The 139,419-nt window shown below is 50.7% G+C and overlaps 2 protein-coding genes across 2 annotated transcripts; one reads left to right on the top strand and one right to left on the bottom strand.

Annotated features, from left to right (window-relative positions):
• Nucleotides 1–20,707: 20,707 nt before the first annotated feature.
• On the top strand, nucleotides 20,708–116,685 carry LOC141915817 (ATPase family AAA domain-containing protein 2-like). The gene is made up of 10 exons (XM_074807692.1): nucleotides 20,708–20,778; nucleotides 21,069–21,160; nucleotides 21,547–21,619; nucleotides 22,062–22,170; nucleotides 22,395–22,510; nucleotides 23,765–23,939; nucleotides 24,627–24,715; nucleotides 25,181–25,340; nucleotides 27,179–27,319; nucleotides 116,632–116,685. The coding sequence occupies exons 1-10, from the start codon at nucleotides 20,708–20,710 to the stop codon at nucleotides 116,683–116,685; spliced, it is 1,080 nt and encodes a 359-aa protein (XP_074663793.1).
• Nucleotides 116,686–116,789: 104 nt separating this feature from the next.
• On the bottom strand, nucleotides 116,790–125,580 carry LOC141915816 (ATPase family AAA domain-containing protein 2-like). Its single transcript, XM_074807691.1, has 10 exons — nucleotides 125,510–125,580; nucleotides 125,128–125,219; nucleotides 124,669–124,741; nucleotides 124,118–124,226; nucleotides 123,778–123,893; nucleotides 122,349–122,523; nucleotides 121,574–121,662; nucleotides 120,950–121,109; nucleotides 117,050–117,295; nucleotides 116,790–116,810 (listed from the first exon to the last, which is right to left on the bottom strand). The coding sequence occupies exons 1-10, from the start codon at nucleotides 125,578–125,580 to the stop codon at nucleotides 116,790–116,792; spliced, it is 1,152 nt and encodes a 383-aa protein (XP_074663792.1).
• Between the last annotated feature and the right edge of the window lie 13,839 nt (nucleotides 125,581–139,419).

Below are 139,419 nucleotides of genomic sequence, written 5' to 3'. Positions count from 1 at the left end.
AGATTAGACAGGTTTATCTGTTGCCATCTCAAGTCTTACTTCCATCGGGTCTCAGGTTATTATCAAATCAATGAATTCCAAGCCAAAAGAATTTTCTATTTCTCTGCCATTTTGTGGTGGTTTGACCTTGGCTAAATGCCAGCTACCCACCAAGTCGCTCTATCACTTCCCCCCCCTTCCCTTTTTTTTCTGAACAGGGCAAAGAGGGGAAAGAAAATAAGATAGGGAAAAAAACCCCCAACCCTTGTGGGTAAAACAAAAGCAGTTTTAATATAAGCAGAGCAAAGCAAAAGTCCGCGCGCGGAAGCAAAAAAAGAAAACAGATTTATTCTCTACTTCCCATGAACAGGCGATGTCGGGTCTTCTCAGGAAGCAGGGCTCCAATACGCATAGGGGTTGCCTCGGAGGACCAAGGGTGACCCCACCCCCTTCCTCCTTTCTCCCCGCTTTATACTGAGCAGACGTGATATGGTCTGGAGTATCCCTTTGGTCAGTTCGGGTCAGCTGTCCTGCGGGCGACCCCTCCCAAGATCTTGCCCACCCCGTCCCACTGCGGGGGGAAATGTCGGAAAGGGCCTTGGTGCTGTGTGAGCACCACTCAGCAGTAGCCACCCCACCAGTGTGCTATCAACACCCTGCCAGCTCCCAGCATAAAACACAGCACCATGAGGGCTGCTACAGGGGAAAACCAATTCCGGCTCAGCCAGACCCAGTACAGGCTCAAAACCAGAGATTTAGGGAGCTCTTGGCCTGAGAAACACCCACTTAGGCAGCTTTTGGGCCTCCAAAACACCCTTTTAGGGAGCTTTTGTGCTCAGAAACACCTGTTTGGGGATATTTTGGGCTCAGAAACAGTGACTTAGGGGGGTTTTTAGCTGAGAAACAGTAGTTTAAGGAGCTTTTGGGCTCAAAACCAGCAATTTAAAGAGATTTAAATTAATTTAAATTTAAAGAGATTTAAAACCTGGTCTAGAATGACCCTGCCTTGGTGGACCTTGGTCTTCCTCCTTGTTTGTCTCATTTCCTTCCTCCTTCTCTTCTTCACTCAAAAGTTCCAGGGCCCCGAATCTATTGTGAAGGGACACCATGGAGGGTGAGGGAGGTCGGGAGAGGATTTTCCTGCCTCCCTGAGTGGGGACCTGTTTCCAGCCTCCCCCATCTCTTAGGTCCCCTCCTTTTGCCTGGTAGCAAGAGGTTGAGGGATTACCTTCCTCCCTTGGAGCCTCCATTTGCTGCTGTTGCTTTAGGGGCGCTAGGGTGTTACTCCACCAATCAAGTTCCCTTTCACACTCCCTAATACTTCTTAATCTCTCGACCTCTTCTTTGAGTTCCGCCACCAGGCTGAGCAGCTCATCCAGTTGATCGCAGCGCACACAGGTGTTATCACTGGTGCCTTCCGACAGGACTGACAGTCTCAGACACTCCCTGCAGCCCGGGACCTGGACCGCTGCTTGTTTGCGTGGCAGTTCCGTCTGGGTCACCACGTTCTTTCTGGTCATGGTTTTGACCCAAGTGGAGCCCATGGTTCAGTCTACTCGTGGATGATGATAAGATGAAACTAGCTCAGATAAGTTCTAGACCCCGGAGATAGACTGCGCCCTGTCCGCTCGCCCTGCCTGCACGAACTGCTGCGCAAACTGACGCGCCTCACCCTTCTGACGCGCCACGCCCTGTTTGCCCGCCCTGTTCGCCGCGCTCCTGGTCGCTTGCACTCCCTGGGGGCTGCTCTTGTACATGAGGGGCGTGGGGTGTCGTCACTCCAGTCTCCGCCCACTCTGACTCACCGCCACCCTCGTTAGCGGCAGCTCACTCTTCCCGCTCAGGGGGGAGGCAACTTGAGGCTCTTCCTCTTCCCTGGGCTTCTGCCTTCATGGCTTGCGGTTTGCCGTGGGTTTTTGATGCTTTCAGGAGGGTCCCCCGCTGCTGTCCTCCTCCTCGGAGCCCTTCTCCTCAGCAACTGGTCTCTTCCCCCTCTGTCTCACCCTCTCTCTGTCCCTGGTCAGATACTTCCTTCACCCCCGCACTATTGCATTCTCCAAACACCAGAGCAAAAAGCGGGAAGAATTTCTTCACCGCGAAGGTTGTCGGGCACCGGGACAGGCTGCCCAGGGAGGTGGTGGCGTCCCCAGCCCTGGGGGTATTTAAAAGACGCGTAGACGCGGCGCTCAGGGAGGCGGTTTAGTGGTGGGCTCACCAGTGTTGGGTTCACGGCCGGACTCGGTGACCTTAAAGGTTTTTTCCCACTGGAATTATTCTGATTCTCCGATTCTATTAATTCTCTATTGCTGTCTTGCACCCAGTAAGGGAACGCTACTGCTGGTACCCGAAGTGATTTTTTTTTTTTCAAGAAGGCAAAATTGCCACTTGCTGTTCTGGTTTAACCCCAGTCGGCAACTAAGCACCTTCCCCCCCAGCAGGATGGGGGGAAGAGAATTGGAAGGGTAAAAGTGACAAAAGTGGTGGGTTGAGGTAAGAACCGTTTAATAACTGAACTAAAATAACAACAATAATAAATAGTCATGAAAAGGAAAAAGTAGCAAGGAGACAGAAATGAAATCTAAGAAGGACAAGTGATGGCAATGAAACCAACTGCTGACCACCAACCGACCAGTGCCCAGTCACAACTAGCCCAGCTCCCCAGTACAGGAGAGGATTTTGGTGCTGGAACAAATGGTGACGTGCCAGCTTGGCGCACGGGTGCCTTTTTGTGCCCTGAGACGCCTCGGGAGGGGCAGGATGGCCTAAAGCTTCCCTCCTTCTCTTTCTCCTCCTCCTCCTCCTCCTCCTCCTCCTCCTCCTCTCTGGGCTTTGTGGTCTCGTGGGACACCCTGGGCGCAGGTGTGCAGCCCTGGGGGCAGCGGCAGAGGGACACTACTCGGGGGGGGTCCCCGTGGGAAGGACACCGTGGGACTGGGCTTGTTGCTCCAGCTTGATTTAAAGAAAAAGATTTATTGAAGTACGGCTGTTTCCCCGAGAATTGCACCTCTCCGAGGCTCATCAGGCGCAGCAGCACAGTGACCGCAGGCTCCATCCTGACCTTGGCTTCTGCTTTAGAGCTCTCAGGATGAAGATGGTCTGAGCTGCCAGGGTCCTGATCGAGAAATCAGTATCTTTCACCAAGGACCGGAGGGCTGCGAGAGAAGGAAACAGAGCAGAGGTGAACCCCCCCTGCCTGCAGAGACCCCAGGAGCCCAGGCTCTGTCCCCTGCCCCACCAGCCCCCGCCAGCACAGCACTGCCCCTACTCACCACTGTGGCAGATCTCCCACAGCTTCTCCAGCCTGAGGATCCTCTGGTGCCGTGCAGCAAGACCTGGGGCACAGAGCTCCCATCAGAGCTCTGCTCCCCCTCGGCAGGGCTGTCCCCCAGCAAGGACAACTCCCGAGGGCTCTGGGACCCAGCAAGACCCCCAGCGAGCCCCACCACTGGGGACTGGGGCCGGACGGCCAGAAATGAGTCCCCGGGGACTCACCGATGAACCTGACAGCTGCCTCTCGCACGGTGGCCTGAGGGTCCTTCAGGTAGGGCAGGCTCTGGAGCAGATACTCATCCACCCTGCTCCTGTTGTGCGTTATCTGAGGGAGCACAAGGGCACAGGGCTGGTACAGACCCATTGCAGCCGTCCAGACCAGTCCATCCTGCCAGCACCCCCACTCCCTCCCAGTGATTCCCGTCTCCCAGCCAAGAGCCCCGTGGGGCTGACGGCCAGAGAGCGCCGCAGGCAGAGGGGGCTGGGGGTGCTGAGACCCCTGCGTCCCGCTGCCAGGGCCCAGATGGGCCAGGGTCTCCTGGAGAAGAGCCCTTGGGGGCTGCATGCTGGGGGGCAGGGAAGGAGGATGCAGCTGGAGCAGCGGGGCTGGAGCAGGGTGGCGATGCAGAGCGGCACAGCCCCCCCACGGCATGGCTGCAGCCCCCGTCCAGCCCGGCCCGGGGCTTTGGGAGTTGTCCTCACCAAGCACTCTCTGATCTGGTGGGTCTGCTCTGTCTCGGCCAGGAAGCTGAGCCTCCTCCAGCCCAGGAACTCTGCACAGGCGCGGAGGGTGTCCCAGGAAGCCTGTGGAGAAGCAGAGGCTGGGAAATGGCACCAGAGCCCAGGGAAGGAGACCTGGCATCCTCCTCCTCCTCTGGGCCTGGCACAGCCCTGGGGGACAGGGATGGGGGCTCAAAGCACACAAAGCCTGGGGGGCCTCGTGTGCTCGGTGGCCACGGGCCGCTGCTGAGCAGGGAAATGTCTGTGCCCAGTTCAGGGACCCTTCCTCTGGGCTGGGGGGCCCCCATCTCCCCCTCCAGCTCTGCAGCAGGGGGGAAGGAGGCCGGCTGAGGTGGGACCAGTGCAGCGGGACCCTGTGGTGACACACAATCCCATTGTCCCTCAGGGCCAGGCCACCCCCGTGGTGTCAGCACGCCCTTCCCCACGACACCAGTCACTGATCACTGCACCTTGGCCACGCTCTCGATCTTCTCGTTGGTGTGGAACAACAGTGGGAGCAGCACACCCTGCACTTTCTTCACCATTTTTTTGGTGTTTCTCCCCACCGCAGTCTTCATCACGTCTTTGAAGAGGCGGATGGAGAGCTCCCGCACCCGGCTGGACTCCTGGCAGGGAGGAGGACAGAGGGAGCTCAGCACCAGCTGCTCCTCGCCCACAGGGAGCAGGGGTGTTAGCATGGCTGGGGGGAGAGGAGCTGCTCCAGGGTCGGATCCTGAACGCAGGAGCCGTTGGCCAGACCTGCAGCTGAGGCTCAACGGCCCCGGAGCTCTGAAAGGCCACAGAAGAGGAACGGGGAGGGGAAGAGCCTGGAAAGGCCATGGAAGGAGAATGGGAAGAGCCCCGAAAGGCCACGCAAGAGGAGCCAGGGGGACACCCCTGCCCAAATGCTGCCCGCAGGGCCGGGCTGAAGGTCCTTCAGCCATCTCCTCAGCTCTGGCTCCCGCCTTACATCATCGAAGAGGAGCAGGAGCTTCTCCGCCAGCCTCAGAGCGATGAGGTTGGCCTCTTCCCTCTTCATGTGATGAATCACATTGATGAAGAGCATCAGGGCCTTCATCCTGACATCGGCGTTGGCTGCCGGCAGGTTCTCCATGATGTCGGGCAGCAGCACCAGCATTTTCCTGGCCTGCATGGAACACACCGGTCACCCTCTTGTGAAGCGGTGAAAGACCTCTCCAGGCACCCCCCAGCCCCCTCCAGAGCAGGGATGGTGCTTGGAGCCATCACCCCGCATCCTCGCAGCCAGGGCCAAGCCACCGTATCCCCCAGGCCCTGGCTACCAACTTGGCTCCCCTTGCTGACCCCCCGCTCACCGTTTCGAGTGTTTTTGAGAGTGTCACGAGGCCCGCAAGCACCAGTGAGAGCATCACCGGGCTGGGATGCCTCAGGTACCTCTGGGTTTTGTAGAGGGCAGCAAACTCCTTGTCGTCAATGTCAGCGCTGGCCAGCAGCTAAAATGGAGACAGTGGTGAGAGACCAACAGAGCTGCAGGGCTCCCTCCCCCACGCTGGCACAGCCCGTGGCAAGTGTCTCCTCTCCCCTTGAAGCCACCTCCGAGTTCCCACGTCTCTGTCCTGGGGCCAGAGCTGGGCAGGGGGATGCAGGCAGGGGGGAAGGCAGAGCACTGCCTGTGCTGGGACAGGCTTGGTGGGGCCAAACCAGCATCAGGTGGGCCAGAGCATGTGGCACGGGGGTCTGGGAGGAGGAGGAGGAGGAGGAGGACGAGGAGGAGGAGGATGAGGATGAGGAAGGCAGAGTGCTGGGACTGGGCGTGGGTTACTCACAGCCAAGGGGTAGATGCAGGCATCCTCCGTGGCAGAGCTGAACACCCTGCGCAGCTGCCAGTCCTGCAGCACGTCGAGCAGCTCTGACACGACTCTCCCCAAAGCCCAGGGCACGGAGATCATCGCCTCCCACATGGCCACGGCAGCACTGTGGAGCCAGAGCCAACTCGGTCAGCAGAGCTGCCTCGGCTCCTCCGGACCCCAGCCCTGCCCACCCCCCTCATTTTGGGGTGCCCAGGGAGGCAGAGGGGGGTGAGGTTCTGTTCCCATGGGGCAGGGGCTCCGCTTGGGCTATCTATGGCTGATGGGGGAAGCGTGGTGGGATGGAGAGCCCTGCTCCTTGGGGATATCCCACAGTTTTCCGTGGGTCTGGCACCCAGAGAGTCTCTGGGCCACTCTCCCCATGGGAACAAGCGCTCAAGGCTGTCGGGGCCAGTACCTGTCACACGTTGGAGAGATGCCCAACAGGCTCCTGACCACCTCCCTGGGATGCCACTTGGTCAGCAGCAGCAGCAGCGAGTCCAGGCTGCACCGGGCCGGCTCCGCGCGGATCTGCTCCATGTTTTTGTGGATGCATCTCATCATTTCTGGCACCTGGAGGGGACACGGGTGAGGATGGTGCTGCCCTTCCCATCCTTCCCTGCTGCCTTGACATGGCTTTGGGTGCCCGAGAGAGCCGGGTTAGGGCAGGAGGGAAGAACAAGACTTGACACATCTTGACATGGAAGGACAATCCAGCCACGGGGCACTTACATCCATCAGCCAGGATGCGGGGTCCCTCACGGCCATGTCCACGACATGGCTGCCCATCTGCCTGTCGTGGACATCGTCTGCCGTCAAGGCCTCGATGGCCACGAGGAGAACGTCTGTCTTCTGAGAAGGCCGGAGGTATTTGCCATACACCTACAGGAGGAAGGACAGGGGGAAGCTGTGCCATGCTGAGCTTGGCTGATCAGCTCGACCACCTCTGGGTCCCCTTTGCTCGCACAAGCCGATGCCACGGACAAGGGTCCCGGCACGGGGGGAGCTCATTACTGTTGTCATGTCGCTGCTGTCGAGTGAAGAAAGCAACCAGGTGCTCTCAGAATCCCATCCCAGTTCCTCTGGAATCTCCTCTGGCAGGGTCTCGTCTACACGGAAACACAGAAGAGTGGGTAAGACAATGGCCATCTTGGCCAACCAGCCTCCCAAAGGGTGAAAAGGGCTTGAAACGGGGGAAATGGGGTCCTGGCGTCGGCCCCTTCACTCACCGATCCACAGCGGCTGGACCGTGGACACCTCGCAGGGCTCCGGCGGAGAGCTGCTCTCCTGGGGAGCCCCCACCTCCTCCCAAACCACCCTGGGGCAGCTGGGGGGTCTCTCTGCCATCCTCAAAAATGGGTGAGGGACAGTGGGGGGGTTCAGCTTTAGGGAGCGATGGGAAAAGATGTGGGCTGTGCTCAGGAGTCTCCTCGCTGTGCTCCTGCCCTGTCCCTTCCCCGTCTTGTCAGACACTGCAGGGTCGCGTTGCTTAGATACGGTGCCGTGGGGTGACACGGAGGGGTGTCACAAAGGGGGTGTCACAAAGGGGGGTCACATTGTGACCCGTCACCCAGGCTGGGTGGGGCAGGGGTTCCGCTGCAGGGGGTAGGGACCCAGCTTGCCACTGGGCCACGGCTCCTCTCGGGGTTCCCCCAGGCCCCCATCATGTCCCCTCAGCACCTTCCTGTACCCCCCGGCTCGTCCCAGAGGGTTCACACACCCCGGCACGGCCCCCGGACCTTCTGCTTTGATCCCGACAGAAACACTCCAGACTGCCCCATCTCTACTTTGCGGTCACCTGAAGCATTTGCTCGCCTGTGTCCAGTTCTCTCCCACACTCCCAGAGTAGCTTTAATCTGCTACAACAGTGTCCTGGTTTCAGCTGGGATAGTTCATTTTCTCGAGCTGGGAGGGAGCACAGCCGCAGTGCTGTGTTTTGTGACGGTGGGATCTTCGTTCTGTCGGGATCGCTGGCCGGGAGTGGGCTGTTGGTCGGTGGGTGGTGAGCAGTCACCTTGTGCATTACCCATTTGTACTTTCCATTGTTGTTATTTTGTTTTACTACAATCACTAAACTGCTTTTTTTAATCTCAACCTACGAGTTTTCCTTGTGTCTTTCCACTCTCTTCCCCCATTCCCCCGACAGGGGCAGGGGGAGCGACCGGCTGCGTGTGTTTGGCTCCGACCGAGTTCAAACCACAAGAGTCCTTTTTGGTGCCCAGCGTGGGGCTCGAAGGGTTGAGATAACGGCAGATCGGGTCAGTGTGACATAACCATTTGTTAGAAGCATTCATTATATTGGCTTATCAATTGCTGGTCATAATGTTGATCACTTGGCTCCTTAGAATTTCCTCTCATCATTTGCTGTATATAGTCCCCGTGCTGCTGCTCACCACCCGTGGGAGCTGGATTAACATTTTTGTTTTGCTGTACCGTGTAACACTGATTGATGGCACGATGAAGTTGTTGGTCCTGAGGCTACTTACAACCGTGTTTGGGAATTTGGGGAATTTTGAATATCCTTGGAATGCTGAGACTAACGTGGTCGTCTTACCGCTGGGAGCCAGCGTGTTCCTGCATGGGTTCAGGCTTTGTTCAGGGTTAAGCAACTATTTAAGAGTATCCCCCAGAGATCTACCCCAAGGATGGAGAATTATGAGTGGCTGGGGGTGTGGGACAGCATGGGCAAGTGCCTAGGACAGTGGGCACCTCCGGTGTATTGGAAGTTCACTCCCGAACAGGTGCAGTATCCCAAAAAACTAGTAAAATATTGGGAAAACGTATGGTGTCACCCGGGTAATTCCAGAGAGACACAGCTCACTGCAACGTGCTGGCGCCTGGCCCGTGCCTGCCGAGTCAGTGTGCAGAGGTGAAAGCCGTCCAGCTGGCCTTGGCTATCGCCGAGCGAGAAAGGTGGCCAGTGCTCTGTCTCTGCACTGACTCATGGGTGGTGGCAAATGCGCTGTGGGGTGGTTACAGCAGTGGAAACGGAGCCACTGGCAGCGCAGAGGCAAACCCGTCTGGGCTGCTGCATGATGGCGAGATACTGCTGCTGGGGTAGGGAACCTGGCTGTGAAAGTACCTCGTGTAGATGCTCACGTACCCAAGAGCCGGTCCACTGAAGAACATCAGAACAACCAACAGGTGGATTAAGATTAAGGTGGCTCGAGTGGATCTGGACTGGCAGCATAAGGGTGAACAATTTATGGCTCGCTGGGCCCTTGACTCCTCAGGCCCTCAGGGAAGAGATGGAACATAGAGATGGGCTCGTGACCGAGGGGTGGACTTAACCGTGGATGCTATTGCACAGGTGATCCATGAATGTGAGACATGTGCTGCGATCAAGCAACCAAACGGTTAAAGCCCCTTTGGCACAGGGGACACTGGGATGTGCATTTAGCAAAAGCCACCTGGTTAGTCAGTCCCAGAGGATCTGCCAAGCAGGCTGGCCCTGCTCAGTCAAACCTCCTACGTACTGTAGATGGGGAAAGTCCCTGCAGTGCGCATTAAAAATATGCTGGGGCAGACAGTCTGAGTTATTCCTGCCTCGCGTAAAGGTAAAACCATGCGTGGGATTACTTTTGCCCAAGGACCTGGGTGCACTTGGTGGGTGATGCAGAAGGACGGGCAAGTCCAGTGTGTGCCTCGAGGGGGTTGGATTTTAGGTGAAAAGAGCTGATGAAAACATTTTTGGTTCTTCAAACACAGCATTTTTTTCCCTTTCTCCTATCACAGTTCTCATCAGGGGAAGTGCTGACCGAGAGCACAGTGTTACCCAAACAGTTTTAAAACTCTCAGTACCGATACTGTATGTCTTAGCTGCAAGACCTCACACAGCAGTCTATCTCTGCACTAGCAGCACGTGCACTACCCGGGAAAAATTGCTTTGCTTACCTGTGACAAAAAGAAGATCTTTTGCTTCCAGCAGCAGACACGTGGACTTCAGGCGCTAAAATACTGCGCATGCCTCTTGAAGAGCTGAAATCAGCTTCACTCCCTGGAAAGAAGGGAAGAGTAAAAACATGACGGAAATTAGAACTCAAAGACTCTTTGCAAATCCCAGTGAATCATAAGCATCCTTTTTTTCGTCCGTCCTCCCGCTGCAGAAGCCACGTTAGGACTTGGCTGGGAACATTTGCTGTGATGACCTGTTTGCCTTCTCCCAGCCACCAACGCATGTGGCTGGATTAGGCTCAGAATACTTTAACCAGGGAATCAGAAAGCTGTTGTAAACATTGATCAATAATACAGATTGTATTTATTTCTGTGGAGGTAAAGCAAGCTGAAAACCACAGGAAACAGCCAGGAAGAGCAGAAAATTTGCTGCAGTAAATACACAAATTGCAAAGCATGTCCTAGCTTGACCTCACACATATTTTAAAACAAAGACTTAAGAGTGTGCAGTGTGTACAGCGCCGGCTTCTTGCTTTGGCTCATATTCCATACTGGATTAGCAGAGGAGAAAAAAACCAGCTTGAATATACAAAATTTTTTTTCTGATTAAAGATCACAGCTATTGCCATCTTCCATACCTGCCTCAACCCTGACCTCTAAACCCCAGCGCCCTTCTCACGCCCGGAACTCAGGCACCTTTTCCAGAGGCAGGAGCAACGTCCCCACCGCCCCCAGCAGACCGGCATCTCTGCCAACAGGCGTTTGGGGCTAAAAGGCGAATTGGCTGGCATGGGTCTGCCCCCGCCCAGCACCCGGCGGCTCAGGCGCTCCCTGCACAAGCCCCACACCCGCATCCCCCCCTCACTGGGGTTTGCAGCCGGAGCCGCGGCTCCTCACGGGCCAAGCGCAGGGCGAAGCTCGGGGCTGTGGCGTCCTGAGGCGAGAATCTCCCGTTAGCGGTGGGCGTCCCACTGGCTGCACATCTGGAGCGGTACCGGGACAATCAGCGGGTAGAGAGAGAGAGCAGGGAGTTACGGTGTGCCTGCTGGGAACTGGCTTCTGACCCCCAATAACAGCGACTGAGCTACACACAGTGGCGCAGCTCCCCGGGGAGCAGACTCCCCGCATGCCCTCAGCCTGCCCAGCAGCTGCTGTCAGGGCACTCTTCTCCTTCGGGCTCGGGCCCGTCCTCCAAAAGAGGCAAACAGACCTCAAGAGAAGTTGCTTTTCCCTTCACTGAACTAAGGAACAGGTGCCTCCTTTTACTGGTTTATGTTTAGTTTGTGAGGAAGGAGGGAAGTACAGACCTGCAGAAGATTTGTGCCCAAGACCTTGAACTGCAGGAGGCCTGTGCGGCCAGCCCGGAGCTGAGCAGTTCGTTATTTAGGACAGACGGGATTCAGGCTCCTGCCTTTTTCTTGCCCATTCCTCCTTTGTGTCTTGCTGACTTCTCTTTCGGATCATCCGTGTTCGCTGTGACATCTGGGCGCTTGCTGCAGCCTGAGAGTCTTCTGAACAAAAGGAGATCTGTGTCCTGAGAGGCCACAGCCCAACCACTGATCGCCTGCGTCTCTACCACACAACTTCGACAAAAATGTTTTAGAAGGGGGTGGATCATAACATTTGTGACACAGAATTAAAAGATCGCTTTTCTAGGCCACTTTGATTTAACAGGAACTTGTAGATTTGGCTTCAAAAATACAAAACGCTTTACAACCAAAACACTCTTTGTAGCTGCTACTTTGCTTATTCTCGTTTGAAAGAAATACTTGGTGATTTGAACGTGTTTTCCACATCAATTCAACTAAGCTTGTTTAAATTCAAACTTTATAACAGATAAAAATACAAACTAAAAAAAATAGTGCTGCACTCATAATTTTTACCTAACCTTTGAAGCATCTTTTGCTCAAGATATTTATATCCCACTGTTCTCTCTCAGAAGTTACAGAGAAGTTATGAGATGCAGAATCTCCCCGGGCAATGCCAGGCGCCTCGGGCAGCGGTCCTCAGAAACAGGACAGAGAGGGCCTGGGCTTATCAGGGATGAACAGAAGAGGAAAAGGCATCTAATTAGACCTGCCTGGAGATCCAAGCGTGATCTTCAAACAGAAGCTTCTGCAACTGAATGTCTAAGAATCGCCTTTCTGTTAAAAACAAACATACAGAGAAAAAAAGATGCAAATAAATGAGACAGAGACTGTACTTGGCTTCAGTGAGGGCCAACAGCAGAGTGGTCAGAGACCTGGTGAGGAACACAGGAGCCTGCGGTGGGATTCATCTGCCTCAACGTGGATGTCTCTAATGGAGGCACCCACGTCCCAGCCAGCCCTGGTCCCATTTTAGGCAACGGGGAGTTAGTCAGTATAACCAGTGAGTTCAAGGAACTGTTTATCTTACCCTAAAGTAAATGCTTATGCGTTTGGTCAGAGAGACCGTGCCCTGGATTCACTGAGTTTATTCATTATATCTCCTTTAAAACAAAATAGGCCCCCAGGCCACTCGTGCAGGCAGAGACGATTACAGCTACAGCACAGACACACCGCTGAGGTCAGAGAAATTACAGCCCATCTCTGCTCTACCCAGTCTGGCTCAACCGGTGAATTTACACCTCCCTCACCCCCAGAACAGCTCCTGTAACCCCCAGAAGAAGGGAAATGGCACATTCACCTGTTAAAGCTCTCCCCTTCCTGTGAGCAATGGGACCAGCCACTGGACCAGAGACAGAGAGCCTGTCCCCCCGCAGCCCCCAGCTCCTGAAGGTCGTCTAAGGAGACCTGGGGGTTCAAATTTTGCCTCTTCTGAATCACAAGTACCGAGGGATTTCTGCCAGGCCGAGCAGCTCCCACCACATCTCCTGGCTGCACTGGGTCCATTGACCCAACTGGGAGGGACCGTTCAAAACCTGCCCCAGGGACCCAGAGATTCCCCAGCGGGCAGGGGCGGGGCTGTGCAAATGAGGGACCCCAACAGCCGCTGCCACCCCGCTGCCATCCCCCAGCCCTCACAGCGCTGGTCGCCTGCCAGCCCTCACAGCACCGACTGCTGCAACACACCAACCCCTTGCGGGGTGACGCCCTCCCTGCTCACCTCGAGGACACAAGCTCTGGAGACAGCACGGGCTGCAACCCGGACACGGCATCCTGGCTCCTGGAGGTGAGATGTGCACGGTCATCTCCTGCTGAGAGAGGAAAAAATGGCATTAGAAACCCTCCACCTGACACAACAACAGCTTTACCTCATTTAAACCAGGCACAGATGTTTCTTATGAACTTCTGACCCTAGTTTTTAAGAACAATACACACTTTACACTACTATGACTAATTGGAAGAAATCACACTAGATAATCTGAATGGCACTTGAAAGAGGGTTTAATGTTTAAGCAAGCTGGGAGGGGATTTTGTCAGCCTGGAACCCATCAGCAAGCACTTGGATCTTTAAGGGAACCCCTTTTTGTAACATTGAATGGAGATTTTTAATTACAAAGACATTTACTCCATGTAGGAGGAGATTACTCACTGTATACTAGCACGCAGCTATTCATACGCACACTATTTTTATTTTTAAAACAAGTGCCACTAAGCAGTATTCCAGATGGAAGGCAGATGTGGGTAATCCTTCCAGGAATATTGGCAGCTCAAAGCAATTGTCCTCCTGTCCCACAGAGCATCCCCAAAGAAGACTGAGCTCCCCAACAGGTCTTGCCCGGCTGCAGTCCTTCCCCAGGAAGCCCAAAGACAAACATGATGCTGTCATGACACACGGGGACACAGTGGGACACGGGGGGGACATGGGGATGGCCCCACATCAGGACACTGGGAGAGCTGGTGGCTCCCGATGCGTGTCGTTATGATGGGGATGAACTGGTGGAGACTGGGGACATGGCAGGACACGGAGGGGGACACAGGGGGGTTTACAGCAGCCCTGGGCGACCAGGACAGGCTGGTGACATCCCCCAGGGGGTCCCAGGGGAGGGGACAGTCTGGGGGGTGGTGTTCCCCAGACTCACGTATTTCTCCAGGGAGAGGGTGGAGTTGTCCATCAGAGCCTTCACCATCCCCATGAGGTAGATGAGCAGCACCAGGTTGTTCTGCACCATGTTGACATGGACCTGGGGGAAAGGGGGACCCCAAAAAATGTGGGGGGGTTGTCACAAGGGACACCCCACCTTTGGGGACACACCTGTGTCACCCTACATGTTGGGAACACCCATGGGACTCACCCCCTCCCAGATGAAGGTGCTGAAATGTGAAACCTGGTAGAGACCAGGGTCAGCGGCAACGCTCTGGAGAGCTTGATGGGGGGGACACATGGGGGTGTCCCCCCAGGGACAAGGGGACACTCCAAGTGACGTGGCAGGGGGGTGGGGACATGGTGGGGGGGCAAGAGGGACCCATAAATATGATATTAAAGGTGGGAGGAGAGAGGGAGGCCACCAACCCAAGAGGTCAGTGTCGAGTTGGAGAAACCAGGATGTCCCCAAAAAAGGGGCTGGAGACCCCCTGAGATTTTGGGGACACCGCGGGGACACTCACGGCGCATTTGGCCTGGCAGGAGACCACGCAGGCCTCGGGGATCTCCTTGTAGCAGAGCTGCTGCTCCACCCAGAGCTCGTGGGCGCGGCGGGGTTTGAGGCACAGTGGGGTCCCCTCCAGCAAGGGCCCCTCCTTCTCCTGCCCTGGGGGCACCGAAAGGGGAGACACGGTCACCAGGGGCGTGGGGAGACCCCAAAATCTCAACAGACACCCCAAGTGTGCTGCAGACCCCTCCGGAGCTCCCTGATCGCCTACAGACAAGGGAGTTTTGGGGAGAAATTGGTGGATTTTGGACAGAAAAGTTTTGGGATGAAATCGGAGGATTTGGGGTATGGCAGGAATTTTGGGGTGAAATGGAGGGATTTTGGGAACATGGGTTTTGGGATGAAATTGAGGGATTTGGGCCATGGTGGAGTTTGTGGTGAAAAGGGGCAATTGCAGGTATGGGGGGATTTGCGGTGACATGGGGGAATTTGGGGTACAGGGGGGAAAAAGGGATTTTGCATACAGGGATGTTTTGGGGTCAAACTGAGGGATTTGGGGATGAAACTGGGGGGTTTTGGGAGCACTGGAGTAATTTCTGGGGTTAAACTGGGGAATTCTATGGATCCAAGAGAGATTTTGGGGTGAGTGTGGCAGATTTGACAGTCAAACTAGAACACTTTGGGGTAAAACAGGGGGATTCTGGGGTCCAAGGAAGATTTTGGGGTGAAACTGGAAGGCTTCTGGGGTTGCTAGAACAGAGTTTGGAGTAAAACTGTGGGGTTTTGAGTTTCAGGATAGATTTGGGGGATGAAATATAAGAGTTTTGAGGGTGCTGAGGATGATTTGGGGGTCAAAGTGGGAACACTTGGGTTCAAAGTGGGAGATTTGGGGGTGGAAAAATGGCTTTGGGGGTCAAATGGAGAAATTTTGGGGTAAAACTGGGGGTTTGGGGATCAAACAAGGATCTGGGGACCAAGAGCCATTTTGGGGTGAAAATGGGGGTTTGGGATCTGGGGAACTCACCCCACAGCACCCAGGTGAGGGTGTCCCTGGTGATGGTGGAGGCACCGTCCCCCACCCCCACGACATCCCAGCACTGGTACTGGAGGTAGTCGGGGCTGATGCTCTCGGGGTACCCCTGGGGCAGCAGCACCTGCTGGGGGGGGACAGGTACCCCTGGGAACCCCAGGAATCCCAAATCCCCCCTGCAACTGTAAGAGTCGGTCAGAAGATCAGCATTGTCTCAACATTGTCATCAGGGACATGGACAGTGAGGTACCCGACAACGGCCTGTTTGGAGCGCAGCTGCCGACCCCTGGAATGGAATATGGTGCAAAGGCTCCTGAATGGAGAACTGTGTGGCACAGCCAGTGCTGTGCTGTTCTCCTGAGTACTGAACCGTGTGGTGCAGGCAGTGCAGTGCTGTTCTTTGGTGCCTGAGCCGTGCAGTACAAAGAGTGTTGTGCTATTGTTCGGTACCTGGGCCTAGCCAGAGCAGTTAGTGGTAATTGCATAGCCATTGTCAAAAAGATGGATCGTGACTGTTGCCATAACACCGATGAAGAAATCATGAACCTCAGATGAACTTTGCTTCATTATAATACCAAAACACACCTCCTGGTTGAAGGTTACCCGCCTCTGAGACTGACCACACCTCGGACACTCCCCCCCGCGCACGCGCGATGGCCTTGCTCGAGAGGGGTGGAGATATGGTAATTTAATTCTGAGAAGGGCGGAGACCCCTGAGGCAGAGGTGGAGCAAGGTGTGTTACTAAGCATAAAAGATTACTTCTGGACAACGAAAATTGGAAGCTTCCCCACCAAGGACCACGACAACGACGCAGCATCAGCTGGACCCGGGACCGTTAGGACGTCGTGAGATCAGCGGTGGTAGCTATAACCTCTCTCCTTCTTCTCTCTAAAACTTAACTTTACTTTTTTCCTTTCTTTCACCCATCTCTAACTATCGCGTGCCTCTTCACAGGCAACCCAATAAAGTTTCACTGTTTGATTACTGCTATCCCCTTTGGTGTTGGTCACCTTAATTTTGCACTTTCGAGATCGTAGCAAACGAATCATCACGAGTCCACCGAGTGGACCGTGACAGCAACCCACCCAAACCTCATTTGACACCCCCAGGTCCCTCCAAAACACCCTCAGCCCCCCAACACCCCCCCCAACCTTAGTGCCCCCACAGATTCTATTGGCCCCCCAGTTCTCCATTTGACCCCCCAATATCTCCCCCAATATCTCCCCCAGAAACCAGCCCCAGGAGCCCATTAGACACACCCCCCCACCCCCCCCCTCCCAGGACACTAATAACACCCTCAACTCCCCCAGGACCCCATTAACAACCCCCAAGCACCAAGACCCTCCCCCAGACCCCAATACCTCCCTCAAGACACCCCCAGGGCCCCAATATCTCCACCAGAACCCCCTCCAGGACGTCACCAATCCCCCCACCTCACTCAAGACCCCTCCCCGAGGACCCCAATAACCCTCCCAAACCCCTCCAGGACACCTCTCACCCGACTCCATTACACTCCCTCTAGGACCCAAATAAACCCCCAGGGCCTCAGTAACCCCCACAACTCCCACAGAACCCCAATAACACCCCCCCAATAATCCCCCCAGGCCCCCAATCCCCCCTCACGGCACAGGCAGGAGTGTGGGCAGGTGCTGGGCAGGGACAACGTGCTGGAGCCCCCCCGGGGGTGCCCCTGGCCCCCACAGGGCCTACTTCCTGCCGACAGTCTGCCAGGGCTCCATGGTCTGCAGTGAGGTGGCCTAGGCAGGAGGTCCTCCAGCTCTCTGGGGTCTGCACTGAGGGATGTTCCAGGCAGAGATTTGGTTCACCCAGCAAGTGGGAATTCCTCCTTTTCAAACACTCGCTTTGTTCTGGATGGCTGAATGAATTTTTCTCCTGCAAAGGTGGCACCAGCCCCAGCCCCAGCCCCAGCACCAGCACCAGTGGTGGTGTCCCCGGCCTAGCAGTGGGTGAGCGCAGGGGCTGGGGCCGATTTCCCTGGAGGGGGTGGTGGGATCGCCGGGGAAGGGGAAGCTTTGGTCTAAAAACCCAAACTGTTTCATGGTTCTGATTTTTTTTTCAAAGAAAAGGTTTGTTGTCACAGTTGGGGCTGTTCAGACGTTCTGATGTGTGACTGTGCTTGTCCTTTTACCTTGAACTTGGTGGGTTTTTGCTGTCTGTAAGGGTCTGTTGTGTCTGCGGGGTTTATCTGTCAGGTTACCCCAGGGAAAGTGAATTTTAGCCCTTTATTTTTACTGCTAGTGTGAAAGAAGTGACACATTTAATATTTTCTGCTCTCTGTGGTGATTTGGGCTGGGTGGGTTCAATCTGCTGAAACCCCTCAGAGTGGTGCTTCAGAGGGTGCCAGTCACCAGAGCCAAGAGGTGCTGATCACAAACCGGCATTAAGCCCGAGGGTGAGAGCTGGCCCAGGTGGGCTCCTGACTTCTGGCTGTTGCACAGTTTTTCCCAGCTCAGAGGTGCTGGGAGCCATGTGGGGGGTGAGCAGGGGGGTGTGCTGGAGCCCAGCCCCTTTGCAGAGCCCTGCTGCTCCTCTGGCTTTCTGGACAAAGTTCAGTTTCTGAGCTGAGCTTCTCATTTGCACCTTTGCCAAAAGACAAATCCTGTTTGTTTCAAGTTGGAACGACCTGCTCCACTTTCAGAAAAGTATCTCTTGACGTCTGCAGGCAGAGCAGAAATCTCACACCGTTCAGGTACAAGAAGTAATTGAAAAGCAATTAAAGGACAAGTTTCTGTGTGCTGGGATCCTGGGAGTGCTTCTGGTTGGGAAATCCGGCAGCACCACCTGCTCTGAGGCTGCAAACAGCCGGCAGAGCTCCTGCCGTGGGTGGCACTGCTTCAGCCTCCCCCGTCAGCTGCTGCTTCACCTCCACCTCTCTGCTCTGCACCAGCTCTGCAGAAAATAGTCGCTTTTCACTGCATGTGGCTGTGGATTGCTGGAAACGTGATGTAACCGGTTGCCACCGTGTTTCTTTGCCAGCTTGTCCCGCCCGATGTGCTGTCAGTCTGCAGATCGTCACCTCGTTCCTGGGTGAGTGTTGGGGCTTCTCCTGGGGTCTCCTGTGCATCTGCTTAAATGTTGACAAAATGCCCATGTGAAAATGGAATTAATCATCAGAATAACTGATAGGGAAGAATTAATCGAGACCTAACCAAAACCAGGCTCCTGTCCAGAACACCTGTGTAGTTCATCTTGCCTGTTTTTTCTTCCTGTCACCTTCAAGCTCCTGTTCAGTTCTGCTGTGCCCTGCATCTCTGCTTGTTCTCATCCCCATTTCATGTAGCCAGGCAGACCGACTTCCTCCTCCTCCTTTTCCCTGGTTTTCTCCCTGTGGAATCTCTTTTCTGTAACTGCCTGGTCTTTGTGGAAACACATTTAAAAACTGCTGTCGCAGGTTCCCCCCTTTCAGGAGGTGCCTGTGGCTGCAGGGATGCCGTGTGAAGCAGGTGGGACAGGGCTGGTGTCTGCTCCGGGTCGGGGTTTGCACCCCTCGGGTGCTGCGGAGAGGCAGGGTGCTGTGGGCTCGCGGCGGTCGCTCGGGTTCGGAGCAGAACCGGGTCTTTGGGGAAGAGGTGAGTTTTCCTGAAGTGACTCCCTGTCCCTAAGGCTGGCTGGCGGCCTGCAGCCGGCGTGTGCCCTGTGCCAGGGCGCTGGCCGGGGGGCTGTCAGGGGAGCGGAGAGGTCTGACAGCACCTTCCTGGGGCGCTGGCTGGGACAGGCTCGGGAGGGCTTGAGCTTTGTGTGTGGAGGTCTGTGGGAGACAGGCGGGTCGGCATCGGCCTGTCAGCTCTGCACAGCCCCGGAGAAGCAGCAAGGCTTTGGTGAGAAACAGGCCTTGGGAGAAAGAGAAGAAACTGCCGAGTTGTGCCGAGGTGTCAGGGAAAAACAACGGAGAGCTGCAACACTGAGCTGTGGGAAAGTGCTGAGCTGTGAGAAGTTACCGCCGCGTGAACAGCGCGTGAACGAGAGGTGATTGGTCTGCACAGCGCGTGTTGGAGGGGTCTGATGCTGGTAGGAGAAAAGGTTGAGAGCTGTCTAATTGCTGATTTGCTAATTATGAAGTAAGAGCTTTGGCGAGAGCATAAGATTGCCCGGTGCAGAGACACCTTCATAGTCGAGCGTCTCTGGTGTGTGGGCTGGTGGATTTATGTGTTGTCTTGTGAACCAGAATGATCACTTCGTGTTGTGACTTTAACTTGCCCTCTGACTTAACCTGAAATTACGGTTAAGAGAAGAACAAGCAACCTGTTTTCTGACTGCTTTGTGCGTACCATATTAAAATGACATACTCATTATGTGTATATTTTTGGAATGAAAATATACACACACGCTCAACTTCTTACCTTCACTCTGCAGGTAAATGTTATGAAATGCATGGATCATGTACACGTTATCTTTCTTTGCCCTTTGGCACACTTACTGTTGATTTTTGGTCAAAAAATGACCTACGTATCCTTCAAAGAACAGTAATTAAACATGCTTGATAATCTTACTCTTGTGTTTTTCAGTTCTCCTTAAAAAGCAGGGGGGTGTTTTTTCACTTCCACTGTGCACTGATTTAAAAAAAAAAAAAACAAATCCCCTTCCCCAAATCCCTTGAAACTTCTTTGAAATTAGAGATGGGTGAAACACATCCCGTTTTCTGCCTCCTCCACTATCCTGCTTTCTCTTAAACTTGTTTGTAGCAGTGTTGCAAATTCTTTGCTTTCAACAGAACCAAAACAACGTAGGATGTCTTTTTCGGGCCAGTCTTCACCTGACAGACGTTCCTTTAGAAACAGTCAGTCACGAGGGGCTTCCGGAAGAACTAACAGGTTGGTGTCTAGTTCTTCTGTCGAATAGTGATAGTTCTTCTTTATCAATAGTGCCCTCAGTCACGCCACTGAATAAAGCTTTTGAGGGTTTCTGTACTGGTGGTAATTACAGGTGAATAGTGGGGTTATTGCTGTGGTCTGAGGGTATAAAGACAACGAATGTTGGCGGGGAGGCTCTGCTTTTTATTAGCCGTTAGATTTTTTAAAAGGCAGTTTTCCTGCCTTTTCACTGATGCTGCCTTATCACTGATAAGGTGGTTGTGGAGGTTGTGGCTGAGATTGTGGAACTGAGATTCTTTTATTCTGGAATTGAAGCCAGAATATCTGTCTGAAAATCGTAGACTATTGAACCTTGAGGGATACAAATTATTTTCTTAAAATTGAAGATAATTGAGTTAGAGGGAGAACCTGTATGGAAGTTTTAATTTTTGTTTTCATCTCCCAAGTACTGATTCTGGTTTCTCTCTGGAATCAGTTAATGTTTCTGTATGAAACTATCCTTAAACAAGAAAAATGCTAAATGAGATTATAAATTGCAATAGTAAAGACAGAGAGATTTTGAGCCAGTTAGAGCATGGAGAATGGGGTCTCTTGCTAGATAGGAAGCACTTTGTTTTGCATCCCTGAAAGCAGACAGTTATGGAAGGAAGGGTTTTTGAAGCCAAATTTTTAAATAAGTTGAAAAGGTTTCTGTTTCCTGGGGTGGATACGTAATGCCAGGTGAAGCTCTGTCTGTGTGTGTGTGTGAGAGAGAAAGAGATTGCACACAACGAGTGATCTGTTGATGAAATTTTGCAAACTGGTTAAACATTTTACCTTCCTAAGAAAAACTAAATTTTGCTGTCACAAGGAAAATCACGTAATGTAACTTGAAATCAGACTCATAAGAGTGCAATGATCTGGAAACTTCATAGATCTCAAAGTAAATTCTGAGATCGAATTCACTTAGATTTCGATGTGACTTAGGGCGTACCTCAGTTTTGTTACTTGCTTGTTTCAGTGTCTGCAGACGGAGCCGGGCAGCCCACAAGAGTGATTCCGCATCCTCATCTGATGATGGAGGGCAGCTTGAGAGGTGTGGGAAGCGCAGCCGTAACAGAGATTTAAGAAAGTTAATGAAATTGGAGAGTCTGGCAGGGGTTTGCAGCTGCCTACCTGTGAAGTCACCTTGTCACTTTCTAAACAGTGGCAATATCTAATCGTATCTGTTGGTACTGATAACTGTAACCGGACTCTCTAAAATGGGATTTTTAGAATTGGTTTTTAATAAGCAGTTTGGTTTCTAGGCAGGCATGGGGGGAGGAACATGTAATGTTTTAATTACTGTGCTTTACAGGGGTTTCTTCAGAAAGAAAAGCACCGTAACAGAAAATGTTATAAATAGAGGAAATGACCGAGGTTTTGTTTCATAACAAATGCTCTAGAAGAACTATTTTAAGGACAATCTAACAGATGAGTTTCAGCCTGATGTCTTTCAGACATGTGTGTCTTCTGGCACGTGTATCCCAAAGTCCTCAGCAAGTACCAGCAGTGGGGGGCAGCCTTTAGAATGTAATGTCAGTAAATTATAATTTATAAATAGATTTCAGCCACACTGAAATAAGTATCCCCTCGGGCTGTGACTTTTTGAATGTAAAATCTTTGCAAGATGTCAGTGTGTTTTGAGGGGTTCTTCCATCACACAGGTCAAGGTCGGTTGATGGTCTCCCTGTGCAGAATAACTGTTTCTTGCATTCGTACTGGCATGGGTATTCGTAAGTGCAAAGAGTTGTTAAAATAATTAACAGCTTAATGTCTGGAGTGACCATTTTCCTTTATTGACTCACGGATATTAAATGTAAACCCATTTGAAGGAATCTTTAAGGATTTAGGAAGTTTATGGTCATTCGTTTATGGTTTTCTGCATTCACTTGCCATCGTTATAAAAGCAAAAACCTTCTAGCTGCACCCTAAGTTAGAAAGCGCCTTTCTCTTTCTCCTTCATTCAAACCAGGTGTCTTCCACTCAACTTTGGGAAAGACGAGTTAAAGGGAATTCGCAAGAATCAAATGAACATTGGAGCAAGTCTGTCTGATGGTGCTCCAGTGCAGACAGATTGTTCGGTGAGTATTTTTAGTTCATTGTCTCAGCGAGGTGTTTCCAGGGTTTATCAAAGCTTTCAGTAACGTGCTGCCTACAACTACCTCGGTTTACGGTTTTCTCTCGAGCAATTTGAGAATTGCCCAGAACGTTCCCCTTGTGCTGACGTGTGGTTCCTGATGGAACCTCACTGAGGACGCAGCTTTCTTTAACACGCAAAAATGTGTTGTGTTGACTTTCTCTTTAGGTCCGATGTGATGGTGTGGGTGGTCTTTCTGACCACATCGCATCTTTAAAAGGGATGGTCATTTTTCTGTTGCTGTACCCAGAAGTCTTTGAGAGATTGAAAGTCCAACCACCAAGGTAACAGATGTTGTTTAAAACTACAATTCACTTGTGTTCTGGAGAATATTTGACTGAGGTATCGATCCATTTTCATGCTTCAAACTTTTCAGCAGCGTTGATGGGGGTTTTTAGCAGTAGCAAAAAGTAATTTCTTAAAAATGGATAGAAACCAGAATATAGGTGGGTTCAAAGATTGAGTGTGTGGTGAGAATACACTTTAAAGGTGTCTTGCCTATAAAAGGTGGGGTTGTGTTGTTTTTAGTTGGAGTTCTATGTGCAAGTCAACTTGATTAGTTTGTAAGCAGGAAGGAATTACCTACTGGCAGTCACCTGTCGTTTGTTGCTTGGAAGTCCACTTGTCTCTCCCACTGACTCTTTTTCTCCAAGTGCTCAAGTAGACATTTTACAACCGATAGGACTTGCAACTAGAACCTTGCAGTGGGTGTTTGTGCTTGGGCTAAAATAAGAATGTGTCCACTTCTTACACAGCTGAATTAGTTCTGCGTTATGAGATGAAATTACTAGAGATTTAATTGTTAGCTTTATATATTCTTGGTCATCAAAACTCGATTATGGATATTGAAATATGACTTTAAATTCTTTGCTTGCAGTAACTTAAAATATTACGAATCATGAAAATAAAATCTTTCAGTGTTTTACTTCTTTATTCATTGGCATTCTCTTTGAAAGAGCAGTGTATTGGTTTTTTTAGATGAAGAGTAAGTTTATCTGGAAATGCAGAATACCCTCCCAGCTTTAGACTTCCTCCTCATTTATCATCAGCAAAGGATGGTCTGGGAGACCAAATCCAGTAACTCAAAGCTTTTTGAAGGAGAATGAAATGCTTCACTGTCAAACCTTGCTTCTTGTGAAAACAAGCATGAATACGCAGTGCGTCACTGAAACATGAACTGGTGATTCATGTTAGAGCCCAGTCTCATCCTTCACTGGAGTTGTTCTTGTTTGGCTCCCCCGTGCTGTAACCACCCTGTTGGTTTGTCAGCAGTTTTGGAAGTGTCCTTCTGGGACACTGTGATCTTTTCTCAAGGTTTTGTACATCTGTGTTATCCTCTTTGTTCATGTTGTTTGCTGCCTTGTTGAATTGTGTAGGAACACAGAACTTCCACCCGTTTTGTCTTTTCTCACACTTGAGCTGTTCCCGCTGTTGTAGAGATGAAGTCTTTTGTTTAGGAGAGAGGAGTTGTGTGTTTTAAGGTGGGGGTTGTAACGGGTTTTTTTCTTACTTAATTTTTTTTTTTGTTGTTGTTGCAGAGGCTGCCTATTCTGTGGTCCACCAGGGACTGGAAAGACACTGGTGGCTCGTGCACTGGCTAAAGAATGTAGCCAGGGTGACAGGAGAGTAGCCTTTTTTATGAGAAAAGGTGCTGACTGCCTGAGCAAATGGGTGGGGGAATCCGAACGAGAGCTTCGTTTATTATCTGATCAGGTAAGGTTGAAATGTGCCATGTGTTCTGTCCGAGTTGGCACTGTAATTTTCTGTGGTCAGTATTTTTAAGGACAGTTCACTTCTTTTCGTGTTTTGTCAGCTCCTTCCACTGAAATGGGATTGCCAGTGTTTCCTTTTTCAGTGGGTTTTTTAGGGGCTTGAAATCTTGAGATGTACTGGGAAAGATTAATAAACAAGAAAACCTCGCAAAGCAAACCCCCACCCTCCACCACAAAAAAAAAAAAAAAAAAAAAAAAAAAGAAACAACACACAAAAAAAAACCCCACATAAAACAGCCACAAAAAGGGTTTCAAGAGGCAAGAGATATGGTGGCTTTAGATCAGAGGGAAGGAGATGCAGGCTAAAAGCACGGTCATTTAAATTCATAATGGCAGCTTGCTTCCAGAACCTGTAGTTGAATTAAGTCCCGGCTCTGTTCTCAGGGGCTGCCAAAGAGCTGTAAAAATGCCTGGTGTGATTTGTGTCCTGCCACCCGGTCTCGGGGGTTGACAGAGGCTGCTGTCTTCTGTTACTCGTGCCTCTTCATTCACCCAACTACTAGAGATCCCTGATGCTGGTCTGAAAAATCTAGTTGCAGTGACTTTCCAACCATAACGTTTTTCATGCATTTTCCCTTTCAAATAGTGCTGGTTTAGTTCTGTCAATATTCCTGTGTTTTCATTCCAGGCCCACCAGATGCGACCTTCGATTATTTTCTTTGATGAGATAGATGGTCTCGCTCCTGTGCGGTCCAGTAAGCAAGACCAAATTTATAGGTAGTACATTTTTTGTACCTACGTAGAAGCTGCTTGATCTTTGTGAAAAGACCACAACCTATTTAACTTTGTGACACATTCATTTATCCTGAAAACTAGTAATTCCATGCTACTAAATTTCCAATGATTTTTAAACAAGAATTGAAAACAATTCGCTAAGCTTGAGATTAGCACAAGGCTTGTGTTACCTAGTCTGTTTTTTTTTCTGTCTTCAAATGAGCCACTAATCTGTTAAAAAATCAATTAAAAGCTTGTCCTTTCTGAGTGATCATTGGAGAAGGTCATGTAGAACGTAACAAAATTTTGGGCTGACCCAGCGCTGAGGGGTATGGTGGAGTTGGGAACTGTCGGTGTGAGGTTAATGGTTGGACTTAGTGACCTTCAAGGTCTTTGCCAACCGAGATGATGCTGTGATTCTGTGAAAATTTACTAAACCAGTGAATGAAAATGCTATTTTCCTGTTAGCTCTGTTGTTTCAACACTTCTGGCACTCATGGATGGCTTGGTCAGCAGAGGAGAGGTTGCGGTGATCGGAGCCACCAACAGGCCGGATGCCGTAGATCCTGCTTTGCGAAGACCCGGACGCTTTGATCGAGAGCTCCTCTTCAGCCTGCCAAATCAAGAGGTAAGAACTTAAACTCAGTCTTAACGCTAATGTGGCAGAGTCCATCTTTATAACAAAACCACGTAACGATGCAGCGTCACAGAGCTGTGAAAGTCAAAACCAGTGTTGTACAACTGGGACAGAAGAGGGATATCTGGAGAGACTGTGCTGTGCTGTGAGGGCAGGTCTGGTCCTGAGTATATATGATTAAGGTGACTTCACCAAAGCTCTAGAGTTAGTTTTGGTTTCAGTGTGACCAGCCAAGAAAATGGGATGCTTCTAGTCAAATGTTTAAGGAAGATTGAATGCATGAATTAGCTATAAATCACTGCTCTCTCATCTTGGAAACGAAAGAAATGTTTCCAGGCCCAGCGCCCAGCCCCAGCTCAGGCTCTCCTGGCTGTGCCCCAGCTGCCCTGCTGCAACACAGCCCGTCCCTCTGCACATCCGAACTGCAGGCGAGGCAAGCTGGGAACAGGACGGAGGGGCGGTGCTTCAGGGAAACAGTCCTCCAGCCAAGGCAGAGAGCGGCCGCCTGCCTTTGGTCTGTCCGCGAGTAGGCAACCAAGGCTCAGGACCGTTTATTTCCAGAATTATTGCTGGATTGTTGAACAAAAGCTCCATTTCAAATATCCTACCACTATTTCTTATGGTTGCAAAATGCTGAAGACCTGTTTCTGGAGGATTAGCAATATGTTAATCTCTCTGTAGAAAGAATTAAGTCTGTACACTCGCGGGATGTCTATACAAACTACTGAAGGGAAGAATTCAAAAAGGGGAAGAGCCTTAGGCTAAATTTGAAAAGATATTTAAATGCCATAACTAGACTTCCTTGATTATTGTTAATGGATCACAGAAGATAATAAAAGACAGCTGAAGTTAAATTTAAATGGCAGAGAAATGGAAAATTCTGTTGGCCTGGAATTCATTGATTTGATAATAACCTGAGACCCGATGGAAGTAAGACTTGAGATGGCAACAGATAAACCTGTCTAATCTCCGGAAGAGCCTCTGAGAAATACACCCTCTGACAGATGAATCGGGGCTTCAGGACAAGCTGTGGTAGACACTGTGGAAGTTGCAGCAGCCTCAGGAGGGGGAAGGTGAGCACAGCCCCAGGAGGAGGAGGAGAAAGCATCACGGGTGGCGACGAGAGCAATGCCAGCCGCACTGCGTGTAAGGAGAGACTGAGACTTCTCATGCAGTTTTCATTGTTTTATTTTCCTTCTTTCATGATGAGGCTCTAACAAGCACCTCCAAGTCCCCTTGGGGGCTGGCGCGCACCCCAGCTGCTGGCCCGGCCCTGGTTTCGCCGGCTTCTGGCCACCCTAGCGTCGCCGGCGGCGTGGCCGCTTGTGGGCTGAAGAGTCCTGGGAGCAGCTGGCCTTCCTCTTGGGGCGGCGCCGGGGCCCCCCGGGTGAGCAGTCTGTGCCCTGGCCAGCAGCGGAGGGACCTGCCACCGCCTGCCCCAGCTCCTCACGGGGCTCCTCCTGCGCTCTGGGGTCGGGGACAGGAGTGTCCCCCGGGGCGGCGGTAGGGCCAGGGGTGGCCGCGGGGCTGTGCTCCTGCTCCTCGGCAGCGTGGGAGTCCCGGGGCTCCATCTGCCGCATGAAGCGCTCCCTGCACCGCTCTGCCACGACGGCGACCAGCTGGCGCACAAACGTCACCGTCCGGTGCTCCAGGAAGGGCTGCAGCTTCCGCACCAAGGCCTCCTCGTCCGGCCCGTAGCGGCACAGATGTGCGATGATGGTGGCCTGCGCCAAATCCGCCACCCACCAGCCCTCCCTGTACATCTCCAGGAGCTGCTGCCTCAGCCAGGGCATCAGGGGCTTCTGGATCTCCGTGCGGTCCCGGAAAAGGCGCGCCCAGACACGGGGCAGAAAGCCACCCACAGGCACGGGGTCCGCAGCCCGCTGCTCGTCCTGGTGGCCAGCAACCGATGGACGGGAGGAGTGCTGCCGGATAGTCATCTCCAGAAAATCTTCCTCTGCCCGCACAGAGTAGACAACGGACTTGGCAGTCTGCCTGCAAAGGGGGCACGACGCTTTCCTCTTGGCCCACCGCACAATGCAGCCCAGGCAGAACCGGTGCAGACAGGGGGTCGCATAAGCGGCGCCATCTCGGGTCTCGCCGCAGATGGGGCAGCTCCACTCGCTCTCTTCAGCCATGTTGGCTTGTTGCGGCAGGCTGGGGAGAGCTGAGGACGAGGAGCTGCTCCCCCTCGCTGGCATCACACGCTGCAAAATGGAGACAGGCCCCGGTCACTCACTCTCCCGGCGAGGGGAGGAAGAAATGCCCAGGCCCCTGGCGAAGGACACCCTCCGGCTCCCTGAGCCCCTTCGCCCGCCCCGGGGGGACGCTGCCCCGCACAGCTCACCTCCGCTGCCGCGAGCGCGCCCGGCGGTGCCCGGCTGCCTGACCCAGGCAGGGCCGGGGAAACACAGGGGATGGCTCCGGGACGGGCACCGAGAGCTGCTGCCGGCAGCCCCCAAAGCACCACCCAGCACCCGGAGCAGCCTCGCTCGACCCTCCAGACCTCGCAGACACGCTCGGCAGGAGTCCAGGCAGGAGCCAGACTGGGCGGGGCGCAGGCAGAGCCTGCAGGGAGGGACGTGAGGTCACATTCCATCGCTCGCTGACGTCACAGCCCACCGCACGGTGACGTGGCAGTGGGCCGCCTGTCTCCATGGCGCTTGCCCGTGTCGGGGCCTGGCTGGCACTGGCACTTGTGCAGGTGGAAAATGTAACCGTTCCCCTGTTCCTTGGACGTAGAAATGAGCCACTCTTCTATGGCTTGTACCTGTTCCACTGCAAGCACAAGGGCTCTAGAGAAGACACAGCTGAAGCGCGGCAGATGAGAAGGAGCCGTCAGTAATCCATGTGAGGAAGCTCGAAAGCAGAGGCACAGTTTGCACAGAAAATGCCCTGGTTATGGCCGAAACACAGTTCTCACTGTCAGAGATTTGTGGAGAGTTGCTCATTACAGGGAACTGACGCCCAAAAAGGGTTTCTCTGCGTTCCTTTCCCTGGTCATCACATACAGCTTAAGTTAAATTTAAATGGCAGCACAATGGAAAGTTCTGATGCCTGGAATTCCTCCATTTGATAAGCTGAGAGACACGTTGGAAGTGGCCTTGAGATGGCAATAGCTGGAATAGTAAAATCTCCTGAAAAACCTGTGAGAAATCGACTCTGATGAGTCGGGGCTTCAGGGGAAGCTGTGATGGACAATGTGGGAGTTTCAAAGCTGTTTGTAAGAGGGTTTAGCACCAAGTATAGAAGAATACTTTTTAAAAAATGGTGGGTTTGAAAAGGATTATTGGATTTGCCAAGTTATGCCAAGGTTTGAAAAACAGTTAAAGCCTGGCTTTAACACCCCGCTTTGTGCATTTCCAACCTCTGGCCCGTGGATCACACCACCCACCTCCAGACTGTTGAGTTGTGCCGAGGTGCCAGGGAAAAACAACGGAGAGCTGCAACACTGAGCTGTGGGAAAGTGCTGAGCTGTGAGAAGTTGCTACCGCGAGAACAGCGCATGAACGAGAGGTGACTGGTCTGCACAGCGTGTGGTAGAGGGGTCTGATGCTGATAGGAGAAAAGGTTGAGAGCTGTCTAATTGCTGATTTGCTAATTATGAAGTAAGAGCTTTGGCGAGAGCAGAAGTACGTACTATTGGAAAAATAAACGGCTTTGCTGGTTATAACTCTCATAGAGTTGTGCAGGTCCGATATCCTCCCGCAACACCTACGGAACTTTTGGGCTAAGAAACAGCAAGGTAGGGAGCTCTTGGCCTGAGAAACACCCACTTAGGCAGCTTTTGGGCCTCCAAAACAGCCTTTTAGGGAGGTTTTGGACTCAAAAGCATCAATTCAATGAGATTGGGGCTCAAAAACACTCACCTGGGGAGCTTTTGGGCTCAGAAACAGCAATTTAGGGAGCTGTGGGCTCCAAGTTGTAGATTTAGGGAGATTTTGGGCTCAGAAACAGTGACTTAGGGAGGTTTTTCACTCAAAAGCAGCAATGTAGGGAGCTCTTGGCCCAGGAAACACCCACTTCGGCAGCTTTAGGGCCTCCAAAACACCCTTTTTGGAATGTTTTGGGCTCAGAAAGACCCATTGAGGGAGCTTTTGGGCTCAGAAACAACGGCTTAAGGTGGTTTTCAGCTGAGAAACAGCAATGTAGGGAGCTCTGGGGCCCAAAAGAAGCAATTTAGGGTGGTCTTGGGCCTGAGAAACACCCACTTGGGCAGCTTTTGGGCCTCCAAAACAGCCTTTTAGGGAGCCTTTGGGCTCCAAAAGACCCATTGAGGGAGCTTTTGGGCTCAGAAACTGCGACTTCGGGTGGTTTTTAGGTGAGAAACAGCAATGTAGGGAGCTCTGGGGCCAAAAGCGGCAATTTAGGGAGGTCTTGGGCCTGAGAAACACCCACTTGGGCAGCTTTTGGGCCTCCAAAACAGCCTTTTTGGGAGATTTTGGGCTCAGAAACAGCAACTTAGGGTGGATTTCCACTAAGAAACAGCAGTTTAGGGAGCTTTGGGGTTCAAAAGCAGCAATTTAAATAGATTTGAGGCTCAGAAACACCCACCTAGGGAACTTTTGGGCTAAGAAACAGCAATGTAGGGAGCTTTGGGACTCCAAACCAGCGACTCAGGGAGCGCTTGGCCTGAGAAACACCCACTTGGGCAGCTTTTGGGCCTCCAAAACACCCTTTTAGGGAGCTTTTGGGCTCAGAAAGACCCATTGAGGGAGCTTTTGGGCTCAGAAACAACGACTTAAGGTGGTTTTCAGCTGAGAAACAGCAGTGTAGGGAGCTCTGGGGCCCAAAAGCAGCAATTTAGGGAGGTCTTGGGCCTGAGAAACACCCACTTGGGCAGCTTTTGGGCCTCCAAAACAGCCTTTTAGGGAGCTTTTGAGCTCAGGAAAAACTCTGCAGGGAGCTTTGTGGCTAAGGAACATCCATTTTGGAGCTTTGAGGCTCAGAAAAGCCAAGACAGGGAGCGACTTAGGAAGCTTTTGTGCTAAGAAACAGCAACGGAGGGAGTTTTGGGGCTCCAGAAGACCAACTTAGGGAGCTTTTGGGCTCAGAAACAGCACCTTAGGGTGGTTTTCAGCTGAGTAAGAGCAATTTCAGGAACCTTGGGGCTCAAAACGAGCAATTGAATGAGATCTGGGGCTCAGAAACACCCACCTGGGGAGCTTTTGCACTAAGAGCGAGCAATGTAGGGAGCTCTGGGGCTCCAAAATGTCGATTTAGGGAGCTTTTGTGCTCGGAAACAGTGGTTTAGGGAGGTTCTTGGCTCAAAACGAGCAATTTAGGGAGCTCTTGGCCTGAGCAACACCACCTTCGGCAGCTTTTGGGCCTCCAAAACACCCATTTATGGAGCTTTTGGGCTCAGAAACCCCTGTTTATGGAGGTTTTGGGCTCAAAAAGACCCATGGAGGGAGCTTTTGGGTTCAAACGCAGCAATTTAATGATATCTGGGGGTCAGAAACCCCCACCTAGGGAGCTTTTGGGCTCAGAAACAGCAATGTAGGGAGCTCTGGGGCTCAGAAACAGGCACTTAATCAGCTTTTGGGCCTCCAAAACATCTGTTGAGGCAGCATTTGAGCTCAGCAAAAACAATGCAGGGAGCTCTGGAGCTCAGCAGCAGCAATTTAGGTAGGTTTTGGGCCAAGAAATACCCAGTTATGGGGCTTCTGGGCCTCAGAACCCCCCAGCTAGGGAGCCTTTGGGCTCAGGAACACCAATTTGGGGGCTTTGGGGCTCAGAAACACCCACCTAGGGAGCTTTTGGGGTAAGAACCAGCAATTTAGGGAGCTTTGGGGCTCCAAAGACCGACTTAGGGAGCTTTTGGGCTCAGAAACAGTGACTTAGGGAGGTTTTTGGCTCCAAAGCAGCAATTTAGGGAGCTCTTAGCCTGAGAAACACCCACTTAGGCAGCTTTTGGGCCTCCAAAACAGCCTTTTTGGGAGCTTTGGGGCTCAGAAACACCTCTTTAGGGATCTTTTGGGCTCAAAACCAGCAATTTAAAGAGATTTGGGGCTCAGAAACCCCCACCCAGGGAGCTTTTGTGCTAAGAAACAGCAATTTAGGGAGCTCTGGGGCTCCAAAATGTCAATATAGGGAGCTTTTGGGCTCAGAAACAGTGACTTAGGGAGGTTTTTGGCTCCAAAGCAGCAATTTAGGGAGCTCTTGGCCCGAGAAACACCCACTTTGGCAGCTTTTGGGCCTCCAAAACAGCCTTTTAGGGAGCCTTTGGGCTCCAAAAGACCCATTGAGGGAGCTTTTGGGCTCAGAAACTGCGACTTCGGGTGGTTTTTAGGTGAGAAACAGCAATGTAGGGAGCTCTGGGGCCAAAAGCGGCAATTTAGGGAGGTCTTGGGCCTGAGAAACACCCACTTGGGCAGCTTTTGGGCCTCCAAAACACCCTTTTAGGCAGCTTCTGTGCTCAGAAACACCTGTCTGGGGAGATTTTGGCCTCAGAAAGTCCCATTGAGGGAGATTTTGGGCTCGGAATCAGCAAGTTAGGGTTGTTTTCAGCTGAGAAACAGCACTTTAGGGAGCTCTGGGGCTCCAAACCAGCAACTTATGGAGCTCTTGGCCCAGGAAACACCCACTTAGGCAGCTTTTGGGCCTCCAAAACAGCCTTTTTGGGAGATTTTGGGCTCAGAAACAGCAACTTAGGGTGGATTTCCACTAAGAAACAGCAGTTTAGGGAGCTTTGGGGTTCAAAAGCAGCAATTTAAATAGATTTGAGGCTCAGAAACACCCACCTAGGGAACTTTTGGGCTAAGAAACAGCAATGTAGGGAGCTTTGGGACTCCAAACCAGCGACTCAGGGAGCGCTTGGCCTGAGAAACACCCACTTGGGCAGCTTTTGGGCCTCCAAAACACCCTTTTAGGGAGCTTTTGGGCTCAGAAAGACCCATTGAGGGAGCTTTTGGGCTCAGAAACAATGACTTAAGGTGGTTTTCAGCTGAGAAACAGCAGTGTAGGGAGCTCTGGGGCCCAAAAGCAGCAATTTAGGGAGGTCTTGGGCCTGAGAAACACCCACTTGGGCAGCTTTTGGGCCTCCAAAACAGCCTTTTAGGGAGCTTTTGAGCTCAGGAAAAACTCTGCAGGGAGCTTTGTGGCTAAGGAACATCCATTTTGGAGCTTTGAGGCTCAGAAAAGCCAAGACAGGGAGCGACTTAGGAAGCTTTTGTGCTAAGAAACAGCAACGGAGGGAGTTTTGGGGCTCCAGAAGACCAACTTAGGGAGCTTTTGGGCTCAGAAACAGCACCTTAGGGTGGTTTTCAGCTGAGTAAGAGCAATTTCAGGAACCTTGGGGCTCAAAACGAGCAATTGAATGAGATCTGGGGCTCAGAAACACCCACCTGGGGAGCTTTTGCACTAAGAGCGAGCAATGTAGGGAGCTCTGGGGCTCCAAAATGTCGATTTAGGGAGCTTTTGTGCTCGGAAACAGTGGTTTAGGGAGGTTCTTGGCTCAAAACGAGCAATTTAGGGAGCTCTTGGCCTGAGCAACACCACCTTCGGCAGCTTTTGGGCCTCCAAAACACCCATTTATGGAGCTTTTGGGCTCAGAAACCCCTGTTTATGGAGGTTTTGGGCTCAAAAAGACCCATGGAGGGAGCTTTTGGGTTCAAACGCAGCAATTTAATGATATCTGGGGGTCAGAAACCCCCACCTAGGGAGCTTTTGGGCTCAGAAACAGCAATGTAGGGAGCTCTGGGGCTCAGAAACAGGCACTTAATCAGCTTTTGGGCCTCCAAAACATCTGTTGAGGCAGCATTTGAGCTCAGCAAAAACAATGCAGGGAGCTCTGGAGCTCAGCAGCAGCAATTTAGGTAGGTTTTGGGCCAAGAAATACCCAGTTATGGGGCTTCTGGGCCTCAGAACCCCCCAGCTAGGGAGCCTTTGGGCTCAGGAACACCAATTTGGGGGCTTTGGGGCTCAGAAACACCCACCTAGGGAGCTTTTGGGGTAAGAACCAGCAATTTAGGGAGCTTTGGGGCTCAAAAGACCGACTTAGGGAGATTTTGGGCTCAGAAACAGTGACTTAGGGAGGTTTTTGGCTCCAAAGCAGCAATTTAGGGAGCTCTTAGCCTGAGAAACACCCACTTAGGCAGCTTTTGGGCCTCCAAAACAGCCTTTTTGGGAGCTTTGGGGCTCAGAAACACCTCTTTAGGGATCTTTTGGGCTCAAAACCAGCAATTTAAAGAGATTTGGGGCTCAGAAACCCCCACCCAGGGAGCTTTTGTGCTAAGAAACAGCAATTTAGGGAGCTCTGGGGCTCCAAAATGTCAATATAGGGAGCTTTTGGGCTCAGAAACAGTGACTTAGGGAGGTTTTTGGCTCCAAAGCAGCAATTTAGGGAGCTCTTGGCCCGAGAAACACCCACTTTGGCAGCTTTTGGGCCTCCAAAACAGCCTTTTTGGGAGATTTTGGGCTCAGAAACAGCAACTTAGGGTGGATTTCCACTAAGAAACAGCAGTTTAGGGAGCTTTGGGGTTCAAAAGCAGCAATTTAAATAGATTTGAGGCTCAGAAACACCCACTTGGGCAGCTTTTGGGCTAAGAAACAGCAATGTAGGGAGCTTTGGGACTCCAAACCAGCGACTCAGGGAGCGCTTGGCCTGAGAAACACCCACTTGGGCAGCTTTTGGGCCTCCAAAACACCCTTTTAGGGAGCTTTTGGGCTCAGAAAGACCCATTGAGGGAGCTTTTGGGCTCAGAAACAACGACTTAAGGTGGTTTTCAGCTGAGAAACAGCAGTGTAGGGAGCTCTGGGGCCCAAAAGCAGCAATTTAGGGAGGTCTTGGGCCTGAGAAACACCCACTTGGGCAGCTTTTGGGCCTCCAAAACAGCCTTTTAGGGAGCTTTTGAGCTCAGGAAAAACTCTGCAGGGAGCTTTGTGGCTAAGGAACATCCATTTTGGAGCTTTGAGGCTCAGAAAAGCCAAGACAGGGAGCGACTTAGGAAGCTTTTGTGCTAAGAAACAGCAACGGAGGGAGTTTTGGGGCTCCAGAAGACCAACTTAGGGAGCTTTTGGGCTCAGAAACAGCACCTTAGGGTGGTTTTCAGCTGAGTAAGAGCAATTTCAGGAACCTTGGGGCTCAAAACGAGCAATTGAATGAGATCTGGGGCTCAGAAACACCCAGCTGGGGAGCTTTTGCACTAAGAGCGAGCAATGTAGGGAGCTCTGGGGCTCCAAAATGTCGATTTAGGGAGCTTTTGTGCTCGGAAACAGTGGTTTAGGGAGGTTCTTGGCTCAAAACGAGCAATTTAGGGAGCTCTTGGCCTGAGCAACACCACCTTCGGCAGCTTTTGGGCCTCCAAAACACCCATTTATGGAGCTTTTGGGCTCAGAAACCCCTGTTTATGGAGGTTTGGGGCTCAAAAAGACCCATGGAGGGAGCTTTTGGGTTCAAACGCAGCAATTTAATGATATCTGGGGGTCAGAAACCCCCACCTAGGGAGCTTTTGGGCTCAGAAACAGCAATGTAGGGAGCTCTGGGGCTCAGAAACAGGCACTTAATCAGCTTTTGGGCCTCCAAAACATCTGTTGAGGCAGCATTTGAGCTCAGCAAAAACAATGCAGGGAGCTCTGGAGCTCAGCAGGAGCAATTTAGGTAGGTTTTGGGCCAAGAAATACCCATTTATGGGGCTTCTGGGCCTCAGACCCCCCCAGCTAGGGAGCCTTTGGGCTCAGGAACACCAATTTGGGGGCTTTGGGGCTCAGAAACACCCACCTGGGGAGCTTTTGGGGTAAGAACCAGCAATTTAGGGAGCTTTGGGGCTCAAAAGACCGACTTAGGGAGCTTTTGGGCTCAGAAACAGTGACTTAGGGAGGTTTTTGGCTCCAAAGCAGCAATTTAGGGAGCTCTTAGCCTGAGAAACACCCACTTAGGCAGCTTTTGGGCCTCCAAAACAGCCTTTTTGGGAGCTTTGGGGCTCAGAAACACCTCTTTAGGGATCTTTTGGGCTCAAAACCAGCAATTTAAAGAGATTTGGGGCTCAGAAACCCCCACCCAGGGAGCTTTTGTGCTAAGAAACAGCAATTTAGGGAGCTCTGGGGCTCCAAAATGTCAATATAGGGAGCTTTTGGGCTCAGAAACAGTGACTTAGGGAGGTTTTTGGCTCCAAAGCAGCAATTTAGGGAGCTCTTGGCCCGAGAAACACCCACTTTGGCAGCTTTTGGGCCTCCAAAACAGCCTTTTTGGGAGATTTTGGGCTCAGAAACAGCAACTTAGGGTGGATTTCCACTAAGAAACAGCAGTTTAGGGAGCTTTGGGGTTCAAAAGCAGCAATTTAAATAGATTTGAGGCTCAGAAACACCCACCTAGGGAACTTTTGGGCTAAGAAACAGCAATGTAGGGAGCTTTGGGACTCCAAACCAGCGACTCAGGGAGCGCTTGGCCTGAGAAACACCCACTTGGGCAGCTTTTGGGCCTCCAAAACACCCTTTTAGGGAGCTTTTGGGCTCAGAAAGACCCATTGAGGGAGCTTTTGGGCTCAGAAACAACGACTTAAGGTGGTTTTCAGCTGAGAAACAGCAGTGTAGGGAGCTCTGGGGCCCAAAAGCAGCAATTTAGGGAGGTCTTGGGCCTGAGAAACACCCACTTGGGCAGCTTTTGGGCCTCCAAAACAGCCTTTTAGGGAGCTTTTGAGCTCAGGAAAAACTCTGCAGGGAGCTTTGTGGCTAAGGAACATCCATTTTGGAGCTTTGAGGCTCAGAAAAGCCAAGACAGGGAGCGACTTAGGAAGCTTTTGTGCTAAGAAACAGCAACGGAGGGAGTTTTGGGGCTCCAGAAGACCAACTTAGGGAGCTTTTGGGCTCAGAAACAGCACCTTAGGGTGGTATTCAGCTGAGTAAGAGCAATTTCAGGAACCTTGGGGCTCAAAACGAGCAATTGAATGAGATCTGGGGCTCAGAAACACCCAGCTGGGGAGCTTTTGCACTAAGAGCGAGCAATGTAGGGAGCTCTGGGGCTCCAAAATGTCGATTTAGGGAGCTTTTGTGCTCGGAAACAGTGGTTTAGGGAGGTTCTTGGCTCAAAACGAGCAATTTAGGGAGCTCTTGGCCTGAGCAACACCACCTTCGGCAGCTTTTGGGCCTCCAAAACACCCATTTATGGAGCTTTTGGGCTCAGAAACCCCTGTTTATGGAGGTTTTGGGCTCAAAAAGACCCATGGAGGGAGCTTTTGGGTTCAAACGCAGCAATTTAATGATATCTGGGGGTCAGAAACCCCCACCTAGGGAGCTTTTGGGCTCAGAAACAGCAATGTAGGGAGCTCTGGGGCTCAGAAACAGGCACTTAATCAGCTTTTGGGCCTCCAAAACATCTGTTGAGGCAGCATTTGAGCTCAGCAAAAACAATGCAGGGAGCTCTGGAGCTCAGCAGCAGCAATTTAGGTAGGTTTTGGGCCAAGAAATACCCAGTTATGGGGCTTCTGGGCCTCAGAACCCCCCAGCTAGGGAGCCTTTGGGCTCAGGAACACCAATTTGGGGGCTTTGGGGCTCAGAAACACCCACCTAGGGAGCTTTTGGGGTAAGAACCAGCAATTTAGGGAGCTTTGGGGCTCAAAAGACCGACTTAGGGAGATTTTGGGCTCAGAAACAGTGACTTAGGGAGGTTTTTGGCTCCAAAGCAGCAATTTAGGGAGCTCTTAGCCTGAGAAACACCCACTTAGGCAGCTTTTGGGCCTCCAAAACAGCCTTTTTGGGAGCTTTGGGGCTCAGAAACACCTCTTTAGGGATCTTTTGGGCTCAAAACCAGCAATTTAAAGAGATTTGGGGCTCAGAAACCCCCACCCAGGGAGCTTTTGTGCTAAGAAACAGCAATTTAGGGAGCTCTGGGGCTCCAAAATGTCAATATAGGGAGCTTTTGGGCTCAGAAACAGTGACTTAGGGAGGTTTTTGGCTCCAAAGCAGCAATTTAGGGAGCTCTTGGCCCGAGAAACACCCACTTTGGCAGCTTTTGGGCCTCCAAAACAGCCTTTTTGGGAGATTTTGGGCTCAGAAACAGCAACTTAGGGTGGATTTCCACTAAGAAACAGCAGTTTAGGGAGCTTTGGGGTTCAAAAGCAGCAATTTAAATAGATTTGAGGCTCAGAAACACCCACTTGGGCAGCTTTTGGGCTAAGAAACAGCAATGTAGGGAGCTTTGGGACTCCAAACCAGCGACTCAGGGAGCGCTTGGCCTGAGAAACACCCACTTGGGCAGCTTTTGGGCCTCCAAAACACCCTTTTAGGGAGCTTTTGGGCTCAGAAAGACCCATTGAGGGAGCTTTTGGGCTCAGAAACAACGACTTAAGGTGGTTTTCAGCTGAGAAACAGCAGTGTAGGGAGCTCTGGGGCCCAAAAGCAGCAATTTAGGGAGGTCTTGGGCCTGAGAAACACCCACTTGGGCAGCTTTTGGGCCTCCAAAACAGCCTTTTAGGGAGCTTTTGAGCTCAGGAAAAACTCTGCAGGGAGCTTTGTGGCTAAGGAACATCCATTTTGGAGCTTTGAGGCTCAGAAAAGCCAAGACAGGGAGCGACTTAGGAAGCTTTTGTGCTAAGAAACAGCAACGGAGGGAGTTTTGGGGCTCCAGAAGACCAACTTAGGGAGCTTTTGGGCTCAGAAACAGCACCTTAGGGTGGTTTTCAGCTGAGTAAGAGCAATTTCAGGAACCTTGGGGCTCAAAACGAGCAATTGAATGAGATCTGGGGCTCAGAAACACCCAGCTGGGGAGCTTTTGCACTAAGAGCGAGCAATGTAGGGAGCTCTGGGGCTCCAAAATGTCGATTTAGGGAGCTTTTGTGCTCGGAAACAGTGGTTTAGGGAGGTTCTTGGCTCAAAACGAGCAATTTAGGGAGCTCTTGGCCTGAGCAACACCACCTTCGGCAGCTTTTGGGCCTCCAAAACACCCATTTATGGAGCTTTTGGGCTCAGAAACCCCTGTTTATGGAGGTTTGGGGCTCAAAAAGACCCATGGAGGGAGCTTTTGGGTTCAAACGCAGCAATTTAATGATATCTGGGGGTCAGAAACCCCCACCTAGGGAGCTTTTGGGCTCAGAAACAGCAATGTAGGGAGCTCTGGGGCTCAGAAACAGGCACTTAATCAGCTTTTGGGCCTCCAAAACATCTGTTGAGGCAGCATTTGAGCTCAGCAAAAACAATGCAGGGAGCTCTGGAGCTCAGCAGGAGCAATTTAGGTAGGTTTTGGGCCAAGAAATACCCATTTATGGGGCTTCTGGGCCTCAGACCCCCCCAGCTAGGGAGCCTTTGGGCTCAGGAACACCAATTTGGGGGCTTTGGGGCTCAGAAACACCCACCTGGGGAGCTTTTGGGGTAAGAACCAGCAATTTAGGGAGCTTTGGGGCTCAAAAGACCGACTTAGGGAGCTTTTGGGCTCAGAAACAGTGACTTAGGGAGGTTTTTGGCTCCAAAGCAGCAATTTAGGGAGCTCTTAGCCTGAGAAACACCCACTTAGGCAGCTTTTGGGCCTCCAAAACAGCCTTTTTGGGAGCTTTGGGGCTCAGAAACACCTCTTTAGGGATCTTTTGGGCTCAAAACCAGCAATTTAAAGAGATTTGGGGCTCAGAAACCCCCACCCAGGGAGCTTTTGTGCTAAGAAACAGCAATTTAGGGAGCTCTGGGGCTCCAAAATGTCAATATAGGGAGCTTTTGGGCTCAGAAACAGTGACTTAGGGAGGTTTTTGGCTCCAAAGCAGCAATTTAGGGAGCTCTTGGCCCGAGAAACACCCACTTTGGCAGCTTTTGGGCCTCCAAAACAGCCTTTTTGGGAGATTTTGGGCTCAGAAACAGCAACTTAGGGTGGATTTCCACTAAGAAACAGCAGTTTAGGGAGCTTTGGGGTTCAAAAGCAGCAATTTAAATAGATTTGAGGCTCAGAAACACCCACCTAGGGAACTTTTGGGCTAAGAAACAGCAATGTAGGGAGCTTTGGGACTCCAAACCAGCGACTCAGGGAGCGCTTGGCCTGAGAAACACCCACTTGGGCAGCTTTTGGGCCTCCAAAACACCCTTTTAGGGAGCTTTTGGGCTCAGAAAGACCCATTGAGGGAGCTTTTGGGCTCAGAAACAACGACTTAAGGTGGTTTTCAGCTGAGAAACAGCAGTGTAGGGAGCTCTGGGGCCCAAAAGCAGCAATTTAGGGAGGTCTTGGGCCTGAGAAACACCCACTTGGGCAGCTTTTGGGCCTCCAAAACAGCCTTTTAGGGAGCTTTTGAGCTCAGGAAAAACTCTGCAGGGAGCTTTGTGGCTAAGGAACATCCATTTTGGAGCTTTGAGGCTCAGAAAAGCCAAGACAGGGAGCGACTTAGGAAGCTTTTGTGCTAAGAAACAGCAACGGAGGGAGTTTTGGGGCTCCAGAAGACCAACTTAGGGAGCTTTTGGGCTCAGAAACAGCACCTTAGGGTGGTTTTCAGCTGAGTAAGAGCAATTTCAGGAACCTTGGGGCTCAAAACGAGCAATTGAATGAGATCTGGGGCTCAGAAACACCCAGCTGGGGAGCTTTTGCACTAAGAGCGAGCAATGTAGGGAGCTCTGGGGCTCCAAAATGTCGATTTAGGGAGCTTTTGTGCTCGGAAACAGTGGTTTAGGGAGGTTCTTGGCTCAAAACGAGCAATTTAGGGAGCTCTTGGCCTGAGCAACACCACCTTCGGCAGCTTTTGGGCCTCCAAAACACCCATTTATGGAGCTTTTGGGCTCAGAAACCCCTGTTTATGGAGGTTTTGGGCTCAAAAAGACCCATGGAGGGAGCTTTTGGGTTCAAACGCAGCAATTTAATGATATCTGGGGGTCAGAAACCCCCACCTAGGGAGCTTTTGGGCTCAGAAACAGCAATGTAGGGAGCTCTGGGGCTCAGAAACAGGCACTTAATCAGCTTTTGGGCCTCCAAAACATCTGTTGAGGCAGCATTTGAGCTCAGCAAAAACAATGCAGGGAGCTCTGGAGCTCAGCAGGAGCAATTTAGGTAGGTTTTGGGCCAAGAAATACCCATTTATGGGGCTTCTGGGCCTCAGACCCCCCCAGCTAGGGAGCCTTTGGGCTCAGGAACACCAATTTGGGGGCTTTGGGGCTCAGAAACACCCACCTAGGGAGCTTTTGGGGTAAGAACCAGCAATTTAGGGAGCTTTGGGGCTCAAAAGACCGACTTAGGGAGATTTTGGGCTCAGAAACAGTGACTTAGGGAGGTTTTTGGCTCCAAAGCAGCAATTTAGGGAGCTCTTAGCCTGAGAAACACCCACTTAGGCAGCTTTTGGGCCTCCAAAACAGCCTTTTTGGGAGCTTTGGGGCTCAGAAACACCTCTTTAGGGATCTTTTGGGCTCAAAACCAGCAATTTAAAGAGATTTGGGGCTCAGAAACCCCCACCCAGGGAGCTTTTGTGCTAAGAAACAGCAATTTAGGGAGCTCTGGGGCTCCAAAATGTCAATATAGGGAGCTTTTGGGCTCAGAAACAGTGACTTAGGGAGGTTTTTGGCTCCAAAGCAGCAATTTAGGGAGCTCTTGGCCTGAGAAACACCCACTTTGGCAGCTTTTGGGCCTCCAAAACAGCCTTTTTGGGAGATTTTGGGCTCAGAAACAGCAACTTAGGGTGGATTTCCACTAAGAAACAGCAGTTTAGGGAGCTTTGGGGTTCAAAAGCAGCAATTTAAATAGATTTGAGGCTCAGAAACACCCACTTGGGCAGCTTTTGGGCTAAGAAACAGCAATGTAGGGAGCTTTGGGACTCCAAACCAGCGACTCAGGGAGCGCTTGGCCTGAGAAACACCCACTTGGGCAGCTTTTGGGCCTCCAAAACACCCTTTTAGGGAGCTTTTGGGCTCAGAAAGACCCATTGAGGGAGCTTTTGGGCTCAGAAACAACGACTTAAGGTGGTTTTCAGCTGAGAAACAGCAGTGTAGGGAGCTCTGGGGCCCAAAAGCAGCAATTTAGGGAGGTCTTGGGCCTGAGAAACACCCACTTGGGCAGCTTTTGGGCCTCCAAAACAGCCTTTTAGGGAGCTTTTGAGCTCAGGAAAAACTCTGCAGGGAGCTTTGTGGCTAAGGAACATCCATTTTGGAGCTTTGAGGCTCAGAAAAGCCAAGACAGGGAGCGACTTAGGAAGCTTTTGTGCTAAGAAACAGCAACGGAGGGAGTTTTGGGGCTCCAGAAGACCAACTTAGGGAGCTTTTGGGCTCAGAAACAGCACCTTAGGGTGGTTTTCAGCTGAGTAAGAGCAATTTCAGGAACCTTGGGGCTCAAAACGAGCAATTGAATGAGATCTGGGGCTCAGAAACACCCAGCTGGGGAGCTTTTGCACTAAGAGCGAGCAATGTAGGGAGCTCTGGGGCTCCAAAATGTCGATTTAGGGAGCTTTTGTGCTCGGAAACAGTGGTTTAGGGAGGTTCTTGGCTCAAAACGAGCAATTTAGGGAGCTCTTGGCCTGAGCAACACCACCTTCGGCAGCTTTTGGGCCTCCAAAACACCCATTTATGGAGCTTTTGGGCTCAGAAACCCCTGTTTATGGAGGTTTGGGGCTCAAAAAGACCCATGGAGGGAGCTTTTGGGTTCAAACGCAGCAATTTAATGATATCTGGGGGTCAGAAACCCCCACCTAGGGAGCTTTTGGGCTCAGAAACAGCAATGTAGGGAGCTCTGGGGCTCAGAAACAGGCACTTAATCAGCTTTTGGGCCTCCAAAACATCTGTTGAGGCAGCATTTGAGCTCAGCAAAAACAATGCAGGGAGCTCTGGAGCTCAGCAGGAGCAATTTAGGTAGGTTTTGGGCCAAGAAATACCCATTTATGGGGCTTCTGGGCCTCAGACCCCCCCAGCTAGGGAGCCTTTGGGCTCAGGAACACCAATTTGGGGGCTTTGGGGCTCAGAAACACCCACCTAGGGAGCTTTTGGGGTAAGAACCAGCAATTTAGGGAGCTTTGGGGCTCAAAAGACCGACTTAGGGAGATTTTGGGCTCAGAAACAGTGACTTAGGGAGGTTTTTGGCTCCAAAGCAGCAATTTAGGGAGCTCTTAGCCTGAGAAACACCCACTTAGGCAGCTTTTGGGCCTCCAAAACAGCCTTTTTGGGAGCTTTGGGGCTCAGAAACACCTCTTTAGGGATCTTTTGGGCTCAAAACCAGCAATTTAAAGAGATTTGGGGCTCAGAAACCCCCACCCAGGGAGCTTTTGTGCTAAGAAACAGCAATTTAGGGAGCTCTGGGGCTCCAAAATGTCAATATAGGGAGCTTTTGGGCTCAGAAACAGTGACTTAGGGAGGTTTTTGGCTCCAAAGCAGCAATTTAGGGAGCTCTTGGCCCGAGAAACACCCACTTTGGCAGCTTTTGGGCCTCCAAAACAGCCTTTTTGGGAGATTTTGGGCTCAGAAACAGCAACTTAGGGTGGATTTCCACTAAGAAACAGCAGTTTAGGGAGCTTTGGGGTTCAAAAGCAGCAATTTAAATAGATTTGAGGCTCAGAAACACCCACCTAGGGAACTTTTGGGCTAAGAAACAGCAATGTAGGGAGCTTTGGGACTCCAAACCAGCGACTCAGGGAGCGCTTGGCCTGAGAAACACCCACTTGGGCAGCTTTTGGGCCTCCAAAACACCCTTTTAGGGAGCTTTTGGGCTCAGAAAGACCCATTGAGGGAGCTTTTGGGCTCAGAAACAACGACTTAAGGTGGTTTTCAGCTGAGAAACAGCAGTGTAGGGAGCTCTGGGGCCCAAAAGCAGCAATTTAGGGAGGTCTTGGGCCTGAGAAACACCCACTTGGGCAGCTTTTGGGCCTCCAAAACAGCCTTTTAGGGAGCTTTTGAGCTCAGGAAAAACTCTGCAGGGAGCTTTGTGGCTAAGGAACATCCATTTTGGAGCTTTGAGGCTCAGAAAAGCCAAGACAGGGAGCGACTTAGGAAGCTTTTGTGCTAAGAAACAGCAACGGAGGGAGTTTTGGGGCTCCAGAAGACCAACTTAGGGAGCTTTTGGGCTCAGAAACAGCACCTTAGGGTGGTATTCAGCTGAGTAAGAGCAATTTCAGGAACCTTGGGGCTCAAAACGAGCAATTGAATGAGATCTGGGGCTCAGAAACACCCAGCTGGGGAGCTTTTGCACTAAGAGCGAGCAATGTAGGGAGCTCTGGGGCTCCAAAATGTCGATTTAGGGAGCTTTTGTGCTCGGAAACAGTGGTTTAGGGAGGTTCTTGGCTCAAAACGAGCAATTTAGGGAGCTCTTGGCCTGAGCAACACCACCTTCGGCAGCTTTTGGGCCTCCAAAACACCCATTTATGGAGCTTTTGGGCTCAGAAACCCCTGTTTATGGAGGTTTTGGGCTCAAAAAGACCCATGGAGGGAGCTTTTGGGTTCAAACGCAGCAATTTAATGATATCTGGGGGTCAGAAACCCCCACCTAGGGAGCTTTTGGGCTCAGAAACAGCAATGTAGGGAGCTCTGGGGCTCAGAAACAGGCACTTAATCAGCTTTTGGGCCTCCAAAACATCTGTTGAGGCAGCATTTGAGCTCAGCAAAAACAATGCAGGGAGCTCTGGAGCTCAGCAGGAGCAATTTAGGTAGGTTTTGGGCCAAGAAATACCCATTTATGGGGCTTCTGGGCCTCAGACCCCCCCAGCTAGGGAGCCTTTGGGCTCAGGAACACCAATTTGGGGGCTTTGGGGCTCAGAAACACCCACCTAGGGAGCTTTTGGGGTAAGAACCAGCAATTTAGGGAGCTTTGGGGCTCAAAAGACCGACTTAGGGAGATTTTGGGCTCAGAAACAGTGACTTAGGGAGGTTTTTGGCTCCAAAGCAGCAATTTAGGGAGCTCTTAGCCTGAGAAACACCCACTTAGGCAGCTTTTGGGCCTCCAAAACAGCCTTTTTGGGAGCTTTGGGGCTCAGAAACACCTCTTTAGGGATCTTTTGGGCTCAAAACCAGCAATTTAAAGAGATTTGGGGCTCAGAAACCCCCACCCAGGGAGCTTTTGTGCTAAGAAACAGCAATTTAGGGAGCTCTGGGGCTCCAAAATGTCAATATAGGGAGCTTTTGGGCTCAGAAACAGTGACTTAGGGAGGTTTTTGGCTCCAAAGCAGCAATTTAGGGAGCTCTTGGCCTGAGAAACACCCACTTTGGCAGCTTTTGGGCCTCCAAAACAGCCTTTTTGGGAGATTTTGGGCTCAGAAACAGCAACTTAGGGTGGATTTCCACTAAGAAACAGCAGTTTAGGGAGCTTTGGGGTTCAAAAGCAGCAATTTAAATAGATTTGAGGCTCAGAAACACCCACTTGGGCAGCTTTTGGGCTAAGAAACAGCAATGTAGGGAGCTTTGGGACTCCAAACCAGCGACTCAGGGAGCGCTTGGCCTGAGAAACACCCACTTGGGCAGCTTTTGGGCCTCCAAAACACCCTTTTAGGGAGCTTTTGGGCTCAGAAAGACCCATTGAGGGAGCTTTTGGGCTCAGAAACAACGACTTAAGGTGGTTTTCAGCTGAGAAACAGCAGTGTAGGGAGCTCTGGGGCCCAAAAGCAGCAATTTAGGGAGGTCTTGGGCCTGAGAAACACCCACTTGGGCAGCTTTTGGGCCTCCAAAACAGCCTTTTAGGGAGCTTTTGAGCTCAGGAAAAACTCTGCAGGGAGCTTTGTGGCTAAGGAACATCCATTTTGGAGCTTTGAGGCTCAGAAAAGCCAAGACAGGGAGCGACTTAGGAAGCTTTTGTGCTAAGAAACAGCAACGGAGGGAGTTTTGGGGCTCCAGAAGACCAACTTAGGGAGCTTTTGGGCTCAGAAACAGCACCTTAGGGTGGTTTTCAGCTGAGTAAGAGCAATTTCAGGAACCTTGGGGCTCAAAACGAGCAATTGAATGAGATCTGGGGCTCAGAAACACCCAGCTGGGGAGCTTTTGCACTAAGAGCGAGCAATGTAGGGAGCTCTGGGGCTCCAAAATGTCGATTTAGGGAGCTTTTGTGCTCGGAAACAGTGGTTTAGGGAGGTTCTTGGCTCAAAACGAGCAATTTAGGGAGCTCTTGGCCTGAGCAACACCACCTTCGGCAGCTTTTGGGCCTCCAAAACACCCATTTATGGAGCTTTTGGGCTCAGAAACCCCTGTTTATGGAGGTTTGGGGCTCAAAAAGACCCATGGAGGGAGCTTTTGGGTTCAAACGCAGCAATTTAATGATATCTGGGGGTCAGAAACCCCCACCTAGGGAGCTTTTGGGCTCAGAAACAGCAATGTAGGGAGCTCTGGGGCTCAGAAACAGGCACTTAATCAGCTTTTGGGCCTCCAAAACATCTGTTGAGGCAGCATTTGAGCTCAGCAAAAACAATGCAGGGAGCTCTGGAGCTCAGCAGGAGCAATTTAGGTAGGTTTTGGGCCAAGAAATACCCATTTATGGGGCTTCTGGGCCTCAGACCCCCCCAGCTAGGGAGCCTTTGGGCTCAGGAACACCAATTTGGGGGCTTTGGGGCTCAGAAACACCCACCTGGGGAGCTTTTGGGGTAAGAACCAGCAATTTAGGGAGCTTTGGGGCTCAAAAGACCGACTTAGGGAGCTTTTGGGCTCAGAAACAGTGACTTAGGGAGGTTTTTGGCTCCAAAGCAGCAATTTAGGGAGCTCTTAGCCTGAGAAACACCCACTTAGGCAGCTTTTGGGCCTCCAAAACAGCCTTTTTGGGAGCTTTGGGGCTCAGAAACACCTCTTTAGGGATCTTTTGGGCTCAAAACCAGCAATTTAAAGAGATTTGGGGCTCAGAAACCCCCACCCAGGGAGCTTTTGTGCTAAGAAACAGCAATTTAGGGAGCTCTGGGGCTCCAAAATGTCAATATAGGGAGCTTTTGGGCTCAGAAACAGTGACTTAGGGAGGTTTTTGGCTCCAAAGCAGCAATTTAGGGAGCTCTTGGCCCGAGAAACACCCACTTTGGCAGCTTTTGGGCCTCCAAAACAGCCTTTTTGGGAGATTTTGGGCTCAGAAACAGCAACTTAGGGTGGATTTCCACTAAGAAACAGCAGTTTAGGGAGCTTTGGGGTTCAAAAGCAGCAATTTAAATAGATTTGAGGCTCAGAAACACCCACCTAGGGAACTTTTGGGCTAAGAAACAGCAATGTAGGGAGCTTTGGGACTCCAAACCAGCGACTCAGGGAGCGCTTGGCCTGAGAAACACCCACTTGGGCAGCTTTTGGGCCTCCAAAACACCCTTTTAGGGAGCTTTTGGGCTCAGAAAGACCCATTGAGGGAGCTTTTGGGCTCAGAAACAACGACTTAAGGTGGTTTTCAGCTGAGAAACAGCAGTGTAGGGAGCTCTGGGGCCCAAAAGCAGCAATTTAGGGAGGTCTTGGGCCTGAGAAACACCCACTTGGGCAGCTTTTGGGCCTCCAAAACAGCCTTTTAGGGAGCTTTTGAGCTCAGGAAAAACTCTGCAGGGAGCTTTGTGGCTAAGGAACATCCATTTTGGAGCTTTGAGGCTCAGAAAAGCCAAGACAGGGAGCGACTTAGGAAGCTTTTGTGCTAAGAAACAGCAACGGAGGGAGTTTTGGGGCTCCAGAAGACCAACTTAGGGAGCTTTTGGGCTCAGAAACAGCACCTTAGGGTGGTATTCAGCTGAGTAAGAGCAATTTCAGGAACCTTGGGGCTCAAAACGAGCAATTGAATGAGATCTGGGGCTCAGAAACACCCAGCTGGGGAGCTTTTGCACTAAGAGCGAGCAATGTAGGGAGCTCTGGGGCTCCAAAATGTCGATTTAGGGAGCTTTTGTGCTCGGAAACAGTGGTTTAGGGAGGTTCTTGGCTCAAAACGAGCAATTTAGGGAGCTCTTGGCCTGAGCAACACCACCTTCGGCAGCTTTTGGGCCTCCAAAACACCCATTTATGGAGCTTTTGGGCTCAGAAACCCCTGTTTATGGAGGTTTTGGGCTCAAAAAGACCCATGGAGGGAGCTTTTGGGTTCAAACGCAGCAATTTAATGATATCTGGGGGTCAGAAACCCCCACCTAGGGAGCTTTTGGGCTCAGAAACAGCAATGTAGGGAGCTCTGGGGCTCAGAAACAGGCACTTAATCAGCTTTTGGGCCTCCAAAACATCTGTTGAGGCAGCATTTGAGCTCAGCAAAAACAATGCAGGGAGCTCTGGAGCTCAGCAGGAGCAATTTAGGTAGGTTTTGGGCCAAGAAATACCCATTTATGGGGCTTCTGGGCCTCAGACCCCCCCAGCTAGGGAGCCTTTGGGCTCAGGAACACCAATTTGGGGGCTTTGGGGCTCAGAAACACCCACCTAGGGAGCTTTTGGGGTAAGAACCAGCAATTTAGGGAGCTTTGGGGCTCAAAAGACCGACTTAGGGAGATTTTGGGCTCAGAAACAGTGACTTAGGGAGGTTTTTGGCTCCAAAGCAGCAATTTAGGGAGCTCTTAGCCTGAGAAACACCCACTTAGGCAGCTTTTGGGCCTCCAAAACAGCCTTTTTGGGAGCTTTGGGGCTCAGAAACACCTCTTTAGGGATCTTTTGGGCTCAAAACCAGCAATTTAAAGAGATTTGGGGCTCAGAAACCCCCACCCAGGGAGCTTTTGTGCTAAGAAACAGCAATTTAGGGAGCTCTGGGGCTCCAAAATGTCAATATAGGGAGCTTTTGGGCTCAGAAACAGTGACTTAGGGAGGTTTTTGGCTCCAAAGCAGCAATTTAGGGAGCTCTTGGCCCGAGAAACACCCACTTTGGCAGCTTTTGGGCCTCCAAAACAGCCTTTTTGGGAGATTTTGGGCTCAGAAACAGCAACTTAGGGTGGATTTCCACTAAGAAACAGCAGTTTAGGGAGCTTTGGGGTTCAAAAGCAGCAATTTAAATAGATTTGAGGCTCAGAAACACCCACCTAGGGAACTTTTGGGCTAAGAAACAGCAATGTAGGGAGCTTTGGGACTCCAAACCAGCGACTCAGGGAGCGCTTGGCCTGAGAAACACCCACTTGGGCAGCTTTTGGGCCTCCAAAACACCCTTTTAGGGAGCTTTTGGGCTCAGAAAGACCCATTGAGGGAGCTTTTGGGCTCAGAAACAACGACTTAAGGTGGTTTTCAGCTGAGAAACAGCAGTGTAGGGAGCTCTGGGGCCCAAAAGCAGCAATTTAGGGAGGTCTTGGGCCTGAGAAACACCCACTTGGGCAGCTTTTGGGCCTCCAAAACAGCCTTTTAGGGAGCTTTTGAGCTCAGGAAAAACTCTGCAGGGAGCTTTGTGGCTAAGGAACATCCATTTTGGAGCTTTGAGGCTCAGAAAAGCCAAGACAGGGAGCGACTTAGGAAGCTTTTGTGCTAAGAAACAGCAACGGAGGGAGTTTTGGGGCTCCAGAAGACCAACTTAGGGAGCTTTTGGGCTCAGAAACAGCACCTTAGGGTGGTTTTCAGCTGAGTAAGAGCAATTTCAGGAACCTTGGGGCTCAAAACGAGCAATTGAATGAGATCTGGGGCTCAGAAACACCCAGCTGGGGAGCTTTTGCACTAAGAGCGAGCAATGTAGGGAGCTCTGGGGCTCCAAAATGTCGATTTAGGGAGCTTTTGTGCTCGGAAACAGTGGTTTAGGGAGGTTCTTGGCTCAAAACGAGCAATTTAGGGAGCTCTTGGCCTGAGCAACACCACCTTCGGCAGCTTTTGGGCCTCCAAAACACCCATTTATGGAGCTTTTGGGCTCAGAAACCCCTGTTTATGGAGGTTTTGGGCTCAAAAAGACCCATGGAGGGAGCTTTTGGGTTCAAACGCAGCAATTTAATGATATCTGGGGGTCAGAAACCCCCACCTAGGGAGCTTTTGGGCTCAGAAACAGCAATGTAGGGAGCTCTGGGGCTCAGAAACAGGCACTTAATCAGCTTTTGGGCCTCCAAAACATCTGTTGAGGCAGCATTTGAGCTCAGCAAAAACAATGCAGGGAGCTCTGGAGCTCAGCAGGAGCAATTTAGGTAGGTTTTGGGCCAAGAAATACCCATTTATGGGGCTTCTGGGCCTCAGACCCCCCCAGCTAGGGAGCCTTTGGGCTCAGGAACACCAATTTGGGGGCTTTGGGGCTCAGAAACACCCACCTAGGGAGCTTTTGGGGTAAGAACCAGCAATTTAGGGAGCTTTGGGGCTCAAAAGACCGACTTAGGGAGATTTTGGGCTCAGAAACAGTGACTTAGGGAGGTTTTTGGCTCCAAAGCAGCAATTTAGGGAGCTCTTAGCCTGAGAAACACCCACTTAGGCAGCTTTTGGGCCTCCAAAACAGCCTTTTTGGGAGCTTTGGGGCTCAGAAACACCTCTTTAGGGATCTTTTGGGCTCAAAACCAGCAATTTAAAGAGATTTGGGGCTCAGAAACCCCCACCCAGGGAGCTTTTGTGCTAAGAAACAGCAATTTAGGGAGCTCTGGGGCTCCAAAATGTCAATATAGGGAGCTTTTGGGCTCAGAAACAGTGACTTAGGGAGGTTTTTGGCTCCAAAGCAGCAATTTAGGGAGCTCTTGGCCCGAGAAACACCCACTTTGGCAGCTTTTGGGCCTCCAAAACAGCCTTTTTGGGAGATTTTGGGCTCAGAAACAGCAACTTAGGGTGGATTTCCACTAAGAAACAGCAGTTTAGGGAGCTTTGGGGTTCAAAAGCAGCAATTTAAATAGATTTGAGGCTCAGAAACACCCACCTAGGGAACTTTTGGGCTAAGAAACAGCAATGTAGGGAGCTTTGGGACTCCAAACCAGCGACTCAGGGAGCGCTTGGCCTGAGAAACACCCACTTGGGCAGCTTTTGGGCCTCCAAAACACCCTTTTAGGGAGCTTTTGGGCTCAGAAAGACCCATTGAGGGAGCTTTTGGGCTCAGAAACAACGACTTAAGGTGGTTTTCAGCTGAGAAACAGCAGTGTAGGGAGCTCTGGGGCCCAAAAGCAGCAATTTAGGGAGGTCTTGGGCCTGAGAAACACCCACTTGGGCAGCTTTTGGGCCTCCAAAACAGCCTTTTAGGGAGCTTTTGAGCTCAGGAAAAACTCTGCAGGGAGCTTTGTGGCTAAGGAACATCCATTTTGGAGCTTTGAGGCTCAGAAAAGCCAAGACAGGGAGCGACTTAGGAAGCTTTTGTGCTAAGAAACAGCAACGGAGGGAGTTTTGGGGCTCCAGAAGACCAACTTAGGGAGCTTTTGGGCTCAGAAACAGCACCTTAGGGTGGTATTCAGCTGAGTAAGAGCAATTTCAGGAACCTTGGGGCTCAAAACGAGCAATTGAATGAGATCTGGGGCTCAGAAACACCCAGCTGGGGAGCTTTTGCACTAAGAGCGAGCAATGTAGGGAGCTCTGGGGCTCCAAGATGTCGATTTAGGGAGCTTTTGTGCTCGGAAACAGTGGTTTAGGGAGGTTCTTGGCTCAAAACGAGCAATTTAGGGAGCTCTTGGCCTGAGCAACACCACCTTCGGCAGCTTTTGGGCCTCCAAAACACCCATTTATGGAGCTTTTGGGCTCAGAAACCCCTGTTTATGGAGGTTTTGGGCTCAAAAAGACCCATGGAGGGAGCTTTTGGGTTCAAACGCAGCAATTTAATGATATCTGGGGGTCAGAAACCCCCACCTAGGGAGCTTTTGGGCTCAGAAACAGCAATGTAGGGAGCTCTGGGGCTCAGAAACAGGCACTTAATCAGCTTTTGGGCCTCCAAAACATCTGTTGAGGCAGCATTTGAGCTCAGCAAAAACAATGCAGGGAGCTCTGGAGCTCAGCAGGAGCAATTTAGGTAGGTTTTGGGCCAAGAAATACCCATTTATGGGGCTTCTGGGCCTCAGACCCCCCCAGCTAGGGAGCCTTTGGGCTCAGGAACACCAATTTGGGGGCTTTGGGGCTCAGAAACACCCACCTGGGGAGCTTTTGGGGTAAGAACCAGCAATTTAGGGAGCTTTGGGGCTCAAAAGACCGACTTAGGGAGCTTTTGGGCTCAGAAACAGTGACTTAGGGAGGTTTTTGGCTCCAAAGCAGCAATTTAGGGAGCTCTTAGCCTGAGAAACACCCACTTAGGCAGCTTTTGGGCCTCCAAAACAGCCTTTTTGGGAGCTTTGGGGCTCAGAAACACCTCTTTAGGGATCTTTTGGGCTCAAAACCAGCAATTTAAAGAGATTTGGGGCTCAGAAACCCCCACCCAGGGAGCTTTTGTGCTAAGAAACAGCAATTTAGGGAGCTCTGGGGCTCCAAAATGTCAATATAGGGAGCTTTTGGGCTCAGAAACAGTGACTTAGGGAGGTTTTTGGCTCCAAAGCAGCAATTTAGGGAGCTCTTGGCCTGAGAAACACCCACTTTGGCAGCTTTTGGGCCTCCAAAACAGCCTTTTTGGGAGATTTTGGGCTCAGAAACAGCAACTTAGGGTGGATTTCCACTAAGAAACAGCAGTTTAGGGAGCTTTGGGGTTCAAAAGCAGCAATTTAAATAGATTTGAGGCTCAGAAACACCCACTTGGGCAGCTTTTGGGCTAAGAAACAGCAATGTAGGGAGCTTTGGGACTCCAAACCAGCGACTCAGGGAGCGCTTGGCCTGAGAAACACCCACTTGGGCAGCTTTTGGGCCTCCAAAACACCCTTTTAGGGAGCTTTTGGGCTCAGAAAGACCCATTGAGGGAGCTTTTGGGCTCAGAAACAACGACTTAAGGTGGTTTTCAGCTGAGAAACAGCAGTGTAGGGAGCTCTGGGGCCCAAAAGCAGCAATTTAGGGAGGTCTTGGGCCTGAGAAACACCCACTTGGGCAGCTTTTGGGCCTCCAAAACAGCCTTTTAGGGAGCTTTTGAGCTCAGGAAAAACTCTGCAGGGAGCTTTGTGGCTAAGGAACATCCATTTTGGAGCTTTGAGGCTCAGAAAAGCCAAGACAGGGAGCGACTTAGGAAGCTTTTGTGCTAAGAAACAGCAACGGAGGGAGTTTTGGGGCTCCAGAAGACCAACTTAGGGAGCTTTTGGGCTCAGAAACAGCACCTTAGGGTGGTATTCAGCTGAGTAAGAGCAATTTCAGGAACCTTGGGGCTCAAAACGAGCAATTGAATGAGATCTGGGGCTCAGAAACACCCAGCTGGGGAGCTTTTGCACTAAGAGCGAGCAATGTAGGGAGCTCTGGGGCTCCAAAATGTCGATTTAGGGAGCTTTTGTGCTCGGAAACAGTGGTTTAGGGAGGTTCTTGGCTCAAAACGAGCAATTTAGGGAGCTCTTGGCCTGAGCAACACCACCTTCGGCAGCTTTTGGGCCTCCAAAACACCCATTTATGGAGCTTTTGGGCTCAGAAACCCCTGTTTATGGAGGTTTTGGGCTCAAAAAGACCCATGGAGGGAGCTTTTGGGTTCAAACGCAGCAATTTAATGATATCTGGGGGTCAGAAACCCCCACCTAGGGAGCTTTTGGGCTCAGAAACAGCAATGTAGGGAGCTCTGGGGCTCAGAAACAGGCACTTAATCAGCTTTTGGGCCTCCAAAACATCTGTTGAGGCAGCATTTGAGCTCAGCAAAAACAATGCAGGGAGCTCTGGAGCTCAGCAGGAGCAATTTAGGTAGGTTTTGGGCCAAGAAATACCCATTTATGGGGCTTCTGGGCCTCAGACCCCCCCAGCTAGGGAGCCTTTGGGCTCAGGAACACCAATTTGGGGGCTTTGGGGCTCAGAAACACCCACCTAGGGAGCTTTTGGGGTAAGAACCAGCAATTTAGGGAGCTTTGGGGCTCAAAAGACCGACTTAGGGAGATTTTGGGCTCAGAAACAGTGACTTAGGGAGGTTTTTGGCTCCAAAGCAGCAATTTAGGGAGCTCTTAGCCTGAGAAACACCCACTTAGGCAGCTTTTGGGCCTCCAAAACAGCCTTTTTGGGAGCTTTGGGGCTCAGAAACACCTCTTTAGGGATCTTTTGGGCTCAAAACCAGCAATTTAAAGAGATTTGGGGCTCAGAAACCCCCACCCAGGGAGCTTTTGTGCTAAGAAACAGCAATTTAGGGAGCTCTGGGGCTCCAAAATGTCAATATAGGGAGCTTTTGGGCTCAGAAACAGTGACTTAGGGAGGTTTTTGGCTCCAAAGCAGCAATTTAGGGAGCTCTTGGCCTGAGAAACACCCACTTTGGCAGCTTTTGGGCCTCCAAAACAGCCTTTTTGGGAGATTTTGGGCTCAGAAACAGCAACTTAGGGTGGATTTCCACTAAGAAACAGCAGTTTAGGGAGCTTTGGGGTTCAAAAGCAGCAATTTAAATAGATTTGAGGCTCAGAAACACCCACTTGGGCAGCTTTTGGGCTAAGAAACAGCAATGTAGGGAGCTTTGGGACTCCAAACCAGCGACTCAGGGAGCGCTTGGCCTGAGAAACACCCACTTGGGCAGCTTTTGGGCCTCCAAAACACCCTTTTAGGGAGCTTTTGGGCTCAGAAAGACCCATTGAGGGAGCTTTTGGGCTCAGAAACAACGACTTAAGGTGGTTTTCAGCTGAGAAACAGCAGTGTAGGGAGCTCTGGGGCCCAAAAGCAGCAATTTAGGGAGGTCTTGGGCCTGAGAAACACCCACTTGGGCAGCTTTTGGGCCTCCAAAACAGCCTTTTAGGGAGCTTTTGAGCTCAGGAAAAACTCTGCAGGGAGCTTTGTGGCTAAGGAACATCCATTTTGGAGCTTTGAGGCTCAGAAAAGCCAAGACAGGGAGCGACTTAGGAAGCTTTTGTGCTAAGAAACAGCAACGGAGGGAGTTTTGGGGCTCCAGAAGACCAACTTAGGGAGCTTTTGGGCTCAGAAACAGCACCTTAGGGTGGTTTTCAGCTGAGTAAGAGCAATTTCAGGAACCTTGGGGCTCAAAACGAGCAATTGAATGAGATCTGGGGCTCAGAAACACCCAGCTGGGGAGCTTTTGCACTAAGAGCGAGCAATGTAGGGAGCTCTGGGGCTCCAAAATGTCGATTTAGGGAGCTTTTGTGCTCGGAAACAGTGGTTTAGGGAGGTTCTTGGCTCAAAACGAGCAATTTAGGGAGCTCTTGGCCTGAGCAACACCACCTTCGGCAGCTTTTGGGCCTCCAAAACACCCATTTATGGAGCTTTTGGGCTCAGAAACCCCTGTTTATGGAGGTTTTGGGCTCAAAAAGACCCATGGAGGGAGCTTTTGGGTTCAAACGCAGCAATTTAATGATATCTGGGGGTCAGAAACCCCCACCTAGGGAGCTTTTGGGCTCAGAAACAGCAATGTAGGGAGCTCTGGGGCTCAGAAACAGGCACTTAATCAGCTTTTGGGCCTCCAAAACATCTGTTGAGGCAGCATTTGAGCTCAGCAAAAACAATGCAGGGAGCTCTGGAGCTCAGCAGGAGCAATTTAGGTAGGTTTTGGGCCAAGAAATACCCATTTATGGGGCTTCTGGGCCTCAGACCCCCCCAGCTAGGGAGCCTTTGGGCTCAGGAACACCAATTTGGGGGCTTTGGGGCTCAGAAACACCCACCTAGGGAGCTTTTGGGGTAAGAACCAGCAATTTAGGGAGCTTTGGGGCTCAAAAGACCGACTTAGGGAGATTTTGGGCTCAGAAACAGTGACTTAGGGAGGTTTTTGGCTCCAAAGCAGCAATTTAGGGAGCTCTTAGCCTGAGAAACACCCACTTAGGCAGCTTTTGGGCCTCCAAAACAGCCTTTTTGGGAGCTTTGGGGCTCAGAAACACCTCTTTAGGGATCTTTTGGGCTCAAAACCAGCAATTTAAAGAGATTTGGGGCTCAGAAACCCCCACCCAGGGAGCTTTTGTGCTAAGAAACAGCAATTTAGGGAGCTCTGGGGCTCCAAAATGTCAATATAGGGAGCTTTTGGGCTCAGAAACAGTGACTTAGGGAGGTTTTTGGCTCCAAAGCAGCAATTTAGGGAGCTCTTGGCCCGAGAAACACCCACTTTGGCAGCTTTTGGGCCTCCAAAACAGCCTTTTTGGGAGATTTTGGGCTCAGAAACAGCAACTTAGGGTGGATTTCCACTAAGAAACAGCAGTTTAGGGAGCTTTGGGGTTCAAAAGCAGCAATTTAAATAGATTTGAGGCTCAGAAACACCCACCTAGGGAACTTTTGGGCTAAGAAACAGCAATGTAGGGAGCTTTGGGACTCCAAACCAGCGACTCAGGGAGCGCTTGGCCTGAGAAACACCCACTTGGGCAGCTTTTGGGCCTCCAAAACACCCTTTTAGGGAGCTTTTGGGCTCAGAAAGACCCATTGAGGGAGCTTTTGGGCTCAGAAACAACGACTTAAGGTGGTTTTCAGCTGAGAAACAGCAGTGTAGGGAGCTCTGGGGCCCAAAAGCAGCAATTTAGGGAGGTCTTGGGCCTGAGAAACACCCACTTGGGCAGCTTTTGGGCCTCCAAAACAGCCTTTTAGGGAGCTTTTGAGCTCAGGAAAAACTCTGCAGGGAGCTTTGTGGCTAAGGAACATCCATTTTGGAGCTTTGAGGCTCAGAAAAGCCAAGACAGGGAGCGACTTAGGAAGCTTTTGTGCTAAGAAACAGCAACGGAGGGAGTTTTGGGGCTCCAGAAGACCAACTTAGGGAGCTTTTGGGCTCAGAAACAGCACCTTAGGGTGGTATTCAGCTGAGTAAGAGCAATTTCAGGAACCTTGGGGCTCAAAACGAGCAATTGAATGAGATCTGGGGCTCAGAAACACCCAGCTGGGGAGCTTTTGCACTAAGAGCGAGCAATGTAGGGAGCTCTGGGGCTCCAAAATGTCGATTTAGGGAGCTTTTGTGCTCGGAAACAGTGGTTTAGGGAGGTTCTTGGCTCAAAACGAGCAATTTAGGGAGCTCTTGGCCTGAGCAACACCACCTTCGGCAGCTTTTGGGCCTCCAAAACACCCATTTATGGAGCTTTTGGGCTCAGAAACCCCTGTTTATGGAGGTTTTGGGCTCAAAAAGACCCATGGAGGGAGCTTTTGGGTTCAAACGCAGCAATTTAATGATATCTGGGGGTCAGAAACCCCCACCTAGGGAGCTTTTGGGCTCAGAAACAGCAATGTAGGGAGCTCTGGGGCTCAGAAACAGGCACTTAATCAGCTTTTGGGCCTCCAAAACATCTGTTGAGGCAGCATTTGAGCTCAGCAAAAACAATGCAGGGAGCTCTGGAGCTCAGCAGGAGCAATTTAGGTAGGTTTTGGGCCAAGAAATACCCATTTATGGGGCTTCTGGGCCTCAGACCCCCCCAGCTAGGGAGCCTTTGGGCTCAGGAACACCAATTTGGGGGCTTTGGGGCTCAGAAACACCCACCTAGGGAGCTTTTGGGGTAAGAACCAGCAATTTAGGGAGCTTTGGGGCTCCAAAGACCGACTTAGGGAGATTTTGGGCTCAGAAACAGTGACTTAGGGAGGTTTTTGGCTCCAAAGCAGCAATTTAGGGAGCTCTTAGCCTGAGAAACACCCACTTAGGCAGCTTTTGGGCCTCCAAAACAGCCTTTTTGGGAGCTTTGGGGCTCAGAAACACCTCTTTAGGGATCTTTTGGGCTCAAAACCAGCAATTTAAAGAGATTTGGGGCTCAGAAACCCCCACCCAGGGAGCTTTTGTGCTAAGAAACAGCAATTTAGGGAGCTCTGGGGCTCCAAAATGTCAATATAGGGAGCTTTTGGGCTCAGAAACAGTGACTTAGGGAGGTTTTTGGCTCCAAAGCAGCAATTTAGGGAGCTCTTGGCCCGAGAAACACCCACTTTGGCAGCTTTTGGGCCTCCAAAACAGCCTTTTTGGGAGATTTTGGGCTCAGAAACAGCAACTTAGGGTGGATTTCCACTAAGAAACAGCAGTTTAGGGAGCTTTGGGGTTCAAAAGCAGCAATTTAAATAGATTTGAGGCTCAGAAACACCCACCTAGGGAACTTTTGGGCTAAGAAACAGCAATGTAGGGAGCTTTGGGACTCCAAACCAGCGACTCAGGGAGCGCTTGGCCTGAGAAACACCCACTTGGGCAGCTTTTGGGCCTCCAAAACACCCTTTTAGGGAGCTTTTGGGCTCAGAAAGACCCATTGAGGGAGCTTTTGGGCTCAGAAACAACGACTTAAGGTGGTTTTCAGCTGAGAAACAGCAGTGTAGGGAGCTCTGGGGCCCAAAAGCAGCAATTTAGGGAGGTCTTGGGCCTGAGAAACACCCACTTGGGCAGCTTTTGGGCCTCCAAAACAGCCTTTTAGGGAGCTTTTGAGCTCAGGAAAAACTCTGCAGGGAGCTTTGTGGCTAAGGAACATCCATTTTGGAGCTTTGAGGCTCAGAAAAGCCAAGACAGGGAGCGACTTAGGAAGCTTTTGTGCTAAGAAACAGCAACGGAGGGAGTTTTGGGGCTCCAGAAGACCAACTTAGGGAGCTTTTGGGCTCAGAAACAGCACCTTAGGGTGGTATTCAGCTGAGTAAGAGCAATTTCAGGAACCTTGGGGCTCAAAACGAGCAATTGAATGAGATCTGGGGCTCAGAAACACCCAGCTGGGGAGCTTTTGCACTAAGAGCGAGCAATGTAGGGAGCTCTGGGGCTCCAAGATGTCGATTTAGGGAGCTTTTGTGCTCGGAAACAGTGGTTTAGGGAGGTTCTTGGCTCAAAACGAGCAATTTAGGGAGCTCTTGGCCTGAGCAACACCACCTTCGGCAGCTTTTGGGCCTCCAAAACACCCATTTATGGAGCTTTTGGGCTCAGAAACCCCTGTTTATGGAGGTTTGGGGCTCAAAAAGACCCATGGAGGGAGCTTTTGGGTTCAAACGCAGCAATTTAATGATATCTGGGGGTCAGAAACCCCCACCTAGGGAGCTTTTGGGCTCAGAAACAGCAATGTAGGGAGCTCTGGGGCTCAGAAACAGGCACTTAATCAGCTTTTGGGCCTCCAAAACATCTGTTGAGGCAGCATTTGAGCTCAGCAAAAACAATGCAGGGAGCTCTGGAGCTCAGCAGGAGCAATTTAGGTAGGTTTTGGGCCAAGAAATACCCATTTATGGGGCTTCTGGGCCTCAGACCCCCCCAGCTAGGGAGCCTTTGGGCTCAGGAACACCAATTTGGGGGCTTTGGGGCTCAGAAACACCCACCTAGGGAGCTTTTGGGGTAAGAACCAGCAATTTAGGGAGCTTTGGGGCTCAAAAGACCGACTTAGGGAGATTTTGGGCTCAGAAACAGTGACTTAGGGAGGTTTTTGGCTCCAAAGCAGCAATTTAGGGAGCTCTTAGCCTGAGAAACACCCACTTAGGCAGCTTTTGGGCCTCCAAAACAGCCTTTTTGGGAGCTTTGGGGCTCAGAAACACCTCTTTAGGGATCTTTTGGGCTCAAAACCAGCAATTTAAAGAGATTTGGGGCTCAGAAACCCCCACCCAGGGAGCTTTTGTGCTAAGAAACAGCAATTTAGGGAGCTCTGGGGCTCCAAAATGTCAATATAGGGAGCTTTTGGGCTCAGAAACAGTGACTTAGGGAGGTTTTTGGCTCCAAAGCAGCAATTTAGGGAGCTCTTGGCCCGAGAAACACCCACTTTGGCAGCTTTTGGGCCTCCAAAACAGCCTTTTTGGGAGATTTTGGGCTCAGAAACAGCAACTTAGGGTGGATTTCCACTAAGAAACAGCAGTTTAGGGAGCTTTGGGGTTCAAAAGCAGCAATTTAAATAGATTTGAGGCTCAGAAACACCCACTTGGGCAGCTTTTGGGCTAAGAAACAGCAATGTAGGGAGCTTTGGGACTCCAAACCAGCGACTCAGGGAGCGCTTGGCCTGAGAAACACCCACTTGGGCAGCTTTTGGGCCTCCAAAACACCCTTTTAGGGAGCTTTTGGGCTCAGAAAGACCCATTGAGGGAGCTTTTGGGCTCAGAAACAACGACTTAAGGTGGTTTTCAGCTGAGAAACAGCAGTGTAGGGAGCTCTGGGGCCCAAAAGCAGCAATTTAGGGAGGTCTTGGGCCTGAGAAACACCCACTTGGGCAGCTTTTGGGCCTCCAAAACAGCCTTTTAGGGAGCTTTTGAGCTCAGGAAAAACTCTGCAGGGAGCTTTGTGGCTAAGGAACATCCATTTTGGAGCTTTGAGGCTCAGAAAAGCCAAGACAGGGAGCGACTTAGGAAGCTTTTGTGCTAAGAAACAGCAACGGAGGGAGTTTTGGGGCTCCAGAAGACCAACTTAGGGAGCTTTTGGGCTCAGAAACAGCACCTTAGGGTGGTTTTCAGCTGAGTAAGAGCAATTTCAGGAACCTTGGGGCTCAAAACGAGCAATTGAATGAGATCTGGGGCTCAGAAACACCCACCTGGGGAGCTTTTGCACTAAGAGCGAGCAATGTAGGGAGCTCTGGGGCTCCAAAATGTCGATTTAGGGAGCTTTTGTGCTCGGAAACAGTGGTTTAGGGAGGTTCTTGGCTCAAAACGAGCAATTTAGGGAGCTCTTGGCCTGAGCAACACCACCTTCGGCAGCTTTTGGGCCTCCAAAACACCCATTTATGGAGCTTTTGGGCTCAGAAACCCCTGTTTATGGAGGTTTTGGGCTCAAAAAGACCCATGGAGGGAGCTTTTGGGTTCAAACGCAGCAATTTAATGATATCTGGGGGTCAGAAACCCCCACCTAGGGAGCTTTTGGGCTCAGAAACAGCAATGTAGGGAGCTCTGGGGCTCAGAAACAGGCACTTAATCAGCTTTTGGGCCTCCAAAACATCTGTTGAGGCAGCATTTGAGCTCAGCAAAAACAATGCAGGGAGCTCTGGAGCTCAGCAGGAGCAATTTAGGTAGGTTTTGGGCCAAGAAATACCCATTTATGGGGCTTCTGGGCCTCAGACCCCCCCAGCTAGGGAGCCTTTGGGCTCAGGAACACCAATTTGGGGGCTTTGGGGCTCAGAAACACCCACCTAGGGAGCTTTTGGGGTAAGAACCAGCAATTTAGGGAGCTTTGGGGCTCAAAAGACCGACTTAGGGAGATTTTGGGCTCAGAAACAGTGACTTAGGGAGGTTTTTGGCTCCAAAGCAGCAATTTAGGGAGCTCTTAGCCTGAGAAACACCCACTTAGGCAGCTTTTGGGCCTCCAAAACAGCCTTTTTGGGAGCTTTGGGGCTCAGAAACACCTCTTTAGGGATCTTTTGGGCTCAAAACCAGCAATTTAAAGAGATTTGGGGCTCAGAAACCCCCACCCAGGGAGCTTTTGTGCTAAGAAACAGCAATTTAGGGAGCTCTGGGGCTCCAAAATGTCAATATAGGGAGCTTTTGGGCTCAGAAACAGTGACTTAGGGAGGTTTTTGGCTCCAAAGCAGCAATTTAGGGAGCTCTTGGCCCGAGAAACACCCACTTTGGCAGCTTTTGGGCCTCCAAAACAGCCTTTTTGGGAGATTTTGGGCTCAGAAACAGCAACTTAGGGTGGATTTCCACTAAGAAACAGCAGTTTAGGGAGCTTTGGGGTTCAAAAGCAGCAATTTAAATAGATTTGAGGCTCAGAAACACCCACCTAGGGAACTTTTGGGCTAAGAAACAGCAATGTAGGGAGCTTTGGGACTCCAAACCAGCGACTCAGGGAGCGCTTGGCCTGAGAAACACCCACTTGGGCAGCTTTTGGGCCTCCAAAACACCCTTTTAGGGAGCTTTTGGGCTCAGAAAGACCCATTGAGGGAGCTTTTGGGCTCAGAAACAACGACTTAAGGTGGTTTTCAGCTGAGAAACAGCAGTGTAGGGAGCTCTGGGGCCCAAAAGCAGCAATTTAGGGAGGTCTTGGGCCTGAGAAACACCCACTTGGGCAGCTTTTGGGCCTCCAAAACAGCCTTTTAGGGAGCTTTTGAGCTCAGGAAAAACTCTGCAGGGAGCTTTGTGGCTAAGGAACATCCATTTTGGAGCTTTGAGGCTCAGAAAAGCCAAGACAGGGAGCGACTTAGGAAGCTTTTGTGCTAAGAAACAGCAACGGAGGGAGTTTTGGGGCTCCAGAAGACCAACTTAGGGAGCTTTTGGGCTCAGAAACAGCACCTTAGGGTGGTATTCAGCTGAGTAAGAGCAATTTCAGGAACCTTGGGGCTCAAAACGAGCAATTGAATGAGATCTGGGGCTCAGAAACACCCAGCTGGGGAGCTTTTGCACTAAGAGCGAGCAATGTAGGGAGCTCTGGGGCTCCAAGATGTCGATTTAGGGAGCTTTTGTGCTCGGAAACAGTGGTTTAGGGAGGTTCTTGGCTCAAAACGAGCAATTTAGGGAGCTCTTGGCCTGAGCAACACCACCTTCGGCAGCTTTTGGGCCTCCAAAACACCCATTTATGGAGCTTTTGGGCTCAGAAACCCCTGTTTATGGAGGTTTTGGGCTCAAAAAGACCCATGGAGGGAGCTTTTGGGTTCAAACGCAGCAATTTAATGATATCTGGGGGTCAGAAACCCCCACCTAGGGAGCTTTTGGGCTCAGAAACAGCAATGTAGGGAGCTCTGGGGCTCAGAAACAGGCACTTAATCAGCTTTTGGGCCTCCAAAACATCTGTTGAGGCAGCATTTGAGCTCAGCAAAAACAATGCAGGGAGCTCTGGAGCTCAGCAGGAGCAATTTAGGTAGGTTTTGGGCCAAGAAATACCCATTTATGGGGCTTCTGGGCCTCAGACCCCCCCAGCTAGGGAGCCTTTGGGCTCAGGAACACCAATTTGGGGGCTTTGGGGCTCAGAAACACCCACCTAGGGAGCTTTTGGGGTAAGAACCAGCAATTTAGGGAGCTTTGGGGCTCAAAAGACCGACTTAGGGAGATTTTGGGCTCAGAAACAGTGACTTAGGGAGGTTTTTGGCTCCAAAGCAGCAATTTAGGGAGCTCTTAGCCTGAGAAACACCCACTTAGGCAGCTTTTGGGCCTCCAAAACAGCCTTTTTGGGAGCTTTGGGGCTCAGAAACACCTCTTTAGGGATCTTTTGGGCTCAAAACCAGCAATTTAAAGAGATTTGGGGCTCAGAAACCCCCACCCAGGGAGCTTTTGTGCTAAGAAACAGCAATTTAGGGAGCTCTGGGGCTCCAAAATGTCAATATAGGGAGCTTTTGGGCTCAGAAACAGTGACTTAGGGAGGTTTTTGGCTCCAAAGCAGCAATTTAGGGAGCTCTTGGCCCGAGAAACACCCACTTTGGCAGCTTTTGGGCCTCCAAAACAGCCTTTTTGGGAGATTTTGGGCTCAGAAACAGCAACTTAGGGTGGATTTCCACTAAGAAACAGCAGTTTAGGGAGCTTTGGGGTTCAAAAGCAGCAATTTAAATAGATTTGAGGCTCAGAAACACCCACTTGGGCAGCTTTTGGGCTAAGAAACAGCAATGTAGGGAGCTTTGGGACTCCAAACCAGCGACTCAGGGAGCGCTTGGCCTGAGAAACACCCACTTGGGCAGCTTTTGGGCCTCCAAAACACCCTTTTAGGGAGCTTTTGGGCTCAGAAAGACCCATTGAGGGAGCTTTTGGGCTCAGAAACAACGACTTAAGGTGGTTTTCAGCTGAGAAACAGCAGTGTAGGGAGCTCTGGGGCCCAAAAGCAGCAATTTAGGGAGGTCTTGGGCCTGAGAAACACCCACTTGGGCAGCTTTTGGGCCTCCAAAACAGCCTTTTAGGGAGCTTTTGAGCTCAGGAAAAACTCTGCAGGGAGCTTTGTGGCTAAGGAACATCCATTTTGGAGCTTTGAGGCTCAGAAAAGCCAAGACAGGGAGCGACTTAGGAAGCTTTTGTGCTAAGAAACAGCAACGGAGGGAGTTTTGGGGCTCCAGAAGACCAACTTAGGGAGCTTTTGGGCTCAGAAACAGCACCTTAGGGTGGTTTTCAGCTGAGTAAGAGCAATTTCAGGAACCTTGGGGCTCAAAACGAGCAATTGAATGAGATCTGGGGCTCAGAAACACCCAGCTGGGGAGCTTTTGCACTAAGAGCGAGCAATGTAGGGAGCTCTGGGGCTCCAAAATGTCGATTTAGGGAGCTTTTGTGCTCGGAAACAGTGGTTTAGGGAGGTTCTTGGCTCAAAACGAGCAATTTAGGGAGCTCTTGGCCTGAGCAACACCACCTTCGGCAGCTTTTGGGCCTCCAAAACACCCATTTATGGAGCTTTTGGGCTCAGAAACCCCTGTTTATGGAGGTTTGGGGCTCAAAAAGACCCATGGAGGGAGCTTTTGGGTTCAAACGCAGCAATTTAATGATATCTGGGGGTCAGAAACCCCCACCTAGGGAGCTTTTGGGCTCAGAAACAGCAATGTAGGGAGCTCTGGGGCTCAGAAACAGGCACTTAATCAGCTTTTGGGCCTCCAAAACATCTGTTGAGGCAGCATTTGAGCTCAGCAAAAACAATGCAGGGAGCTCTGGAGCTCAGCAGGAGCAATTTAGGTAGGTTTTGGGCCAAGAAATACCCATTTATGGGGCTTCTGGGCCTCAGACCCCCCCAGCTAGGGAGCCTTTGGGCTCAGGAACACCAATTTGGGGGCTTTGGGGCTCAGAAACACCCACCTAGGGAGCTTTTGGGGTAAGAACCAGCAATTTAGGGAGCTTTGGGGCTCAAAAGACCGACTTAGGGAGATTTTGGGCTCAGAAACAGTGACTTAGGGAGGTTTTTGGCTCCAAAGCAGCAATTTAGGGAGCTCTTAGCCTGAGAAACACCCACTTAGGCAGCTTTTGGGCCTCCAAAACAGCCTTTTTGGGAGCTTTGGGGCTCAGAAACACCTCTTTAGGGATCTTTTGGGCTCAAAACCAGCAATTTAAAGAGATTTGGGGCTCAGAAACCCCCACCCAGGGAGCTTTTGTGCTAAGAAACAGCAATTTAGGGAGCTCTGGGGCTCCAAAATGTCAATATAGGGAGCTTTTGGGCTCAGAAACAGTGACTTAGGGAGGTTTTTGGCTCCAAAGCAGCAATTTAGGGAGCTCTTGGCCCGAGAAACACCCACTTTGGCAGCTTTTGGGCCTCCAAAACAGCCTTTTTGGGAGATTTTGGGCTCAGAAACAGCAACTTAGGGTGGATTTCCACTAAGAAACAGCAGTTTAGGGAGCTTTGGGGTTCAAAAGCAGCAATTTAAATAGATTTGAGGCTCAGAAACACCCACTTGGGCAGCTTTTGGGCTAAGAAACAGCAATGTAGGGAGCTTTGGGACTCCAAACCAGCGACTCAGGGAGCGCTTGGCCTGAGAAACACCCACTTGGGCAGCTTTTGGGCCTCCAAAACACCCTTTTAGGGAGCTTTTGGGCTCAGAAAGACCCATTGAGGGAGCTTTTGGGCTCAGAAACAACGACTTAAGGTGGTTTTCAGCTGAGAAACAGCAGTGTAGGGAGCTCTGGGGCCCAAAAGCAGCAATTTAGGGAGGTCTTGGGCCTGAGAAACACCCACTTGGGCAGCTTTTGGGCCTCCAAAACAGCCTTTTAGGGAGCTTTTGAGCTCAGGAAAAACTCTGCAGGGAGCTTTGTGGCTAAGGAACATCCATTTTGGAGCTTTGAGGCTCAGAAAAGCCAAGACAGGGAGCGACTTAGGAAGCTTTTGTGCTAAGAAACAGCAACGGAGGGAGTTTTGGGGCTCCAGAAGACCAACTTAGGGAGCTTTTGGGCTCAGAAACAGCACCTTAGGGTGGTTTTCAGCTGAGTAAGAGCAATTTCAGGAACCTTGGGGCTCAAAACGAGCAATTGAATGAGATCTGGGGCTCAGAAACACCCACCTGGGGAGCTTTTGCACTAAGAGCGAGCAATGTAGGGAGCTCTGGGGCTCCAAAATGTCGATTTAGGGAGCTTTTGTGCTCGGAAACAGTGGTTTAGGGAGGTTCTTGGCTCAAAACGAGCAATTTAGGGAGCTCTTGGCCTGAGCAACACCACCTTCGGCAGCTTTTGGGCCTCCAAAACACCCATTTATGGAGCTTTTGGGCTCAGAAACCCCTGTTTATGGAGGTTTGGGGCTCAAAAAGACCCATGGAGGGAGCTTTTGGGTTCAAACGCAGCAATTTAATGATATCTGGGGGTCAGAAACCCCCACCTAGGGAGCTTTTGGGCTCAGAAACAGCAATGTAGGGAGCTCTGGGGCTCAGAAACAGGCACTTAATCAGCTTTTGGGCCTCCAAAACATCTGTTGAGGCAGCATTTGAGCTCAGCAAAAACAATGCAGGGAGCTCTGGAGCTCAGCAGGAGCAATTTAGGTAGGTTTTGGGCCAAGAAATACCCATTTATGGGGCTTCTGGGCCTCAGACCCCCCCAGCTAGGGAGCCTTTGGGCTCAGGAACACCAATTTGGGGGCTTTGGGGCTCAGAAACACCCACCTAGGGAGCTTTTGGGGTAAGAACCAGCAATTTAGGGAGCTTTGGGGCTCAAAAGACCGACTTAGGGAGATTTTGGGCTCAGAAACAGTGACTTAGGGAGGTTTTTGGCTCCAAAGCAGCAATTTAGGGAGCTCTTAGCCTGAGAAACACCCACTTAGGCAGCTTTTGGGCCTCCAAAACAGCCTTTTTGGGAGCTTTGGGGCTCAGAAACACCTCTTTAGGGATCTTTTGGGCTCAAAACCAGCAATTTAAAGAGATTTGGGGCTCAGAAACCCCCACCCAGGGAGCTTTTGTGCTAAGAAACAGCAATTTAGGGAGCTCTGGGGCTCCAAAATGTCAATATAGGGAGCTTTTGGGCTCAGAAACAGTGACTTAGGGAGGTTTTTGGCTCCAAAGCAGCAATTTAGGGAGCTCTTGGCCCGAGAAACACCCACTTTGGCAGCTTTTGGGCCTCCAAAACAGCCTTTTTGGGAGATTTTGGGCTCAGAAACAGCAACTTAGGGTGGATTTCCACTAAGAAACAGCAGTTTAGGGAGCTTTGGGGTTCAAAAGCAGCAATTTAAATAGATTTGAGGCTCAGAAACACCCACCTAGGGAACTTTTGGGCTAAGAAACAGCAATGTAGGGAGCTTTGGGACTCCAAACCAGCGACTCAGGGAGCGCTTGGCCTGAGAAACACCCACTTGGGCAGCTTTTGGGCCTCCAAAACACCCTTTTAGGGAGCTTTTGGGCTCAGAAAGACCCATTGAGGGAGCTTTTGGGCTCAGAAACAACGACTTAAGGTGGTTTTCAGCTGAGAAACAGCAGTGTAGGGAGCTCTGGGGCCCAAAAGCAGCAATTTAGGGAGGTCTTGGGCCTGAGAAACACCCACTTGGGCAGCTTTTGGGCCTCCAAAACAGCCTTTTAGGGAGCTTTTGAGCTCAGGAAAAACTCTGCAGGGAGCTTTGTGGCTAAGGAACATCCATTTTGGAGCTTTGAGGCTCAGAAAAGCCAAGACAGGGAGCGACTTAGGAAGCTTTTGTGCTAAGAAACAGCAACGGAGGGAGTTTTGGGGCTCCAGAAGACCAACTTAGGGAGCTTTTGGGCTCAGAAACAGCACCTTAGGGTGGTATTCAGCTGAGTAAGAGCAATTTCAGGAACCTTGGGGCTCAAAACGAGCAATTGAATGAGATCTGGGGCTCAGAAACACCCAGCTGGGGAGCTTTTGCACTAAGAGCGAGCAATGTAGGGAGCTCTGGGGCTCCAAGATGTCGATTTAGGGAGCTTTTGTGCTCGGAAACAGTGGTTTAGGGAGGTTCTTGGCTCAAAACGAGCAATTTAGGGAGCTCTTGGCCTGAGCAACACCACCTTCGGCAGCTTTTGGGCCTCCAAAACACCCATTTATGGAGCTTTTGGGCTCAGAAACCCCTGTTTATGGAGGTTTTGGGCTCAAAAAGACCCATGGAGGGAGCTTTTGGGTTCAAACGCAGCAATTTAATGATATCTGGGGGTCAGAAACCCCCACCTAGGGAGCTTTTGGGCTCAGAAACAGCAATGTAGGGAGCTCTGGGGCTCAGAAACAGGCACTTAATCAGCTTTTGGGCCTCCAAAACATCTGTTGAGGCAGCATTTGAGCTCAGCAAAAACAATGCAGGGAGCTCTGGAGCTCAGCAGGAGCAATTTAGGTAGGTTTTGGGCCAAGAAATACCCATTTATGGGGCTTCTGGGCCTCAGACCCCCCCAGCTAGGGAGCCTTTGGGCTCAGGAACACCAATTTGGGGGCTTTGGGGCTCAGAAACACCCACCTAGGGAGCTTTTGGGGTAAGAACCAGCAATTTAGGGAGCTTTGGGGCTCAAAAGACCGACTTAGGGAGATTTTGGGCTCAGAAACAGTGACTTAGGGAGGTTTTTGGCTCCAAAGCAGCAATTTAGGGAGCTCTTAGCCTGAGAAACACCCACTTAGGCAGCTTTTGGGCCTCCAAAACAGCCTTTTTGGGAGCTTTGGGGCTCAGAAACACCTCTTTAGGGATCTTTTGGGCTCAAAACCAGCAATTTAAAGAGATTTGGGGCTCAGAAACCCCCACCCAGGGAGCTTTTGTGCTAAGAAACAGCAATTTAGGGAGCTCTGGGGCTCCAAAATGTCAATATAGGGAGCTTTTGGGCTCAGAAACAGTGACTTAGGGAGGTTTTTGGCTCCAAAGCAGCAATTTAGGGAGCTCTTGGCCCGAGAAACACCCACTTTGGCAGCTTTTGGGCCTCCAAAACAGCCTTTTTGGGAGATTTTGGGCTCAGAAACAGCAACTTAGGGTGGATTTCCACTAAGAAACAGCAGTTTAGGGAGCTTTGGGGTTCAAAAGCAGCAATTTAAATAGATTTGAGGCTCAGAAACACCCACTTGGGCAGCTTTTGGGCTAAGAACCAGCAATGTAGGGAGCTTTGGGACTCCAAAGCAGCGACTCAGGGAGCGCTTGGCCTGAGAAACACCCACTTGGGCAGCTTTTGGGCCTCCAAAACACCCTTTTAGGGAGCTTTTGGGCTCAGAAAGACCCATTGAGGGAGCTTTTGGGCTCAGAAACAACGACTTAAGGTGGTTTTCAGCTGAGAAACAGCAGTGTAGGGAGCTCTGGGGCCCAAAAGCAGCAATTTAGGGAGGTCTTGGGCCTGAGAAACACCCACTTGGGCAGCTTTTGGGCCTCCAAAACAGCCTTTTAGGGAGCTTTTGAGCTCAGGAAAAACTCTGCAGGGAGCTTTGTGGCTAAGGAACATCCATTTTGGAGCTTTGAGGCTCAGAAAAGCCAAGACAGGGAGCGACTTAGGAAGCTTTTGTGCTAAGAAACAGCAACGGAGGGAGTTTTGGGGCTCCAGAAGACCAACTTAGGGAGCTTTTGGGCTCAGAAACAGCACCTTAGGGTGGTTTTCAGCTGAGTAAGAGCAATTTCAGGAACCTTGGGGCTCAAAACGAGCAATTGAATGAGATCTGGGGCTCAGAAACACCCACCTGGGGAGCTTTTGCACTAAGAGCGAGCAATGTAGGGAGCTCTGGGGCTCCAAAATGTCGATTTAGGGAGCTTTTGTGCTCGGAAACAGTGGTTTAGGGAGGTTCTTGGCTCAAAACGAGCAATTTAGGGAGCTCTTGGCCTGAGCAACACCACCTTCGGCAGCTTTTGGGCCTCCAAAACACCCATTTATGGAGCTTTTGGGCTCAGAAACCCCTGTTTATGGAGGTTTTGGGCTCAAAAAGACCCATGGAGGGAGCTTTTGGGTTCAAACGCAGCAATTTAATGATATCTGGGGGTCAGAAACCCCCACCTAGGGAGCTTTTGGGCTCAGAAACAGCAATGTAGGGAGCTCTGGGGCTCAGAAACAGGCACTTAATCAGCTTTTGGGCCTCCAAAACATCTGTTGAGGCAGCATTTGAGCTCAGCAAAAACAATGCAGGGAGCTCTGGAGCTCAGCAGGAGCAATTTAGGTAGGTTTTGGGCCAAGAAATACCCATTTATGGGGCTTCTGGGCCTCAGACCCCCCCAGCTAGGGAGCCTTTGGGCTCAGGAACACCAATTTGGGGGCTTTGGGGCTCAGAAACACCCACCTAGGGAGCTTTTGGGGTAAGAACCAGCAATTTAGGGAGCTTTGGGGCTCAAAAGACCGACTTAGGGAGATTTTGGGCTCAGAAACAGTGACTTAGGGAGGTTTTTGGCTCCAAAGCAGCAATTTAGGGAGCTCTTAGCCTGAGAAACACCCACTTAGGCAGCTTTTGGGCCTCCAAAACAGCCTTTTTGGGAGCTTTGGGGCTCAGAAACACCTCTTTAGGGATCTTTTGGGCTCAAAACCAGCAATTTAAAGAGATTTGGGGCTCAGAAACCCCCACCCAGGGAGCTTTTGTGCTAAGAAACAGCAATTTAGGGAGCTCTGGGGCTCCAAAATGTCAATATAGGGAGCTTTTGGGCTCAGAAACAGTGACTTAGGGAGGTTTTTGGCTCCAAAGCAGCAATTTAGGGAGCTCTTGGCCCGAGAAACACCCACTTTGGCAGCTTTTGGGCCTCCAAAACAGCCTTTTTGGGAGATTTTGGGCTCAGAAACAGCAACTTAGGGTGGATTTCCACTAAGAAACAGCAGTTTAGGGAGCTTTGGGGTTCAAAAGCAGCAATTTAAATAGATTTGAGGCTCAGAAACACCCACTTGGGCAGCTTTTGGGCTAAGAAACAGCAATGTAGGGAGCTTTGGGACTCCAAACCAGCGACTCAGGGAGCGCTTGGCCTGAGAAACACCCACTTGGGCAGCTTTTGGGCCTCCAAAACACCCTTTTAGGGAGCTTTTGGGCTCAGAAAGACCCATTGAGGGAGCTTTTGGGCTCAGAAACAACGACTTAAGGTGGTTTTCAGCTGAGAAACAGCAGTGTAGGGAGCTCTGGGGCCCAAAAGCAGCAATTTAGGGAGGTCTTGGGCCTGAGAAACACCCACTTGGGCAGCTTTTGGGCCTCCAAAACAGCCTTTTAGGGAGCTTTTGAGCTCAGGAAAAACTCTGCAGGGAGCTTTGTGGCTAAGGAACATCCATTTTGGAGCTTTGAGGCTCAGAAAAGCCAAGACAGGGAGCGACTTAGGAAGCTTTTGTGCTAAGAAACAGCAACGGAGGGAGTTTTGGGGCTCCAGAAGACCAACTTAGGGAGCTTTTGGGCTCAGAAACAGCACCTTAGGGTGGTATTCAGCTGAGTAAGAGCAATTTCAGGAACCTTGGGGCTCAAAACGAGCAATTGAATGAGATCTGGGGCTCAGAAACACCCAGCTGGGGAGCTTTTGCACTAAGAGCGAGCAATGTAGGGAGCTCTGGGGCTCCAAAATGTCGATTTAGGGAGCTTTTGTGCTCGGAAACAGTGGTTTAGGGAGGTTCTTGGCTCAAAACGAGCAATTTAGGGAGCTCTTGGCCTGAGCAACACCACCTTCGGCAGCTTTTGGGCCTCCAAAACACCCATTTATGGAGCTTTTGGGCTCAGAAACCCCTGTTTATGGAGGTTTTGGGCTCAAAAAGACCCATGGAGGGAGCTTTTGGGTTCAAACGCAGCAATTTAATGATATCTGGGGGTCAGAAACCCCCACCTAGGGAGCTTTTGGGCTCAGAAACAGCAATGTAGGGAGCTCTGGGGCTCAGAAACAGGCACTTAATCAGCTTTTGGGCCTCCAAAACATCTGTTGAGGCAGCATTTGAGCTCAGCAAAAACAACGCAGGGAGCTCTGGAGCTCAGCAGGAGCAATTTAGGTAGGTTTTGGGCCAAGAAATACCCAGTTATGGGGCTTCTGGGCCTCAGAACCCCCCAGCTAGGGAGCCTTTGGGCTCAGGAACACCAATTTGGGGGCTTTGGGGCTCAGAAACACCCACCTAGGGAGCTTTTGGGGTAAGAACCAGCAATTTAGGGAGCTTTGGGGCTCCAAAGACCGACTTAGGGAGATTTTGGGCTCAGAAACAGTGACTTAGGGAGGTTTTTGGCTCCAAAGCAGCAATTTAGGGAGCTCTTAGCCTGAGAAACACCCACTTAGGCAGCTTTTGGGCCTCCAAAACAGCCTTTTTGGGAGCTTTGGGGCTCAGAAACACCTCTTTAGGGATCTTTTGGGCTCAAAACCAGCAATTTAAAGAGATTTGGGGCTCAGAAACCCCCACCCAGGGAGCTTTTGTGCTAAGAAACAGCAATTTAGGGAGCTCTGGGGCTCCAAAATGTCAATATAGGGAGCTTTTGGGCTCAGAAACAGTGACTTAGGGAGGTTTTTGGCTCCAAAGCAGCAATTTAGGGAGCTCTTGGCCCGAGAAACACCCACTTTGGCAGCTTTTGGGCCTCCAAAACAGCCTTTTTGGGAGATTTTGGGCTCAGAAACAGCAACTTAGGGTGGATTTCCACTAAGAAACAGCAGTTTAGGGAGCTTTGGGGTTCAAAAGCAGCAATTTAAATAGATTTGAGGCTCAGAAACACCCACCTAGGGAACTTTTGGGCTAAGAAACAGCAATGTAGGGAGCTTTGGGACTCCAAACCAGCGACTCAGGGAGCGCTTGGCCTGAGAAACACCCACTTGGGCAGCTTTTGGGCCTCCAAAACACCCTTTTAGGGAGCTTTTGGGCTCAGAAAGACCCATTGAGGGAGCTTTTGGGCTCAGAAACAACGACTTAAGGTGGTTTTCAGCTGAGAAACAGCAGTGTAGGGAGCTCTGGGGCCCAAAAGCAGCAATTTAGGGAGGTCTTGGGCCTGAGAAACACCCACTTGGGCAGCTTTTGGGCCTCCAAAACAGCCTTTTAGGGAGCTTTTGAGCTCAGGAAAAACTCTGCAGGGAGCTTTGTGGCTAAGGAACATCCATTTTGGAGCTTTGAGGCTCAGAAAAGCCAAGACAGGGAGCGACTTAGGAAGCTTTTGTGCTAAGAAACAGCAACGGAGGGAGTTTTGGGGCTCCAGAAGACCAACTTAGGGAGCTTTTGGGCTCAGAAACAGCACCTTAGGGTGGTATTCAGCTGAGTAAGAGCAATTTCAGGAACCTTGGGGCTCAAAACGAGCAATTGAATGAGATCTGGGGCTCAGAAACACCCAGCTGGGGAGCTTTTGCACTAAGAGCGAGCAATGTAGGGAGCTCTGGGGCTCCAAGATGTCGATTTAGGGAGCTTTTGTGCTCGGAAACAGTGGTTTAGGGAGGTTCTTGGCTCAAAACGAGCAATTTAGGGAGCTCTTGGCCTGAGCAACACCACCTTCGGCAGCTTTTGGGCCTCCAAAACACCCATTTATGGAGCTTTTGGGCTCAGAAACCCCTGTTTATGGAGGTTTTGGGCTCAAAAAGACCCATGGAGGGAGCTTTTGGGTTCAAACGCAGCAATTTAATGATATCTGGGGGTCAGAAACCCCCACCTAGGGAGCTTTTGGGCTCAGAAACAGCAATGTAGGGAGCTCTGGGGCTCAGAAACAGGCACTTAATCAGCTTTTGGGCCTCCAAAACATCTGTTGAGGCAGCATTTGAGCTCAGCAAAAACAATGCAGGGAGCTCTGGAGCTCAGCAGGAGCAATTTAGGTAGGTTTTGGGCCAAGAAATACCCATTTATGGGGCTTCTGGGCCTCAGACCCCCCCAGCTAGGGAGCCTTTGGGCTCAGGAACACCAATTTGGGGGCTTTGGGGCTCAGAAACACCCACCTAGGGAGCTTTTGGGGTAAGAACCAGCAATTTAGGGAGCTTTGGGGCTCAAAAGACCGACTTAGGGAGATTTTGGGCTCAGAAACAGTGACTTAGGGAGGTTTTTGGCTCCAAAGCAGCAATTTAGGGAGCTCTTAGCCTGAGAAACACCCACTTAGGTAGCTTTTGGGCCTCCAAAACAGCCTTTTTGGGAGCTTTGGGGCTCAGAAACACCTCTTTAGGGATCTTTTGGGCTCAAAACCAGCAATTTAAAGAGATTTGGGGCTCAGAAACCCCCACCCAGGGAGCTTTTGTGCTAAGAAACAGCAATTTAGGGAGCTCTGGGGCTCCAAAATGTCAATATAGGGAGCTTTTGGGCTCAGAAACAGTGACTTAGGGAGGTTTTTGGCTCCAAAGCAGCAATTTAGGGAGCTCTTGGCCTGAGAAACACCCACTTTGGCAGCTTTTGGGCCTCCAAAACAGCCTTTTTGGGAGATTTTGGGCTCAGAAACAGCAACTTAGGGTGGATTTCCACTAAGAAACAGCAGTTTAGGGAGCTTTGGGGTTCAAAAGCAGCAATTTAAATAGATTTGAGGCTCAGAAACACCCACTTGGGCAGCTTTTGGGCTAAGAACCAGCAATGTAGGGAGCTTTGGGACTCCAAACCAGCGACTCAGGGAGCGCTTGGCCTGAGAAACACCCACTTGGGCAGCTTTTGGGCCTCCAAAACACCCTTTTAGGGAGCTTTTGGGCTCAGAAAGACCCATTGAGGGAGCTTTTGGGCTCAGAAACAACGACTTAAGGTGGTTTTCAGCTGAGAAACAGCAGTGTAGGGAGCTCTGGGGCCCAAAAGCAGCAATTTAGGGAGGTCTTGGGCCTGAGAAACACCCACTTGGGCAGCTTTTGGGCCTCCAAAACAGCCTTTTAGGGAGCTTTTGAGCTCAGGAAAAACTCTGCAGGGAGCTTTGTGGCTAAGGAACATCCATTTTGGAGCTTTGAGGCTCAGAAAAGCCAAGACAGGGAGCGACTTAGGAAGCTTTTGTGCTAAGAAACAGCAACGGAGGGAGTTTTGGGGCTCCAGAAGACCAACTTAGGGAGCTTTTGGGCTCAGAAACAGCACCTTAGGGTGGTTTTCAGCTGAGTAAGAGCAATTTCAGGAACCTTGGGGCTCAAAACGAGCAATTGAATGAGATCTGGGGCTCAGAAACACCCACCTGGGGAGCTTTTGCACTAAGAGCGAGCAATGTAGGGAGCTCTGGGGCTCCAAAATGTCGATTTAGGGAGCTTTTGTGCTCGGAAACAGTGGTTTAGGGAGGTTCTTGGCTCAAAACGAGCAATTTAGGGAGCTCTTGGCCTGAGCAACACCACCTTCGGCAGCTTTTGGGCCTCCAAAACACCCATTTATGGAGCTTTTGGGCTCAGAAACCCCTGTTTATGGAGGTTTTGGGCTCAAAAAGACCCATGGAGGGAGCTTTTGGGTTCAAACGCAGCAATTTAATGATATCTGGGGGTCAGAAACCCCCACCTAGGGAGCTTTTGGGCTCAGAAACAGCAATGTAGGGAGCTCTGGGGCTCAGAAACAGGCACTTAATCAGCTTTTGGGCCTCCAAAACATCTGTTGAGGCAGCATTTGAGCTCAGCAAAAACAATGCAGGGAGCTCTGGAGCTCAGCAGGAGCAATTTAGGTAGGTTTTGGGCCAAGAAATACCCATTTATGGGGCTTCTGGGCCTCAGACCCCCCCAGCTAGGGAGCCTTTGGGCTCAGGAACACCAATTTGGGGGCTTTGGGGCTCAGAAACACCCACCTAGGGAGCTTTTGGGGTAAGAACCAGCAATTTAGGGAGCTTTGGGGCTCAAAAGACCGACTTAGGGAGATTTTGGGCTCAGAAACAGTGACTTAGGGAGGTTTTTGGCTCCAAAGCAGCAATTTAGGGAGCTCTTAGCCTGAGAAACACCCACTTAGGCAGCTTTTGGGCCTCCAAAACAGCCTTTTTGGGAGCTTTGGGGCTCAGAAACACCTCTTTAGGGATCTTTTGGGCTCAAAACCAGCAATTTAAAGAGATTTGGGGCTCAGAAACCCCCACCCAGGGAGCTTTTGTGCTAAGAAACAGCAATTTAGGGAGCTCTGGGGCTCCAAAATGTCAATATAGGGAGCTTTTGGGCTCAGAAACAGTGACTTAGGGAGGTTTTTGGCTCCAAAGCAGCAATTTAGGGAGCTCTTGGCCCGAGAAACACCCACTTTGGCAGCTTTTGGGCCTCCAAAACAGCCTTTTTGGGAGATTTTGGGCTCAGAAACAGCAACTTAGGGTGGATTTCCACTAAGAAACAGCAGTTTAGGGAGCTTTGGGGTTCAAAAGCAGCAATTTAAATAGATTTGAGGCTCAGAAACACCCACCTAGGGAACTTTTGGGCTAAGAAACAGCAATGTAGGGAGCTTTGGGACTCCAAACCAGCGACTCAGGGAGCGCTTGGCCTGAGAAACACCCACTTGGGCAGCTTTTGGGCCTCCAAAACACCCTTTTAGGGAGCTTTTGGGCTCAGAAAGACCCATTGAGGGAGCTTTTGGGCTCAGAAACAACGACTTAAGGTGGTTTTCAGCTGAGAAACAGCAGTGTAGGGAGCTCTGGGGCCCAAAAGCAGCAATTTAGGGAGGTCTTGGGCCTGAGAAACACCCACTTGGGCAGCTTTTGGGCCTCCAAAACAGCCTTTTAGGGAGCTTTTGAGCTCAGGAAAAACTCTGCAGGGAGCTTTGTGGCTAAGGAACATCCATTTTGGAGCTTTGAGGCTCAGAAAAGCCAAGACAGGGAGCGACTTAGGAAGCTTTTGTGCTAAGAAACAGCAACGGAGGGAGTTTTGGGGCTCCAGAAGACCAACTTAGGGAGCTTTTGGGCTCAGAAACAGCACCTTAGGGTGGTATTCAGCTGAGTAAGAGCAATTTCAGGAACCTTGGGGCTCAAAACGAGCAATTGAATGAGATCTGGGGCTCAGAAACACCCAGCTGGGGAGCTTTTGCACTAAGAGCGAGCAATGTAGGGAGCTCTGGGGCTCCAAAATGTCGATTTAGGGAGCTTTTGTGCTCGGAAACAGTGGTTTAGGGAGGTTCTTGGCTCAAAACGAGCAATTTAGGGAGCTCTTGGCCTGAGCAACACCACCTTCGGCAGCTTTTGGGCCTCCAAAACACCCATTTATGGAGCTTTTGGGCTCAGAAACCCCTGTTTATGGAGGTTTTGGGCTCAAAAAGACCCATGGAGGGAGCTTTTGGGTTCAAACGCAGCAATTTAATGATATCTGGGGGTCAGAAACCCCCACCTAGGGAGCTTTTGGGCTCAGAAACAGCAATGTAGGGAGCTCTGGGGCTCAGAAACAGGCACTTAATCAGCTTTTGGGCCTCCAAAACATCTGTTGAGGCAGCATTTGAGCTCAGCAAAAACAACGCAGGGAGCTCTGGAGCTCAGCAGGAGCAATTTAGGTAGGTTTTGGGCCAAGAAATACCCATTTATGGGGCTTCTGGGCCTCAGACCCCCCCAGCTAGGGAGCCTTTGGGCTCAGGAACACCAATTTGGGGGCTTTGGGGCTCAGAAACACCCACCTAGGGAGCTTTTGGGGTAAGAACCAGCAATTTAGGGAGCTTTGGGGCTCAAAAGACCGACTTAGGGAGATTTTGGGCTCAGAAACAGTGACTTAGGGAGGTTTTTGGCTCCAAAGCAGCAATTTAGGGAGCTCTTAGCCTGAGAAACACCCACTTAGGCAGCTTTTGGGCCTCCAAAACAGCCTTTTTGGGAGCTTTGGGGCTCAGAAACACCTCTTTAGGGATCTTTTGGGCTCAAAACCAGCAATTTAAAGAGATTTGGGGCTCAGAAACCCCCACCCAGGGAGCTTTTGTGCTAAGAAACAGCAATTTAGGGAGCTCTGGGGCTCCAAAATGTCAATATAGGGAGCTTTTGGGCTCAGAAACAGTGACTTAGGGAGGTTTTTGGCTCCAAAGCAGCAATTTAGGGAGCTCTTGGCCCGAGAAACACCCACTTTGGCAGCTTTTGGGCCTCCAAAACAGCCTTTTTGGGAGATTTTGGGCTCAGAAACAGCAACTTAGGGTGGATTTCCACTAAGAAACAGCAGTTTAGGGAGCTTTGGGGTTCAAAAGCAGCAATTTAAATAGATTTGAGGCTCAGAAACACCCACCTAGGGAACTTTTGGGCTAAGAAACAGCAATGTAGGGAGCTTTGGGACTCCAAACCAGCGACTCAGGGAGCGCTTGGCCTGAGAAACACCCACTTGGGCAGCTTTTGGGCCTCCAAAACACCCTTTTAGGGAGCTTTTGGGCTCAGAAAGACCCATTGAGGGAGCTTTTGGGCTCAGAAACAACGACTTAAGGTGGTTTTCAGCTGAGAAACAGCAGTGTAGGGAGCTCTGGGGCCCAAAAGCAGCAATTTAGGGAGGTCTTGGGCCTGAGAAACACCCACTTGGGCAGCTTTTGGGCCTCCAAAACAGCCTTTTAGGGAGCTTTTGAGCTCAGGAAAAACTCTGCAGGGAGCTTTGTGGCTAAGGAACATCCATTTTGGAGCTTTGAGGCTCAGAAAAGCCAAGACAGGGAGCGACTTAGGAAGCTTTTGTGCTAAGAAACAGCAACGGAGGGAGTTTTGGGGCTCCAGAAGACCAACTTAGGGAGCTTTTGGGCTCAGAAACAGCACCTTAGGGTGGTATTCAGCTGAGTAAGAGCAATTTCAGGAACCTTGGGGCTCAAAACGAGCAATTGAATGAGATCTGGGGCTCAGAAACACCCAGCTGGGGAGCTTTTGCACTAAGAGCGAGCAATGTAGGGAGCTCTGGGGCTCCAAAATGTCGATTTAGGGAGCTTTTGTGCTCGGAAACAGTGGTTTAGGGAGGTTCTTGGCTCAAAACGAGCAATTTAGGGAGCTCTTGGCCTGAGCAACACCACCTTCGGCAGCTTTTGGGCCTCCAAAACACCCATTTATGGAGCTTTTGGGCTCAGAAACCCCTGTTTATGGAGGTTTTGGGCTCAAAAAGACCCATGGAGGGAGCTTTTGGGTTCAAACGCAGCAATTTAATGATATCTGGGGGTCAGAAACCCCCACCTAGGGAGCTTTTGGGCTCAGAAACAGCAATGTAGGGAGCTCTGGGGCTCAGAAACAGGCACTTAATCAGCTTTTGGGCCTCCAAAACATCTGTTGAGGCAGCATTTGAGCTCAGCAAAAACAACGCAGGGAGCTCTGGAGCTCAGCAGGAGCAATTTAGGTAGGTTTTGGGCCAAGAAATACCCAGTTATGGGGCTTCTGGGCCTCAGAACCCCCCAGCTAGGGAGCCTTTGGGCTCAGGAACACCAATTTGGGGGCTTTGGGGCTCAGAAACACCCACCTAGGGAGCTTTTGGGGTAAGAACCAGCAATTTAGGGAGCTTTGGGGCTCCAAAGACCGACTTAGGGAGATTTTGGGCTCAGAAACAGTGACTTAGGGAGGTTTTTGGCTCCAAAGCAGCAATTTAGGGAGCTCTTAGCCTGAGAAACACCCACTTAGGCAGCTTTTGGGCCTCCAAAACAGCCTTTTTGGGAGCTTTGGGGCTCAGAAACACCTCTTTAGGGATCTTTTGGGCTCAAAACCAGCAATTTAAAGAGATTTGGGGCTCAGAAACCCCCACCCGGGGAGCTTTTGTGCTAAGAAACAGCAATTTAGGGAGCTCTGGGGCTCCAAAATGTCAATATAGGGAGCTTTTGGGCTCAGAAACAGTGACTTAGGGAGGTTTTTGGCTCCAAAGCAGCAATTTAGGGAGCTCTTGGCCCGAGAAACACCCACTTTGGCAGCTTTTGGGCCTCCAAAACAGCCTTTTTGGGAGATTTTGGGCTCAGAAACAGCAACTTAGGGTGGATTTCCGCTAAGAAACAGCAGTTTAGGGAGCTTTGGGGTTCAAAAGCAGCAATTTAAATAGATTTGAGGCTCAGAAACACCCACCTAGGGAACTTTTGGGCTAAGAAACAGCAATGTAGGGAGCTTTGGGACTCCAAACCAGCGACTCAGGGAGCGCTTGGCCTGAGAAACACCCACTTGGGCAGCTTTTGGGCCTCCAAAACACCCTTTTAGGGAGCTTTTGGGCTCAGAAAGACCCATTGAGGGAGCTTTTGGGCTCAGAAACAACGACTTAAGGTGGTTTTCAGCTGAGAAACAGCAGTGTAGGGAGCTCTGGGGCCCAAAAGCAGCAATTTAGGGAGGTCTTGGGCCTGAGAAACACCCACTTGGGCAGCTTTTGGGCCTCCAAAACAGCCTTTTAGGGAGCTTTTGAGCTCAGGAAAAACTCTGCAGGGAGCTTTGTGGCTAAGGAACATCCATTTTGGAGCTTTGAGGCTCAGAAAAGCCAAGACAGGGAGCGACTTAGGAAGCTTTTGTGCTAAGAAACAGCAACGGAGGGAGTTTTGGGGCTCCAGAAGACCAACTTAGGGAGCTTTTGGGCTCAGAAACAGCACCTTAGGGTGGTTTTCAGCTGAGTAAGAGCAATTTCAGGAACCTTGGGGCTCAAAACGAGCAATTGAATGAGATCTGGGGCTCAGAAACACCCAGCTGGGGAGCTTTTGCACTAAGAGCGAGCAATGTAGGGAGCTCTGGGGCTCCAAAATGTCGATTTAGGGAGCTTTTGTGCTCGGAAACAGTGGTTTAGGGAGGTTCTTGGCTCAAAACGAGCAATTTAGGGAGCTCTTGGCCTGAGCAACACCACCTTCGGCAGCTTTTGGGCCTCCAAAACACCCATTTATGGAGCTTTTGGGCTCAGAAACCCCTGTTTATGGAGGTTTTGGGCTCAAAAAGACCCATGGAGGGAGCTTTTGGGTTCAAACGCAGCAATTTAATGATATCTGGGGGTCAGAAACCCCCACCTAGGGAGCTTTTGGGCTCAGAAACAGCAATGTAGGGAGCTCTGGGGCTCAGAAACAGGCACTTAATCAGCTTTTGGGCCTCCAAAACATCTGTTGAGGCAGCATTTGAGCTCAGCAAAAACAATGCAGGGAGCTCTGGAGCTCAGCAGGAGCAATTTAGGTAGGTTTTGGGCCAAGAAATACCCAGTTATGGGGCTTCTGGGCCTCAGAACCCCCCAGCTAGGGAGCCTTTGGGCTCAGGAACACCAATTTGGGGGCTTTGGGGCTCAGAAACACCCACCTAGGGAGCTTTTGGGGTAAGAACCAGCAATTTAGGGAGCTTTGGGGCTCAAAAGACCGACTTAGGGAGATTTTGGGCTCAGAAACAGTGACTTAGGGAGGTTTTTGGCTCCAAAGCAGCAATTTAGGGAGCTCTTAGCCTGAGAAACACCCACTTAGGCAGCTTTTGGGCCTCCAAAACAGCCTTTTTGGGAGCTTTGGGGCTCAGAAACACCTCTTTAGGGATCTTTTGGGCTCAAAACCAGCAATTTAAAGAGATTTGGGGCTCAGAAACCCCCAGCCGGGGAGCTTTTGTGCTAAGAAACAGCAATTTAGGGAGCTCTGGGGCTCCAAAATGTCAATATAGGGAGCTTTTGGGCTCAGAAACAGTGACTTAGGGAGGTTTTTGACTCCAAAGCAGCAATTTAGGGAGCTCTTGGCCCGAGAAACACCCACTTCGGCAGCTTTGGGGCCTCCAAAACAGCCTTTTAGGGAGCCTTTGGGCTCCAAAAGACCCATTGAGGGAGCTTTTGGGCTCAGAAACTGCGACTTTGGGTGGTTTTTAGGTGAGAAACAGCAATGTAGGGAGCTCTGGGGCCAAAAGCGGCAATTTAGGGAGGTCTTGGGCCTGAGAAACACCCACTTGGGCAGCTTTTGGGCCTCCAAAACAGCCTTTTAGGCAGCTTCTGTGCTCAGAAACACCTGTCTGGGGAGATTTTGGCCTCAGACAGTCCCATTGAGGGAGATTTTGGGCTCGGAATCAGCAAGTTAGGGTTGTTTTCAGCTGAGAAACAGCACTTTAGGGAGCTCTGGGGCTCCAAACCAGCAACTTATGGAGCTCTTGGCCCAGGAAACACCCACTTAGGCAGCTTTTGGGCCTCCAAAACAGCCTTTTTGGGAGATTTTGGGCTCAGAAACAGCAACTTAGGGTGGATTTCCGCTAAGAAACAGCAGTTTAGGGAGCTTTGGGGTTCAAAAGCAGCAATTTAAATAGATTTGAGGCTCAGAAACACCCACCTAGGGAACTTTTGGGCTAAGAACCAGCAATGTAGGGAGCTTTGGGACTCCAAACCAGCGACTCAGGGAGCGCTTGGCCTGAGAAACACCCACTTGGGCAGCTTTTGGGCCTCCAAAACACCCTTTTAGGGAGCTTTTGGGCTCAGAAAGACCCATTGAGGGAGCTTTTGGGCTCAGAAACAACGACTTAAGGTGGTTTTCAGCTGAGAAACAGCAGTGTAGGGAGCTCTGGGGCCCAAAAGCAGCAATTTAGGGAGGTCTTGGGCCTGAGAAACACCCACTTGGGCAGCTTTTGGGCCTCCAAAACAGCCTTTTAGGGAGCTTTTGAGCTCAGGAAAAACTCTGCAGGGAGCTTTGTGGCTAAGGAACATCCATTTTGGAGCTTTGAGGCTCAGAAAAGCCAAGACAGGGAGCGACTTAGGAAGCTTTTGTGCTAAGAAACAGCAACGGAGGGAGTTTTGGGGCTCCAGAAGACCAACTTAGGGAGCTTTTGGGCTCAGAAACAGCACCTTAGGGTGGTTTTCAGCTGAGTAAGAGCAATTTCAGGAACCTTGGGGCTCAAAACGAGCAATTGAATGAGATCTGGGGCTCAGAAACACCCAGCTGGGGAGCTTTTGCACTAAGAGCGAGCAATGTAGGGAGCTCTGGGGCTCCAAAATGTCGATTTAGGGAGCTTTTGTGCTCGGAAACAGTGGTTTAGGGAGGTTCTTGGCTCAAAACGAGCAATTTAGGGAGCTCTTGGCCTGAGCAACACCACCTTCGGCAGCTTTTGGGCCTCCAAAACACCCATTTATGGAGCTTTTGGGCTCAGAAACCCCTGTTTATGGAGGTTTTGGGCTCAAAAAGACCCATGGAGGGAGCTTTTGGGTTCAAACGCAGCAATTTAATGATATCTGGGGGTCAGAAACCCCCACCTAGGGAGCTTTTGGGCTCAGAAACAGCAATGTAGGGAGCTCTGGGGCTCAGAAACAGGCACTTAATCAGCTTTTGGGCCTCCAAAACATCTGTTGAGGCAGCATTTGAGCTCAGCAAAAACAATGCAGGGAGCTCTGGAGCTCAGCAGGAGCAATTTAGGTAGGTTTTGGGCCAAGAAATACCCAGTTATGGGGCTTCTGGGCCTCAGAACCCCCCAGCTAGGGAGCCTTTGGGCTCAGGAACACCAATTTGGGGGCTTTGGGGCTCAGAAACACCCACCTAGGGAGCTTTTGGGGTAAGAACCAGCAATTTAGGGAGCTTTGGGGCTCCAAAGACCGACTTAGGGAGATTTTGGGCTCAGAAACAGTGACTTAGGGAGGTTTTTGGCTCCAAAGCAGCAATTTAGGGAGCTCTTAGCCTGAGAAACACCCACTTAGGCAGCTTTTGGGCCTCCAAAACAGCCTTTTTGGGAGCTTTGGGGCTCAGAAACACCTCTTTAGGGATCTTTTGGGCTCAAAACCAGCAATTTAAAGAGATTTGGGGCTCAGAAACCCCCACCCGGGGAGCTTTTGTGCTAAGAAACAGCAATTTAGGGAGCTCTGGGGCTCCAAAATGTCAATATAGGGAGCTTTTGGGATCAGAAACAGTGACTTAGGGAGGTTTTTGACTCCAAAGCAGCAATTTAGGGAGCTCTTGGCCCGAGAAACACCCACTTCGGCAGCTTTGGGGCCTCCAAAACAGCCTTTTAGGGAGCCTTTGGGCTCCAAAAGACCCATTGAGGGAGCTTTTGGGCTCAGAAACTGCGACTTTGGGTGGTTTTTAGGTGAGAAACAGCAATGTAGGGAGCTCTGGGGCCAAAAGCGGCAATTTAGGGAGGTCTTGGGCCTGAGAAACACCCACTTGGGCAGCTTTTGGGCCTCCAAAACAGCCTTTTAGGCAGCTTCTGTGCTCAGAAACACCTGTCTGGGGAGATTTTGGCCTCAGACAGTCCCATTGAGGGAGATTTTGGGCTCGGAATCAGCAAGTTAGGGTTGTTTTCAGCTGAGAAACAGCACTTTAGGGAGCTCTGGGGCTCCAAACCAGCAACTTATGGAGCTCTTGGCCCAGGAAACACCCACTTAGGCAGCTTTTGGGCCTCCAAAACAGCCTTTTTGGGAGATTTTGGGCTCAGAAACAGCAACTTAGGGTGGATTTCCGCTAAGAAACAGCAGTTTAGGGAGCTTTGGGGTTCAAAAGCAGCAATTTAAATAGATTTGAGGCTCAGAAACACCCACCTAGGGAACTTTTGGGCTAAGAACCAGCAATGTAGGGAGCTTTGGGACTCCAAACCAGCGACTCAGGGAGCGCTTGGCCTGAGAAACACCCACTTGGGCAGCTTTTGGGCCTCCAAAACACCCTTTTAGGGAGCTTTTGGGCTCAGAAAGACCCATTGAGGGAGCTTTTGGGCTCAGAAACAACGACTTAAGGTGGTTTTCAGCTGAGAAACAGCAGTGTAGGGAGCTCTGGGGCCCAAAAGCAGCAATTTAGGGAGGTCTTGGGCCTGAGAAACACCCACTTGGGCAGCTTTTGGGCCTCCAAAACAGCCTTTTAGGGAGCTTTTGAGCTCAGGAAAAACTCTGCAGGGAGCTTTGTGGCTAAGGAACATCCATTTTGGAGCTTTGAGGCTCAGAAAAGCCAAGACAGGGAGCGACTTAGGAAGCTTTTGTGCTAAGAAACAGCAACGGAGGGAGTTTTGGGGCTCCAGAAGACCAACTTAGGGAGCTTTTGGGCTCAGAAACAGCACCTTAGGGTGGTTTTCAGCTGAGTAAGAGCAATTTCAGGAACCTTGGGGCTCAAAACGAGCAATTGAATGAGATCTGGGGCTCAGAAACACCCAGCTGGGGAGCTTTTGCACTAAGAGCGAGCAATGTAGGGAGCTCTGGGGCTCCAAAATGTCGATTTAGGGAGCTTTTGTGCTCGGAAACAGTGGTTTAGGGAGGTTCTTGGCTCAAAACGAGCAATTTAGGGAGCTCTTGGCCTGAGCAACACCACCTTCGGCAGCTTTTGGGCCTCCAAAACACCCATTTATGGAGCTTTTGGGCTCAGAAACCCCTGTTTATGGAGGTTTTGGGCTCAAAAAGACCCATGGAGGGAGCTTTTGGGTTCAAACGCAGCAATTTAATGATATCTGGGGGTCAGAAACCCCCACCTAGGGAGCTTTTGGGCTCAGAAACAGCAATGTAGGGAGCTCTGGGGCTCAGAAACAGGCACTTAATCAGCTTTTGGGCCTCCAAAACATCTGTTGAGGCAGCATTTGAGCTCAGCAAAAACAATGCAGGGAGCTCTGGAGCTCAGCAGGAGCAATTTAGGTAGGTTTTGGGCCAAGAAATACCCAGTTATGGGGCTTCTGGGCCTCAGAACCCCCCAGCTAGGGAGCCTTTGGGCTCAGGAACACCAATTTGGGGGCTTTGGGGCTCAGAAACACCCACCTAGGGAGCTTTTGGGGTAAGAACCAGCAATGTAGGGAGCTTTGGGACTCCAAACCAGCGACTCAGGGAGCGCTTGGCCTGAGAAACACCCACTTGGGCAGCTTTTGGGCCTCCAAAACAGCCTTTTAGGGAGCCTTTGGGCTCCAAAAGACCCATTGAGGGAGCTTTTGGGCTCAGAAACTGCGACTTCGGGTGGTTTTTAGGTGAGAAACAGCAATGTAGGGAGCTCTGGGGCCAAAAGCGGCAATTTAGGGAGGTCTTGGGCCTGAGAAACACCCACTTGGGCAGCTTTTGGGCCTCCAAAACAGCCTTTTAGGCAGCTTCTGTGCTCAGAAACACCTGTCTGGGGAGATTTTGGCCTCAGACAGTCCCATTGAGGGAGATTTTGGGCTCGGAATCAGCAAGTTAGGGTTGTTTTCAGCTGAGAAACAGCACTTTAGGGAGCTCTGGGGCTCCAAACCAGCAACTTATGGAGCTCTTGGCCCAGGAAACACCCACTTAGGCAGCTTTTGGGCCTCCAAAACAGCCTTTTTGGGAGATTTTGGGCTCAGAAACAGCAACTTAGGGTGGATTTCCGCTAAGAAACAGCAGTTTAGGGAGCTTTGGGGTTCAAAAGCAGCAATTTAAATAGATTTGAGGCTCAGAAACACCCACCTAGGGAACTTTTGGGCTAAGAACCAGCAATGTAGGGAGCTTTGGGACTCCAAACCAGCGACTCAGGGAGCGCTTGGCCTGAGAAACACCCACTTGGGCAGCTTTTGGGCCTCCAAAACACCCTTTTAGGGAGCTTTTGGGCTCAGAAAGACCCATTGAGGGAGCTTTTGGGCTCAGAAACAACGACTTAAGGTGGTTTTCAGCTGAGAAACAGCAGTGTAGGGAGCTCTGGGGCCCAAAAGCAGCAATTTAGGGAGGTCTTGGGCCTGAGAAACACCCACTTGGGCAGCTTTTGGGCCTCCAAAACAGCCTTTTAGGGAGCTTTTGAGCTCAGGAAAAACTCTGCAGGGAGCTTTGTGGCTAAGGAACATCCATTTTGGAGCTTTGAGGCTCAGAAAAGCCAAGACAGGGAGCGACTTAGGAAGCTTTTGTGCTAAGAAACAGCAACGGAGGGAGTTTTGGGGCTCCAGAAGACCAACTTAGGGAGCTTTTGGGCTCAGAAACAGCACCTTAGGGTGGTATTCAGCTGAGTAAGAGCAATTTCAGGAACCTTGGGGCTCAAAACGAGCAATTGAATGAGATCTGGGGCTCAGAAACACCCAGCTGGGGAGCTTTTGCACTAAGAGCGAGCAATGTAGGGAGCTCTGGGGCTCCAAAATGTCGATTTAGGGAGCTTTTGTGCTCGGAAACAGTGGTTTAGGGAGGTTCTTGGCTCAAAACGAGCAATTTAGGGAGCTCTTGGCCTGAGCAACACCACCTTCGGCAGCTTTTGGGCCTCCAAAACACCCATTTATGGAGCTTTTGGGCTCAGAAACCCCTGTTTATGGAGGTTTGGGGCTCAAAAAGACCCATGGAGGGAACTTTTGGGTTCAAACGCAGCAATTTAATGATATCTGGGGGTCAGAAACCCCCACCTAAGGAGCTTTTGGGCTCAGAAACAGCAATGTAGGGAGCTCTGGGGCTCAGAAACAGGCACTTAATCAGCTTTTGGGCCTCCAAAACATCTGTTGAGGCAGCATTTGAGCTCAGCAAAAACAATGCAGGGAGCTCTGGAGCTCAGCAGGAGCAATTTAGGTAGGTTTTGGGCCAAGAAATACCCAGTTATGGGGCTTCTGGGCCTCAGACCCCCCCAGCTAGGGAGCCTTTGGGCTCAGGAACACCAATTTGGGGGCTTTGGGGCTCAGAAACACCCACCTGGGGAGCTTTTGGGGTAAGAACCAGCAATTTAGGGAGCTTTGGGGCTCAAAAGACCGACTTAGGGAGATTTTGGGCTCAGAAACAGTGACTTAGGGAGGTTTTTGGCTCCAAAGCAGCAATTTAGGGAGCTCTTAGCCTGAGAAACACCCACTTAGGCAGCTTTTGGGCCTCCAAAACAGCCTTTTTGGGAGCTTTGGGGCTCAGAAACACCTATTTATGGATCTTTTGGGCTCAAAACCAGCAATTTAGGGAGATTTGGGTCTCAGAAACCCCCACCCGGGGAGCTTTTGTGCTAAGAAACAGCAATTTAGGGAGCTCTGGGGCTCCAAAATGTCAATATAGGGAGCTTTTGGGCTCAGAAACAGTGACTTAGGGAGGTTTTTGACTCCAAAGCAGCAATTTAGGGAGCTCTTGGCCCGAGAAACACCCACTTGGGCAGCTTTGGGGCCTCCAAAACAGCCTTTTAGGGAGCCTTTGGGCTCCAAAAGACCCATTGAGGGAGCTTTTGGGCTCAGAAACTGCGACTTTGGGTGGTTTTTAGGTGAGAAACAGCAATGTAGGGAGCTCTGGGGCCAAAAGCGGCAATTTAGGGAGGTCTTGGGCCTGAGAAACACCCACTTGGGCAGCTTTTGGGCCTCCAAAACACCCTTTTAGGCAGCTTCTGTGCTCAGAAACACCTGTCTGGGGAGATTTTGGCCTCAGAAAGTCCCATTGAGGGAGATTTTGGGCTCGGAATCAGCAAGTTAGGGTTGTTTTCAGCTGAGAAACAGCACTTTAGGGAGCTCTGGGGCTCCAAACCAGCAACTTATGGAGCTCTTGGCCCAGGAAACACCCACTTAGGCAGCTTTTGGGCCTCCAAAACAGCCTTTTTGGGAGATTTTGGGCTCAGAAACAGCAACTTAGGGTGGATTTCCGCTAAGAAACAGCAGTTTAGGGAGCTTTGGGGTTCAAAAGCAGCAATTTAAATAGATTTGAGGCTCAGAAACACCCACCTAGGGAACTTTTGGGCTAAGAAACAGCAATGTAGGGAGCTTTGGGACTCAAAACCAGCGACTCAGGGAGCGCTTGGCCTGAGAAACACCCACTTGGGCAGCTTTTGGGCCTCTAAAACACCCTTTTAGGGAGCTTTTGGGCTCAGAAAGACCCATTGAGGGAGCTTTTGGGCTCAGAAACAACGACTTAAGGTGGTTTTCAGCTGAGAAACAGCAGTGTAGGGAGCTCTGGGGCCCAAAAGCAGCAATTTAGGGAGGTCGTGGGCCTGAGAAACACCCACTTGGGCAGCTTTTGGGCCTCCAAAACAGCCTTTTAGGGAGCTTTTGAGCTCAGGAAAAACTCTGCAGGGAGCTTTGTGGCTAAGGAACATCCATTTTGGAGCTTTGAGGCTCAGAAAAGCCAAGACAGGGAGCGACTTAGGAAGCTTTTGTGCTAAGAAACAGCAACGGAGGGAGTTTTGGGGCTCCAGAAGACCAACTTAGGGAGCTTTTGGGCTCAGAAACAGCACCTTAGGGTGGTTTTCAGCTGAGTAAGAGCAATTTCAGGAACCTTGGGGCTCAAAACGAGCAATTGAATGAGATCTGGGGCTCAGAAACACCCAGCTGGGGAGCTTTTGCACTAAGAGCGAGCAATGTAGGGAGCTCTGGGGCTCCAAAATGTCGATTTAGGGAGCTTTTGTGCTCGGAAACAGTGTTTTAGGGAGGTTCTTGGCTCAAAACGAGCAATTTAGGGAGCTCTTGGCCTGAGCAACACCACCTTCGGCAGCTTTTGGGCCTCCAAAACACCCATTTATGGAGCTTTTGGGCTCAGAAACCCCTGTTTATGGAGGTTTTGGGCTCAAAAAGACCCATGGAGGGAGCTTTTGGGTTCAAACGCAGCAATTTAATGATATCTGGGGGTCAGAAACCCCCACCTAGGGAGCTTTTGGGCTCAGAAACAGCAATGTAGGGAGCTCTGGGGCTCAGAAACAGGCACTTAATCAGCTTTTGGGCCTCCAAAACATCTGTTGAGGCAGCATTTGAGCTCAGCAAAAACAACGCAGGGAGCTCTGGAGCTCAGCAGGAGCAATTTAGGTAGGTTTTGGGCCAAGAAATACCCAGTTATGGGGCTTCTGGGCCTCAGAACCCCCCAGCTAGGGAGCCTTTGGGCTCAGGAACACCAATTTGGGGGCTTTGGGGCTCAGAAACACCCACCTAGGGAGCTTTTGGGGTAAGAACCAGCAATTTAGGGAGCTTTGGGGCTCAAAAGACCGACTTAGGGAGATTTTGGGCTCAGAAACAGTGACTTAGGGAGGTTTTTGGCTCCAAAGCAGCAATTTAGGGAGCTCTTAGCCTGAGAAACACCCACTTAGGCAGCTTTTGGGCCTCCAAAACAGCCTTTTTGGGAGCTTTGGGGCTCAGAAACACCTCTTTAGGGATCTTTTGGGCTCAAAACCAGCAATTTAAAGAGATTTGGGGCTCAGAAACCCCCACCCGGGGAGCTTTTGTGCTAAGAAACAGCAATTTAGGGAGCTCTGGGGCTCCAAAATGTCAATATAGGGAGCTTTTGGGCTCAGAAACAGTGACTTAGGGAGGTTTTTGACTCCAAAGCAGCAATTTAGGGAGCTCTTGGCCCGAGAAACACCCACTTCGGCAGCTTTGGGGCCTCCAAAACAGCCTTTTAGGGAGCCTTTGGGCTCCAAAAGACCCATTGAGGGAGCTTTTGGGCTCAGAAACTGCGACTTCGGGTGGTTTTTAGGTGAGAAACAGCAATGTAGGGAGCTCTGGGGCCAAAAGCGGCAATTTAGGGAGGTCTTGGGCCTGAGAAACACCCACTTGGGCAGCTTTTGGGCCTCCAAAACACCCTTTTAGGCAGCTTCTGTGCTCAGAAACACCTGTCTGGGGAGATTTTGGCCTCAGACAGTCCCATTGAGGGAGATTTTGGGCTCGGAATCAGCAAGTTAGGGTTGTTTTCAGCTGAGAAACAGCACTTTAGGGAGCTCTGGGGCTCCAAACCAGCAACTTATGGAGCTCTTGGCCCAGGAAACACCCACTTAGGCAGCTTTTGGGCCTCCAAAACAGCCTTTTTGGGAGATTTTGGGCTCAGAAACAGCAACTTAGGGTGGATTTCCGCTAAGAAACAGCAGTTTAGGGAGCTTTGGGGTTCAAAAGCAGCAATTTAAATAGATTTGAGGCTCAGAAACACCCACCTAGGGAACTTTTGGGCTAAGAACCAGCAATGTAGGGAGCTTTGGGACTCCAAACCAGCGACTCAGGGAGCGCTTGGCCTGAGAAACACCCACTTGGGCAGCTTTTGGGCCTCCAAAACACCCTTTTAGGGAGCTTTTGGGCTCAGAAAGACCCATTGAGGGAGCTTTTGGGCTCAGAAACAACGACTTAAGGTGGTTTTCAGCTGAGAAACAGCAGTGTAGGGAGCTCTGGGGCCCAAAAGCAGCAATTTAGGGAGGTCTTGGGCCTGAGAAACACCCACTTGGGCAGCTTTTGGGCCTCCAAAACAGCCTTTTAGGGAGCTTTTGAGCTCAGGAAAAACTCTGCAGGGAGCTTTGTGGCTAAGGAACATCCATTTTGGAGCTTTGAGGCTCAGAAAAGCCAAGACAGGGAGCGACTTAGGAAGCTTTTGTGCTAAGAAACAGCAACGGAGGGAGTTTTGGGGCTCCAGAAGACCAACTTAGGGAGCTTTTGGGCTCAGAAACAGCACCTTAGGGTGGTATTCAGCTGAGTAAGAGCAATTTCAGGAACCTTGGGGCTCAAAACGAGCAATTGAATGAGATCTGGGGCTCAGAAACACCCAGCTGGGGAGCTTTTGCACTAAGAGCGAGCAATGTAGGGAGCTCTGGGGCTCCAAAATGTCGATTTAGGGAGCTTTTGTGCTCGGAAACAGTGGTTTAGGGAGGTTCTTGGCTCAAAACGAGCAATTTAGGGAGCTCTTGGCCTGAGCAACACCACCTTCGGCAGCTTTTGGGCCTCCAAAACACCCATTTATGGAGCTTTTGGGCTCAGAAACCCCTGTTTATGGAGGTTTTGGGCTCAAAAAGACCCATGGAGGGAGCTTTTGGGTTCAAACGCAGCAATTTAATGATATCTGGGGGTCAGAAACCCCCACCTAGGGAGCTTTTGGGCTCAGAAACAGCAATGTAGGGAGCTCTGGGGCTCAGAAACAGGCACTTAATCAGCTTTTGGGCCTCCAAAACATCTGTTGAGGCAGCATTTGAGCTCAGCAAAAACAACGCAGGGAGCTCTGGAGCTCAGCAGGAGCAATTTAGGTAGGTTTTGGGCCAAGAAATACCCAGTTATGGGGCTTCTGGGCCTCAGAACCCCCCAGCTAGGGAGCCTTTGGGCTCAGGAACACCAATTTGGGGGCTTTGGGGCTCAGAAACACCCACCTAGGGAGCTTTTGGGGTAAGAACCAGCAATTTAGGGAGCTTTGGGGCTCAAAAGACCGACTTAGGGAGATTTTGGGCTCAGAAACAGTGACTTAGGGAGGTTTTTGGCTCCAAAGCAGCAATTTAGGGAGCTCTTAGCCTGAGAAACACCCACTTAGGCAGCTTTTGGGCCTCCAAAACAGCCTTTTTGGGAGCTTTGGGGCTCAGAAACACCTCTTTAGGGATCTTTTGGGCTCAAAACCAGCAATTTAAAGAGATTTGGGGCTCAGAAACCCCCACCCGGGGAGCTTTTGTGCTAAGAAACAGCAATTTAGGGAGCTCTGGGGCTCCAAAATGTCAATATAGGGAGCTTTTGGGCTCAGAAACAGTGACTTAGGGAGGTTTTTGACTCCAAAGCAGCAATTTAGGGAGCTCTTGGCCCGAGAAACACCCACTTCGGCAGCTTTGGGGCCTCCAAAACAGCCTTTTAGGGAGCCTTTGGGCTCCAAAAGACCCATTGAGGGAGCTTTTGGGCTCAGAAACTGCGACTTCGGGTGGTTTTTAGGTGAGAAACAGCAATGTAGGGAGCTCTGGGGCCAAAAGCGGCAATTTAGGGAGGTCTTGGGCCTGAGAAACACCCACTTGGGCAGCTTTTGGGCCTCCAAAACACCCTTTTAGGCAGCTTCTGTGCTCAGAAACACCTGTCTGGGGAGATTTTGGCCTCAGACAGTCCCATTGAGGGAGATTTTGGGCTCGGAATCAGCAAGTTAGGGTTGTTTTCAGCTGAGAAACAGCACTTTAGGGAGCTCTGGGGCTCCAAACCAGCAACTTATGGAGCTCTTGGCCCAGGAAACACCCACTTAGGCAGCTTTTGGGCCTCCAAAACAGCCTTTTTGGGAGATTTTGGGCTCAGAAACAGCAACTTAGGGTGGATTTCCGCTAAGAAACAGCAGTTTAGGGAGCTTTGGGGTTCAAAAGCAGCAATTTAAATAGATTTGAGGCTCAGAAACACCCACCTAGGGAACTTTTGGGCTAAGAACCAGCAATGTAGGGAGCTTTGGGACTCCAAACCAGCGACTCAGGGAGCGCTTGGCCTGAGAAACACCCACTTGGGCAGCTTTTGGGCCTCCAAAACACCCTTTTAGGGAGCTTTTGGGCTCAGAAAGACCCATTGAGGGAGCTTTTGGGCTCAGAAACAACGACTTAAGGTGGTTTTCAGCTGAGAAACAGCAGTGTAGGGAGCTCTGGGGCCCAAAAGCAGCAATTTAGGGAGGTCTTGGGCCTGAGAAACACCCACTTGGGCAGCTTTTGGGCCTCCAAAACAGCCTTTTAGGGAGCTTTTGAGCTCAGGAAAAACTCTGCAGGGAGCTTTGTGGCTAAGGAACATCCATTTTGGAGCTTTGAGGCTCAGAAAAGCCAAGACAGGGAGCGACTTAGGAAGCTTTTGTGCTAAGAAACAGCAACGGAGGGAGTTTTGGGGCTCCAGAAGACCAACTTAGGGAGCTTTTGGGCTCAGAAACAGCACCTTAGGGTGGTTTTCAGCTGAGTAAGAGCAATTTCAGGAACCTTGGGGCTCAAAACGAGCAATTGAATGAGATCTGGGGCTCAGAAACACCCAGCTGGGGAGCTTTTGCACTAAGAGCGAGCAATGTAGGGAGCTCTGGGGCTCCAAAATGTCGATTTAGGGAGCTTTTGTGCTCGGAAACAGTGTTTTAGGGAGGTTCTTGGCTCAAAACGAGCAATTTAGGGAGCTCTTGGCCTGAGCAACACCACCTTAGGCAGCTTTTGGGCCTCCAAAACACCCATTTATGGAGCTTTTGGGCTCAGAAACCCCTGTTTATGGAGGTTTTGGGCTCAAAAAGACCCATGGAGGGAGCTTTTGGGTTCAAACGCAGCAATTTAATGATATCTGGGGGTCAGAAACCCCCACCTAGGGAGCTTTTGGGCTCAGAAACAGCAATGTAGGGAGCTCTGGGGCTCAGAAACAGGCACTTAATCAGCTTTTGGGCCTCCAAAACATCTGTTGAGGCAGCATTTGAGCTCAGCAAAAACAACGCAGGGAGCTCTGGAGCTCAGCAGGAGCAATTTAGGTAGGTTTTGGGCCAAGAAATACCCAGTTATGGGGCTTCTGGGCCTCAGAACCCCCCAGCTAGGGAGCCTTTGGGCTCAGGAACACCAATTTGGGGGCTTTGGGGCTCAGAAACACCCACCTAGGGAGCTTTTGGGGTAAGAACCAGCAATTTAGGGAGCTTTGGGGCTCAAAAGACCGACTTAGGGAGATTTTGGGCTCAGAAACAGTGACTTAGGGAGGTTTTTGGCTCCAAAGCAGCAATTTAGGGAGCTCTTAGCCTGAGAAACACCCACTTAGGCAGCTTTTGGGCCTCCAAAACAGCCTTTTTGGGAGCTTTGGGGCTCAGAAACACCTCTTTAGGGATCTTTTGGGCTCAAAACCAGCAATTTAAAGAGATTTGGGGCTCAGAAACCCCCACCCGGGGAGCTTTTGTGCTAAGAAACAGCAATTTAGGGAGCTCTGGGGCTCCAAAATGTCAATATAGGGAGCTTTTGGGCTCAGAAACAGTGACTTAGGGAGGTTTTTGACTCCAAAGCAGCAATTTAGGGAGCTCTTGGCCCGAGAAACACCCACTTTGGCAGCTTTGGGGCCTCCAAAACAGCCTTTTTGGGAGCTTTGGGGCTCAGAAACACCTATTTAGGGATCTTTTGGGCTCAAAACCAGCAATTTAAAGAGATTTGGGGCTCAGAAACCCCCACCCGGGGAGCTTTTGTGCTAAGAAACAGCAATTTAGGGAGCTCTGGGGCTCCAAAATGTCAATATAGGGAGCTTTTGGGCTCAGAAACAGTGACTTAGGGAGGTTTTTGGCTCCAAAGCAGCAATTTAGGGAGCTCTTGGCCCGAGAAACACCCACTTCGGCAGCTTTGGGGCCTCCAAAACAGCCTTTTAGGGAGCCTTTGGGCTCCAAAAGACCCATTGAGGGAGATTTTGGGCTCAGAAACTGCGACTTCGGGTGGTTTTTAGGTGAGAAACAGCAATGTAGGGAGCTCTGGGGCTCAAAAATGTCGATTTAGGGAGCTTTTGTGCTCGGAAACAGTGTTTTAGGGAGGTTCTTGGCTCAAAACGAGCAATTTAGGGAGCTCTTGGCCTGAGCAACACCACCTTAGGCAGCTTTTGGGCCTCCAAAACACCCATTTATGGAGCTTTTGGGCTCAGAAACCCCTGTTTATGGAGGTTTTGGGCTCAAAAAGACCCATGGAGGGAGCTTTTGGGTTCAAACGCAGCAATTTAATGATATCTGGGGGTCAGAAACCCCCACCTAGGGAGCTTTTGGGCTCAGAAACAGCAATGTAGGGAGCTCTGGGGCTCAGAAACAGGCACTTAATCAGCTTTTGGGCCTCCAAAACATCTGTTGAGGCAGCATTTGAGCTCAGCAAAAACAACGCAGGGAGCTCTGGAGCTCAGCAGGAGCAATTTAGGTAGGTTTTGGGCCAAGAAATACCCAGTTATGGGGCTTCTGGGCCTCAGAACCCCCCAGCTAGGGAGCCTTTGGGCTCAGGAACACCAATTTGGGGGCTTTGGGGCTCAGAAACACCCACCTAGGGAGCTTTTGGGGTAAGAACCAGCAATTTAGGGAGCTTTGGGGCTCAAAAGACCGACTTAGGGAGATTTTGGGCTCAGAAACAGTGACTTAGGGAGGTTTTTGGCTCCAAAGCAGCAATTTAGGGAGCTCTTAGCCTGAGAAACACCCACTTAGGCAGCTTTTGGGCCTCCAAAACAGCCTTTTAGGGAGCTTTTGAGCTCAGGAAAAACTCTGCAGGGAGCTTTGTGGCTAAGGAACATCCATTTTGGAGCTTTGAGGCTCAGAAAAGCCAAGACAGGGAGCGACTTAGGAAGCTTTTGTGCTAAGAAACAGCAACGGAGGGAGTTTTGGGGCTCCAGAAGACCAACTTAGGGAGCTTTTGGGCTCAGAAACAGCACCTTAGGGTGGTATTCAGCTGAGTAAGAGCAATTTCAGGAACCTTGGGGCTCAAAACGAGCAATTGAATGAGATCTGGGGCTCAGAAACACCCAGCTGGGGAGCTTTTGCACTAAGAGCGAGCAATGTAGGGAGCTCTGGGGCTCAAAAATGTCGATTTAGGGAGCTTTTGTGCTCGGAAACAGTGTTTTAGGGAGGTTCTTGGCTCAAAACGAGCAATTTAGGGAGCTCTTGGCCTGAGCAACACCACCTTAGGCAGCTTTTGGGCCTCCAAAACACCCATTTATGGAGCTTTTGGGCTCAGAAACCCCTGTTTATGGAGGTTTTGGGCTCAAAAAGACCCATGGAGGGAGCTTTTGGGTTCAAACGCAGCAATTTAATGATATCTGGGGGTCAGAAACCCCCACCTAGGGAGCTTTTGGGCTCAGAAACAGCAATGTAGGGAGCTCTGGGGCTCAGAAACAGGCACTTAATCAGCTTTTGGGCCTCCAAAACATCTGTTGAGGCAGCATTTGAGCTCAGCAAAAACAACGCAGGGAGCTCTGGAGCTCAGCAGGAGCAATTTAGGTAGGTTTTGGGCCAAGAAATACCCAGTTATGGGGCTTCTGGGCCTCAGAACCCCCCAGCTAGGGAGCCTTTGGGCTCAGGAACACCAATTTGGGGGCTTTGGGGCTCAGAAACACCCACCTAGGGAGCTTTTGGGGTAAGAACCAGCAATTTAGGGAGCTTTGGGGCTCAAAAGACCGACTTAGGGAGATTTTGGGCTCAGAAACAGTGACTTAGGGAGGTTTTTGGCTCCAAAGCAGCAATTTAGGGAGCTCTTAGCCTGAGAAACACCCACTTAGGCAGCTTTTGGGCCTCCAAAACAGCCTTTTTGGGAGCTTTGGGGCTCAGAAACACCTATTTAGGGATCTTTTGGGCTCAAAACCAGCAATTTAAAGAGATTTGGGGCTCAGAAACCCCCACCCGGGGAGCTTTTGTGCTAAGAAACAGCAATTTAGGGAGCTCTGGGGCTCCAAAATGTCAATATAGGGAGCTTTTGGGCTCAGAAACAGTGACTTAGGGAGGTTTTTGGCTCCAAAGCAGCAATTTAGGGAGCTCTTGGCCCGAGAAACACCCACTTTGGCAGCTTTGGGGCCTCCAAAACAGCCTTTTAGGGAGCCTTTGGGCTCCAAAAGACCCATTGAGGGAGCTTTTGGGCTCAGAAACTGCGACTTTGGGTGGTTTTTAGGTGAGAAACAGCAATGTAGGGAGCTCTGGGGCCAAAAGCGGCAATTTAGGGAGGTCTTGGGCCTGAGAAACACCCACTTGGGCAGCTTTTGGGCCTCCAAAACACCCTTTTAGGCAGCTTCTGTGCTCAGAAACACCTGTCTGGGGAGATTTTGGCCTCAGACAGTCCCATTGAGGGAGATTTTGGGCTCGGAATCAGCAAGTTAGGGTTGTTTTCAGCTGAGAAACAGCACTTTAGGGAGCTCTGGGGCTCCAAACCAGCAACTTATGGAGCTCTTGGCCCAGGAAACACCCACTTAGGCAGCTTTTGGGCCTCCAAAACAGCCTTTTTGGGAGATTTTGGGCTCAGAAACAGCAACTTAGGGTGGATTTCCGCTAAGAAACAGCAGTTTAGGGAGCTTTGGGGTTCAAAAGCAGCAATTTAAATAGATTTGAGGCTCAGAAACACCCACCTAGGGAACTTTTGGGCTAAGAAACAGCAATGTAGGGAGCTTTGGGACTCCAAACCAGCGACTCAGGGAGCGCTTGGCCTGAGAAACACCCACTTGGGCAGCTTTTGGGCCTCCAAAACACCCTTTTAGGGAGCTTTTGGGCTCAGAAAGACCCATTGAGGGAGCTTTTGGGCTCAGAAACAACGACTTAAGGTGGTTTTCAGCTGAGAAACAGCAGTGTAGGGAGCTCTGGGGCCCAAAAGCAGCAATTTAGGGAGGTCTTGGGCCTGAGAAACACCCACTTGGGCAGCTTTTGGGCCTCCAAAACAGCCTTTTAGGGAGCTTTTGAGCTCAGGAAAAACTCTGCAGGGAGCTTTGTGGCTAAGGAACATCCATTTTGGAGCTTTGAGGCTCAGAAAAGCCAAGACAGGGAGCGACTTAGGAAGCTTTTGTGCTAAGAAACAGCAACGGAGGGAGTTTTGGGGCTCCAGAAGACCAACTTAGGGAGCTTTTGGGCTCAGAAACAGCACCTTAGGGTGGTTTTCAGCTGAGTAAGAGCAATTTCAGGAACCTTGGGGCTCAAAACGAGCAATTGAATGAGATCTGGGGCTCAGAAACACCCAGCTGGGGAGCTTTTGCACTAAGAGCGAGCAATGTAGGGAGCTCTGGGGCTCCAAAATGTCGATTTAGGGAGCTTTTGTGCTCGGAAACAGTGGTTTAGGGAGGTTCTTGGCTCAAAACGAGCAATTTAGGGAGCTCTTGGCCTGAGCAACACCACCTTCGGCAGCTTTTGGGCCTCCAAAACACCCATTTATGGAGCTTTTGGGCTCAGAAACCCCTGTTTATGGAGGTTTGGGGCTCAAAAAGACCCATGGAGGGAGCTTTTGGGTTCAAACGCAGCAATTTAATGATATCTGGGGGTCAGAAACCCCCACCTAGGGAGCTTTTGGGCTCAGAAACAGCAATGTAGGGAGCTCTGGGGCTCAGAAACAGGCACTTAATCAGCTTTTGGGCCTCCAAAACATCTGTTGAGGCAGCATTTGAGCTCAGCAAAAACAACGCAGGGAGCTCTGGAGCTCAGCAGGAGCAATTTAGGTAGGTTTTGGGCCAAGAAATACCCAGTTATGGGGCTTCTGGGCCTCAGAACCCCCCAGCTAGGGAGCCTTTGGGCTCAGGAACACCAATTTGGGGGCTTTGGGGCTCAGAAACACCCACCTAGGGAGCTTTTGGGGTAAGAACCAGCAATTTAGGGAGCTTTGGGGCTCAAAAGACCGACTTAGGGAGATTTTGGGCTCAGAAACAGTGACTTAGGGAGGTTTTTGGCTCCAAAGCAGCAATTTAGGGAGCTCTTAGCCTGAGAAACACCCACTTAGGCAGCTTTTGGGCCTCCAAAACAGCCTTTTTGGGAGATTTTGGGCTCAGAAACAGCAACTTAGGGTGGATTTCCACTAAGAAACAGCAGTTTAGGGAGCTTTGTGGTTCAATAGCAGCAATTTAAATAGATTTGAGGCTCAGAAACACCCACCTAGGGAACTTTTGGGCTAAGAAACAGCAATGTAGGGAGCTTTGGGACTCCAAACCAGCGACTCAGGGAGCGCTTGGCCTGAGAAACACCCACTTGGGCAGCTTTTGGGCCTCCAAAACAGCCTTTTAGGGAGCCTTTGGGCTCAGAAAGACCCATTGAGGGAGCTTTTGGGCTCAGAAACAACGACTTAAGGTGGTTTTCAGCTGAGAAACAGCAGTGTAGGGAGCTCTGGGGCCCAAAAGCAGCAATTTAGGGAGGTCTTGGGCCTGAGAAACACCCACTTGGGCAGCTTTTGGGCCTCCAAAACAGCCTTTTAGGGAGCTTTTGAGCTCAGGAAAAACTCTGCAGGGAGCTTTGTGGCTAAGGAACATCCATTTTGGAGCTTTGAGGCTCAGAAAAGCCAAGACAGGGAGCGACTTAGGAAGCTTTTGTGCTAAGAAACAGCAACGGAGGGAGTTTTGGGGCTCCAGAAGACCAACTTAGGGAGCTTTTGGGCTCAGAAACAGCACCTTAGGGTGGTATTCAGCTGAGTAAGAGCAATTTCAGGAACCTTGGGGCTCAAAACGAGCAATTGAATGAGATCTGGGGCTCAGAAACACCCAGCTGGGGAGCTTTTGCACTAAGAGCGAGCAATGTAGGGAGCTCTGGGGCTCCAAAATGTCGATTTAGGGAGCTTTTGTGCTCGGAAACAGTGGTTTAGGGAGGTTCTTGGCTCAAAACGAGCAATTTAGGGAGCTCTTGGCCTGAGCAACACCACCTTCGGCAGCTTTTGGGCCTCCAAAACACCCATTTATGGAGCTTTTGGGCTCAGAAACCCCTGTTTATGGAGGTTTTGGGCTCAAAAAGACCCATGAAGGGAGCTTTTGGGTTCAAACGCAGCAATTTAATGATATCTGGGGGTCAGAAACCCCCACCTAGGGAGCTTTTGGGCTCAGAAACAGCAATGTAGGGAGCTCTGGGGCTCAGAAACAGGCACTTAATCAGCTTTTGGGCCTCCAAAACATCTGTTGAGGCAGCATTTGAGCTCAGCAAAAACAATGCAGGGAGCTCTGGAGCTCAGCAGGAGCAATTTAGGTAGGTTTTGGGCCAAGAAATACCCAGTTATGGGGCTTCTGGGCCTCAGAACCCCCCAGCTAGGGAGCCTTTGGGCTCAGGAACACCAATTTGGGGGCTTTGGGGCTCAGAAACACCCACCTAGGGAGCTTTTGGGGTAAGAACCAGCAATTTAGGGAGCTTTGGGGCTCAAAAGACCGACTTAGGGAGATTTTGGGCTCAGAAACAGTGACTTAGGGAGGTTTTTGGCTCCAAAGCAGCAATTTAGGGAGCTCTTAGCCTGAGAAACACCCACTTAGGCAGCTTTTGGGCCTCCAAAACAGCCTTTTTGGGAGATTTTGGGCTCAGAAACAGCAACTTAGGGTGCATTTCCGCTAAGAAACAACAGTTTAGGGAGCTTTGGGGTTCAAAAGCAGCAATTTAAATAGATTTGAGGCTCAGAAACACCCACCTAGGGAACTTTTGGGCTAAGAAACAGCAATGTAGGGAGCTTTGGGACTCCAAACCAGCGACTCAGGGAGCGCTTGGCCTGAGAAACACCCACTTGGGCAGCTTTTGGGCCTCCAAAACACCCTTTTAGGGAGCTTTTGGGCTCAGAAAGACCCATTGAGGGAGCTTTTGGGCTCAGAAACAACGACTTAAGGTGGTTTTCAGCTGAGAAACAGCAGTGTAGGGAGCTCTGGGGCCCAAAAGCAGCAATTTAGGGAGGTCTTGGGCCTGAGAAACACCCACTTGGGCAGCTTTTGGGCCTCCAAAACAGCCTTTTAGGGAGCTTTTGAGCTCAGGAAAAACTCTGCAGGGAGCTTTGTGGCTAAGGAACATCCATTTTGGAGCTTTGAGGCTCAGAAAAGCCAAGACAGGGAGCGACTTAGGAAGCTTTTGTGCTAAGAAACAGCAACGGAGGGAGTTTTGGGGCTCCAGAAGACCAACTTAGGGAGCTTTTGGGCTCAGAAACAGCACCTTAGGGTGGTTTTCAGCTGAGTAAGAGCAATTTCAGGAACCTTGGGGCTCAAAACGAGCAATTGAATGAGATCTGGGGCTCAGAAACACCCAGCTGGGGAGCTTTTGCACTAAGAGCGAGCAATGTAGGGAGCTCTGGGGCTCCAAAATGTCGATTTAGGGAGCTTTTGTGCTCGGAAACAGTGGTTTAGGGAGGTTCTTGGCTCAAAACGAGCAATTTAGGGAGCTCTTGGCCTGAGCAACACCACCTTCGGCAGCTTTTGGGCCTCCAAAACACCCATTTATGGAGCTTTTGGGCTCAGAAACCCCTGTTTATGGAGGTTTGGGGCTCAAAAAGACCCATGGAGGGAGCTTTTGGGTTCAAACGCAGCAATTTAATGATATCTGGGGGTCAGAAACCCCCACCTAGGGAGCTTTTGGGCTCAGAAACAGCAATGTAGGGAGCTCTGGGGCTCAGAAACAGGCACTTAATCAGCTTTTGGGCCTCCAAAACATCTGTTGAGGCAGCATTTGAGCTCAGCAAAAACAACGCAGGGAGCTCTGGAGCTCAGCAGGAGCAATTTAGGTAGGTTTTGGGCCAAGAAATACCCAGTTATGGGGCTTCTGGGCCTCAGAACCCCCCAGCTAGGGAGCCTTTGGGCTCAGGAACACCAATTTGGGGGCTTTGGGGCTCAGAAACACCCACCTAGGGAGCTTTTGGGGTAAGAACCAGCAATTTAGGGAGCTTTGGGGCTCAAAAGACCGACTTAGGGAGATTTTGGGCTCAGAAACAGTGACTTAGGGAGGTTTTTGGCTCCAAAGCAGCAATTTAGGGAGCTCTTAGCCTGAGAAACACCCACTTAGGCAGCTTTTGGGCCTCCAAAACAGCCTTTTTGGGAGCTTTGGGGCTCAGAAACACCTCTTTAGGGATCTTTTGGGCTCAAAACCAGCAATTTAAAGAGATTTGGGGCTCAGAAACCCCCACCCGGGGAGCTTTTGTGCTAAGAAACAGCAATTTAGGGAGCTCTGGGGCTCCAAAATGTCAATATAGGGAGCTTTTGGGCTCAGAAACAGTGACTTAGGGAGGTTTTTGACTCCAAAGCAGCAATTTAGGGAGCTCTTGGCCCGAGAAACACCCACTTTGGCAGCTTTGGGGCCTCCAAAACAGCCTTTTTGGGAGCTTTGGGGCTCAGAAACACCTATTTAGGGATCTTTTGGGCTCAAAACCAGCAATTTAGGGAGATTTGGGTCTCAGAAACCCCCACCCGGGGAGCTTTTGTGCTAAGAAACAGCAATTTAGGGAGCTCTGGGGCTCCAAAATGTCAATATAGGGAGCTTTTGGGCTCAGAAACAGTGACTTAGGGAGGTTTTTGACTCCAAAGCAGCAATTTAGGGAGCTCTTGGCCCGAGAAACACCCACTTCGGCAGCTTTGGGGCCTCCAAAACAGCCTTTTAGGGAGCCTTTGGGCTCCAAAAGACCCATTGAGGGAGCTTTTGGGCTCAGAAACTGCGACTTCGGGTGGTTTTTAGGTGAGAAACAGCAATGTAGGGAGCTCTGGGGCTCAAAAATGTCGATTTAGGGAGCTTTTGTGCTCGGAAACAGTGTTTTAGGGAGGTTCTTGGCTCAAAACGAGCAATTTAGGGAGCTCTTGGCCTGAGCAACACCACCTTAGGCAGCTTTTGGGCCTCCAAAACACCCATTTATGGAGCTTTTGGGCTCAGAAACCCCTGTTTATGGAGGTTTTGGGCTCAAAAAGACCCATGGAGGGAGCTTTTGGGTTCAAACGCAGCAATTTAATGATATCTGGGGGTCAGAAACCCCCACCTAGGGAGCTTTTGGGCTCAGAAACAGCAATGTAGGGAGCTCTGGGGCTCAGAAACAGGCACTTAATCAGCTTTTGGGCCTCCAAAACATCTGTTGAGGCAGCATTTGAGCTCAGCAAAAACAACGCAGGGAGCTCTGGAGCTCAGCAGGAGCAATTTAGGTAGGTTTTGGGCCAAGAAATACCCAGTTATGGGGCTTCTGGGCCTCAGAACCCCCCAGCTAGGGAGCCTTTGGGCTCAGGAACACCAATTTGGGGGCTTTGGGGCTCAGAAACACCCACCTAGGGAGCTTTTGGGGTAAGAACCAGCAATTTAGGGAGCTTTGGGGCTCAAAAGACCGACTTAGGGAGATTTTGGGCTCAGAAACAGTGACTTAGGGAGGTTTTTGGCTCCAAAGCAGCAATTTAGGGAGCTCTTAGCCTGAGAAACACCCACTTAGGCAGCTTTTGGGCCTCCAAAACAGCCTTTTTGGGAGATTTTGGGCTCAGAAACAGCAACTTAGGGTGGATTTCCACTAAGAAACAGCAGTTTAGGGAGCTTTGTGGTTCAATAGCAGCAATTTAAATAGATTTGAGGCTCAGAAACACCCACCTAGGGAACTTTTGGGCTAAGAAACAGCAATGTAGGGAGCTTTGGGACTCCAAACCAGCGACTCAGGGAGCGCTTGGCCTGAGAAACACCCACTTGGGCAGCTTTTGGGCCTCCAAAACAGCCTTTTAGGGAGCCTTTGGGCTCAGAAAGACCCATTGAGGGAGCTTTTGGGCTCAGAAACAACGACTTAAGGTGGTTTTCAGCTGAGAAACAGCAGTGTAGGGAGCTCTGGGGCCCAAAAGCAGCAATTTAGGGAGGTCTTGGGCCTGAGAAACACCCACTTGGGCAGCTTTTGGGCCTCCAAAACAGCCTTTTAGGGAGCTTTTGAGCTCAGGAAAAACTCTGCAGGGAGCTTTGTGGCTAAGGAACATCCATTTTGGAGCTTTGAGGCTCAGAAAAGCCAAGACAGGGAGCGACTTAGGAAGCTTTTGTGCTAAGAAACAGCAACGGAGGGAGTTTTGGGGCTCCAGAAGACCAACTTAGGGAGCTTTTGGGCTCAGAAACAGCACCTTAGGGTGGTATTCAGCTGAGTAAGAGCAATTTCAGGAACCTTGGGGCTCAAAACGAGCAATTGAATGAGATCTGGGGCTCAGAAACACCCAGCTGGGGAGCTTTTGCACTAAGAGCGAGCAATGTAGGGAGCTCTGGGGCTCCAAAATGTCGATTTAGGGAGCTTTTGTGCTCGGAAACAGTGGTTTAGGGAGGTTCTTGGCTCAAAACGAGCAATTTAGGGAGCTCTTGGCCTGAGCAACACCACCTTCGGCAGCTTTTGGGCCTCCAAAACACCCATTTATGGAGCTTTTGGGCTCAGAAACCCCTGTTTATGGAGGTTTTGGGCTCAAAAAGACCCATGGAGGGAGCTTTTGGGTTCAAACGCAGCAATTTAATGATATGTGGGGGTCAGAAACCCCCACCTAGGGAGCTTTTGGGCTCAGAAACAGCAATGTAGGGAGCTCTGGGGCTCAGAAACAGGCACTTAATCAGCTTTTGGGCCTCCAAAACATCTGTTGAGGCAGCATTTGAGCTCAGCAAAAACAACGCAGGGAGCTCTGGAGCTCAGCAGGAGCAATTTAGGTAGGTTTTGGGCCAAGAAATACCCAGTTATGGGGCTTCTGGGCCTCAGAACCCCCCAGCTAGGGAGCCTTTGGGCTCAGGAACACCAATTTGGGGGCTTTGGGGCTCAGAAACACCCACCTAGGGAGCTTTTGGGGTAAGAACCAGCAATTTAGGGAGCTTTGGGGCTCAAAAGACCGACTTAGGGAGATTTTGGGCTCAGAAACAGTGACTTAGGGAGGTTTTTGGCTCCAAAGCAGCAATTTAGGGAGCTCTTAGCCTGAGAAACACCCACTTAGGCAGCTTTTGGGCCTCCAAAACAGCCTTTTTGGGAGCTTTGGGGCTCAGAAACACCTCTTTAGGGATCTTTTGGGCTCAAAACCAGCAATTTAAAGAGATTTGGGGCTCAGAAACCCCCACCCGGGGAGCTTTTGTGCTAAGAAACAGCAATTTAGGGAGCTCTGGGGCTCCAAAATGTCAATATAGGGAGCTTTTGGGCTCAGAAACAGTGACTTAGGGAGGTTTTTGACTCCAAAGCAGCAATTTAGGGAGCTCTTGGCCCGAGAAACACCCACTTTGGCAGCTTTGGGGCCTCCAAAACAGCCTTTTTGGGAGCTTTGGGGCTCAGAAACACCTATTTAGGGATCTTTTGGGCTCAAAACCAGCAATTTAGGGAGATTTGGGTCTCAGAAACCCCCACCCGGGGAGCTTTTGTGCTAAGAAACAGCAATTTAGGGAGCTCTGGGGCTCCAAAATGTCAATATAGGGAGCTTTTGGGCTCAGAAACAGTGACTTAGGGAGGTTTTTGACTCCAAAGCAGCAATTTAGGGAGCTCTTGGCCCGAGAAACACCCACTTTGGCAGCTTTGGGGCCTCCAAAACAGCCTTTTTGGGAGCTTTGGGGCTCAGAAACACCTATTTAGGGATCTTTTGGGCTCAAAACCAGCAATTTAAAGAGATTTGGGGCTCAGAAACCCCCACCCGGGGAGCTTTTGTGCTAAGAAACAGCAATTTAGGGAGCTCTGGGGCTCCAAAATGTCAATATAGGGAGCTTTTGGGCTCAGAAACAGTGACTTAGGGAGGTTTTTGGCTCCAAAGCAGCAATTTAGGGAGCTCTTGGCCCGAGAAACACCCACTTCGGCAGCTTTGGGGCCTCCAAAACAGCCTTTTAGGGAGCCTTTGGGCTCCAAAAGACCCATTGAGGGAGCTTTTGGGCTCAGAAACTGCGACTTTGGGTGGTTTTTAGGTGAGAAACAGCAATGTAGGGAGCTCTGGGGCCAAAAGCGGCAATTTAGGGAGGTCTTGGGCCTGAGAAACACCCACTTGGGCAGCTTTTGGGCCTCCAAAACACCCTTTTAGGCAGCTTCTGTGCTCAGAAACACCTGTCTGGGGAGATTTTGGCCTCAGACAGTCCCATTGAGGGAGATTTTGGGCTCGGAATCAGCAAGTTAGGGTTGTTTTCAGCTGAGAAACAGCACTTTAGGGAGCTCTGGGGCTCCAAACCAGCAACTTATGGAGCTCTTGGCCCAGGAAACACCCACTTAGGCAGCTTTTGGGCCTCCAAAACAGCCTTTTTGGGAGATTTTGGGCTCAGAAACAGCAACTTAGGGTGGATTTCCACTAAGAAACAGCAGTTTAGGGAGCTTTGTGGTTCAATAGCAGCAATTTAAATAGATTTGAGGCTCAGAAACACCCACCTAGGGAACTTTTGGGCTAAGAACCAGCAATGTAGGGAGCTTTGGGACTCCAAACCAGCGACCCAGGGAGCGCTTGGCCTGAGAAACACCCACTTGGGCAGCTTTTGGGCCTCCAAAACAGCCTTTTAGGGAGCCTTTGGGCTCAGAAAGACCCATTGAGGGAGCTTTTGGGCTCAGAAACAACGACTTAAGGTGGTTTTCAGCTGAGAAACAGCAGTGTAGGGAGCTCTGGGGCCCAAAAGCAGCAATTTAGGGAGGTCTTGGGCCTGAGAAACACCCACTTGGGCAGCTTTTGGGCCTCCAAAACAGCCTTTTTGGGAGATTTTGGGCTCAGAAACAGCAACTTAGGGTGGATTTCCACTAAGAAACAGCAGTTTAGGGAGCTTTGTCGTTCAATAGCAGCAATTTAAATAGATTTGAGGCTCAGAAACACCCACCTAGGGAACTTTTGGGCTAAGAAACAGCAATGTAGGGAGCTTTGGGACTCCAAACCAGCGACTCAGGGAGCGCTTGGCCTGAGAAACACCCACTTGGGCAGCTTTTGGGCCTCCAAAACACCCTTTTAGGGAGCTTTTGGGCTCAGAAAGACCCATTGAGGGAGCTTTTGGGCTCAGAAACAACGACTTAAGGTGGTTTTCAGCTGAGAAACAGCAGTGTAGGGAGCTCTGGGGCCCAAAAGCAGCAATTTAGGGAGGTCTTGGGCCTGAGAAACACCCACTTGGGCAGCTTTTGGGCCTCCAAAACAGCCTTTTAGGGAGCTTTTGAGCTCAGGAAAAACTCTGCAGGGAGCTTTGTGGCTAAGGAACATCCATTTTGGAGCTTTGAGGCTCAGAAAAGCCAAGACAGGGAGCGACTTAGGAAGCTTTTGTGCTAAGAAACAGCAACGGAGGGAGTTTTGGGGCTCCAGAAGACCAACTTAGGGAGCTTTTGGGCTCAGAAACAGCACCTTAGGGTGGTTTTCAGCTGAGTAAGAGCAATTTCAGGAACCTTGGGGCTCAAAACGAGCAATTGAATGAGATCTGGGGCTCAGAAACACCCAGCTGGGGAGCTTTTGCACTAAGAGCGAGCAATGTAGGGAGCTCTGGGGCTCCAAAATGTCGATTTAGGGAGCTTTTGTGCTCGGAAACAGTGGTTTAGGGAGGTTCTTGGCTCAAAACGAGCAATTTAGGGAGCTCTTGGCCTGAGCAACACCACCTTCGGCAGCTTTTGGGCCTCCAAAACACCCATTTATGGAGCTTTTGGGCTCAGAAACCCCTGTTTATGGAGGTTTGGGGCTCAAAAAGACCCATGGAGGGAGCTTTTGGGTTCAAACGCAGCAATTTAATGATATCTGGGGGTCAGAAACCCCCACCTAGGGAGCTTTTGGGCTCAGAAACAGCAATGTAGGGAGCTCTGGGGCTCAGAAACAGGCACTTAATCAGCTTTTGGGCCTCCAAAACATCTGTTGAGGCAGCATTTGAGCTCAGCAAAAACAATGCAGGGAGCTCTGGAGCTCAGCAGGAGCAATTTAGGTAGGTTTTGGGCCAAGAAATACCCAGTTATGGGGCTTCTGGGCCTCAGAACCCCCCAGCTAGGGAGCCTTTGGGCTCAGGAACACCAATTTGGGGGCTTTGGGGCTCAGAAACACCCACCTAGGGAGCTTTTGGGGTAAGAACCAGCAATTTAGGGAGCTTTGGGGCTCAAAAGACCGACTTAGGTAGATTTTGGGCTCAGAAACAGTGACTTAGGGAGGTTTTTGGCTCCAAAGCAGCAATTTAGGGAGCTCTTAGCCTGAGAAACACCCACTTAGGCAGCTTTTGGGCCTCCAAAACAGCCTTTTTGGGAGCTTTGGGGCTCAGAAACACCTATTTAGGGATCTTTTGGGCTCAAAACCAGCAATTTAAAGAGATTTGGGGCTCAGAAACCCCCACCCGGGGAGCTTTTGTGCTAAGAAACAGCAATTTAGGGAGCTCTGGGGCTCCAAAATGTCAATATAGGGAGCTTTTGGGCTCAGAAACAGTGACTTAGGGAGGTTTTTGGCTCCAAAGCAGCAATTTAGGGAGCTCTTGGCCCGAGAAACACCCACTTCGGCAGCTTTGGGGCCTCCAAAACAGCCTTTTAGGGAGCCTTTGGGCTCCAAAAGACCCATTGAGGGAGCTTTTGGGCTCAGAAACTGCAACTTAGGGTGGATTTCCACTAAGAAACAACAGTTTAGGGAGCTTTGGGGTTCAAAAGCAGCAATTTAAATAGATTTGAGGCTCAGAAACACCCACCTAGGGAACTTTTGGGCTAAGAAACAGCAATGTAGGGAGCTTTGGGACTCCAAACCAGCGACTCAGGGAGCGCTTGGCCTGAGAAACACCCACTTGGGCAGCTTTTGGGCCTCCAAAACACCCTTTTAGGGAGCCTTTGGGCTCCAAAAGACCCATTGAGGGAGCTTTTGGGCTCAGAAACTGCGACTTCGGGTGGTTTTTAGGTGAGAAACAGCAATGTAGGGAGCTCTGGGGCCAAAAGCGGCAATTTAGGGAGGTCTTGGGCCTGAGAAACACCCACTTGGGCAGCTTTTGGGCCTCCAAAACACCCTTTTAGGGAGCTTCTGTGCTCAGAAACACCTGTCTGGGGAGATTTTGGCCTCAGAAAGTCCCATTGAGGGAGATTTTGGGCTCGGAATCAGCAAGTTAGGGTTGTTTTCAGCTGAGAAACAGCACTTTAGGGAGCTCTGGGGCTCCAAACCAGCAACTTATGGAGCTCTTGGCCCAGGAAACACCCACTTAGGCAGCTTTTGGGCCTCCAAAACAGCCTTTTTGGGAGATTTTGGGCTCAGAAACAGCAACTTAGGGTGGATTTCCGCTAAGAAACAGCAGTTTAGGGAGCTTTGTCGTTCAATAGCAGCAATTTAAATAGATTTGAGGCTCAGAAACACCCACCTAGGGAACTTTTGGGCTAAGAACCAGCAATGTAGGGAGCTTTGGGACTCCAAACCAGCGACTCAGGGAGCGCTTTGTTATAGACTATCTTGCCAAAATGATGCAAGTTAGGACAAATTAAATTTCAATTATTTATTTTAGCAAGCGGCAATAAGCAAAACAGCGCTGGGCGGCCGGGGAGTCCCTGCTCCACCAACGGCGCGCACCCACTTCCCGAGGGTCCGTCTTTTTTATATCCTCCGCCTTCCGTTATCGGGTCTCTCTGAGAGGTGTATCCTGCGTCTGCGCACTTTGCAGCTAGGGGGTCGCTCCATCCGGGTCTTCCTCACGTCACCAGCTTCTCGTATTTCCTACTTTCCTGAGAGTGGCTCACAAAGTCTTTGTTTATATTTTACAGAATATAGACACTACCCCTTTTTTTTTTTTTTTTTTTTTTTTTTTTTTTCCCTTTGTCTTTCTCCCCTTTGTCCTTCTTCCCTTTCTCCCTCTTTTCAGTCTTTTGCCTAGTAGGAGTCCTTGCTTCAGCATTCCAACTTAGATAAGCACTTACAGTCAGTTAGTCGTTACACAGTGTAATAGTTAAGATTAAGCTTAGGCCAACATAGTTTATGGAATAACATGTCACGAGCTCCCAGTATCTTCAATGGAATTTGATGAACAAACAGTTTACTGTCTATCACACGCTTGGCCTGAGAAACACCCACTTGGGCAGCTTTTGGGCCTCCAAAACACCCTTTTAGGGAGCTTTTGGGCTCAGAAAGACCCATTGAGGGAGCTTTTGGGCTCAGAAACAACGACTTAAGGTGGTTTTCAGCTGAGAAACAGCAGTGTAGGGAGCTCTGGGGCCCAAAAGCAGCAATTTAGGGAGGTCTTGGGCCTGAGAAACACCCACTTGGGCAGCTTTTGGGCCTCCAAAACAGCCTTTTAGGGAGCTTTTGAGCTCAGGAAAAACTCTGCAGGGAGCTTTGTGGCTAAGGAACATCCATTTTGGAGCTTTGAGGCTCAGAAAAGCCAAGACAGGGAGCGACTTAGGAAGCTTTTGTGCTAAGAAACAGCAACGGAGGGAGTTTTGGGGCTCCAGAAGACCAACTTAGGGAGCTTTTGGGCTCAGAAACAGCACCTTAGGGTGGTATTCAGCTGAGTAAGAGCAATTTCAGGAACCTTGGGGCTCAAAACGAGCAATTGAATGAGATCTGGGGCTCAGAAACACCCAGCTGGGGAGCTTTTGCACTAAGAGCGAGCAATGTAGGGAGCTCTGGGGCTCCAAAATGTCGATTTAGGGAGCTTTTGTGCTCGGAAACAGTGGTTTAGGGAGGTTCTTGGCTCAAAACGAGCAATTTAGGGAGCTCTTGGCCTGAGCAACACCACCTTCGGCAGCTTTTGGGCCTCCAAAACACCCATTTATGGAGCTTTTGGGCTCAGAAACCCCTGTTTATGGAGGTTTGGGGCTCAAAAAGACCCATGGAGGGAGCTTTTGGGTTCAAACGCAGCAATTTAATGATATCTGGGGGTCAGAAACCCCCACCTAGGGAGCTTTTGGGCTCAGAAACAGCAATGTAGGGAGCTCTGGGGCTCAGAAACAGGCACTTAATCAGCTTTTGGGCCTCCAAAACATCTGTTGAGGCAGCATTTGAGCTCAGCAAAAACAACGCAGGGAGCTCTGGAGCTCAGCAGGAGCAATTTAGGTAGGTTTTGGGCCAAGAAATACCCAGTTATGGGGCTTCTGGGCCTCAGAACCCCCCAGCTAGGGAGCCTTTGGGCTCAGGAACACCAATTTGGGGGCTTTGGGGCTCAGAAACACCCACCTAGGGAGCTTTTGGGGTAAGAACCAGCAATTTAGGGAGCTTTGGGGCTCAAAAGACCGACTTAGGGAGATTTTGGGCTCAGAAACAGTGACTTAGGGAGGTTTTTGGCTCCAAAGCAGCAATTTAGGGAGCTCTTAGCCTGAGAAACACCCACTTAGGCAGCTTTTGGGCCTCCAAAACAGCCTTTTTGGGAGCTTTGGGGCTCAGAAACACCTATTTAGGGATCTTTTGGGCTCAAAACCAGCAATTTAAAGAGATTTGGGGCTCAGAAACCCCCACCCGGGGAGCTTTTGTGCTAAGAAACAGCAATTTAGGGAGCTCTGGGGCTCCAAAATGTCAATATAGGGAGCTTTTGGGCTCAGAAACAGTGACTTAGGGAGGTTTTTGGCTCCAAAGCAGCAATTTAGGGAGCTCTTGGCCCGAGAAACACCCACTTCGGCAGCTTTGGGGCCTCCAAAACAGCCTTTTAGGGAGCCTTTGGGCTCCAAAAGACCCATTGAGGGAGCTTTTGGGCTCAGAAACTGCGACTGCGGGTGGTTTTTAGGTGAGAAACAGCAATGTAGGGAGCTCTGGGGCCAAAAGCGGCAATTTAGGGAGGTCTTGGGCCTGAGAAACACCCACTTGGGCAGCTTTTGGGCCTCCAAAACACCCTTTTAGGGAGCTTCTGTGCTCAGAAACACCTGTCTGGGGAGATTTTGGCCTCAGAAAGTCCCATTGAGGGAGATTTTGGGCTCGGAATCAGCAAGTTAGGGTTGTTTTCAGCTGAGAAACAGCACTTTAGGGAGCTCTGGGGCTCCAAACCAGCAACTTATGGAGCTCTTGGCCCAGGAAACACCCACTTAGGCAGCTTTTGGGCCTCCAAAACAGCCTTTTTGGGAGATTTTGGGCTCAGAAACAGCAACTTAGGGTGCATTTCCGCTAAGAAACAACAGTTTAGGGAGCTTTGGGGTTCAAAAGCAGCAATTTAAATAGATTTGAGGCTCAGAAACACCCACCTAGGGAACTTTTGGGCTAAGAAACAGCAATGTAGGGAGCTTTGGGACTCCAAACCAGCGACTCAGGGAGCGCTTGGCCTGAGAAACACCCACTTGGGCAGCTTTTGGGCCTCCAAAACAGCCTTTTAGGGAGCCTTTGGGCTCCAACAGACCCATTGAGGGAGCTTTTGGGCTCAGAAACTGCGACTGCGGGTGGTTTTTAGGTGAGAAACAGCAATGTAGGGAGCTCTGGGGCCAAAAGCGGCAATTTAGGGAGGTCTTGGGCCTGAGAAACACCCACTTGGGCAGCTTTTGGGCCTCCAAAACAGCCTTTTAGGGAGCTTTTGAGCTCAGGAAAAACTCTGCAGGGAGCTTTGTGGCTAAGGAACATCCATTTTGGAGCTTTGAGGCTCAGAAAAGCCAAGACAGGGAGCGACTTAGGAAGCTTTTGTGCTAAGAAACAGCAACGGAGGGAGTTTTGGGGCTCCAGAAGACCAACTTAGGGAGCTTTTGGGCTCAGAAACAGCACCTTAGGGTGGTTTTCAGCTGAGTAAGAGCAATTTCAGGAACCTTGGGGCTCAAAACGAGCAATTGAATGAGATCTGGGGCTCAGAAACACCCAGCTGGGGAGCTTTTGCACTAAGAGCGAGCAATGTAGGGAGCTCTGGGGCTCCAAAATGTCGATTTAGGGAGCTTTTGTGCTCGGAAACAGTGGTTTAGGGAGGTTCTTGGCTCAAAACGAGCAATTTAGGGAGCTCTTGGCCTGAGCAACACCACCTTCGGCAGCTTTTGGGCCTCCAAAACACCCATTTATGGAGCTTTTGGGCTCAGAAACCCCTGTTTATGGAGGTTTGGGGCTCAAAAAGACCCATGGAGGGAGCTTTTGGGTTCAAACGCAGCAATTTAATGATATCTGGGGGTCAGAAACCCCCACCTAGGGAGCTTTTGGGCTCAGAAACAGCAATGTAGGGAGCTCTGGGGCTCAGAAACAGGCACTTAATCAGCTTTTGGGCCTCCAAAACATCTGTTGAGGCAGCATTTGAGCTCAGCAAAAACAACGCAGGGAGCTCTGAAGCTCAGCAGGAGCAATTTAGGTAGGTTTTGGGCCAAGAAATACCCAGTTATGGGGCTTCTGGGCCTCAGAACCCCCCAGCTAGGGAGCCTTTGGGCTCAGGAACACCAATTTGGGGGCTTTGGGGCTCAGAAACACCCACCTAGGGAGCTTTTGGGGTAAGAACCAGCAATTTAGGGAGCTTTGGGGCTCAAAAGACCGACTTAGGGAGATTTTGGGCTCAGAAACAGTGACTTAGGGAGGTTTTTGGCTCCAAAGCAGCAATTTAGGGAGCTCTTAGCCTGAGAAACACCCACTTAGGCAGCTTTTGGGCCTCCAAAACAGCCTTTTTGGGAGCTTTGGGGCTCAGAAACACCTATTTAGGGATCTTTTGGGCTCAAAACCAGCAATTTAAAGAGATTTGGGGCTCAGAAACCCCCACCCGGGGAGCTTTTGTGCTAAGAAACAGCAATTTAGGGAGCTCTGGGGCTCCAAAATGTCAATATAGGGAGCTTTTGGGCTCAGAAACAGTGACTTAGGGAGGTTTTTGGCTCCAAAGCAGCAATTTAGGGAGCTCTTGGCCCGAGAAACACCCACTTCGGCAGCTTTGGGGCCTCCAAAACAGCCTTTTAGGGAGCCTTTGGGCTCCAAAAGACCCATTGAGGGAGCTTTTGGGCTCAGAAACTGCGACTGCGGGTGGTTTTTAGGTGAGAAACAGCAATGTAGGGAGCTCTGGGGCCAAAAGCGGCAATTTAGGGAGGTCTTGGGCCTGAGAAACACCCACTTGGGCAGCTTTTGGGCCTCCAAAACACCCTTTTAGGGAGCTTCTGTGCTCAGAAACACCTGTCTGGGGAGATTTTGGCCTCAGAAAGTCCCATTGAGGGAGATTTTGGGCTCGGAATCAGCAAGTTAGGGTTGTTTTCAGCTGAGAAACAGCACTTTAGGGAGCTCTGGGGCTCCAAACCAGCAACTTATGGAGCTCTTGGCCCAGGAAACACCCACTTAGGCAGCTTTTGGGCCTCCAAAACAGCCTTTTTGGGAGATTTTGGGCTCAGAAACAGCAACTTAGGGTGCATTTCCGCTAAGAAACAACAGTTTAGGGAGCTTTGGGGTTCAAAAGCAGCAATTTAAATAGATTTGAGGCTCAGAAACACCCACCTAGGGAACTTTTGGGCTAAGAAACAGCAATGTAGGGAGCTTTGGGACTCCAAACCAGCGACTCAGGGAGCGCTTGGCCTGAGAAACACCCACTTGGGCAGCTTTTGGGCCTCCAAAACAGCCTTTTAGGGAGCTTTTGGGCTCAGAAAGACCCATTGAGGGAGCTTTTGGGCTCAGAAACAACGACTTAAGGTGGTTTTCAGCTGAGAAACAGCAGTGTAGGGAGCTCTGGGGCCCAAAAGCAGCAATTTAGGGAGGTCTTGGGCCTGAGAAACACCCACTTGGGCAGCTTTTGGGCCTCCAAAACAGCCTTTTAGGGAGCTTTTGAGCTCAGGAAAAACTCTGCAGGGAGCTTTGTGGCTAAGGAACATCCATTTTGGAGCTTTGAGGCTCAGAAAAGCCAAGACAGGGAGCGACTTAGGAAGCTTTTGTGCTAAGAAACAGCAACGGAGGGAGTTTTGGGGCTCCAGAAGACCAACTTAGGGAGCTTTTGGGCTCAGAAACAGCACCTTAGGGTGGTTTTCAGCTGAGTAAGAGCAATTTCAGGAACCTTGGGGCTCAAAACGAGCAATTGAATGAGATCTGGGGCTCAGAAACACCCAGCTGGGGAGCTTTTGCACTAAGAGCGAGCAATGTAGGGAGCTCTGGGGCTCCAAAATGTCGATTTAGGGAGCTTTTGTGCTCGGAAACAGTGGTTTAGGGAGGTTCTTGGCTCAAAACGAGCAATTTAGGGAGCTCTTGGCCTGAGCAACACCACCTTCGGCAGCTTTTGGGCCTCCAAAACACCCATTTATGGAGCTTTTGGGCTCAGAAACCCCTGTTTATGGAGGTTTGGGGCTCAAAAAGACCCATGGAGGGAGCTTTTGGGTTCAAACGCAGCAATTTAATGATATCTGGGGGTCAGAAACCCCCACCTAGGGAGCTTTTGGGCTCAGAAACAGCAATGTAGGGAGCTCTGGGGCTCAGAAACAGGCACTTAATCAGCTTTTGGGCCTCCAAAACATCTGTTGAGGCAGCATTTGAGCTCAGCAAAAACAATGCAGGGAGCTCTGGAGCTCAGCAGGAGCAATTTAGGTAGGTTTTGGGCCAAGAAATACCCAGTTATGGGGCTTCTGGGCCTCAGAACCCCCCAGCTAGGGAGCCTTTGGGCTCAGGAACACCAATTTGGGGGCTTTGGGGCTCAGAAACACCCACCTAGGGAGCTTTTGGGGTAAGAACCAGCAATTTAGGGAGCTTTGAGGCTCAAAAGACCGACTTAGGGAGATTTTGGGCTCAGAAACAGTGACTTAGGGAGGTTTTTGGCTCCAAAGCAGCAATTTAGGGAGCTCTTAGCCTGAGAAACACCCACTTAGGCAGCTTTTGGGCCTCCAAAACAGCCTTTTTGGGAGCTTTGGGGCTCAGAAACACCTCTTTAGGGATCTTTTGGGCTCAAAACCAGCAATTTAAAGAGATTTGGGGCTCAGAAACCCCCACCCGGGGAGCTTTTGTGCTAAGAAACAGCAATTTAGGGAGCTCTGGGGCTCCAAAATGTCAATATAGGGAGCTTTTGGGATCAGAAACAGTGACTTAGGGAGGTTTTTGACTCCAAAGCAGCAATTTAGGGAGCTCTTGGCCCGAGAAACACCCACTTCGGCAGCTTTGGGGCCTCCAAAACAGCCTTTTAGGGAGCCTTTGGGCTCCAAAAGACCCATTGAGGGAGCTTTTGGGCTCAGAAACTGCGACTTTGGGTGGTTTTTAGGTGAGAAACAGCAATGTAGGGAGCTCTGGGGCCAAAAGCGGCAATTTAGGGAGGTCTTGGGCCTGAGAAACACCCACTTGGGCAGCTTTTGGGCCTCCAAAACACCCTTTTAGGCAGCTTCTGTGCTCAGAAACACCTGTCTGGGGAGATTTTGGCCTCAGAAAGTCCCATTGAGGGAGATTTTGGGCTCGGAATCAGCAAGTTAGGGTTGTTTTCAGCTGAGAAACAGCACTTTAGGGAGCTCTGGGGCTCCAAACCAGCAACTTATGGAGCTCTTGGCCCAGGAAACACCCACTTAGGCAGCTTTTGGGCCTCCAAAACAGCCTTTTTGGGAGATTTTGGGCTCAGAAACAGCAACTTAGGGTGGATTTCCACTAAGAAACAACAGTTTAGGGAGCTTTGGGGTTCAAAAGCAGCAATTTAAATAGATTTGAGGCTCAGAAACACCCACCTAGGGAACTTTTGGGCTAAGAAACAGCAATGTAGGGAGCTTTGGGACTCCAAACCAGCGACTCAGGGAGCGCTTGGCCTGAGAAACACCCACTTGGGCAGCTTTTGGGCCTCCAAAACAGCCTTTTAGGGAGCCTTTGGGCTCAGAAAGACCCATTGAGGGAGCTTTTGGGCTCAGAAACAACGACTTAAGGTGGTTTTCAGCTGAGAAACAGCAGTGTAGGGAGCTCTGGGGCCCAAAAGCAGCAATTTAGGGAGGTCTTGGGCCTGAGAAACACCCACTTGGGCAGCTTTTGGGCCTCCAAAACAGCCTTTTAGGGAGCTTTTGAGCTCAGGAAAAACTCTGCAGGGAGCTTTGTGGCTAAGGAACATCCATTTTGGAGCTTTGAGGCTCAGAAAAGCCAAGACAGGGAGCGACTTAGGAAGCTTTTGTGCTAAGAAACAGCAACGGAGGGAGTTTTGGGGCTCCAGAAGACCAACTTAGGGAGCTTTTGGGCTCAGAAACAGCACCTTAGGGTGGTTTTCAGCTGAGTAAGAGCAATTTCAGGAACCTTGGGGCTCAAAACGAGCAATTGAATGAGATCTGGGGCTCAGAAACACCCAGCTGGGGAGCTTTTGCACTAAGAGCGAGCAATGTAAGGAGCTCTGGGGCTCCAAAATGTCGATTTAGGGAGCTTTTGTGCTCGGAAACAGTGGTTTAGGGAGGTTCTTGGCTCAAAACGAGCAATTTAGGGAGCTCTTGGCCTGAGCAACACCACCTTCGGCAGCTTTTGGGCCTCCAAAACACCCATTTATGGAGCTTTTGGGCTCAGAAACCCCTGTTTATGGAAGTTTGGGGCTCAAAAAGACCCATGGAGGGAGCTTTTGGGTTCAAACGCAGCAATTTAATGATATCTGGGGGTCAGAAACCCCCACCTAGGGAGCTTTTGGGCTCAGAAACAGCAATGTAGGGAGCTCTGGGGCTCAGAAACAGGCACTTAATCAGCTTTTGGGCCTCCAAAACATCTGTTGAGGCAGCATTTGAGCTCAGCAAAAACAATGCAGGGAGCTCTGGAGCTCAGCAGGAGCAATTTAGGTAGGTTTTGGGCCAAGAAATACCCAGTTATGGGGCTTCTGGGCCTCAGAACCCCCCAGCTAGGGAGCCTTTGGGCTCAGGAACACCAATTTGGGGGCTTTGGGGCTCAGAAACACCCACCTAGGGAGCTTTTGGGGTAAGAACCAGCAATTTAGGGAGCTTTGGGGCTCAAAAGACCGACTTAGGGAGATTTTGGGCTCAGAAACAGTGACTTAGGGAGGTTTTTGGCTCCAAAGCAGCAATTTAGGGAGCTCTTAGCCTGAGAAACACCCACTTAGGCAGCTTTTGGGCCTCCAAAACAGCCTTTTAGGGAGCCTTTGGGCTCCAAAAGGCCCATTGAGGGAGTTTTTGGGCTCAGAAACTGCGACTTCGGGTGGTTTTTAGGTGAGAAAGAGCAATTTATGGAGCCCTGGGGCCAAAAGCGGCAATTTACGGAGCTCTTGGCCCGAGAAACACCCACTTGGGCAGCTTTTGGGCCTCCAAAACACCCTTTTACGGAGCTTTTGTGCTCAGAAACACCTGTTTGGGGAGATATTGGGCTCAGAAATATCCATTTAGAGAGCTTTTGGGCTCTAAAGCAACAATTGGGGCAAGGAATTCACTGCCTTGTGAAAAAAGGAAAAAAAAAAAAAAAAAGAAAGGGAATTATATTTAAAGATAAAAACCTAAAGGACAATAGAATAGTTTCCTGAATTCTTCTTTAATTTCCTAGTTCTTTGCTACCTTTACCTGGTTCAGTGTTCTTTTGCTGTCAACAAACACAATCATCTTTTGCTTCTCTGCACACAACCTTCTCCTTGTGTCTTACTGGTAACGGCTGCTCTCTCCTGCTCATTAGCATTTATGTCTGTCCTTTTAGCAGACTATTCTGTTATTTCCTTATTACCTAGAAGGAAATTTTCTATACTGCCGTGTCCTTTGGTGCTCACAACTGCTCTGACTGAACCCAACTCTTTCACAGCAGTGCAAAGGATGTGTCATTGTGGAGCACTTTTCCCTGTTCAGACAGCGACGTTCTTACCGTGGGTCTTCAGAAGGTGAGGAGAGCTCAGAAGTCAGGGTTGATCTCCTGTAGAGTGATATAGATCGAATAAAGGAAAAACTCGTCAGGAGCTCTGGTTGTGCTGCACAAAGTGTTTTTCTAAGAGCAAAGAAATTGGAAGCTAAAGGAAGGAGAAGTTGGAGGAATGTACTGGGCATGACCAAGAATGTCAGGGGAGGCTGTGACATCTGCTGGCATATCAGCTCAGAGCTGCTGTGGCACGCGACTCCAGGTGCACACACTTGTGCTGTCCTTCACCTCATTACTCTGCGCACCGCGTTTTGGCCCACACGGGAAAGCCGAATCGGCCGTAGGTGGCTGAGGTGAGGCAAGTGCCACGAGTGGGAGACGCGGCAGCAGCTAGCGTGGGTCAGAGGGCAGCGCGTGGGGAAGAAGGGAGCGGAGGCTCGGGCCGTTCGGGGAAATCTGTTATCCAAACGTTCCTGGCCCAGCTGGCATGCCGTTAGCTCACAACACCGGGACTGTGTCTCTGCGGGGTGTTTCTGCCTGCTCTGGGACAGGAGCAAATCGTGACCAACGCAGAAAATGCAGGAAAGCAGAGCAAATTCTGGAGGGGGTTAATTCGAGGTGTGGGGGAAATGGTAAGCCGAAACGTTGTTGCCTCGTAAAACAAAGGCTTTAATCTGTTTATGGAATGTGGTGCCATGGCAAGGTTTCAGATCTCACAGGTGCCAGCACTGGTTTCACAGCCAGTGTTACCCCAAAAAGGAGCACCAGGATCTCTCCCTCTGCGAGCTGGAGGTGGGTGGTGTGATCCACGGGCCAGAGGTTGGAAATGCACAAAGCAGGGTGTTAAAGCCAGGCTTTAACTGTTTTTCAAACCTTGGCATAACTTGGCAAATCCAATAATCCTTTTCAAACCCACCATTTTTTTAAAAAGTATTCTTCTATACTTGGTGCTAAACCCTCTTACAAACAGCTTTGAAACTCCCACATTGTCCATCACAGCTTCCCCTGAAGCCCCGACTCATCAGAGTCGATTTCTCACAGGTTTTTCAGGAGATTTTACTATTCCAGCTATTGCCATCTCAAGGCCACTTCCAACGTGTCTCTCAGCTTATCAAATGGAGGAATTCCAGGCATCAGAACTTTCCATTGTGCTGCCATTTAAATTTAACTTAAGCTGTATGTGATGACCAGGGAAAGGAACGCAGAGAAACCCTTTTTGGGCGTCAGTTCCCTGTAATGAGCAACTCTCCACAAATCTCTGACAGTGAGAACTGTGTTTCGGCCATAACCAGGGCATTTTCTGTGCAAACTGTGCCTCTGCTTTCGAGCTTCCTCACATGGATTACTGACGGCTCCTTCTCATCTGCCGCGCTTCAGCTGTGTCTTCTCTAGAGCCCTTGTGCTTGCAGTGGAACAGGTACAAGCCATAGAAGAGTGGCTCGTTTCTACGTCCAAGGAACAGGGGAACGGTTACATTTTCCACCTGCACAAGTGCCAGTGCCAGCCAGGCCCCGACACAGGCAAGCGCCATGGAGACAGGCGGCCCACTGCCACGTCACCGTGCGGTGGGCTGTGACATCAGCGAGCGATGGAATGTGACCTCACGTCCCTCCCTGCAGGCTCTGCCTGCGCCCCGCCCAGTCTGGCTCCTGCCTGGACTCCTGCCGAGCGTGTCTGCGAGGTCTGGAGGGTCGAGCGAGGCTGCTCCGGGTGCTGGGTGGTGCTTTGGGGGCTGCCGGCAGCAGCTCTCGGTGCCCGTCCCGGAGCCATCCCCTGTGTTTCCCCGGCCCTGCCTGGGTCAGGCAGCCGGGCACCGCCGGGCGCGCTCGCGGCAGCGGAGGTGAGCTGTGCGGGGCAGCGTCCCCCCGGGGCGGGCGAAGGGGCTCAGGGAGCCGGAGGGTGTCCTTCGCCAGGGGCCTGGGCATTTCTTCCTCCCCTCGCCGGGAGAGTGAGTGACCGGGGCCTGTCTCCATTTTGCAGCGTGTGATGCCAGCGAGGGGGAGCAGCTCCTCGTCCTCAGCTCTCCCCAGCCTGCCGCAACAAGCCAACATGGCTGAAGAGAGCGAGTGGAGCTGCCCCATCTGCGGCGAGACCCGAGATGGCGCCGCTTATGCGACCCCCTGTCTGCACCGGTTCTGCCTGGGCTGCATTGTGCGGTGGGCCAAGAGGAAAGCGTCGTGCCCCCTTTGCAGGCAGACTGCCAAGTCCGTCGTCTACTCTGTGCGGGCAGAGGAAGATTTTCTGGAGATGACTATCCGGCAGCACTCCTCCCGTCCATCGGTTGCTGGCCACCAGGACGAGCAGCGGGCTGCGGACCCCGTGCCTGTGGGTGGCTTTCTGCCCCGTGTCTGGGCGCGCCTTTTCCGGGACCGCACGGAGATCCAGAAGCCCCTGATGCCCTGGCTGAGGCAGCAGCTCCTGGAGATGTACAGGGAGGGCTGGTGGGTGGCGGATTTGGCGCAGGCCACCATCATCGCACATCTGTGCCGCTACGGGCCGGACGAGGAGGCCTTGGTGCGGAAGCTGCAGCCCTTCCTGCAGCACCGGACGGTGACGTTTGTGCGCCAGCTGGTCGCCGTCGTGGCAGAGCGGTGCAGGGAGCGCTTCATGCGGCAGCTGGAGCCCCGGGACTCCCACGCTGCCGAGGAGCAGGAGCACAGCCCCGCGGCCACCCCTGGCCCTACCGCCGCCCCGGGGGACACTCCTGTCCCCGACCCCAGAGCGCAGGAGGAGCCCCGTGAGGAGCTGGGGCAGGCGGTGGCAGGTCCCTCCGCTGCTGGCCAGGGCACAGACTGCTCACCCGGGGGGCCCCGGCGCCGCCCCAAGAGGAAGGCCAGCTGCTCCCAGGACTCTTCAGCCCACAAGCGGCCACGCCGCCGGCGACGCTAGGGTGGCCAGAAGCCGGCGAAACCAGGGCCGGGCCAGCAGCTGGGGTGCGCGCCAGCCCCCAAGGGGACTTGGAGGTGCTTGTTAGAGCCTCATCATGAAAGAAGGAAAATAAAACAATGAAAACTGCATGAGAAGTCTCAGTCTCTCCTTACACGCAGTGCGGCTGGCATTGCTCTCGTCGCCACCCGTGATGCTTTCTCCTCCTCCTCCTGGGGCTGTGCTCACCTTCCCCCTCCTGAGGCTGCTGCAACTTCCACAGTGTCTACCACAGCTTGTCCTGAAGCCCCGATTCATCTGTCAGAGGGTGTATTTCTCAGAGGCTCTTCCGGAGATTAGACAGGTTTATCTGTTGCCATCTCAAGTCTTACTTCCATCGGGTCTCAGGTTATTATCAAATCAATGAATTCCAGGCCAACAGAATTTTCCATTTCTCTGCCATTTAAATTTAACTTCAGCTGTCTTTTATTATCTTCTGTGATCCATTAACAATAATCAAGGAAGTCTAGTTATGGCATTTAAATATCTTTTCAAATTTAGCCTAAGGCTCTTCCCCTTTTTGAATTCTTCCCTTCAGTAGTTTGTATAGACATCCCGCGAGTGTACAGACTTAATTCTTTCTACAGAGAGATTAACATATTGCTAATCCTCCAGAAACAGGTCTTCAGCATTTTGCAACCATAAGAAATAGTGGTAGGATATTTGAAATGGAGCTTTTGTTCAACAATCCAGCAATAATTCTGGAAATAAACGGTCCTGAGCCTTGGTTGCCTACTCGCGGACAGACCAAAGGCAGGCGGCCGCTCTCTGCCTTGGCTGGAGGACTGTTTCCCTGAAGCACCGCCCCTCCGTCCTGTTCCCAGCTTGCCTCGCCTGCAGTTCGGATGTGCAGAGGGACGGGCTGTGTTGCAGCAGGGCAGCTGGGGCACAGCCAGGAGAGCCTGAGCTGGGGCTGGGCGCTGGGCCTGGAAACATTTCTTTCGTTTCCAAGATGAGAGAGCAGTGATTTATAGCTAATTCATGCATTCAATCTTCCTTAAACATTTGACTAGAAGCATCCCATTTTCTTGGCTGGTCACACTGAAACCAAAACTAACTCTAGAGCTTTGGTGAAGTCACCTTAATCATATATACTCAGGACCAGACCTGCCCTCACAGCACAGCACAGTCTCTCCAGATATCCCTCTTCTGTCCCAGTTGTACAACACTGGTTTTGACTTTCACAGCTCTGTGACGCTGCATCGTTACGTGGTTTTGTTATAAAGATGGACTCTGCCACATTAGCGTTAAGACTGAGTTTAAGTTCTTACCTCTTGATTTGGCAGGCTGAAGAGGAGCTCTCGATCAAAGCGTCCGGGTCTTCGCAAAGCAGGATCTACGGCATCCGGCCTGTTGGTGGCTCCGATCACCGCAACCTCTCCTCTGCTGACCAAGCCATCCATGAGTGCCAGAAGTGTTGAAACAACAGAGCTAACAGGAAAATAGCATTTTCATTCACTGGTTTAGTAAATTTTCACAGAATCACAGCATCATCTCGGTTGGCAAAGACCTTGAAGGTCACTAAGTCCAACCATTAACCTCACACCGACAGTTCCCAACTCCACCATACCCCTCAGCGCTGGGTCAGCCCAAAATTTTGTTACGTTCTACATGACCTTCTCCAATGATCACTCAGAAAGGACAAGCTTTTAATTGATTTTTTAACAGATTAGTGGCTCATTTGAAGACAGAAAAAAAACAGACTAGGTAACACAAGCCTTGTGCTAATCTCAAGCTTAGCGAATTGTTTTCAATTCTTGTTTAAAAATCATTGGAAATTTAGTAGCATGGAATTACTAGTTTTCAGGATAAATGAATGTGTCACAAAGTTAAATAGGTTGTGGTCTTTTCACAAAGATCAAGCAGCTTCTACGTAGGTACAAAAAATGTACTACCTATAAATTTGGTCTTGCTTACTGGACCGCACAGGAGCGAGACCATCTATCTCATCAAAGAAAATAATCGAAGGTCGCATCTGGTGGGCCTGGAATGAAAACACAGGAATATTGACAGAACTAAACCAGCACTATTTGAAAGGGAAAATGCATGAAAAACGTTATGGTTGGAAAGTCACTGCAACTAGATTTTTCAGACCAGCATCAGGGATCTCTAGTAGTTGGGTGAATGAAGAGGCACGAGTAACAGAAGACAGCAGCCTCTGTCAACTCCCGAGACCGGGTGGCAGGACACAAATCACACCAGGCATTTTTACAGCTCTTTGGCAGCCCCTGAGAACAGAGCCGGGACTTAATTCAACTACAGGTTCTGGAAGCAAGCTGCCATTATGAATTTAAATGACCGTGCTTTTAGCCTGCATCTCCTTCCCTCTGATCTAAAGCCACCATATCTCTTGCCTCTTGAAACCCTTTTTGTGGCTGTTTTATGTGGGGGTTTTTTTTGTGTGTTGTTTCTTTTTTTTTTTTTTTTTTTTTTTTTTGTGGTGGAGGGTGGGGGTTTGCTTTGCGAGGTTTTCTTGTTTATTAATCTTTCCCAGTACATCTCAAGATTTCAAGCCCCTAAAAAACCCACTGAAAAAGGAAACACTGGCAATCCCATTTCAGTGGAAGGAGCTGACAAAACACAAAAAGAAGTGAACTGTCCTTAAAAATACTGACCACAGAAAATTACAGTGCCAACTCGGACAGAACACATGGCACATTTCAACCTTACCTGATCAGATAATAAACGAAGCTCTCGTTCGGATTCCCCCACCCATTTGCTCAGGCAGTCAGCACCTTTTCTCATAAAAAAGGCTACTCTCCTGTCACCCTGGCTACATTCTTTAGCCAGTGCACGAGCCACCAGTGTCTTTCCAGTCCCTGGTGGACCACAGAATAGGCAGCCTCTGCAACAACAACAAAAAAAAAAATTAAGTAAGAAAAAAACCCGTTACAACCCCCACCTTAAAACACACAACTCCTCTCTCCTAAACAAAAGACTTCATCTCTACAACAGCGGGAACAGCTCAAGTGTGAGAAAAGACAAAACGGGTGGAAGTTCTGTGTTCCTACACAATTCAACAAGGCAGCAAACAACATGAACAAAGAGGATAACACAGATGTACAAAACCTTGAGAAAAGATCACAGTGTCCCAGAAGGACACTTCCAAAACTGCTGACAAACCAACAGGGTGGTTACAGCACGGGGGAGCCAAACAAGAACAACTCCAGTGAAGGATGAGACTGGGCTCTAACATGAATCACCAGTTCATGTTTCAGTGACGCACTGCGTATTCATGCTTGTTTTCACAAGAAGCAAGGTTTGACAGTGAAGCATTTCATTCTCCTTCAAAAAGCTTTGAGTTACTGGATTTGGTCTCCCAGACCATCCTTTGCTGATGATAAATGAGGAGGAAGTCTAAAGCTGGGAGGGTATTCTGCATTTCCAGATAAACTTACTCTTCATCTAAAAAAACCAATACACTGCTCTTTCAAAGAGAATGCCAATGAATAAAGAAGTAAAACACTGAAAGATTTTATTTTCATGATTCGTAATATTTTAAGTTACTGCAAGCAAAGACTTTAAAGTCATATTTCAATATCCATAATCGAGTTTTGATGACCAAGAATATATAAAGCTAACAATTAAATCTCTAGTAATTTCATCTCATAACGCAGAACTAATTCAGCTGTGTAAGAAGTGGACACATTCTTATTTTAGCCCAAGCACAAACACCCACTGCAAGGTTCTAGTTGCAAGTCCTATCGGTTGTAAAATGTCTACTTGAGCACTTGGAGAAAAAGAGTCAGTGGGAGAGACAAGTGGACTTCCAAGCAACAAACGACAGGTGACTGCCAGTAGGTAATTCCTTCCTGCTTACAAACTAATCAAGTTGACTTGCACATAGAACTCCAACTAAAAACAACACAACCCCACCTTTTATAGGCAAGACACCTTTAAAGTGTATTCTCACCACACACTCAATCTTTGAACCCACCTATATTCTGGTTTCTATCCATTTTTAAGAAATTACTTTTTGCTACTGCTAAAAACCCCCATCAACGCTGCTGAAAAGTTTGAAGCATGAAAATGGATCGATACCTCAGTCAAATATTCTCCAGAACACAAGTGAATTGTAGTTTTAAACAACATCTGTTACCTTGGTGGTTGGACTTTCAATCTCTCAAAGACTTCTGGGTACAGCAACGGAAAAATGACCATCCCTTTTAAAGATGCGATGTGGTCAGAAAGACCACCCACACCATCACATCGGACCTAAAGAGAAAGTCAACACAACACATTTTTGCGTGTTAAAGAAAGCTGCGTCCTCAGTGAGGTTCCATCAGGAACCACACGTCAGCACAAGGGGAACGTTCTGGGCAATTCTCAAATTGCTCAAGAGAAAACCGTAAACCGAGGTAGTTGTAGGCAGCACGTTACTGAAAGCTTTGATAAACCCTGGAAACACCTCGCTGAGACAATGAACTAAAAATACTCACCGAACAATCTGTCTGCACTGGAGCACCATCAGACAGACTTGCTCCAATGTTCATTTGATTCTTGCGAATTCCCTTTAACTCGTCTTTCCCAAAGTTGAGTGGAAGACACCTGGTTTGAATGAAGGAGAAAGAGAAAGGCGCTTTCTAACTTAGGGTGCAGCTAGAAGGTTTTTGCTTTTATAACGATGGCAAGTGAATGCAGAAAACCATAAACGAATGACCATAAACTTCCTAAATCCTTAAAGATTCCTTCAAATGGGTTTACATTTAATATCCGTGAGTCAATAAAGGAAAATGGTCACTCCAGACATTAAGCTGTTAATTATTTTAACAACTCTTTGCACTTACGAATACCCATGCCAGTACGAATGCAAGAAACAGTTATTCTGCACAGGGAGACCATCAACCGACCTTGACCTGTGTGATGGAAGAACCCCCCAAAACACACTGACATCTTGCAAAGATTTTACATTCAAAAAGTCACAGCCCGAGGGGATACTTATTTCAGTGTGGCTGAAATCTATTTATAAATTATAATTTACTGACATTACATTCTAAAGGCTGCCCCCCACTGCTGGTACTTGCTGAGGACTTTGGGATACACGTGCCAGAAGACACACATGTCTGAAAGACATCAGGCTGAAACTCATCTGTTAGATTGTCCTTAAAATAGTTCTTCTAGAGCATTTGTTATGAAACAAAACCTCGGTCATTTCCTCTATTTATAACATTTTCTGTTACGGTGCTTTTCTTTCTGAAGAAACCCCTGTAAAGCACAGTAATTAAAACATTACATGTTCCTCCCCCCATGCCTGCCTAGAAACCAAACTGCTTATTAAAAACCAATTCTAAAAATCCCATTTTAGAGAGTCCGGTTACAGTTGTCAGTACCAACAGATACGATTAGATATTGCCACTGTTTAGAAAGTGACAAGGTGACTTCACAGGTAGGCAGCTGCAAACCCCTGCCAGACTCTCCAATTTCATTAACTTTCTTAAATCTCTGTTACGGCTGCGCTTCCCACACCTCTCAAGCTGCCCTCCATCATCAGATGAGGATGCGGAATCACTCTTGTGGGCTGCCCGGCTCCGTCTGCAGACACTGAAACAAGCAAGTAACAAAACTGAGGTACGCCCTAAGTCACATCGAAATCTAAGTGAATTCGATCTCAGAATTTACTTTGAGATCTATGAAGTTTCCAGATCATTGCACTCTTATGAGTCTGATTTCAAGTTACATTACGTGATTTTCCTTGTGACAGCAAAATTTAGTTTTTCTTAGGAAGGTAAAATGTTTAACCAGTTTGCAAAATTTCATCAACAGATCACTCGTTGTGTGCAATCTCTTTCTCTCTCACACACACACACAGACAGAGCTTCACCTGGCATTACGTATCCACCCCAGGAAACAGAAACCTTTTCAACTTATTTAAAAATTTGGCTTCAAAAACCCTTCCTTCCATAACTGTCTGCTTTCAGGGATGCAAAACAAAGTGCTTCCTATCTAGCAAGAGACCCCATTCTCCATGCTCTAACTGGCTCAAAATCTCTTTGTCTTTACTATTGCAATTTATAATCTCATTTAGCATTTTTCTTGTTTAAGGATAGTTTCATACAGAAACATTAACTGATTCCAGAGAGAAACCAGAATCAGTACTTGGGAGATGAAAACAAAAATTAAAACTTCCATACAGGTTCTCCCTCTAACTCAATTATCTTCAATTTTAAGAAAATAATTTGTATCCCTCAAGGTTCAATAGTCTACGATTTTCAGACAGATATTCTGGCTTCAATTCCAGAATAAAAGAATCTCAGTTCCACAATCTCAGCCACAACCTCCACAACCACCTTATCAGTGATAAGGCAGCATCAGTGAAAAGGCAGGAAAACTGCCTTTTAAAAAATCTAACGGCTAATAAAAAGCAGAGCCTCCCCGCCAACATTCGTTGTCTTTATACCCTCAGACCACAGCAATAACCCCACTATTCACCTGTAATTACCACCAGTACAGAAACCCTCAAAAGCTTTATTCAGTGACGTGACTGAGGGCACTATTGATAAAGAAGAACTATCACTATTCGACAGAAGAACTAGACACCAACCTGTTAGTTCTTCCGGAAGCCCCTCGTGACTGACTGTTTCTAAAGGAACGTCTGTCAGGTGAAGACTGGCCCGAAAAAGACATCCTACGTTGTTTTGGTTCTGTTGAAAGCAAAGAATTTACAACACTGCTACAAACAAGTTTAAGAGAAAGCAGGATAGTGGAGGAGGCAGAAAACGGGATGTGTTTCACCCATCTCTAATTTCAAAGAAGTTTCAAGGGATTTGGGGAAGGGGATTTGTTGTTTTTTTTTTAAATCAGTGCACAGTAGAAGTGAAAAAACACCCCCCTGCTTTTTAAGGAGAACTGAAAAACACAAGAGTAAGATTATCAAGCATGTTTAATTACTGTTCTTTGAAGGATACGTAGGTCATTTTTTGACCAAAAATCAACAGTAAGTGTGCCAAAGGGCAAAGAAAGATAACGTGTACATGATCCATGCATTTCATAACATTTACCTGCAGAGTGAAGGTAAGAAGTTGAGCGTGTGTGTATATTTTCATTCCAAAAATATACACATAATGAGTATGTCATTTTAATATGGTACGCACAAAGCAGTCAGAAAACAGGTTGCTTGTTCTTCTCTTAACCGTAATTTCAGGTTAAGTCAGAGGGCAAGTTAAAGTCACAACACGAAGTGATCATTCTGGTTCACAAGACAACACATAAATCCACCAGCCCACACACCAGAGACGCTCGACTATGAAGGTGTCTCTGCACCGGGCAATCTTATGCTCTCGCCAAAGCTCTTACTTCATAATTAGCAAATCAGCAATTAGACAGCTCTCAACCTTTTCTCCTACCAGCATCAGACCCCTCTAACACGGCTGTGCAGACCAATCACCTCTCGTTCACGCGCTGTTCACGCGGCGGTAACTTCTCACAGCTCAGCACTTTCCCACAGCTCAGTGTTGCAGCTCTCCGTTGTTTTTCCCTGACACCTCGGCACAACTCGGCAGTTTCTTCTCTCTCTCCCAAGGCCTGTTTCTCACCAAAGCCTTGCTGCTTCTCCGGGGCTGTGCAGAGCTGACAGGCCGATGCCGACCCGCCTGTCTCCCACAGACCTCCACACACAAAGCTCAAGCCCTCCCGAGCCTGTCCCAGCCAGCGCCCCAGGAAGGTGCTGTCAGACCTCTCCGCTCCCCTGACAGCCCCCCGGCCAGCTCCCCGGCACAGGGCACACGCCGGCTGCAGGCCGCCAGCCAGCCTTAGGGACAGGGAGTCACTTCAGGAAAACTCACCTCTTCCCCAAAGACCCGGTTCTGCTCCGAACCCGAGCGACCGCCGCGAGCCCACAGCACCCTGCCTCTCCGCAGCACCCGAGGGGTGCAAACCCCGACCCGGAGCAGACACCAGCCCTGTCCCACCTGCTTCACACGGCATCCCTGCAGCCACAGGCACCTCCTGAAAGGGGGGAACCTGCGACAGCAGTTTTTAAATGTGTTTCCACAAAGACCAGGCAGTTACAGAAAAGAGATTCCACAGGGAGAAAACCAGGGAAAAGGAGGAGGAGGAAGTCGGTCTGCCTGGCTACATGAAATGGGGATGAGAACAAGCAGAGATGCAGGGCACAGCAGAACTGAACAGGAGCTTGAAGGTGACAGGAAGAAAAAACAGGCAAGATGAACTACACAGGTGTTCTGGACAGGAGCCTGGTTTTGGTTAGGTCTCGATTAATTCTTCCCTATCAGTTATTCTGATGATTAATTCCATTTTCACATGGGCATTTTGTCAACATTTAAGCAGATGCACAGGAGACCCCAGGAGAAGCCCCAACACTCACCCAGGAACGAGGTGACGATCTGCAGACTGACAGCACATCGGGCGGGACAAGCTGGCAAAGAAACACGGTGGCAACCGGTTACATCACGTTTCCAGCAATCCACAGCCACATGCAGTGAAAAGCGACTATTTTCTGCAGAGCTGGTGCAGAGCAGAGAGGTGGAGGTGAAGCAGCAGCTGACGGGGGAGGCTGAAGCAGTGCCACCCACGGCAGGAGCTCTGCCGGCTGTTTGCAGCCTCAGAGCAGGTGGTGCTGCCGGATTTCCCAACCAGAAGCACTCCCAGGATCCCAGCACACAGAAACTTGTCCTTTAATTGCTTTTCAATTACTTCTTGTACCTGAACGGTGTGAGATTTCTGCTCTGCCTGCAGACGTCAAGAGATAACTTTTCTGAAAGTGGAGCAGGTCGTTCCAACTTGAAACAAACAGGATTTGTCTTTTGGCAAAGGTGCAAATGAGAAGCTCAGCTCAGAAACTGAACTTTGTCCAGAAAGCCAGAGGAGCAGCAGGGCTCTGCAAAGGGGCTGGGCTCCAGCACACCCCCCTGCTCACCCCCCACATGGCTCCCAGCACCTCTGAGCTGGGAAAAGGCAAGAGCCCGCCTGGGCCAGCGCTCGCCCTCGGGCTTAATGCCGGTTTGTGATCAGCACCTCTTGGCTCTGGTGACTGGCACCCTCTGAAGCACCACTCTGAGGGGTTTCAGCAGATTGAACCCACCCAGCCCAAATCACCACAGGGAGCAGAAAATATTAAATGTGTCACTTCTTTCACACTAGCAGTAAAAATAAAGGGCTAAAATTCACTTTCCCTGGGGTAACCTGACAGATAAACCCCGCAGACACAACAGACCCTTACAGACAGCAAAAACCCACCAAGTTCAAGGTAAAAGGACAAGCACAGTCACACATCAGAACGTCTGAACAGCCCCAACTGTGACAACAAACCTTTTCTTTGAAAAAAAAATCAGAACCATGAAACAGTTTGGGTTTTTAGACCAAAGCTTTCCCTTCCCCGGCGATCCCACCACCCCCTCCAGGGAAATCGGCCCCAGCCCCTGCGCTCACCCACTGCTAGGCCGGGGACACCACCACTGGTGCTGGTGCTGGGGCTGGGGCTGGGGCTGGTGCCACCTTTGCAGGAGAAAAATTCATTCAGCCATCCAGAACAAAGCGAGTGTTTGAAAAGGAGGAATTCCCACTTGCTGGGTGAACCAAATCTCTGCCTGGAACATCCCTCAGTGCAGACCCCAGAGAGCTGGAGGACCTCCTGCCTAGGCCACCTCACTGCAGACCATGGAGCCCTGGCAGACTGTCGGCAGGAAGTAGGCCCTGTGGGGGCCAGGGGCACCCCCGGGGGGGCTCCAGCACGTTGTCCCTGCCCAGCACCTGCCCACACTCCTGCCTGTGCCGTGAGGGGGGATTGGGGGCCTGGGGGGATTATTGGGGGGGTGTTATTGGGGTTCTGTGGGAGTTGTGGGGGTTACTGAGGCCCTGGGGGTTTATTTGGGTCCTAGAGGGAGTGTAATGGAGTCGGGTGAGAGGTGTCCTGGAGGGGTTTGGGAGGGTTATTGGGGTCCTCGGGGAGGGGTCTTGAGTGAGGTGGGGGGATTGGTGACGTCCTGGAGGGGGTTCTGGTGGAGATATTGGGGCCCTGGGGGTGTCTTGAGGGAGGTATTGGGGTCTGGGGGAGGGTCTTGGTGCTTGGGGGGTGTTAATGGGGTCCTGGGGGAGTTGAGGGTGTTATTAGTGTCCTGGGAGGGGGGGGAGGGGGTGTGTGTCTAATGGGCTCCTGGGGCTGGTTTCTGGGGGAGATATTGGGGGAGATATTGGGGGGTCAAATGGAGAACTGGGGGGCCAATAGAATCTGTGGGGGCACTAAGGTTGGGGGGGGTGTTGGGGGGCTGAGGGTGTTTTGGAGGGACCTGGGGGTGTCAAATGAGGTTTGGGTGGGTTGCAGGGGGGATTTGGGATTCCTGGGGTTCCCAGGGGTACCTGTCCCCCCCCAGCAGGTGCTGCTGCCCCAGGGGTACCCCGAGAGCATCAGCCCCGACTACCTCCAGTACCAGTGCTGGGATGTCGTGGGGGTGGGGGACGGTGCCTCCACCATCACCAGGGACACCCTCACCTGGGTGCTGTGGGGTGAGTTCCCCAGATCCCAAACCCCCATTTTCACCCCAAAATGGCTCTTGGTCCCCAGATCCTTGTTTGATCCCCAAACCCCCAGTTTTACCCCAAAATTTCTCCATTTGACCCCCAAAGCCATTTTTCCACCCCCAAATCTCCCACTTTGAACCCAAGTGTTCCCACTTTGACCCCCAAATCATCCTCAGCACCCTCAAAACTCTTATATTTCATCCCCCAAATCTATCCTGAAACTCAAAACCCCACAGTTTTACTCCAAACTCTGTTCTAGCAACCCCAGAAGCCTTCCAGTTTCACCCCAAAATCTTCCTTGGACCCCAGAATCCCCCTGTTTTACCCCAAAGTGTTCTAGTTTGACTGTCAAATCTGCCACACTCACCCCAAAATCTCTCTTGGATCCATAGAATTCCCCAGTTTAACCCCAGAAATTACTCCAGCGCTCCCAAAACCCCCCAGTTTCATCCCCAAATCCCTCAGTTTGACCCCAAAACATCCCTGTATGCAAAATCCCTTTTTCCCCCCTGTACCCCAAATTCCCCCATGTCACCGCAAATCCCCCCATACCTGCAATTGCCCCTTTTCACCACAAACTCCACCATGGCCCAAATCCCTCAATTTCATCCCAAAACCCATGTTCCCAAAATCCCTCCATTTCACCCCAAAATTCCTGCCATACCCCAAATCCTCCGATTTCATCCCAAAACTTTTCTGTCCAAAATCCACCAATTTCTCCCCAAAACTCCCTTGTCTGTAGGCGATCAGGGAGCTCCGGAGGGGTCTGCAGCACACTTGGGGTGTCTGTTGAGATTTTGGGGTCTCCCCACGCCCCTGGTGACCGTGTCTCCCCTTTCGGTGCCCCCAGGGCAGGAGAAGGAGGGGCCCTTGCTGGAGGGGACCCCACTGTGCCTCAAACCCCGCCGCGCCCACGAGCTCTGGGTGGAGCAGCAGCTCTGCTACAAGGAGATCCCCGAGGCCTGCGTGGTCTCCTGCCAGGCCAAATGCGCCGTGAGTGTCCCCGCGGTGTCCCCAAAATCTCAGGGGGTCTCCAGCCCCTTTTTTGGGGACATCCTGGTTTCTCCAACTCAACACTGACCTCTTGGGTTGGTGGCCTCCCTCTCTCCTCCCACCTTTAATATCATATTTATGGGTCCCTCTTGCCCCCCCACCATGTCCCCACCCCCCTGCCACGTCACTTGGAGTGTCCCCTTGTCCCTGGGGGGACACCCCCATGTGTCCCCCCCATCAAGCTCTCCAGAGCGTTGCCGCTGACCCTGGTCTCTACCAGGTTTCACATTTCAGCACCTTCATCTGGGAGGGGGTGAGTCCCATGGGTGTTCCCAACATGTAGGGTGACACAGGTGTGTCCCCAAAGGTGGGGTGTCCCTTGTGACAACCCCCCCACATTTTTTGGGGTCCCCCTTTCCCCCAGGTCCATGTCAACATGGTGCAGAACAACCTGGTGCTGCTCATCTACCTCATGGGGATGGTGAAGGCTCTGATGGACAACTCCACCCTCTCCCTGGAGAAATACGTGAGTCTGGGGAACACCACCCCCCAGACTGTCCCCTCCCCTGGGACCCCCTGGGGGATGTCACCAGCCTGTCCTGGTCGCCCAGGGCTGCTGTAAACCCCCCTGTGTCCCCCTCCGTGTCCTGCCATGTCCCCAGTCTCCACCAGTTCATCCCCATCATAACGACACGCATCGGGAGCCACCAGCTCTCCCAGTGTCCTGATGTGGGGCCATCCCCATGTCCCCCCCGTGTCCCACTGTGTCCCCGTGTGTCATGACAGCATCATGTTTGTCTTTGGGCTTCCTGGGGAAGGACTGCAGCCGGGCAAGACCTGTTGGGGAGCTCAGTCTTCTTTGGGGATGCTCTGTGGGACAGGAGGACAATTGCTTTGAGCTGCCAATATTCCTGGAAGGATTACCCACATCTGCCTTCCATCTGGAATACTGCTTAGTGGCACTTGTTTTAAAAATAAAAATAGTGTGCGTATGAATAGCTGCGTGCTAGTATACAGTGAGTAATCTCCTCCTACATGGAGTAAATGTCTTTGTAATTAAAAATCTCCATTCAATGTTACAAAAAGGGGTTCCCTTAAAGATCCAAGTGCTTGCTGATGGGTTCCAGGCTGACAAAATCCCCTCCCAGCTTGCTTAAACATTAAACCCTCTTTCAAGTGCCATTCAGATTATCTAGTGTGATTTCTTCCAATTAGTCATAGTAGTGTAAAGTGTGTATTGTTCTTAAAAACTAGGGTCAGAAGTTCATAAGAAACATCTGTGCCTGGTTTAAATGAGGTAAAGCTGTTGTTGTGTCAGGTGGAGGGTTTCTAATGCCATTTTTTCCTCTCTCAGCGGGAGATGACCGTGCACATCTCACCTCCAGGAGCCAGGATGCCGTGTCCGGGTTGCAGCCCGTGCTGTCTCCAGAGCTTGTGTCCTCGAGGTGAGCAGGGAGGGCGTCACCCCGCAAGGGGTTGGTGTGTTGCAGCAGTCGGTGCTGTGAGGGCTGGCAGGCGACCAGCGCTGTGAGGGCTGGGGGATGGCAGCGGGGTGGCAGCGGCTGTTGGGGTCCCTCATTTGCACAGCCCCGCCCCTGCCCGCTGGGGAATCTCTGGGTCCCTGGGGCAGGTTTTGAACGGTCCCTCCCAGTTGGGTCAATGGACCCAGTGCAGCCAGGAGATGTGGTGGGAGCTGCTCGGCCTGGCAGAAATCCCTTGGTACTTGTGATTCAGAAGAGGCAAAATTTGAACCCCCAGGTCTCCTTAGACGACCTTCAGGAGCTGGGGGCTGCGGGGGGACAGGCTCTCTGTCTCTGGTCCAGTGGCTGGTCCCATTGCTCACAGGAAGGGGAGAGCTTTAACAGGTGAATGTGCCATTTCCCTTCTTCTGGGGGTTACAGGAGCTGTTCTGGGGGTGAGGGAGGTGTAAATTCACCGGTTGAGCCAGACTGGGTAGAGCAGAGATGGGCTGTAATTTCTCTGACCTCAGCGGTGTGTCTGTGCTGTAGCTGTAATCGTCTCTGCCTGCACGAGTGGCCTGGGGGCCTATTTTGTTTTAAAGGAGATATAATGAATAAACTCAGTGAATCCAGGGCACGGTCTCTCTGACCAAACGCATAAGCATTTACTTTAGGGTAAGATAAACAGTTCCTTGAACTCACTGGTTATACTGACTAACTCCCCGTTGCCTAAAATGGGACCAGGGCTGGCTGGGACGTGGGTGCCTCCATTAGAGACATCCACGTTGAGGCAGATGAATCCCACCGCAGGCTCCTGTGTTCCTCACCAGGTCTCTGACCACTCTGCTGTTGGCCCTCACTGAAGCCAAGTACAGTCTCTGTCTCATTTATTTGCATCTTTTTTTCTCTGTATGTTTGTTTTTAACAGAAAGGCGATTCTTAGACATTCAGTTGCAGAAGCTTCTGTTTGAAGATCACGCTTGGATCTCCAGGCAGGTCTAATTAGATGCCTTTTCCTCTTCTGTTCATCCCTGATAAGCCCAGGCCCTCTCTGTCCTGTTTCTGAGGACCGCTGCCCGAGGCGCCTGGCATTGCCCGGGGAGATTCTGCATCTCATAACTTCTCTGTAACTTCTGAGAGAGAACAGTGGGATATAAATATCTTGAGCAAAAGATGCTTCAAAGGTTAGGTAAAAATTATGAGTGCAGCACTATTTTTTTTAGTTTGTATTTTTATCTGTTATAAAGTTTGAATTTAAACAAGCTTAGTTGAATTGATGTGGAAAACACGTTCAAATCACCAAGTATTTCTTTCAAACGAGAATAAGCAAAGTAGCAGCTACAAAGAGTGTTTTGGTTGTAAAGCGTTTTGTATTTTTGAAGCCAAATCTACAAGTTCCTGTTAAATCAAAGTGGCCTAGAAAAGCGATCTTTTAATTCTGTGTCACAAATGTTATGATCCACCCCCTTCTAAAACATTTTTGTCGAAGTTGTGTGGTAGAGACGCAGGCGATCAGTGGTTGGGCTGTGGCCTCTCAGGACACAGATCTCCTTTTGTTCAGAAGACTCTCAGGCTGCAGCAAGCGCCCAGATGTCACAGCGAACACGGATGATCCGAAAGAGAAGTCAGCAAGACACAAAGGAGGAATGGGCAAGAAAAAGGCAGGAGCCTGAATCCCGTCTGTCCTAAATAACGAACTGCTCAGCTCCGGGCTGGCCGCACAGGCCTCCTGCAGTTCAAGGTCTTGGGCACAAATCTTCTGCAGGTCTGTACTTCCCTCCTTCCTCACAAACTAAACATAAACCAGTAAAAGGATACGCCTGTTCCTTAGTTCAGTGAAGGGAAAAGCAACTTCTCTTGAGGTCTGTTTGCCTCTTTTGGAGGACGGGCCCGAGCCCGAAGGAGAAGAGTGCCCTGACAGCAGCTGCTGGGCAGGCTGAGGGCATGCGGGGAGTCTGCTCCCCGGGGAGCTGCGCCACTGTGTGTAGCTCAGTCGCTGTTATTGGGGGTCAGAAGCCAGTTCCCAGCAGGCACACCATAACTCCTTGCTCTCTCTGCCCGCTGATTGTCCCGGTACCGCTCCAGATGTGCAGCCAGTGGGACGCCCACCGCTAACGGGAGATTCTCGCCTCAGGACGCCGCAGCCCCGAGCTTCGCCCTGCGCTTGGCCCGTGAGGAGCCGCGGCTCCGGCTGCAAACCCCAGTGAGGGGGGGATGCGGGTGTGGGGCTTGTGCAGGGAGCGCCTGAGCCGCCGGGTGCTGGGCGGGGGCAGACCCGTGCCAGCCAATTCGCCTTTTAGCCCCAAATGCCTTTTGGCAGAGATGCCGGTCTCCTGGGGGCAGTGGGGACGTGCTCCTGCCTCTGGAGCATGAGTTCTGGGTTGAGAAGGGCGCTGGGGTTTAGAGGTCAGGGTTGAGGCAGGTATGGAAGATGGCAATAGCTGTGATCTTTAATCAGAAAAAAAATTTTGTATATTCAAGCTGGTTTTTTTCTCCTCTGCTAATCCAGTATGGAATATGAGCCAAAGCAAGAAGCCGGCGCTGTACACACTGCACACTCTTAAGTCTTTGTTTTAAAATATGTGTGAGGTCAAGCTAGGACATGCTTTGCAATTTGTGTATTTACTGCAGCAAATTTTCTGCTCTTCCTGGCTGTTTCCTGTGGTTTTCAGCTTGCTTTACCTCCACAGAAATAAATACAATCTGTATTATTGATCAATGTTTACAACAGCTTTCTGATTCCCTGGTTAAAGTATTCTGAGCCTAATCCAGCCACATGCGTTGGTGGCTGGGAGAAGGCAAACAGGTCATCACAGCAAATGTTCCCAGCCAAGTCCTAACGTGGCTTCTGCAGCGGGAGGACGGACGAAAAAAGGATGCTTATGATTCACTGGGATTTGCAAAGAGTCTTTGAGTTCTAATTTCCGTCATGTTTTTACTCTTCCCTTCTTTCCAGGGAGTGAAGCTGATTTCAGCTCTTCAAGAGGCATGCGCAGTATTTTAGCGCCTGAAGTCCACGTGTCTGCTGCTGGAAGCAAAAGATCTTCTTTTTGTCACAGGTAAGCAAAGCAATTTTTCCCGGGTAGTGCACGTGCTGCTAGTGCAGAGATAGACTGCTGTGTGAGGTCTTGCAGCTAAGACATACAGTATCGGTACTGAGAGTTTTAAAACTGTTTGGGTAACACTGTGCTCTCGGTCAGCACTTCCCCTGATGAGAACTGTGATAGGAGAAAGGGAAAAAAATGCTGTGTTTGAAGAACCAAAAATGTTTTCATCAGCTCTTTTCACCTAAAATCCAACCCCCTCGAGGCACACACTGGACTTGCCCGTCCTTCTGCATCACCCACCAAGTGCACCCAGCTCCTTGGGCAAAAGTAATCCCACGCATGGTTTTACCTTTACGCGAGGCAGGAATAACTCAGACTGTCTGCCCCAGCATATTTTTAATGCGCACTGCAGGGACTTTCCCCATCTACAGTACGTAGGAGGTTTGACTGAGCAGGGCCAGCCTGCTTGGCAGATCCTCTGGGACTGACTAACCAGGTGGCTTTTGCTAAATGCACATCCCAGTGTCCCCTGTGCCAAAGGGGCTTTAACCGTTTGGTTGCTTGATCGCAGCACATGTCTCACATTCATGGATCACCTGTGCAATAGCATCCACGGTTAAGTCCAGCCCTCGGTCACGAGCCCATCTCTATGTTCCATCTCTTCCCTGAGGGCCTGAGGAGTCAAGGGCCCAGCGAGCCATAAATTGTTCACCCTTATGCTGCCAGTCCAGATCCACTCGAGCCACCTTAATCTTAATCCACCTGTTGGTTGTTCTGATGTTCTTCAGTGGACCGGCTCTTGGGTACGTGAGCATCTACACGAGGTACTTTCACAGCCAGGTTCCCTACCCCAGCAGCAGTATCTCGCCATCATGCAGCAGCCCAGACGGGTTTGCCTCTGCGCTGCCAGTGGCTCCGTTTCCACTGCTGTAACCACCCCACAGCGCATTTGCCACCACCCATGAGTCAGTGCAGAGACAGAGCACTGGCCACCTTTCTCGCTCGGCGATAGCCAAGGCCAGCTGGACGGCTTTCACCTCTGCACACTGACTCGGCAGGCACGGGCCAGGCGCCAGCACGTTGCAGTGAGCTGTGTCTCTCTGGAATTACCCGGGTGACACCATACGTTTTCCCAATATTTTACTAGTTTTTTGGGATACTGCACCTGTTCGGGAGTGAACTTCCAATACACCGGAGGTGCCCACTGTCCTAGGCACTTGCCCATGCTGTCCCACACCCCCAGCCACTCATAATTCTCCATCCTTGGGGTAGATCTCTGGGGGATACTCTTAAATAGTTGCTTAACCCTGAACAAAGCCTGAACCCATGCAGGAACACGCTGGCTCCCAGCGGTAAGACGACCACGTTAGTCTCAGCATTCCGAGGATATTCAAAATTCCCCAAATTCCCAAACACGGTTGTAAGTAGCCTCAGGACCAACAACTTCATCGTGCCATCAATCAGTGTTACACAGTACAGCAAAACAAAAATGTTAATCCAGCTCCCACGGGTGGTGAGCAGCAGCACGGGGACTATATACAGCAAATGATGAGAGGAAATTCTAAGGAGCCAAGTGATCAACATTATGACCAGCAATTGATAAGCCAATATAATGAATGCTTCTAACAAATGGTTATGTCACACTGACCCGATCTGCCGTTATCTCAACCCTTCGAGCCCCACGCTGGGCACCAAAAAGGACTCTTGTGGTTTGAACTCGGTCGGAGCCAAACACACGCAGCCGGTCGCTCCCCCTGCCCCTGTCGGGGGAATGGGGGAAGAGAGTGGAAGGACACAAGGAAAACTCGTAGGTTGAGATTAAAAAAAGCAGTTTAGTGATTGTAGTAAAACAAAATAACAACAATGGAAAGTACAAATGGGTAATGCACAAGGTGACTGCTCACCACCCACCGACCAACAGTCCACTCCCGGCCAGCGATCCCGACAGAACGAAGATCCCACCGTCACAAAACACAGCACTGCGGCTGTGCTCCCTCCCAGCTCGAGAAAATGAACTATCCCAGCTGAAACCAGGACACTGTTGTAGCAGATTAAAGCTACTCTGGGAGTGTGGGAGAGAACTGGACACAGGCGAGCAAATGCTTCAGGTGACCGCAAAGTAGAGATGGGGCAGTCTGGAGTGTTTCTGTCGGGATCAAAGCAGAAGGTCCGGGGGCCGTGCCGGGGTGTGTGAACCCTCTGGGACGAGCCGGGGGGTACAGGAAGGTGCTGAGGGGACATGATGGGGGCCTGGGGGAACCCCGAGAGGAGCCGTGGCCCAGTGGCAAGCTGGGTCCCTACCCCCTGCAGCGGAACCCCTGCCCCACCCAGCCTGGGTGACGGGTCACAATGTGACCCCCCTTTGTGACACCCCCTTTGTGACACCCCTCCGTGTCACCCCACGGCACCGTATCTAAGCAACGTGACCCTGCAGTGTCTGACAAGACGGGGAAGGGACAGGGCAGGAGCACAGCGAGGAGACTCCTGAGCACCGCCCACATCTTTTCCCATCGCTCCCTAAAGCTGAACCCCCCCACTGTCCCTCACCCATTTTTGAGGATGGCAGAGAGACCCCCCAGCTGCCCCAGGGTGGTTTGGGAGGAGGTGGGGGCTCCCCAGGAGAGCAGCTCTCCGCCGGAGCCCTGCGAGGTGTCCACGGTCCAGCCGCTGTGGATCGGTGAGTGAAGGGGCCGACGCCAGGACCCCATTTCCCCCGTTTCAAGCCCTTTTCACCCTTTGGGAGGCTGGTTGGCCAAGATGGCCATTGTCTTACCGACTCTTCTGTGTTTCCGTGTAGACGAGACCCTGCCAGAGGAGATTCCAGAGGAACTGGGATGGGATTCTGAGAGCACCTGGTTGCTTTCTTCACTCGACAGCAGCGACATGACAACAGTAATGAGCTCCCCCCGTGCCGGGACCCTTGTCCGTGGCATCGGCTTGTGCGAGCAAAGGGGACCCAGAGGTGGTCGAGCTGATCAGCCAAACTCAGCATGGCACAGCTTCCCCCTGTCCTTCCTCCTGTAGGTGTATGGCAAATACCTCCGGCCTTCTCAGAAGACGGACGTTCTCCTCGTGGCCATCGAGGCCTTGACGGCAGACGATGTCCACGACAGGCAGATGGGCAGCCATGTCGTGGACATGGCCGTGAGGGACCCCGCATCCTGGCTGATGGATGTAAGTGCCCCGTGGCTGGATTGTCCTTCCATGTCAAGATGTGTCAAGTCTTGTTCTTCCCTCCTGCCCTAACCCGGCTCTCTCGGGCACCCAAAGCCATGTCAAGGCAGCAGGGAAGGATGGGAAGGGCAGCACCATCCTCACCCGTGTCCCCTCCAGGTGCCAGAAATGATGAGATGCATCCACAAAAACATGGAGCAGATCCGCGCGGAGCCGGCCCGGTGCAGCCTGGACTCGCTGCTGCTGCTGCTGACCAAGTGGCATCCCAGGGAGGTGGTCAGGAGCCTGTTGGGCATCTCTCCAACGTGTGACAGGTACTGGCCCCGACAGCCTTGAGCGCTTGTTCCCACGGGGAGAGTGGCCCAGAGACTCTCTGGCTGCCAGACCCACGGAAAACTGTGGGATATCCCCAAGGAGCAGGGCTCTCCATCCCACCACGCTTCCCTCATCAGCCATAGATAGCCCAAGCGGAGCCCCTGCCCCATGGGAACAGAACCTCACCCCCCTCTGCCTCCCTGGGCACCCCAAAATGAGGGAGGTGGGCAGGGCTGGGGTCCGGAGGAGCCGAGGCAGCTCTGCTGACCGAGTTGG

The sequence above is a fragment of the Strix aluco genome, chromosome 27 (genome assembly GCF_031877795.1).
Source record: "Strix aluco isolate bStrAlu1 chromosome 27, bStrAlu1.hap1, whole genome shotgun sequence".
Lineage (NCBI taxonomy): Eukaryota > Metazoa > Chordata > Aves > Strigiformes > Strigidae > Strix > Strix aluco.
Note: the sequence above shows the minus strand (reverse complement) of the source record. Positions and strands in the feature narration are given on the sequence as shown.

Bases quoted from the DNA above. Each gene is read 5' to 3' on its own strand.
- LOC141915817 (XM_074807692.1), top strand. From the start codon at position 20,708: ATGGAAGGAAGGGTTTTTGAAGCCAAATTTTTAAATAAGTTGAAAAGG. The intron at 20,779-21,068 runs GTAATGCCAGGT...TGCTTGTTTCAG, and splicing joins CTGTTTCCTGGGGTGGATAC to TGTCTGCAGACGGAGCCGGG. The intron at 21,161-21,546 runs GTAACAGAGATT...GATGTCTTTCAG, and splicing joins GAGGTGTGGGAAGCGCAGCC to ACATGTGTGTCTTCTGGCAC.
- LOC141915816 (XM_074807691.1), bottom strand. From the start codon at position 125,580: ATGGAAGGAAGGGTTTTTGAAGCCAAATTTTTAAATAAGTTGAAAAGG. The intron at 125,220-125,509 runs GTAATGCCAGGT...TGCTTGTTTCAG, and splicing joins CTGTTTCCTGGGGTGGATAC to TGTCTGCAGACGGAGCCGGG. The intron at 117,296-120,949 runs GTAAGAACTTAA...CTCCTGTCCCAG, and splicing joins TCAGCCTGCCAAATCAAGAG to AGCAGGCAGAAACACCCCGC.